The sequence below is a fragment of the Populus nigra genome, chromosome 1 (genome assembly GCF_951802175.1).
Source record: "Populus nigra chromosome 1, ddPopNigr1.1, whole genome shotgun sequence".
Lineage (NCBI taxonomy): Eukaryota > Viridiplantae > Streptophyta > Magnoliopsida > Malpighiales > Salicaceae > Populus > Populus nigra.
In genome coordinates, this window is record NC_084852.1 from 4,871,385 (window position 1) to 5,012,481 (window position 141,097).

Sequence of the window (141,097 nt, forward strand, 5' to 3'; positions counted from 1 at the left end):
GTCCTAAGATAATGTAACATTTGACAGAGGAAGTGAAAGAAAGAACTAAGTACTGAAAGAAGACAGAGGAAGAACCATTCTTCTCGTTTCCCCAAGACCCATGCTAACATTTCCTTCACACAATCCTGCGGAAGTTCCTTGTTCTTAGCAACTTTATCCCAAATCATATGAAGACAAGATTTAACAATCTAAAAGAGCCAAATAAATATTAAAGGTCAATTCGTATAAACAAGCCGGCAGAATTTTATGCACTACAGCAATATTTAAGCACCTGTTCGTTAGAAAGAAAAAAAAAACAAGAAGAAAACATAGAAAAAGAATGGAAAACTTAAAGAATTAAGACAAGGTAGCTTGATGATGGGCATTTGGGCACCAAAAGTGAGAGCAACACTCATCTGAAGCAAAACTCAAAAGCTACCTCTGATAGTATTGATATTGAATTCTTAAAGACTCTCATCACAATCCCTACCTAGTAATGAAAAAGCTCCTCCTACAGCAGCACTCGCAGTTCTCTCCTCAAGCTTTCTGGCCTCCTCGACGAGCACGATTAGTGAGAAACTAGTTTCGTGGCCCGCACGAGAACAAAGTCTTATCATTAGAAAAATATATTAAAAGGGTGTAAGTGTATTTCAAAAAAGTAAGAAAAATTCTGATTCAAGTAATACATCTAGCTGAGTCAAATAAAGCTTAACTTAAATAAGGTAACAAAAAAAAATAATAACATTATATGGATCGTTTATTAAAAGGAAAAAAAAAGGGAACTAAGAAAAAAAAGTGATCATCAAAAAAGAAAAACCACTTATTAAAAAAAAAAAACAATCAAGTGCAGTAGGAAGAAAATTAATAAAAAAAAAAAGAGGGGGGAAATGACCCAAGTTAGCTCGAATATACCTGCCAAATCCACAACATGTTTACGAGGTCATAATAAATTTTAAAGAAAATGAAAAAAAAGAGGATAAAATATAAAGTGTTAAAGGATAAAATTAAAAAATAAAATCAATGTAAACAAAAAAGAAAAAAAATTATTATCAATCAAGTTAGCCTTTAAACTTGTGATCTTAATCACGAGGTTGATGTAACCCAACAGGAAAAAATCACGACTCTCAATTTTTAATTTGGAAGATAAAATTAAAAACAAATTTAAATTGACAAAAGACCCAAAACAAATAAAAAAAATAACATCCTAAAAAATTAAGGACCAAATGCTAAATAAAAATAAAATTTTGGATAAAATAACATTGTTTAATTTAAGTATGCAAAAAATTACGAGTCCAATGAAAATTAAATTAATTCATTGTGCATTCAAAAACAAAAAGACAAATTAACCCCTAAAACTCAATTAGATTTATTTTGATTTGTAGTACATTCTAGTCATTAAATTGTACTAAAAATATAAAAAGATCACATTTATCTCGATCAATATAATAACCAATTAATCTTTACGAAATTACAGCATTACCACTAATATGTACTTTATTAGTTTTTTTTTTTGTGAAGAGCAAAATCATAAATACAGTCTCCCTGCATTATATCTAGATGTACAAAGAATTCACCACCCCCAATCAGTTTTTTTATTTTTTTTTATTCTGGGACAGGAGCAGAGTCCAGCTCAGCGAGGTGTGCGAGTCGTTTATATTTTTTTTTAATTTTATTACGGCGATTTTTTTGATCTGCAAGAGAAGAAAAGAAAGAAATTTGAAAAGAATTGTTTTGATTTTATGAGCTGCTGGTGTGGAATAAGAGTATGAGCTAATGAGGAAGCACATGAGGTGATGAGAGTATGAGACAAAGCTACAACTTGTAAAAATATAGCAAAGTTTGAGTTTGAGCACCACATCATCGAATAATACGAGACACAAACCTCAAAGAGCATAACATCCCATAAATAAATAAAAAAGTTAACCATAATTTAAGTAATTAAAGAGCCACGAGTGCGAAAAATCCATTAGGCAAATAGTGCAAACTTTGAGGCACCATTACATTACAAAACCATGATCATATCAGAATGCAGTGATGTCCCCTCCCCATATGGCGCCCAGAACACTGCTAACACTAGAACAAATGTCAAAATACCAAACTCCAAACACCAAGCACATCCATGCAACTAGTGAACTGCAACCTAGGATTGCTCTGTTACCGATTAACATCAGTCCTCACACATCGATACCGCAGTGTAAGCAGATCACTGCACATACCAGAACGTAAAGACATTATTACTAATAAAACAAAAGGATCAAATGACACCACTACTGAATAAAGATCAAAATCATTCAAGTCACCAGAATTAATACACCCAGCAATAGAAAATGCACTGAAGCATCTCTTGCATCGGATTATATTACCAGCAATCAGGAAACTAAAATGAAAACAGGATGCGATTTGAGTATTGTTATTCTAAAAGTTCAATTGCTTACTCTCTGCTAGTCAAGCCTTGGTTGAATAGAGCTCTTATTTATTCAGTGAACTAAAAATTTCTAAACTACGGTTACTCTACCTGCTGTTGCTGTTGGTAAGCTCCGGGTTGCTGTTGGTATGCTCCGGGTTGCTGTTGGTAAGCTCCCGGTTGCTGTTGGTAAGCTCCTGGTTGCTGGTAGTTTCCATATCCAGGATATCCTCCATAATACATGCTAGGGTCTTGGGGAGCGGCGGCGGCGGCGGCAGCAGCAGCAGCATATCCATATGCATCATATCCTTGTGGATATCCATAATATCCACCCCCGTTCCACTGGCTTTGGTCTGGCTGAGCCTGGTCGAAACCAATAGATGCACCTTTTAAATAAATATGGTACAATCGCAAGTGTGAAAATAGGGAAGATTTAAGGGGCATCAGCCAAACCTGTTTGTTAGAAGGACTACGGCCCCATGAGAGTCGAATATTTTGACCAGCTATCTGAGTTCCGTTCAGCATCGATAGTGCTTGCTCCGCACAAGTGCTAAATGCAACAAAACACAGACAACCAAATCAGGACAAGGCAATCATTACAATCCAAAATAACAGAAATCAGGGTATTCATATACCGATTAGCAAACTGAACGAATCCACAACGCTTGCCTGCAGGTATTTTCACATGCACTAGCTCACCATATTTACTAAACACTGCTCTCAAAGTGTCATCAGTCACACTTGGATCCAAAGCACCAACAAATATCTGCAGACAAGAGAAACAAGTCAAATCACTTCAGCAAGTAATAATCCATATCAACAATAAAGCAAACTACGCACTGTTGTGTTATTTGGATCACTCTCCCCCTGATTTCCTTGAGGACTCTGGTAAGCAGCTGCAAATGACAAATGCTTGTGAAATAACACATGAATAAACACAAACAAAAAGCAGCAGGCTCCAAACCCAGAGCTTCTCTGAAGGATAATTGGTGTTGTATGAAAATCCAAGGAAATGTAAGCATGGAGAATGCACGCAGGAAAACCCAAAGAATAAACCAAACAATATTATCACGCTGGAATGAGTTTAAACATTAAAAAAACACTTCTTCTGAGGAGCATTCAGGGAAAAAAAGATCAATTTATTTTTCTGTTCTTAAAATATCTAAGAGATGATTTTTCTTTAGGGTAAAAACCTACATGCAAGGTACAGTGATTTACAGAGGTTCGCATAGATAACAGAAAATCAATTACCCAATCAAATATAGCGAACAAAGAATAATTAACTTTTGCATTATATTAGTGGAGCTGACTCCATCAAAATCAGCTAACTGACCAGTGCCAGCTTAGCCAGCTTACTGCTAGTATTTTCAGGAAATTTGACAAGAAAGGAAATTCAGTTTATAACAATATCACTGCTTACATATGCCCACCATTTTGAGTGTGAAGTTAATAAATGTTGCCTAGAGTATGGGAGAAATAATGCAACTAATCTACTTGCCTTGCAACAGTTTTAAATCATTATACTGTTGTCAGTTGTCAAAACACTGAGCATCAGTGAAGTAATTTTCAGTTGTTTTTCAAGATGAACATTGCTAGCATAAAACCCCAGCACAGACAGCCAAAAAATCATGAGAAAGGTAATCAAGGTAGAAAGTATTTAAGGCCCAAATACTTCGCAATATCCAAACTTCAAAGCATGAACAATTGGAAAGTTCCAAACTAGATTCATATTTGCAGAGAGAATGGGAAACGTGATTCAGATTTTATGTTAGCACCTTTTGATGTTATTATCAACAATAAACCCATTGGTTTCTGGGGAAAAAATTGTTATTCTAGGTTCCATATTTCCTGATTTCCTTAGTGCAGAGACAAACAGGAGAACAGAAGCAAAAGTTCAGTTTACAGCCTATCTAAGTTTTAAGCAAGACAAGTCTAAGACAAATGATGGAAAAGAAGGAAGAATAAGAAAGTGACATACAAGACAGGATGAAGTCAAAAGATGATGATCACAGAAGAAAGAAGAGATCTCCTTTCAAAATCAAATAACCCGATGTCTTATTACACTAAATGCATATAGATCTCTACAAGAAGATACATGGACTTGATCCTCGAGTAGGTACTTAAGGAATGGAATGACAGAAGCATGTGATCAAGCACTTCCTCCAAAACATGGATGCTCTCAGTCGCACAAGAAATAAAAATAATAAGAGAGAAAGTATGTTATAAAAAAAAGAGCAGCTTGAAGGGCACTAAAACTCTGAGTTTGGCGGTCAGAATAATGACCCCCATGACAGAGAACATCTCTGAATCCATCATCATAGGTTGGTTTCATAAGGTTTCTAATGCTTGGAATCCACGTCAGAGTAAATAGTTTCGCTAAATACCAAACAAGAACTCAAAAACAGCTGCTGACCGTAAGTGAACAAAGCAAAGGGCTGAACCATGAAGAAATAAACCAACGATTCTTGTCTGATTAATATAAATAAAGGAACTCTTGAATGAAATTACACCATCTTTAGGAAAAAGAACATATTTAGCTTGACATAATAACTCCTTGAAAATAACAAACTGGAAAGTAATTCGTGAATGTAGCAAAACGCCACAAGAAATTAAGCTTATGACGTAAACAAAATAACTGACCTAAAATGAGGCCACGCATTTAAGTGGAATCATTTCAGCTGAAGTCAGTTCCAGGCTCCCCAAAATGAGAGCCTCTTGGTGTCCTGCTTTAAGACAACATGAGTTTTATATAAGTTTTTGCATGTTTTAACTAAATTAAATGTGCCCAAGTTTACAAAGGTAAGTGCTGGAAGGAAATGACTCTTTAAATTCCACCTATCTTCAAGTGCATAACTGGAAGCACAAAAAACTAAGAGCATGTTTAGGCAACATCACCTCAAAAAAGAAAAATACATACATGGTACACAAAACATTCAGCTTACCAATCTGATGTGCATTTTCAACATTAGAGATAAGAGTACAAATGTAAGCAGAACAAAATAAAATCAAACAGAAGTATCCATGCTACACAGCAACCAAAGTTGCAAAAAACATACCTTTCTGATATTGCTGGGTCAAAGGTTTCTTTGTGGCCGCTGGTCCAATCCGCATAGGCCTAGTAGAGCAGTATTGTCCGTTCATCTCAACCATGGCACGCATTTGTTCATTTTCATCAGCAAACCTAACAAATCCATATCCCTTTGAACGTCCAGTAACTCTATCAGTAACAACTTTTGCACCTTTCACAGATGAGTAAACATTTCTAAATGTTTCTTGTAGGAGGTAATCATTGACATCAGCAGCCAAATCTCCAATGAAAACTGTATAATCAGGCCCATCATCTTGGCGCCTCTCGCCGGCACCGAGGGTAGCCCAGTTCAGCCGGAAAGTCTGCTCACTGTTTGGCATTGGTGTCCCATTGTATGTTTGCAAAATCCTCTCTGCTGCAGCATGACTAACAAATTCAATAAAACCATAACCCTCTGGGTAACCTGTTTGCTTATTACGAATAACCTTAGCTTGGACAACCTGTTACAACAAAAGCATACCATTCATCAAAATTCTTTTTACTACGCAACATTAATATTTCCCATCAACAAAATATCCCGTTCATACAGATTAACACAGCCCATCAATTTTATTTTATTTTCATAAATTATTGTTTCCAAATAAAAAAATCATTAATCCACAAAACAAACCTAGTCTCTTCACCTTAGATCTGTTTTCAAATCACAATTAAATACACAATCAATAGAATAAATTGAACAAACAAAATTTATACTTCCTATTCTCCTAAAAGGTCCACCAAAAAATTTCCATCTCAGTCCACTTCTCAAGGAACAGGCACAATATTACGAATTACAGATTAAAACATAAGGCTTCTTATTTATACGAAAATAAAAACCAAAACAAAAAATTGGAATCAAAAGATTACCTCCCCAGTGGTAGAAAAGATGCTGAGAATATAATTCTCATCCATCCACTGCTGCAAATCCCCGATCCACAACGACTTGATCTCGTCTCCAACAGCAGCACTTCCGGCGGCTGAACCATACTGGGACGGAGGAGGAACAGGCGGCGGAGTCCATCCAGCAGGAGGAGGTACGGGTTGCGATTGTTGCTGTTGCTGCATCATCCATTGCTGTTGGTATTGTTGTTGTTGATCTGGTTGCGGGACACCCGCTCCGGCGATTCCTGGTTGTTGCATCATGTTTGGAGTTAGGGATTGTGTTATTCTGATGGAGGATAAGGTGGTAGTTGGGGAGAGATCTAAGGATTTATTTTTTCAAGAGAAGTAAACCCTAGATGGAGAGGATGGGATGATTTATTATGCTTCGCGTGTGTGGTGGGGGATGGGTTTGTGGGCTTTGGATTAGCCCGGCTCAAGTGATAATAGATATTTGAATTTTGAATGATTTTTTAAAACAAAAGTGGTTAAAATAAATTTGTTTTTTTATTATTTAAATTATGTTTAGATTGAAAATATATTAAAATAATAATTTTTTATTTTTAAAATGTATTTTTAACAATAATATTCAAAACAATTCAAAATAAAAAATAATAATTTTAAAATAAAAAAATAAAAAAAAAATATTGTCTTCCTTCACAATCAAAATTAGGGATTAATGTACTTGTTTTTTATAAACTACAATTTATTATGCTGTGTTTGTATTGATTAATGATAAAGTAAGGAAACCTGAGCGGGGTAGCTATAATTTTGAAACCCGGACCGACTCGGCGGGTCGACCCGGGACCCAGCCGACCCGAGCCTGGGACCAGTCCGGGTCTAAGTAAAAACTCGTCTACAAGTTGGCCCGGCAAAACCTAATCTACCCGGGTAAACCCGGCTAAGACCTAGTCTTTTTTTTAATATATATATATATATATATATATATATATATATATATATATATATATAAGTTTGCAGGTTATAAGTTTGCTGGTGTTTGCAGCTGCATTTAAGTTGTTTGGCTGGCGGGAACAAGTGTAGGTGAACGAAGAAGCTTACCATTCCACTGTCGATCAGTTATTCAGCTAGGCAAGGTATCAACGACACCACAAAGCAAGCCAACCTTGTACACAGAACGAACAAACGTAGGCTCAACGAGGGCCCTACTCTCTTCCAAAAAGAGAACAGCTCCATCCCGCCCTATACAGGATGTCGGACCGGAATCCGCCTCTTCCCTGTTGGTTAAGAGTACTCTTCTCTAGTAGGGGAACTGTTTGCAAAGGAAGAGTCAGCAAGAGCAGCCCATAGATGAAAGGGAGAGGCGTCCATGAAAAAGAAAAGCAGACGTTGTTGTGGTTGAGCACAAGAAACTAGTGGAGGGGGAGACAAAGACTGTGCAGTTTGAATTTTGTGGTCCATAAGCTTGTTTGTTTTCTTTCTTTTTCAGTGGTCCACTACTCCACTCCACCGTGACCAACTGGTTTGAATTTTGTGTGTGCATGTGGATAAAACGTCAAGTGTCTAACTTGGACTGGCTTTTACCTGATTTTTTTGTTAATCCGGGTCAACCCATCTAACACATGACCCGATCATTATACCGGGTCGACTACCAGTTTGGGTTTAAAAACTATAGGTGTAGCTCAACTGGTTAGACTCTAGGTTTGCTCTTTAGAGATTACTAGTTTGAGTTCCACAAATTTTAGGGTCACTAGAGGCTTACGTGGTCGTTAACTTCAGGGCTTGTAGGATTATTCGAAGTATACGTAAATTGGCCCGGACACCTATGTTAATAAATAAATAAAAAGATAAAGTAAATATATCATTTGAATTGGCAAAATGAGTGTTAGGAAAAATTGTAAAATCCAAATCATTATATTATTATATTATACTTATAAACTAAAAATTTGGGAAGAGAAACACTGCAATCCACTCTTTATCAATATCACTGTTTATTTTAAATGATTTCTTTTATTTTGATAGGTCAATTTTATTGCTTTGTAATTTTATCTTTCCAAGTTGTGCCAGCATGGTTCAATGTGTCCATTCTTCTTCTTCTTTTTTGCTTTGCATGATCTCAAATATACAAACTATAGAGAAATATTCAGGCAATCATAGACTGTAATTGAAAATTCTACAATAATAAAGACAAAATAGATTCCAAAGTTGAAAATGCACAAAAAAGTTCAATTTGAACCCCATAATTTCAGTTTATCCATTGTCTAGTCCCTATAGTTTCTGATTTTATATTTTAATCTCAAACTTTATTTTTTAATATTTTAATCCCTAGATGCTAGGAAATAAATGAGAACACAGTTAACAAATATTAAGGATAGAGAATGTGCCCACATGTATATAAAAAAAACATTTCCCCGTGTCAATGAGTTATTCTTGACAGCAACAACATTTTGATAAAGATGGTGTTGTATTTTAACCATTATAAAAAAAAATAGATGAGGTTTATGATTTATTTTTATTCATTTAATTTATTTTTAAAATGGTTAGATAATATTTTGAAATGGAATGTCATCCATTTAAAAAAAGTTCAGCATAATAATAAACTAGGTTTGTCGGGCAAGCTCCACGGCACCCAATTTTTTTTTATATATTTTCACTAATATTTTTTATTTAAATTGCAATTATTACCCTAACTGGTGTTTTAAAATTTATATAGTCTAACTTTTTAATAAAAAATAGTAATCAAACATTTTAATTAAAAAAAAAAGGTTTTAGAGGTCTACATGATAGTTTTTTTCCGCCCACCACACACACACGTGTGTGCACATCTTTTAACATGATCCTAGTTTTTTATATTTTATAATATAATTTATTTTAAATAAAATTATCCAGACAATATCTAAATAATTATGAGATTGTGGCATAACTTGCAGATAATAAAGCTACCCTTCTTTTAGCAACTACTTTTTTAATAAAAATATACAAACCTAATATGCTTATTTTTTTAAATCAACTTGTGAACATTTATTGCAAATAAATATCTATTTTTTTTTATTATAGATCATCTTATATGGTTTTCTTAGATTTTATATTTTTATATTGCCCTTTGAAATTATCGAAAAGAAATTCAAAATTTATAATAATTTTTATTTTAATAATAGTTCTTAAAAAATATGTTTTGTAAGGAAAATTAAAATATACTAAAAAAAAATGAAGTTTTGATTAGAAAGATATATTTTTTAATATTTTTATTTAAAATCAATAGAATGTTTTCTAATTTATATTTTAATTTTCTCTATTTTGTATTTAATAAACCATAATATTTGATGTGTATACACGTACATACATACATACATACGTGTGTGTTTTAAAAATTTATTAAGAATGAATTATTTTGATTAAAAAATATTTTTTTCTAAAATTTAAATCATATTTCTCATGAATATATTTTTTTATTTACACATGAAAAAATAAAAAATTAAAAAGTTACCATGTTATTGGGTCAAATATTTACATGCATATTTATACTTTGTTTCTTCGATATAAAAATTAACTTTTTACTTTAATATTTAGCTGACATTAACAAATTCTTTGCGAGTTGTCATTTCATGTAATTTACAATTCATTCTATAAAAAGCAAATATCATAATTTCAATTCTTAATTCAAATTTACTAAAATACATGTCTATAATACCAGACCATTACAGTAACCAAAAAAAAAAAACTAAAAGAGATGGTATTTTTATCATGCAACACCTTATAAATACTATTCATTATAATAATATTTTTCTTTATTTAATTATTAAATATTTGGTTTGTTAAAAATTAAGCTTTTTATAATTTGTTGTAGTTTATTTTTTCAGTCCCATAATTTATTTGACGGATTAATCTGATTAACTCAATTTTTTTTATTTTTTTGAAATTAACATTGTTTTTCCAACTTAACCATTCGATATTAGGTTAACTAGTAATCAGTTTTCATAATCTGTTTCGATTTACTTTCTATTAGATTATCTCAGTCTCATTACCTGAGATCACAAGTTTTGCGCTTTAATGTGGGTTGAACTCATGTCGTTTTATTGTGTCATTTTTTCATAATAATTTTTTTAAAAAATTTCATCTTTCGACAATATAAGTGGGATGATAATTGTTTTTCATTATTTATTTCAATTTACCTTATATAGGATTCCATGTCTCATAACTAAAATTGCAAGTTTAACAAATTAACTTAAGTTTTCTTGAGTAATTTTTTTTGTTTGCTTTATATGAGGTTATCATGATCTTAGAACTCAGGCTATGAGTTTGACAAGTTAGCTCGGGTTAATTATGATTGTTTTTTGTGTTATTTTTTATTTTTATTTTTTAAAATTTTTATCATTCCACGTTTGATTGATTAGAAATTATGTTTAATGATTTGTTTTTATTTACTTGTTATAGGGCTATTTTGGATTTTGGTATGATGACTCGTATCGTGAATTTAACACGTTAACTTTGATTAATTTAAGTTATTTTTAACTATTTTTTATTTAATATTGAATTGACTGAGAATTGAATTAGATAAGTTGTTTTAATTTGTTTTTTTATAAAATTATTATTAGCTGTGAATTTAATAATTAAATCTAAACTGACTCGAGTCATTCAATATTTTTTTATTTTAATATTTAATTTGAATCAATTTATATTATTTTTACTGATAATTCAAACAATCCTCAAATTTATAAAATTAAAATCTATATAATTTATTTATTTTTACTTAAAAAAACAAGAGCAAGAAGATATTTTCATATTAAAAAGATTTGATTTAACCCCAGTATAGTGCCGACCAATGATCTACTCGTAGGAAAGCGCAAGTACTCCAAGACAGTGAAGTGAACATGAAACTGATTCGACAGATGGCATGTCAAAACAATTATCATAGTTAAAAAAATCACAAGACCAGCTACCCCCTTCCTTCCTCCCACTCACTTCACACCGGATCCCAAAACTTTCTCAATTCCACTTAAATATAATATCCAATACACTCGGTAACAGCAACAAAATCAACACCACCGTTGATTCGATATGGCTCCGATTGCTGTCGGTGATGTCTTGCCTGATGGAAAGCTCGCTTATTTCGACGAACAAGATCAGCTCCAGGACGTGTCTGTACACTCTCTTGCTGCCGGTAAAAAGGTCATCCTCTTTGGTGTTCCCGGTGCCTTCACCCCCACTTGCAGGTTTATTATTTGTAATTCACTATTTAAGCATATATGATCTGGGGTTTTAGGTCTGGTTTTGATTTCGTTTTTTGGTGATGTGTAGCTTGAAGCATGTGCCAGGGTTTGTTGAGAAAGCAGAGGAGCTTAAATCCAAGGGGGTTGCTGAAATTTTGTGCATCAGCGGTATGTCTTCGTTTTCCTTGTTTATTTTTTAATCCATGTCTCCACCCCCACTCTCAACATTTAGTCTTATTGTTATTTATTATTATTATTTTTATTATTATTCATTTCCAGTGAACGACCCCTTTGTGATGAAAGCATGGGCAAAAACTTACCCTGAGAATAAGCATGTCAAGTTCCTAGCTGATGGATCTGCAACATACACCCATGCTCTTGGCCTTGAGCTTGACCTGCAAGAGAAGGGACTTGGCACCCGTTCTAGGAGGTTTGCTCTCTTGGTCGATGACCTCAAGGTGAAAGCTGCAAATATTGAAGGTGGTGGAGAATTCACTGTGTCCAGTGCTGATGATATCCTCAAGGATCTTTAAATTTCCACACCAGCACTATTCTAATGTTTTTGCATCACTGAGGTTTAGTTCCTCTTGCTTTCTGTGTTTCTACTGGTCATGCTTGATGTTTTCATGGAGAAAAGGAATGTAATGAATTTGGCATGGAGTTAAGGTTCTCGTCTGTAATGGTATCATGGCGTGAGATGGTTTTGCAAATAAAGTGATTATATGCTAATATAATGCTCCTGGTTAGAATGGTTAGTGTGAAGCTGCGTGGTGAGTACTGGATAGCCATTTGCAGGAGCTTTACCTGTATTCGAGGTTGAAGATAATGTGAAATCTTTAAATGGGAACTTGTTAGATTGCAAATCCAGACATGTTCTTTAAGATAACTAGTTTAGCACATTAAAGAACTAGAGCAACATAATTCTTTTTGCAGATCCTACAATTCTAGAGTTCATATATAAAATCACCAGGATCCTTGTGGTTTCATATATATATATATATATATATATATATCATTCACGTTTGGATTGGTATATTAAAAAAAATCTCACATTTTTTCTTCTTAGTTCAAAGCTGGGATAGTATAACTTGATTGAACTCACTTGTCATTCGAGTCAAATCTTCAAGGATAGATGAACTTGGATATACGGATTAAATTCCTTCGTGCAGGAGACACTTGTGCTATTAAAATCAAACCAAACTGAATTAAGAAAATAGAATGGTGTTCTATCATGCCCCCACATTGTTCATGCGTTCCCCGGATCATTGCACTGTTCAGGAGGAGTGTTTTTTATTTTACACTTTGCGCTGTGTAGTTTTTAATTTTTTTTTATGAGAATTTATTTTCTTTACATTTCAGTCCATTAAAATTAGGATATGAGAGAAAAAATTCATCGTCAATTATATTTTAAACATGAAAGTATTGATTTTAATGTTATCGAGTTTGTCTTAAAAATTAAATTACGTGGGGTTGAAAATTAGATCATGAAAGTTTATAAAATGTTTTTGAAGAAAACAAGTTGAGGATAGGGTTTGAAGAGTAAAGAAAAACTCAAACTTTAATTTCTTAATTATCTAAGGTGGCCAAAATATGCTGTAGAGATGTTGTGTCTTATGCCTAGATGATGTGTTATTAGGTTAATTTTTTTAGAAAAGCTAGATATATTTGACATGCTCTATAAAATCCAAATGTATTTGCGCTTGATTCTCTTACCTTTTTATTTATTTTTATTGAGTTATTTTATTTTTTAAATTTTAAAATAGTTTTTTTTTGTAAATAAAATAATTATAATGATACTTTAAAATGTTTTTGGTGACATTATGTTTTTCAAATAAAATTATAACTTTTTATGATAATACTAACAATTATTTTATAAATTTTTATATATGAATCTAATATGCAGTTGTTTTTTTTAATGCTCATGGTATTTTATTATATTAAAATATTTATTTTGTATTTTTTACTGTAAAGTTTTTATATATTGTTTTCAAATTAATTAATTCTTCATTTTCAGATACAACCACCAAGACATGTTTTTGTTTTTTTTGAAATTGGCTTTCCATGATAAGTTTCTATTAAAAATCATGCTATTAATAAAACATTATTAATTATGAATAAAAAAGGGAGTCTTAATTAAAAACATTTTTTTTCATTTGAATCTAAATCATTAAAATTCTTATAAGTATTTATTTTATTTTCTTTGAAATTAAATAAATACAGATTTTGAAAAAGAACACGCATGGCATGCCCAATAAGACTTTCAAATATTACTTTAATTAATTATTATAAATTGATTATATTTTTAAGACACAGGTGATAAATATAAGAGAGGAAAAAATACATTGGTTGAATAAATAAAGATAAAGATATAAAATAAATATTCTTTTAAAATAATCTAAATAAATTTATATAATCTCAAAATATGTATATAAAAAAACATATCTCCTTTATTTTCATTGAACATTTAAAAACATGGAGCATGGAATGGCCCAATTTAGTTGGGCTCCGTTGGATTCTGAATGCTTTATGGGCCGATCTAATTGGGTGGTCCGAGATAGGATGGCTTGTCCTTACTTTTTCTTTGTTTTGGGCTTCAAGCCCCTTTCTGTAACAAAGAAAGAAACCCTCTCCTTTCTTCCTTATCAGCAGCTCCACTGCTTAAACCCTAAAAGCAAAAACCCTAATCTTCCAAAACCTCAAAACAACCACGTACTCTTTCGCCTCACTCTCTTCAATGGACGACCCAAGCTCCGCCTCTGAAGACAACGGTATGCAGTAACTTAAACTTCACTCTTTTAGTCCAAACCTTTCTATTGATCGTTATGTTTCATGTATTTTTTTTAATATATTTTGTTACCATTTTCGCAGTTGTAATGGGAGATGAAAACGATAGCGAAGTCGAGGTAGAGGAAAGCGCAGTGCCAAAGTTTGAAATCAAAGCAAACTTCCAAGCGAAACTTAGTGAATTACTACACAGAATAAATTCAAATGAGATTAAGTTATGTAAAGACGGAACAAAAGAGTTCATCAAGTTACTAAAAAGTGAGTCTGGGGGAGAATTGCTTCGTGTTTATGTACAAATTTCATCGAGTTTTACGGAACTTTTAAGTGCTTGGAAGCTTAGGGCAGGGAAAAATGGAATTTCATATGTAATGTCATTGATTTCGGTGATTTTCAGTCATTCTGAGGGGAAATATAGCGCTAATGATAGAGAGAGGATATTTGTTAGTAGGGCTCTTGATAAGTTTGCTAGGTTGATTGTCCAAGAAAAAATGGATGGTCTTTATAAGGAGTTGAATAGTAAAGACGGGAAGCGTGAAAAGGCAGTGCTTTTGTTAATGGCGTCTATTGTTAGGAGAGGGTCGGGTTTGGCTTCGGAGGTCGCGAAGACTTTTGATTTTAAGCTTCAGGGGTTTTTGAAACTGGCGGAGTATAAGAAGAGGCAACAAAATGATAAGAGAAAGAAGAAGTCCACTAGAAAGGCATTTGTTGGGTTTGCGATGTCATTTTTGGAGGTGGGGAAGCCGGGGTTGTTGAGATGGGTGCTGCAGCAAAAGGAGATGTATTCAGGCGTTCTACGTGGACTTGGGAGTGATGACGATGAGACTTTAATTTATGTTTTGTCCACATTGAGGGATAGAGTGCTTATCGAGCAGTCATTGGTGCCTCCTGGTCTTAGGAGTGTTCTCTTTGGGAATGTTACTTTGGAACAGTTAGTCGGGATTTCTGGTAAGGAGAATGGTGGAGATGCTGCTGAGTTGGCACACAATGTGTTGGTTATGGTTTGTACTGATCCTAGCAATGGATTGATGCCGGATTTGAATAGACATCCAAGTCCATTAAAGGGTAATCCGAAGAGACTCTTGGGGCTCATGAAGAAGCTAAAGGCAGTTAATATTGACTATCACAGAGACTTGCTCTTAGCTATTGTTAAGGGAAGGCCGTCGTTTGGCTCAGCATACTTGGAGGAGTTCCCTTACAACCTTGAAGATTATGCATCGCCTTCTTGGTCAGATTTCTGCATAGTTTTGCACACACCATATCTTTATTCATTTGTTTTTTTATCATTTCTTTTCTTTTCCATTTGCTTCTACACATATACATTGCAACTGAAGCTGCAGCAGGTTTTCTACTGTTTCTCTGGCAGCAAACATAGTTTCGTCAGTGGGAGTCGGCCTTCATTTTGGTTTTCTTGATTCTCAATCCAATGATCCACCTTCCTTCGATAGCATGGATGTGAAGAGTATCATTAATTGCATATCTCCTCCTCCATTCAGCAGATCAGTGATCAATAAGGGGTTACTTCACTCAGATTTTCTAGTAAAGAATGGAACTTTAAGACTTCTTATGGAGGGACTAAAACTGTTGAATTCCTTCTTCAGATCTATAAACCTTTCCAGGAAACAAAAAAATTTGCATAGCTGGGCATCTCTCAAGCAGGAAATCCAGAATGAAATTCGAACTTTGCTTCCTGATCCCCAAGTTTTATTGACCTTGCTTTCTTCTTTTGGTAGCCATGCTAGAACTGATGAGAAATGTTTGAAAAGAAAAGCAGATGAAGAAAATTTTGCTGAACAAGGAGGCAAAAGAATAAAGAAACTGAAAACAGATGCTGTAGATGAGGAGATGGACATTATTGTAGCTGGAATAAGTTCAGTTCCCGATATCCCTTTGCCTGGGGAGGGTGAATCTGTTGCTGAGGCAGAGGCATCAGAGGAGCCAGACAGCGGAAAGGATTTTATAAATGTTATATTACAGCTGTGGGGTTCTGACCTGTGCTCTGAGCCTGTTATTACACTGAAGGATGCAGAGATATTCTTCCACTCTAAGCTGCTTGATGCTCTGAAAATTTATCTTGTAAGTTTCAATTCGTGCTGTAACTTGGACATTGTATGGAAACATGAATTTCTTTCTGTTTTCCGTGCATGTAATTTTCATATACAAAAAATGGATAGTTTTATTCTAGAATAATTTGTTTATAAGCTATTTGATTTGATATGCCTTTGTTGGTCTGGCCTTTCCAAGTTCAGGACACTTGTTCTTGGTGCATTTTTTTTTTACCATCCAGTGGCCAATCATTTTTTATGATGGTTCTTGGCCCGCCAAATGCTTGTTTGCTGTATGATGGGAAATTAGTGACTAAACTGTTCTTGATTTGTCCATTTGAGTAATTTATTTGGCAATCTCTCCTTTTCTGGATATCATGATTTTGTGCTTTCCATCTTTAATTTGCTAAAGAGTTGCAATGTGTTGTAATTTCGTTTCTCCAAGTATGGACTTGTATTATGTTTTCCTGTTACTTGGTCCATCTTTATATTTATGGCTTTTTGACTTTAAATCACTATTATACTCCATCATCTAGCTGATGACTCCTATCATGTCTGTCAATCTTATGGGGAAATGAATGTTGAATGATGGATTAACTTTATGATTTTGAAAGACTGTTCCAAGTGTTATTAGTTCTGAACATTTTATGTGCCAACAATTAATGCTGAGTGGAAGATGTAACTTTATAACCTTAAAGCCTGTTTCAAGTGATCATTCTTACCTTAGCTTTGAACTTCATCTTCTGCAGCTGACAATGCCCACTGCTTTGGAGGGATCATTTGAATTTTTTATGAATCTTCTCAGCAATCCTTTAGCATTACCCAATAATCTGCAGGGCTCTTTATTGTCTCTTCTAGTTGAGTACATTAAACGGTCTCCAACGAGTGGAATTGCTATTAGAACACCATCCTTGATGTACAAGCAACTGCAGACCTTTATTAACTTACTGATCTTTTCACCCATTGATGACATAAAGGTTCAAGCATATAACCTGGCACGGGCAGCTATGTCAAGTACTGGTGCATTTGACAGAAACTTACAGGAAATTGATGCATGGTTTTTCTTCTTACCTGGTTACACTGCAGTCAGATCATCTTTTGAGGTCCAAGGAATCGAAATGCTGCAGAGTTTATCATCAGCTGTCATTTCATTCTTATGTGATGCCATCTCTACCATTGGGAATAACTTATTCAAATACTGGGATGCTCTCAGGAATTATAATCACTCCTTGAAAGAGTTCAAAGGTAACTACTAATTCACACATTTCAATTGAATGGTATCTGCGAGTCTTGTTTTGTGGATTGAAATTATATAGTTATACCTGTGCATATGACAATTTGTTTTTATTGATATTTACATCAATAATATATAGAAAATATTGTTAAGCTTTTCTTCATAATTTGGTCATTTAGCTATTTTTGAAGCATTTGCTGTTTAAAGAAACTATTTGCAGGCCCTTTTAACTGCTTGTAGAATTTGTTAGTAGGAGGCGTATACATTGGTTATGCTGGATGTCTGCTAAAAGGAAAAAAAAGGTTACATTTATTTTAATGTTCTAGCTTTGTTAGGATTCGGTTAGCTGTTTGCATAATACACTTGCTATATAATGTGATAATGGACTTGTCATTTCATCCTTCGGTACTTCTGTCAGCTTAACATGCATTGACACTGATGTTAATCCAATTAAGACGTGGACCATATTTGGTTGGTAATCTCCCTTTTTTTGTTGTTTGATCTTTTAATTTTAACATGATCCTTTCTTGTATAGAATGGCTGGCCCCTTGCATCCATGTCTTATCATGGCCTATGGTCCTGCTTTCTTGCATTTAGTTTTGGTCAAACTGGACATGTCGATGCATGTGCATATCAACATGGATCTCTCGGCTGTGCAAGAATAGTATATTTGGGCCACAGGAAATTACTTCAATTGCAGGCTTTCCAAGGATTTTTGCTTGATTGTGCTGTTTGAGTGATCAGAATAACTTTTGTGTTCATTCTTTGAGAACAAAATTATATCATATTTTATTGGATTGATACACCCGAATGATTCTCTGACACTGTAGTGAAATTTCAAATAAAATTTGTTGAGGCCAGGATAATATTCTCCTCTTTTTAGCTCTGTCTCTCTCTCTCTGTGATAATTCAGGTAGCTAATTTCAATCACGAGCACCTCTCTAACACCTCCCCGCTAACTACATATTTTTGTTTGGTAGCTTTATTTCTTATACTTTTTTTTTGGTTGAATAGATACCTAACATCCCCTGAACCTTAGGAACATCACTTCAGCTTTGTATTGATAGTTTGACAGTCCTATAAATTGGCTTTTGTCTTTCTATTTAATAGATTGCATAAAAGGGATGTCTAATTCTTTCTGCTCACCCAAAAGACCGATGGCAGATGATGGCATGTATTTTGGTTACAGTTTTATTGTTTTTTTACTGCAGATGCATCCCTGGATTTTAGCCCTTTCATCATATGTATCTTGCAGAAGTGTGTAAGGTTACTTGGTTCTGAATCAGGAACCTTTTCATTGCCTGAGAAATCAATAATATCAGTATATGTGTGCAGCACGTTGAAGTATCTTTTGCAAACTCAGGTAAGCATTTTGTACTTTGGCTTACAATTAGAGGTGTTTGTGTTTCATGTAATCAGAAAGATGAAAATTTACAGGTAGATGCGGGCTTATTATCTGCTTTGATTAGGTCAGTTTTGTCCGAGGGGCTTACGGATCACTGTCCTTCAATTGATGATTCTGAGACTTTGTTCTGTGAGTGGAGACCATTGAGGAACTTGTTGCTCTTTGCGGAGAGTGTATTGAATAAACAAGCTTGCTGCCAATTTTTCAATGACCAAGAAGCTATGCCCACTGTTGGTTCTTTTACAAACACACTTGATGAAGTAAGGAATATTGTAGAGAGTGGGCATGGTGGTGAAATAGCTGGAATATCAAAAGCTCTTTCTTCTTCAATTATATGTACAACATCCAATGAGCTATTAAAGAACTTTCCGTCAGTTTTGATAACTTTTCAATGCCTTCGAGTTCCCGAATCATTTTTATCATCAATAATCTTTCTTGAGCACAGTTTTCTTGCTGGTGTTCTGAAGCTGTGGCCTGAAATGTTCTTTTCTGGTTTAGAAATGGTAATCTCTATGATTAATTCTCAAGGCACAATTGGTGATGCCTCTGCTAAAGAAACAGCACAGCATGTGGATTTTGATGTCAGTGAATCTGCAGCAGCTGTTTCATTCAGCCTCTTTCTTAGGCAGGTGCCTTTTCATCTGCTATTTCCCGCAATCATGAGCATCAATGCTCCTTCTTTAGTGGAATCCTTAAATATAAAAGACTTGCTTTTGGCAAGACTATCTGAGTCATCAACTGATTCTGTTATTTCTCCTTTGCGCCTTATTCTATTTTGGTTTCATCAAATATGGTCATCTTATAGAATTAAACCATTGACTGAGCTTGAACGACTTGCTGAAATTTGCTATGTTCTTGTTAAGCACATCCTTGCTCAACCACTGGCTTCAAAGCTCAATTCTCCCATGAATGCAGGGGTTCCTTTATCAGCAGATAATATTGGAGAAGTGGCTGAAACCATTTTCTGTCATCCTGCAGTGGTAGCATCTTTGGTTCATCCTTTGCATTGTCATGGTGATTTCACCGAGGGAAAGTTAGGGGAAAGTTTGGAGGAAATCCTTTGTTTCTCTGGACAGACGGTTCACAAAATAGATCATCATGTCTTGGATATGTTGACAGCAACTTTTGATGATTTGTTTCTTCTGTCTTGTGGGCAACATCGTTCTACACTTGAATTTGATGATTGTGCTAGTAAACTAATTGTGAAGGCTTTCAACACCCTGTTACAGAGGCTATATCTGGAAGTTAGGGACAAGTTTGATCAGTGCACTAGTACAGAAGATCCACTGCCCCTTCTCCCATTATTTTATGCTTTCCATGCTTTGAATCGGTTTATATCCCCATTTGAGCTTCTCAAATTGGTCCATTGGATGTTTGGTAGGGTTGATGCGAGTGGTTCAAATGTTCAGAAACATTTTGGGTTATCAGCTCTTTCTGTGGGTCTTTGCATCGCTGCTGATGCCTTTGACATTTTGTCTGCTTATTTGCAGCAGCCAATGACAAGGAATGTGCCATTTTATATGCTTTGGAAATCAGAAGAGAAATTTTTTGATGTTAACCTGATTGAGGAGATCTATGTTCAAGTATGCAAGTTTGCCACTGATTTTAACCAGGATTTTGCGCATGTTTGTTTGCTGAAAGCTGTGAATGCTGTCTACAGCCAAAAATACATGCAACATGGCATCCTTCATCCATTAAGCTTGGTATTGCCTAGGATTATAAGGAGCACTCCTCTAGAAATACTTTCTCAATGCATTTACCGAACAAACATGACAAAAGCTAAATTATTGTCTCTTCTTGTTGAGATGAGCCCCTTGCATTTGTCAGTCTTCGGACACTTATTTTTTGGGATTTTGGATGAAGATTTTAATCTGAAGATAAAGACAGTGGAAAAGACTCGTGATTCAGCTCTTTCAAATACAGATTTTGTGATGCTTCTACCCGCTGCTTTGTCATACTTGAATTCAATTCTCATGAAATTTGAAAAGCAGCAATACAAGCAGTTTACAAATATACCTTCGTTCTACTCAAAATTGCTATTAAAGGGTTTCCTTCATTGGAAGAGTTTTGTATCTGGATATGTATTTCAGGAAAGTTATAATGATTTCTTGCCATCATCCATTGAAGAACTTCTCAATCTCGTGGATAGTAGTCTTCTTGGAAAGGCAATCTGTATGTTACGACAGTACTTCTCCATAAGTGTAGATATGAAATTGAAGGAGCGATTGAAACTTTTTAATTCCATTCTATCCTGTTCCGATACACATGTTGAACTGCTAGATTGTGAAGTTGGTGAAATGGAATTTTGTTCTCATAACCAGTCATTAAACCTTGTTAATAGAGTTGTTGCAAAAATATCATTTTGTCGAATGTTGTTATTTCCAAAGGATAATCAGATTGTGTCTCTGCCAAAAGAAGCAGTTGAGAACTTGCAGGAGGTTTCTTTAGACAAGGTGTCTAACAAGGAGGGCCAATCAAGGATGAGGTTGTTAAAGATTTTGGTAGATACTTGGCAATTCATGGTTAAGAAATTCCCTTCAGTTTCAAATGGTTCAACGAAAGAAAAGATCTCCAATTGTTTGCAGTTATACAGATGCCTGGAGCTGTTCATTTTCAGAACCATTTTTGAATTAGCCATGGAGATGCGTGAGGATCTTATCCTTTTGGAGTCTGTTCCCTTCCTTGAACAGTTGACAAGGTCTTCTCTTCTCTATCGTTTTGAGGATCCAACAACAATGAAAATTCTTCGTGGTATTTTAGTTTTGCTGTCAGAAGGAAAATTTTCATGTGCTCTATATCTTCAACTGCTTGTTTCTCACTCTCAATTTTCTTCTACTATTCAATCTATCACTGAATCATTTGGATGTCAGACTGGCGCTTTTGTCAAGCCCATGTCTAGCATTCTGAGATCACCTGTTATCCTTCGTACAAAAAGCAGTGATGATTTGCAAACAACTGAGCTGCACATGAAGCAGCTGGAAATTGTTAAGTTACTCAGAACACTCCTTCAACTAAAGCCTCGCCAGAGCAGTTTTGATTCTGGAAACGATATTGGCATAAATCTTAAAGAATTGCATTTGTTGCTTCTATCTTCTTATGGTGCAACCCTAAGTGAAACTGACTTGGAGATATACAATTTGATGCTTGAGATTGAGTCAATTGATAATTCTGTCGTTGATGTTGTTGCTGATATGGATTATCTGTGGGGAACTGCTGTTTTAAAGATAAGCAAAGAACGGGTGCTAGATCAGGAAACATATGATGTCGTGACTAATACAGAAGCAGTTAAAGAACATCGAAGAAGTCAATTTAGGGAAAATCTTCCTGTTGATCCCAAGATGTGTGTGACAACGGCGCTACATTTTCCCTACGACAGAACTGTAACTGATGGATCTTTATCCTTGGATAGGCTTCAACTAGATAATCTAAAGGATATATATGAGGTATGATCAATGTTACTTTAGCAGATTAATCTGAATTTGTGCTTTTGAAGAATTTGCCTTTTTGTTCTGGCCATGACAACTAAGAATTATTTGATTCTATTGTATTGTGTGCAGAGACATGTTCCTGGTGTTGAAAACATACAGCTATATGATCCTGTTTTCATATTGCGCTTTTCAATTCATGCTCTGTCAATGGGTTACATTGAAGCCGTGGAGTTTGCTGGTTTGGGGTTGCTTGCTGTTGCATTTGTTAGCATGTCTTCACCTGATGTTGGGATGAGAAAACTGGGTTATGAATTAATTGGGAAATATAAGAATGTGCTAGAGGTAATACTCTCTTCCATGCTGTTACTGGCTCATGCTGAGCTTGCATATGATCATGCATGCAAGCGAGAGACAGTTAATGTCTATGGGTCCCCATGCATGTGCATGCATATTATCCCTGTGGTTTGATTCAATAATTGAATTTTCATTTGTTATTTTTCCTTAAAAGAAATTCCTATGGCATGCTACTCAGAATGGTGGATTGCTCATTTAATCTACAGTATTTTTCTGTGAGACATGCAATGCATTTTATTCTTTGTGGTTTACAACATAGTATTTAATGTATTACAGATGGGTGATGTATATTTTCAAACGATAACATTCATGTTTATGCAAAAAGTCACTTAAGTTTAGAAACTTTTTTGAGTGAGCAAAATAACAAATATGGTTAATAAGTACTGACATATTTGGAAAGGGAAAAGGACTAATATTAAAGGAAATGGTTAGACCTGTTTTCTCTTATAAACCCTTAAAGGGGTTGTTGTGATAATTCCAGGTTTTTGCACATGGGTAAAAAGAGGTTCATGTGGGCGTTAAATGCATCTTAGAAAGTCGACGTGTTTCATTGGTAAGATGCATCTTAAAAGGGTTGTGATAATTCCAGAAGTTTTTGAACATGGGTAAAGAGGTTCATGTGGGCGTTAAATGCATCTTAGAAAGTTGACGTGTCTCATTGGTAAACAGTAATTCAAGAAGTATCATGTCTCAACTTTAACCAATCAAATATACCTGTCTCACTTGTTTATCTAAATTATTCACGGGTCATTGGATAAAATATACCCTAGAGAGGTTTAAATAGAAAGAAGAAAAACAAATCAAATGGGAATACATTTGCAGTAGGAAAAGAAGCACTCCAAAATTTTTCTATGGTAATTTGTAACTATTCAAATGCTCTCTCTTATGCTATACTCTAATGACCAGATATTGTAATAATTCAATATAAGGCTATTTTGTAAATACAGCAATTAGGATATTTTTTTGTCTTCACAAAAATTTTAAAAACAGTGGAACTTTTATATATAGTAATTGTAAATTCATTGTGATGCAAGAACATAAAAAAGGTAGAGTTGGTAGAGTTGCTGGACCCTTTATGTAATGGAATATAGAATATGGGATAGAGTTATGTGACACATTCTTCTTGTTTACATGAGTGCATGATTTTTTTCTTCCCGCATCCAAGTTCCCTTCCATTTTTTATTTGAAGTTCAATTTTTTTTTTTTTGCACAGAACTGTCAAAAGACAAAAGATGTAATGCGACTCCGACTCCTGTTGACATACTTGCAAAATGGAATATCTGAACCATGGCAGAGAATTCCTTCTGTTCTAGCACTTTTTGCTGCAGAGTCATCTTTGATATTGTTGGATCCTTCACATGATCATTACACAACCTTAAGCAAGCATTTGATGCATTCCTCCAAGGTGAACATGAAGGTATTGTCTTATGAGCAAAGCAATCTGACTTACTATGAATGTATCTCTTCCATTGTTTTGCAGCAGCTTGTTTTATACTCATCTTTTTGTTCGTTGTATAATCTTTTGCTCTTACAATGACTAACTCCATCCTTCTCACTTTGTTTAATATTGCAGAGCATACCATTATTTCATGTCTTTTTCCTGAGTAATGCAGTCAATTTCAGAATGGAGAGGCTCTGGATGCTTCGCCTAGCATGTGGAGGGCTGAATTTAGATGACGATACTCAAATATTTATTAGGAATTCCACTATTGAGACCCTATTGAGTTTTTATTCTTCTCCTCTTTCAGATAATGAGTCAAAAGAAATAATTCTTGAGGTAAAGTTTGGATTTTTTGGTCTAGCATGCTTTGCAGTTGACGCATTTCTTTTAAGTTTTCTTCTTGCAGATGACAGTTTTTTTCTTATTTGTTTTGCAGATAGTGAAGAAGGCGGCTAAATTGCCCAGGATGGTTCGTTACCTAGTGGAACACTGTGGTCTGTTTCCGTGGTTATCATCTGTTCTCTCAGTCTACAAAGGGATGCTGCATGAAAATGAAAGAATTTTTTTCTCACAGCTGTTGGTTGTGGTCATAGAGGTAGTTGCTAGTTTTTATTTGCTGTCTTTTTGAAACATTTGTCCTGTGATATTTCTATTCTATAGTTCACTTGATAGTATTTTCTTCATTCATACCGGTAAAATAAATTTGTCATTATTGTTTCAGTCCTTAACTGGGATCTTGTCATTGCTCCAATTTTGTCATGACTGTTCTCTGAAATATTTGCAATGTTAAAAGTGCTTAATAGGAGACTATTATGGACACAACCTACTTCAATAATGCTGGCAAGAATAAAATTGGATATGCTTACGAGTGACCTGTACATATTTGAAGGTTATATAGGCTCAAGAATAAAATTGGATATGCTTACGAGTGACCTGTACATATTTGAAGGTTATATAGGCTCAAGAATAAAATTGGATATGCTTATGAGTGACCTGTACATATTTTAAAGTTATATAGGATTGTATGCACTCTAGGTTTTTTTTGGTCAAATTATGCTGGTTTTTGTTTGAATGTCTTTTCTTTTTATCTAGGTTCTTTTGACAAAATTATTGTGTTGATGCTTTGTTTTAGTGACATTTTTTTTTTTGGATTTAGGTCGTCAATGATGTTGTTTCATCCAGAAACATTGTTGAGTGGTTGCAAAACTATGCTCTTGAGCAGCTAATGGAACTTGCAACTTATCTTTACAAGCTCCTAGTTGCTGGCTCAAAGTTGATAAAGGAGAATGTCACATTGGTTAATTCGGTTCTGCATATAATGCTGACAACATTGAAAATATCCCAAAAAAGGAAAATATACCAGCCACATTTTACCCTAACATTCGAGGGCTTATTCCAAATTTATCAGGCTTTGGATGTATTCAATACTTCAAGACCTAGTGCAAGTTCAGAGCTTGGGCTTAAAACAATACTTATGGGTTTTCCTCGGGTTGACATATTGCACATGGTCTCTCTCTCTCTCTGTGTGTGTGTGTGTGTGTAGCTCTCTCCCCCCCCTCTCTTACCTTCTCTCTTGCATTAATGCATGCTCAACGTTCTAAGTTACAATAATGAAAACAGGGATACAAAAGGGGAACTAGAAAAGAAAGGAGGTTTTACTGTCAGACACGCTAACAGAAAAGGAAAATGGAGGGGGGGCAAAAAATGAAGTGATATGAAATGAAATTCGATAAATAATGAGTATATCTGGTTGCATGAATTGTTTAGTGAATAACTTATTTTTTCACACTTTTATTCAGTGTTGCCAATACTGCCACAACTGACATTGGTCTTTTAAATCTTTGTTTGATATCATTTACAGAATCAAGAGAAGCTTTCAAGTTTCCTTCTGTGGGCAGTCTCTACTGCCATGAAGTCTGATTCCAGCCAAATCATCAATGTTAAAGATACTCGTGCGAATCTCACAATCAACTCAGAGGAAACACCATCTGAGGAGTCTTTGGTATCAAAACTTTTGCGTTGGCTTGTTGCTTCTGTAATTCTGGGAAAGCTTTCAAGGAAACTTGATGTAAATGCTGAACTTTCTGAAAAATCAAGTTTTAAAACATTGCAAAACTTATTAGAAAATGTTGAAAAAGGGTGTGGAGAAAGCAACAGATTGGGATTTGATTGTGAAGAGGTATTAGCTTTGTCAATATTTTACCTCCAGCAGCTTCTTGGCATGAATTTCACAGTGCTTCCTTCAGTTGTGTCTTCACTATCTCTTCTACTTCTTTGCAAGAAATCGAAGTTTTCAGGTATGGTACTTCAGTTGTTTTTTGCTGGCATCTTGGTTTTATGCTTTTGCTTTCTTTCCCAAAGTAAATGTCTGCAAGAATTGTGTTTTTGTTTTGGGTTATCCTTGGGCAATGATAGTTTCATTAATTTTGATGATGTGTGTTGAACCTGGAGCAGATTTCGCACTTGGTTACAGGACTTCTACACTGTCACTATGGTCGAAAATTCGTTGTCCAGCTGAAGCTAATCCTGCTTGGAGATGGTAATATATTCCGTGTCAAAGTGTTTCTACTTTTATCTTATGATGTGTGACTGAAAGGAATTTGATCATTGCTGCAAAATAAATATTTTCCAGGCTATCAATTTAAACTAAATTGCTCTGCAACATTCTTTGTGCAGGTCATTCTACCAACCGTGGAAGGATCCTTCATGTGAACTGAGTGAATCACAGAGAATGTATGAACAGCACGCCTGCCAATCTCTTCTAGTGATCATCACAAATGTTCTTGGAAAGAAATCATTAGATGATACACGGGTTTTATCACTTGAAGATGTAGAAAATTCTGGTCTTTTCAAATGGGAAAGGACTATAGCAGAAATTGAATTATAACTTGTGCAAATGTACTTTCATTTTAAATGTAAATTCAGATCAGTTTTGTCTATAAATCTCGTGACCAACATTATATTTTTATGTTTGGATTGCTTATACACCTGAAGAAACATGAAAATTATCTTAAATAAATAGGATTGGAAGATATCCTAAACTCAGCCATCTTTGCACTCTGTTCCAAGTCTTCGGTTTTCGAGGCTTCCTTATATATAAATCCCGAGGATAGGGCATGCTTTTCTTGTACGCGAATCTTGAACTACATATCTTACATCAGTACGTATTGTTGAGAGTAGGTTGTATTTCTTACGTAGAGTCTATTAAAATATTCTAATTTTTATTTTTTAAAATTTATTTTGATATTTGCATAAATATCAAAATAATAATAATTTAAAACAAAAAAAATAAAAAATTTCAGAAACGCTGTACACATATCTTTTAAATCTCCACTTCTCGAATAATTTGAATATGAAGGGGATTTTTGGGAACATAATTTGGTGCAGGTTTGGGACTATGAGCGGTTTAGGAGTATAGTTGTAATTATTTTTTAAAATATTTTTTATATTAAAATATATCAAAATAATTTTTTTAAAATTATTTTTGAGATTTGCGCATCAAATTGATTCAAAACATATATAAAAAATTAATTTTTAATAAAAAAATAAAATGTTTAAAAATATAGGTACAACCGTATTTTCAAACGCTAACGTACCTTCCCTAAACTAAAAATAGAAGTCTACAATTAGGTAGACCGAATATTGTTTAATTCATTTTTAATAATTTCAATGAGCATGTCTAGAGGTTATGGGTATTCTAATGTTCTTTTATTTTATGAGTGTAAATCTTAAGACAAACTTTTAATGAAATTTTGTGTAAGTTTTTAAAATTATTTAAAAATATATTTAATTTCAATTTCAATTATAGTGTAAGATAGTTTTAAAATATTTATATAGTTTTGATAAAAAAATAATGATTCACGAAACAAGAAAGTTTTTAAAATATTTAGGAATAATACAGTGTAATTATTAAGACGGCAACCACTAAATATAATAGTTATTTTTATATGAAAATGTATTAAAATAATATATATTTTTAAAAAATTATTTTTGAAATTATTATATAGGTAAAAAAAATTTAAAAAAAAATTAAATTTTTTCAGAAATATTCTTAATGGGCAAAAACAAATAATTAATGAACAAACTAAGTTATTCGCACACTTCATTTATTATCATTGCTCAATGAGACAAACGTACGAAAATTATGGACAGGCATCCAAACGTTAAATCACTGTCGAGTTCACGTGTTTTGGTATGACAATAATTTCAGTTAGCCATCTGACCCTTAAGTGTGTCTGTTATTGCGGCTAACGCGTAGCTAGCTGTAATAAACAAACAAAGCTTTATATTAAAAATAAATTCCAAGGCTTTTTTTTCTTTTTTCTAGAGCAGATCTAACATCGATTATTGAGGGAGTCGGCATGGTGATTGTTGAAGGGATAGGGTTAGGGTTCAAATCTATTAATTTGAATAATAAATCTCTTAATTTTAGTATGGATTTGATGTTTGAGGTGACACTATTGAGATGGAGAAATGAAGAGCAAATCTGTCATTTAGATGGGACCTGGGAGACCCAAAAAGTCAGCTAGGAATGACGAAATACATGTTACTTTCTAAAAGATAAATCCATTCACATTAACCCAAAAAAAAACTAAAGATGAGAGTCTTGGTGTACCTTTCTCGTGAAACTTTTTTTTTAGTTTTTTTTTTATTAAATTTATTAAGTATTATAATTTATATTTTTAACTTAATTTTTATGAATATATCTCATGTAACCTCTACTATAAGTTTGAATTAACTTAATCCACCTGAGTTTTTTTTTAATTTGACCTTTAAAATTGAATTTATTTAGAATTATAGTTTGTGATTTATTTTAATTTGTTTTTTATAAAATTATTTTAATCTCATAATTTAGTTCATGACTTAATATGTTAACTTGAATTGAATTGAGCTATTTTTTTATATTTTTTAATGGATTTATCAATTTCAATTGCATTCTTCAATATTAGATTTATTAGGGATTAATTCTTATAATTTTCAATCCATTTTTTATGAAGATATCCCAGTATTATAACCTAGACTACACGTTTGATAAGTTAACTTGAGTTTTTCTCTCCTTTTTCTAATTAACTATATATTTCAGTTTCATCTTTTAAAATTGAGTTGATTGGAAATTAGACTTCATAACATCTCTCGATTTGCTTTCTATGAGGTTGGTTATCCTCTTTTCATTGCTCGGGTCACGGATTAATTTGACGAATTGACTCGAGTTGTTTTTTGTGTCATTTTTAATTGATTTTTTTCTTCTCAATTTCACCTTCCAATACTAGGTTGATTGAGAATTGTGTTTCATAATATATTTTAATTTGTTTTTTATTAGGTTTTTTTAGTCTCATTATTTGGGTTACGAGTTTGTCAAGTCAACTCGGGTTGACTTTGATAATCTTTTTTTATTTGTTTTAATTGATTTTTCTTTTATCAATTTCATCATTCAATATTGATTTTATTGAAAATTAGGCTTTATAATTTGTTTTGATTTGTTGAGGTTATCATAATCTCATGCTCACGAATTTATAGATTAATCCTGGTTGATCCAAATTGACCCAATATATTGTCGTCTGAATATTTATATAAAATACCTTATTAAATATTTATTTTGAGTAAAACTATATTTTTACTTATTGTTTGAGTTACTTTAAAATTTACCAAATTAATCAAGTTATATAAGATCAATTCTTATATGATTTAATTTTTTTTTTTAACTAGAAAAAAACATTAACAATGCCTCTATCTATTTATCTATATTAGCATAACGTGTGAAAATAATCTATTCTGCTTGAAAATTTAAACAATTTTGGAGGTCATTTCAAACTGTTTTGCATGCTTGTCACATACCAGCTGAGAATCTTGCTTGAAAAAACATATGATCGGCTTATTAAATTATTTATCAATACGTGATTGATTAGTTGAATTCAATGTGTTATTGTTTTAATTTTTTCTTTTAAATTTCTTGTATTAATTTGTTTAGGTTAAGATCTTGTTTAACAAATCAACTAACTCATAAATTAACTTACTAGGTCACATGAATTTAGCCAAATCAATATCAAAACCAGCTTAATTTAAAATCTAACTAGGATTATTAATTTGTGCATACTTTATTTACCAAACACCCATCCAATTTTAGTGCATAAATGAAGAGTAGTTGTGTGGATCCACTCTTTCTAATTTAGAATAATTAATTGATCCTAATGTAATTATTATCATCATTGATTAGTTTTGTGAATCCATATATAATATAATTAATATTATATTATAATAATTGCTAAATTAAATGAACCATGTTCAAGGAACCATGGTGGTTAACAATTTTCTATACAATATTGCTTTCTATTTATTTTAATAAATTCATAATTTAATACTTCATCGCCGAAGAAAAATATGATTTTTTTGTTCTTTCATAGCAAATTATCAAGAAAGCAAACATTTAAATAATCTAGATTAGTATTTAATTTTTAAATTTTTTATTATGGATAACTCGGTTTAAGGCTTGAATTATTAGATTAATTTTATTTTTTAAATTAAAATAATATTTTGTTAAAAAATAAATAGGTAATACATTACAACTAGTTTTTGATCGGCCATACTCATAAATTATTTTTTTCAAAACATAATTTATGAAAATTGTCTTTTCATGAAAAAAAATTAACGTGAAACCATGCGGAAGTGGAACATGATCATTATCTCCCACTCCCATGAAAAAGTAAAAACATACTTCCAAGAAAGTAAGCATGGGTCATTGACAAGAAAATATGCCTGACATTAACCCTTTTTCTGTCATGTACCTGCCCCTTGTATTAAGGGCAGACCTGTCATCAAAACAGGACAAACCTGGCTAGATAGTACCAGTTCAAGCAAAACAAACAATATAAATTGTCTGATCTCTCTTTCATACAATAATAGTAACTAACTGAAAATCAAACAATGGAGCCAAAACTGGTTTTATTTGTGTTTCTGCTAATCTCTGCAGCGGCTACCTGTGAATACATTAGGCCTCCACCTCGAAAGACCCTTCATTTTCCTTGGAATTCAAAGTTGTCTTCTCATCCCCAACAGGTTATCTTATCATCCCTCTTCCTGTTCTGTTGATCAGATTGTGTTTTGCATTGGTTTTAGTGTTAAAGATTGTTTCTTTTCCAATTATCTGATCCGGGTTTTTTTTTGTTTTCTTCATCCGGGTTCTTTTGATGAAAACATAGTTTATTGAATAGGATAAAGTCAAGAAAGAGTGTTACTTTTGAATGTGTTGAATTGTTGTTGTTTAGTTGCATTGGAACTCTTGATTTTATTGATGTTGATTTTTGTTTTATTGGAATTGATTTGGTGGGTGTCTGTTTGGTTTAATTACTTGCTGAAGTTACCCCAAAGAGTTGTTTCTGAGATGCTTTTCTTGTTTGTGACTCTGTGAAATGCTTTGGAACAATGGTTTTTCTGGGTTTCAAGGTAATTTATGATGCTGATTTGGTTTTGAAGTGCTTTGGCTCAATGAATCCCCTATTGTAGGTGCACATCTCTTTGGCTGGAGACAAGCACATGCGAGTCTCATGGGTCTCCAATGATAAATCTACCCTACCCATGGTTGAATATGGAACTTCTCCTGGAAGATACAGCAATAAGTCTCAAGGAGAGAGCACTTCATATAGTTATCTATTTTATAGCTCTGGAAAGATACACCACACAGTCATTGGGCCGCTGGAAGATAACACGGTTTATTACTATCGATGTGGTGGAGGAGGTCCTGAGTACAAGCTCAAGACTCCTCCAGCTCAGTTCCCTGTTATGTTTGCTGTGGCAGGAGATTTAGGCCAAACTGGATGGACTAAATCGACACTAGATCATATTGACCTATGCAAATATGATGTGCATCTGCTTCCTGGAGACCTTTCATATGCTGATTACATACAGCACCGCTGGGACACATTTGGCGAGCTGGTTGAGCCACTTGCCAGTGCAAGACCATGGATGGTAACACAGGGGAATCATGAAAAGGAAAGCATTATGTTCTTTAAGGATGGTTTTCAATCCTACAATTCTAGATGGAAGATGCCATATGAGGAGAGTGGATCAAGTTCAAATCTTTATTATTCTTTTGAAGTTGCAGGGGCTCACATTATTATGCTTGGCTCATATACAGATTACGATGAGCACTCGGATCAATATAACTGGCTCAAGGTTAGTTAAATCTTTATCCTCTTACAATGTGATCTTCTTTCCTTTTCTGTTTTAAGTGCAAATAGTAGTTTATTAACAAAAGGCTCAATGAACTGGTAAGAAAATGTGAATTTGTCAAGAGACTCGCTGGCAGGAAATTTGGAAATAATTATTTGATGTATACACGTGGTTCTTTCGCACATGTCAACAGCATGTTGTGATTCCATGCTCCTGGCTATGTGTGTCCTTTGTTTGTGTGTCATCTAAGGCATATGAAACAATGCAAGACTTACTATTGTCCTTCCCTGAATTATCTTAACATTTATTGGGACTAGTTGGAGAACTTGGAAAGCAGCACGTGAAACTGTATCAAATACTATCAATCTCATTTTGTCAACATAGCTCCGTACCGTATTGAAATTTAGATTATTAAGGTGCAGCATATTAGTGATCACACTGTGAACGAGGCCTTTCAAAAGTTAACGCAAGATGCTTCAGTGCGGGTGAAAGCCTCCCAAAAAACAGAAGGCTTAGCCATTTCAAAAGTTAATGCAAAATGCTTCAAGTTTCATCTTTTCATGAGCATACATGATAGGTGTCTTGTTTGTTCTCTTGTCCTTCTTTCTTCTTTGTTCAAAGCTCCATGAGGAATAGAGAATATTTTAGTTGCTTCTAATATTGGGGTTTCACTATCATAATTGATCTACAGGCTGATGTTGCAAAGGTGGATCGAAAGAAGACACCTTGGCTGATCGTACTATTCCATGTCCCATGGTATAATAGCAACGAGGCTCATCAAGATGAAGGGGACAGAATGCTGGCAGCTATGGAGCCATTACTTCACGCTGCTAGTGTGGATATTGTGCTAGCTGGCCATGTGCATGCTTATGAACGCACGGTATGGTATAGAATTTCCTTTGAGGCAGAGATCCAGGGATACTCCCTAAAGTATCTTTGTCTTGACTTAGTTTCATTCACTATAAAGTATAAAGTTTTCGATTTGCATTCCTTTATAGTTTTGTCGTTCAAATTCTCTTGACGAGAGTCTTACCCTAAATGATGAACAAGGAAATTGTTTAGGAGTCTATGTCTGCATTTGCATTTGCCTTTACCTTTCTGTCATCCTCGATTTCATGAAACATTGATTATATTATCTGGCATTCTCTTTGATAGGAACGTGTGAACAAAGGAAAATTGGATCCATGTGGTGCTGTCCATATTACGATCGGAGATGGAGGAAACAGAGAAGGTTTAGCGAGCACGTATGTCCTCACTCCAACAACTTTCTGTTGCGAGCAAACTTTTATAGGACCAAAGATTTTGAAAACAATGTTTTCGAAACGAGTAGTTCTTTGTCTTGCTTACAATCTAATTTTCTTCATATCATTAACAGATACAAAAACCCACAACCAGCTTGGTCAGTCTTCCGTGAAGCAAGTTTTGGCCATGGCGAGCTCAAATTAGCGAATTCAACTCATGCCTACTGGAGTTGGCACAGGAACGATGACGATGAGTCTGTTAGATCAGATCAGGTCTGGATAACTTCATTGGAGAATTCTGGATGCATCGCTGAAAAGAAACATGAACTGATGAAGATTCTCTCAGGACCTTAATGCTCAAACTTTTGGTTCCTGTCACCCTAAAATGGGATGAAACTTTACTCGAGCGAGGTCAAAGTAAATAGTCGTGATACACAGTCTACCATGCCTATCTCAGTCAAGTAGATAAAATGAAGCCATCACCTCTTGTCTGGGGTATAGAATATAGTAACTTCACTAGCTGCTGTTGTATTTCACTTGTTTCTTATGAAGGATAATTTCAAGCCGTTCACCTAAGGATGCTGTTCTTCCTGTGTTGGTTGGCTAGTAGATGGCCTTTTAGATATCTCTACTTGCTATAACCACTAGTGGACCAAGAGAGAAAACAATGATGGTTACAACACATAATTTCAAAGAGTTTGGTACCCAGAGGGATTGGTGGATTCAGGTGAAAGAGCTATGAAACAGTATTCTTGATCCTCAAATAATGATCAAATATCTGAACGAAGAACTATTGATCTGCCGGCAGGTGCTACTGTCTAAAAATGGGATTAACAGCAACATTTTTATTTTTCCATTAAAAAATCATTACTGATTAGATAATTTAATTCGAGGGGTTGAGCTTGCAAGTCAAAGTTAGAAATCTTGAGTTCATATTCCGCTGGGATCGGAATAAGAGGTAAGCTTGTGAAATTCCGTAAGCGAAAACGGCCACTTTATGGAACAGAAAGAACTCCTCGATGTAATCCAAGATTAGTATGCCTACCAATCCTACCAAAAAGAAACCAAAAAAGCGAGCTTATGGTTATACCCTTTCGGTGGATCCCTTCCTATCGTACAAAACAAGTAAGAGGGTAGCCAGACTATAGCGATAGAGTCAATTTCTTGTACGTCTTAACATGCACCTAATTTTATGTGCCATTGGAAATCCTCAAGCATCAACAACATAGTATCAAAACTTGAATAGGATAACAAGACTTTTAAGAACCTGAAACTTCAGAGTTCTGTCTCAACTTTCTTTACACCTAAGATGGCATGATGACCCACGATCACAATTCCGGATATAGAAACAACGAAGGATATTGCGGTTTGACCAAGAGTAAGTTTTAAATACAATCTCAAACAAGAAAATACATGAGTTCTTGCAATGTGATAAGATTGTACAAATCAGGCCTCAATTTTAGTCTAACAGACTGCCAATTTTAAGCAAATGGGCAACGCTAGAGTCCTTTATGCAAAGGAGGTAATGGATGGACCTTTCGGCATTCTAACTGTCACACCAAACAAGAGACGAAGGATGATATGTTGTTGGTTTGATCAGGTAAACCAAGCCAATCCATGTTGTCTCAGCCAGCTGAGTGTGTTTAGAGAACAAGCAAACTCCAATCAGCAATCCTGGCTTGCCAAAAACATGATTCCAAGTTTGCGCTTAGGCAGTTGATGATTCCAGCTCCTGATTTCTCTTGCCCCTCCAAAGAATAATCTGCTCGTCCTTGAATAAAATAGGAACACAAGGTACCAAATCCTACAGTTTGGGAATAAAAGGTCATGCGAGACATTCATGCATGATCTTATAAATAACAAAATGTAATGCTTGAGTCATACTCGTACCTTTAGTTTCACACCAATCTTTTTGCAGTCACTCATACCCACATGTTTGCAGTCCAGTCTCACAACCTCCTCAGTTTCAAAAGCATCCCTCACTCTGTCAACCACATTCACATACACACCATTCCTGGCTGAACACAGATTCACAGCATTCAAAGTTAACACACCACTCACACACCCTCCTCTTTCAATCACCTTGAAATTTATTTAAAGCAACAATCTATCCAACCCTAGATAATACATTTCACTTACTGAGTTTCATCAGGGGCAGAGAATTCAATCCTCTGTTTCTCCTTTCTTTCGTCTGTTCAAACGTCAAACCATCAGCTACATTCTTAACAAGCTTCGGATATATAGGCGCATAAGGCTTCCACAACATGAGGGGAATAACAGGCCGGTTCTCAGGATCATAATTTCGACCCCGATACAAAAGAAGGATATTAATGTTCCTATAGACAACCTTCCCACCAGATTTATCCTACAAAAAAACACTATCATCTACATCAGCTAACAAACACCAAAAACTATGTATGATTGGTTGATAAAATGAATTCCAACTTTAAGAAATAAAATTCTATGAGACTTTGTATTAAGCTCAACACCTCAAGATGGAAACAAACATTGTCCATATCAAGAGTTGGTACTCCCAAACACTTGATCCTCACAGCTTCAGCTCTCTTCCAATGGTTGTGAATATCATCCAACATATTGTGAGTAACCCCTCCCTTGCCTACCACCAAGATAAAGCAAACAAATTGATCAAAACAACAAGTCGTTCATTGGGCATATAATAGATGATATGTCATTTTAATGTAACTAAATTACCCAAATTGATTTGCCTGGAGCAATCACTATGGCGATACCGCTCCACTAGCTCCGCCACCTCCTCCTCCGTAAGTGGGTCCCCAAGAACCCGATTCCTCTCCTCCATTAACTTATCCATGTCCGTCTCCAACTGGGTCGGAGCAGCAGTGCCAGTCCATTTCCTATCAAGGCGACCGGGTCCAAATGGAGAAAAGCGTTTCGGTTCACGATACCCAATTGGCTCAATTGCAGGATTTGACTCAGAATATGAGTATCTGAAGTCAAAAGCAAGGTCCGATTTTACAGGGAGTTTCGGGTCGTTATTCGGGTCAGGCGTTTCTTTCGGCTCGGTGGTGTTTTTGGGTTTGGGTTTTTTGGTGAGAGAAAATGGCGGGTCATATTGGTCTTGAGAGAGAGTGTGGTTTAGGAAGTAAGAAACGTAGAGGGATTTTGATTTAGGGTTTTGGTTTAGGGTTTTGTGAAGGAAAGAAAGGAACTTTACTGCCATTTGGTGCAGCAGAAGGTTAAATTACACTGCTGTGTCAAAAAAAAACAAAAAGCTCTTGAGAGTTTATATTTGACTCAGAATATGAGTATCTGAAGTCAAAAGCAAGGTCCGATTTTACAGGGAGTTTCGGGTCGTTATTCGGGTCAGGCGTTTCTTTCGGCTCGGTGGTGTTTTTGGGTTTGGGTTTTTTGGTGAGAGAAAATGGCGGGTCATATTGGTCTTGAGAGAGAGTGTGGTTTAGGAAGTAAGAAACGTAGAGGGATTTTGATTTAGGGTTTTGGTTTAGGGTTTTGTGAAGGAAAGAAAGGAACTTTACTGCCATTTGGTGCAGCAGAAGGTTAAATTACACTGCTGTGTCAAAAAAAACAAAAAGCTCTTGAGAGTTTATATTTAAATTACCAAAGGAGGTACAATAAAAGAGGCTTCTAAGTGAATCACACCTCCTTGGATGTAGTGAATGCAGTCATTATGCCTTGTTCCATATAGTAAAGAAGCAGTCTTCATTGCTACTAGCATTAAAGATTTCTTCTTCTTCTTCGTTTTTTTTTTGCAAGCAGGAGTCCATTGACTAGAACAGACACGACAGATACTGAAATGGCAGAAGAAATTGCTTTTACTGCAATTAAGTGAAGAACGACACAATTTATTCATATTGGCAGGTTATTAAGCTAGCCTGCAAGAGCGTGCCAACTAATCCAAAAGTTGTCACAGACAGTAATCTCTGTTGTCCCTGTTCTACCTATAATCTTGATCATCCAGTAGTGAGGAGAGACTAAGCTTTACAGAATAAAAAGCATATTCATGTTAGTTTACGAAAAACCAAGCTAGGTATATGAAAACAGACCAGTTAACTAAAAAAGGGTTGGAAATTAGTTACCAATTAAATCATAAAAGCCTAAAAGGGAACATAGAATCTCTCAAATTTCTAAGAAAACATGACAGGTTATGTTTCAAATCTTACTCCTTGAAAAGAAGACTCTCCCGTCTCTAGAACCATCAATCAGCCAACTATAATTAATATTGAAGTCTATTTAAACTTACTAGTCCTCCCATAAAGAAAGAGAGAGAGACCCTGACCTAGTGATCTTTGTCTCTCTCTCACCAAATGAAAGATGGCAGTGACAGTATGTCATCTGTAAGGCTGAGACCTTAACTTCATTGCAATGTTGCACGGCACTGGTTCGCTCGTTCTTGATTTTCTTGCCCATATAGTGAAAGAAACCTGCCCTGATTGTATTTTCTTGATTTTTTATCACTTGAGTCAAAGAGAATACAAGGAACAAACCAGAGAAACTAAATCCTACTGACAAAATCAGTTTTGAAGCTTAATATAGCTTTCTGGTGGAGGTTTTGATAGCATGATATTGAGTGTTTGGTGAATTAATAAATACACCAAGAAGAGAACATAAGGAAATATCAGTGTAAAGCACAAGGGCTGAATGTTTATGGCAGGATCATGACAGCTACTAAATTTATAGCTACAGAGTAACTGTCTTACTAATTTTCTCGCATTTGTATGCCTTGACTAGCAACTTCTAGAGTTCTAGTAAAGTGTTGCAATCTTCTACGATCCTTTGACCAGTTCATTTATCCTGCATGATTGCCCTTCTAAATGTTTAATTTGAAAAAGGTTAGATTCTTGGATCGATCGATCCCATGTTGTAGCTAAGCTGCTAATCATAAAGTGCGTATCTTTTACCATGTCAAATCAATGCATGCTTTTTGAGGAGGATTACATGAACTTCATCTTACTTCAAAATCTTGATAAAGGAGAATGAGAATTCATTAACGAAGAGAATTGTAGAATGAAGTTCAAGTACCTTGCAACTAAGAGCACACAATAAAATTACTTGAAACAATATCTGCAACCGAAATTACAATGTTCTACAGATACAACTCAATTCTGCAGTGCAGGCAAACATATTCCTTCGCTTACACATCTTGCTATTCTGGCACCATCTCAAAGATGATTAAATGCAGCAGTTTATCTTGCCATCAGCCTTGATCGAGTGCAAATCTGCCCTTTGCATTTTCTTGTCAAGACAGTAAAGTAAAAGCATCAGTTACAGCAAACTGCCATTATTTTTGGCATTTTTCACTCCAATGCTAATGTTCTCTGCATCCGTAATGACTAGGGACAATTAATTTCAGCTACAGAATTCTTAAAAGCTGAGCTTAGTCGTATCGTGTATATCTTTTCTCAGAGTAATATCAGGACAATCAAAGGTCCATACACAAACTATTAAATTTCACTAAGCCACATCAACTTTCTACAGTCCACAACAGCAAATCAGGAAGACATGAATGCATGAGTCAACAACATAATTCAAGATAGATAATAGATAAGATGAACATCTCAAGTCCCAACTGGATGCAAGCACTGTGTTTTGAGGTTCGCAAGTCAATGAAGTCACCTCCATATTAAAATGGTATTGCATAAATAAGATAAAAATTACAATAGCAAGCAGAATGATTATGCAGAAGAGAGCTTGCTCAGCCTCTCATTTCTAAATCTTCTTTGATCACCAACCATCGACTCAAAAACACCCAATAGATTATCCAAGCCTTCAGGATAATCCCCTATTTCCTCCAACGCATAAACAATGCTCTCAATAGTAGACAAATAGCCAGCTTTTGGTTGTTGCCTAACCTCACTATACAAACTCAACCTATCCAAGTCCAACTTCAAATGCGGCAAGAACCTCAACCACGGATTCTCACAATACATTCTCCTTGCCTTTGACCATGTCCCATCTAAAACAATCAAATTCTTCGCTTCAAAATCCATTGCTTTAAGACCATCAACATCCAATGCGTTCTTGCTAGGAAATAAAAGCACTGACCCTGGAGGCACCGCAACTTCAAACTCTTCTACCTCTTCCAATTCTTCACTCCCATCAACCCTTCTCCTTTGCAACTTTTTAACAACAAACCCTTTTGCCAAATCATCAACAGCCACCTTTGAGGCCAAAATCTTATCAAAACTTAGCCTTCTTTTCCACTGAACATGAGGCATCCATACATTACCAATACTAATATTAGTAACAATTCCATATTTACCTACACTACAGGTAATCACTGGCTCTTTACTACCTTTAGTTACATGACTGGCATCGAATTCATCAGCTTTATCATCCATAACTTGATAAAAATCTGAACTTTTTTCTCCATCTTGACCCGAACCCGAATCATGACCCGGGTCAAACAAATGGATCATGAACTTGGCATCAAATTTAACATCAGAAACAGTGCTCAAAGTGACATTTTGAAGCCCTACTCTTGCGATTCTTGCAGAATTAAGAGCGTGTTTTCTCTCTAGACTGTGTTGGAGAATGGTGATGTTTACCTTGTTTTGAAGACCCGGGTTCTGGATTCGAATGCAGATACAGAGACTTGCGGGTTTGGAGCAAGATGGACAAGTGGGTCGCTTGGATTTCAATTGGGTTCCTGGCGCTGCCATTAGGGTTTTTGAAGCGTTTGGGGTTTCGGAGGGGAGAGATTTGAGGATTGAATATAACGAGTTGGTTCGGGTTGGGGTTTGAATCCGGCCACCAAAACAAACAAGCATTAGAGTACTCTGAAAAGTTGCGACGTTCTCTTACATGCAAACCTTAGAAATATAACTCCTTTTCAAAAAAATAAAAATATTTTTTTTAAATTAATATTATTTTAATATTTTTATATCGTGATGTATTAATAAAAAATACATTTTTATTATAATATATTTTTAAATAAAAAATATTTTAGAAAGTAATAGTTAATATACTACCAAACATCTTTATATATATATATATATATATATATATATATATATAATGTTAGCATCGACTTTTAAGCTTTCAAAAACTCTTAATTATAATTTTAAAATTTGATTTGGCATGAGGCTTGGTTCACGGGGCATGAGGATTAATATAATTTTTTTTAAATTAAAAAAATATTATTTTAATATATATTTTTAAAAATCATTAGATTTTGACCGGATTTTATCTCAGTTAATTAAATCATGAGACAATCTAGTTTTTTTACTAGATTAAATTGGTTCAATTCATTCATTTATTTCTTTTTTAACTTGGACGGGTATAGATACTAAATTTATCTATCAAATCAGTTTGGATTTACTTACCAGATCATTCTTGCTATGTTTTTAATTAATCAATCTCATCTATTTTTAAAATATTCTATCCATTTTTATTCAAGTTATGCTATTCTTTGATTTAAATTAAATTATTTTGTAGAAAATTTAACTTTCTTTACTCAGCATTCTAACAGAAATGTTTAAAACGTGCTTGCATTTTGTTTTTCTTTTTTCAGCTATTTATTTTCTGTTCACTACTGGAAGTTCATGGTTGCTACAAGCTTTGCTTTTGTTTTCTTGTCTGCCCCAAACCCATTAGACTTTGTTCATTTGGACCTGTTTGTGTCTCAATATTCTGCTACTTTGTTACATTTTTAGGCTCTTTGATTGGATGCACTCAATTTATTTCTCAAGAATTGTTTTTTACTGAATTTTTAATCATCCGGTAGACTTAACTAAATCCAATCTAGTCAGCACAAAAAATAAAAAAATAAAAAAAATATAATATAAATAATAGATTGGAATGATTCATGGGTTGATTTAATAATTTAGATTTTTTTTCAATTTTGTTTTTAAACTAGAGAAACTCAACAAGCAAAATGTTTTTATAGAATGTTCAATTTGTCATTACTATGAAAATACAAGGACCATAAAGCAACAAATAACCAAACTTGATCAGGTATAACTCACTCCTTCCCACCGTGCTTGCCACACTCCGATAAAGATAAATGGTCCCCCCACCACTGTCCATTTACAATTAGAACTAACAAAACGACTACGTTTTGTATAACTCCCTTGACAGTCCCCAGGGCAAATCAGGAAACAAAAATAATAAAATCATTTCATTTCTGGTCGACCACAAACAGTTGACCAACAGAAAAAATACTCATTCTTTGCTTGATCTGTGAAGAAAAAGTTTCGATCTTGGAAATCAAGAAATCCAAGAAAGATGCATGATTTCTGCTTCACAATCCCTTATGGTTTGGTTCTTGTGATTGGAGGGGTTATTGGGTATTTGAAGAAAGGGAGTATGGCATCATTGGGAGGTGGTGCTGGCACTGGATTGGTTCTTATCTTTGCTGGATACTTGAGTCTTAAAGCTTTTGAGAAGAGGAAGAATTCATTTCTTGGCTTGGCTATCGAAACTGGTAAGACCCTTTTGTTTCTTTTCTTTGTTTCTTCCATTTGGTTGTAGTTTTTTGGTTTGGTGCTGTTCACGTTCTTGATTGTGTCTGTAATTTAACTTGTTATGTGTTTGAAATGGTGTTGATCTTGATAATCAATGAGTAGGAATGAGTGAAAGATGGAAAATTGAATGGATACGGACAGTATGTGTGAGGATTTCCTTATTAAAAGAAAGGAGCATGGTGTTTAAGGCTTGAAGTATTTATGGAGTAAATAAGGTTCCTTTTTTGATTTAGATGAGATGGTATTTATTATTGTAATGGGTTCCTCTTGGTTTGTGATTATATATGCTATGTCTAGAAAATAACATTAGTTTGTGAATGGGATGAAGGGGTAGTGGAAGTAGTCATTTGGGCTTAAGTTGATTGAAGGGTTTTTGTTTTCAACTCGAATCATTCTGTGTATTTTTGGTGATTGGAACATTCTCTATTACGAAGAGAAGTTGGTTTGTCGATCGGGGTGAATGAAATGACCCTTATTTTCCATTAGAGGGACTAAGCTACTCTCAAGTTTAATCTGTGCGTTAAAATCGATTGTGCGGAAAAAACAGAAAAAAATGACCTTTAGTACAAGTGTATGTTTGTTGATGGTCATATGAATCCAAGAAGGGAAAATATCCATTTAACAGTTTATTTTGACTGAAATGTTAATTGGATTTTCTTCCCTATTCTGAATGTCAAGACTATGGTGTTTTTGTTGATCTTCGAAGAGGAGGATATAAATGCTTTATATTCATCTGCAAAGCTTCAGATCCTGATCTTTTTTTGTTGACTAGGACTGTTAAAAATGAAGAAAACATCGCATCCTTCTCTTTACTACTCAAACTGTATCCATATTACTTCATCGTTTTCCAATAGTCTGGAAATTTGTAATTATATTCATTCATTCATGTGCCTTTGAAACAGTTTGTGCAGCCATACTGACATTTGTGATGGGGCAACGCTATATGCAAACCTCTAAGATAATGCCTGCTGGTATTGTTGCTGGTATCAGGTAAGATAAATCATGCTCTTTCGTCTTCCTGCTACTTTCTTTTCTGATTATATGTGCAATACCCCTATCATAAAATTGATTAGTAGATGTAAAAATTCATGGATTTGCCTTATATTTTGTATACATCTTATCTCACCTTTCATCCTCTTATATTCAATGGTTATCTACTGTACTCTTTGCTGAATATTTTTCTAGTGTTTTCTGTGAAATATAAATCAAACGAGAGCTATTCAATCTGATTTTTGGTCTGGAAATCTATATTCCAACCTCGTTCTGGCATGGTATTGGCATAGAACTTTTCAGCTCTCTCTTGTTTAGTATCTTTTCTAGCATGTGCTAGTGCCTAAAATATATTGGTTCTGCTGTTGTATTGTGTGTAATTGCATCATGCCACTATGCCTTACCATTAACCTTGTGAAACCTTTGATCTAATATTCTAGAAGTCATGTTGCCAAAGTTTCTTTTTTGTTTACACTCAAAATTTCAGTTCTTCCATTCTTTTGTATTGTGCACGATTGCACCATGCCACTATGCGTCAACTTTTACTTTATGAAACCCTCCATCTAATAATCACCATATTAGGATTTCCTTTATTGATTGAATCATTTATTTTGATTTCATGAGCTATGCACTTACCGTTGTGTTTTCTTGCAGTGCTCTTATGACTCTATTTTACCTGTACAAAATCGCGGCTGGTGGCAACCACATTCCAGCTAAGGCTGAGTGAAGGCTTTTGAGGGTTTTTATATAACTGATTTCAATAGATGCACTGAGATTGTAGAAACTCATATATTTGTGTCGAGGAATTTTAAAATTTTTAACTGATTTGTACCAGTGTGTGCTGAAGCTATTAAATGTATGAGGCAAAATGTTGTTCAAGAGTAAAGTACAACCCCATTTCTGGCTCAGTTGGGGCGTTCTCTTCATCATGCTGAGTGCCTTTTCAATATTTTCCCTCTTTCCCCCTTTCCCCTTTCTCCTCGAACCGACTGGTAAATGAAAACCTGATGAGGAAAAAGTGATAAGAATTAGAGGTAAATTTTTAAACCTCTTATCCTCTTGCATGTGGGAGAGTTTTCACTTCCTTGGAAATCTCTTCAGTCTTCTCCTTCTTCATGTGAAGCATTGCAAAAAGCAATAGAGGAAGAAAAACGAAAGAGTGAAATTTTACCCAGTAGACTTCAGGCTTCGGATCTTCCCAGAAAGTTATTATTGTAGGTTTGGTTATTACATAGACAGTCTTCATTTGATGTAGGACAAGGAGGAAATTGAAGAGACTGGAAAAACCCTAGAAATTCACTAGGGTTAAACCAACACAAAAGAACTAGGAACAAATCCAACTAGACATATTTTCACAGTACTATATACCTGCTCTAACTTTCACAATTTACGAATCAAATTTGATGGCCGATCTTAAACCACATGATGACAAAGGCAGCAAAGCATCTGTCTTCGTGCATTGATTGGTGCTAAGCATTGGAATCAAATGCACAAAATAACAAATAATACAACACTGTTAATATAATATTCATAGCCGTGAGCAAGGTCAATATCATGCGTTTCTGATACAAGGTCAAACCAGCCAAAAACGTGTCCCACGTCAATTTTCTTATAATGCTGACAGCAAATTATGATCCAAATTTAGATTGCAACCTAACCTCGTACCTGTCCTAGGACAGTTGACACCTCTAAATTTCCACATCATCCGCAGAGATCAATCAATTTTTATGGTCCAAAAATGTGTCCCACCAATTTTTTATAGGTTAATCGCCAATTATGGCCAAATTACAACCCCAAAGACCAAAAGCAATTTAATTGTCCTCATAATTCTCATATATAAGTCACATGCCCACTTAACTTCAACTCCATATCTGCAGAAATGAATACATTTTCACCATTTTTACCTTCCCTGTACCCATCTTCCTTCTGCTTACCAGGTGCAGAAGGTCATCAAAGAAGGTTCCTTCAGGTTCACTGGGAATTCCCTTAACAGGCCATATAGCCTACAACTTCAGCGTGCCATGAGAGCCAATACTGCAGAAAAATGGTTTCAACGAAGAGGGCAAAAATACGGTCCAATATCAAAGCTAAGTCTGTTTGGCAAACCAACTGTTTTCATATATGGCCAGGCTGAAAATAAGTTCACATTCACCAGCGATAGCATCACACTCGCCAAAGCCAAACACAAACTTTGACGAGGATTTTGGGGGATAAATGTTTGGCAGAACTCAGTGGACAAGATCACAAGCGTGTCGGGGATGCTCTTGTATCATTTTTGAAGCCTGAATCACTGAAACATTATGTGGGGAAAATGGATGAGAAAGTCTGGATGCATATGGAGACGCGTTGGCAAGGAAAACAAGTCACGGTTTATTGATGAAGTTTACCATGAATGAATTGCCCTATGTTTAAGAAAGACGACCAAAACAAGTTTTTTATGTTCGCTTAAAGGTCTTGCCCTTAATCAAGGAGCTAAAATTCAATATCATTTGCTCTCTTCTATTCAGAATCGAACGAGGAGGGTCTCGGAGAGATAAACTTGTCAATTTGTCCCAGTATATATAGAGGGAGTATGGTCAGTCGCCATTAACATGTTTTTCACGGGATACAACTGCAGCCTCCAGGCAAGTGCAAAGGTTTGGAACATGTCGAAGGTGTTAAAATAATTAAGATCAAACATAAAAGAAGATTAGAATTTTCAATAATTTGTTTATTATAAGTGTTTAGTGTTAACCTAAATACAAAGAAATTAGAATTCTCAATAATTTGTTTATTATGAGTGTTTAGTGTTAACCTAAATACAAAGAAATTAGAATTTTCAATAATATGTTTATTATGAGTGCTTAGTGTTAACCTAAATACAAAAAAATTATATATAGGTTAAACTGAAAATACTATTCTACCCTTAATAAATAAGACTAAATAAATATTATTTAACATCTCCCCTCAAACTCACGATGCGGCAGCTACAAGCATCGAGAGTTTGCCAACTAGAAAACAAAAACGAGAAATGAAATACGTCTTGGTAAAGAAATCTGCAATCTGCAAGGAAGAAGAAACAAAAGGCAAAGTAATGGTGCCATGCTTGAGATGATGACGAGTAAGATGACAATTGATCTCAATGTGCTTAGTTTGCTCATGAAAAATCGAGTTGTGAGCAATCTGAATAGAACTCTGGTTGTCACAATACATAAGAGTAGGATGAGAAAATAAAACTCCTATATCAACAACTAACCAACATAACCAAACAATCTCTTTGATAGTAGATGCCATGACACGATATTTTGCTTCGATGGATGATTGAGAAACAATAAATTGTTTCTTGCTCTTCTAAGAAATAAGAGAATTACCTAAAAAGATACAAAACCTGGTAACAGACTTGCGATCTGTAGGATCATTACCATGATCAACATCAAAGTATGCACGCAGCTCCAAGAAAGAGGTGGATGAAAGTAAAAGACTCAGAAAAATTATACCCCAAAGATATCGCAAAATACGAAGAATAACTACCCAGTGAACAGTAGTAGGAGAAACAACAAACTGACTAACAACATGAACAACATATGCAATATCTGGACGAGTAATAGTAAGATATATCAAGCTCCCAATAATAGTACGATATAAAGTAGGATCTATCAAAGGTAAACCATTAGAAGAAGAGTACCTTGCGTTAACCTTAATAGGAGTATCTATAGTTTTGTTATCAGTAAGTCTAGTCCGCTTAAGAATATCTGCAACATATTTCGACTGAGAAAGAAGGTAACCTCTAGGTGAGTATGCTACCTTAATACCCATGAATTGTCGAAAATAACCTAATCCTTCATTTCAAATTGTCTAGCCAACTCTATCTTCAAAACTGAAATACCATCAATGTTATCACCAGTAATAATCATGTCATCAACATATAAAGAAAGAATGATATGACCTGCATCAGTGTATTTAATAAAAAGAGCAGAATCATGACTACTAGAAACAAAGCCAAGAGACGAGATCATAATAGAGAATTTCTCAAACCAAGCACGATGTGCTTGTTTGAGACCATATAATGCTTTCTTAAGCTTACAAATATATCCAGAGTCATGTGAAATACTAGGAGGGGGTGCCATATAAACTTCTTCTTGAAGATCTCCATTCAAGAAGGCATTTTTAACATCAAGCTGAGAGATATGCCACTGATGAATCGAAGTTACGGCAATAAGAGTACGAATAGTAGTCATTTTTGCAACAGGGAAAAATGTCTCCTCATAGTCCATACCATACTATTGAGAGTATCCTTTTGTAACCAGCTTAGCTTTGTATCGCTCAATAGACCTATCAGAATTTATCTTGATCTTATACACCCAACGACAACCAACAACACTCTTACAAGGAGGTAGAGGAATCAAATCCCAAGTATCTATCTTATACAAAGTAGAAAGTTCCTCATCCATAGCTTGCTGCCAAAACGAATCAAGAATTGCCTCTTCGTAGAAAGAGGGCTCAAAGAGACAATGAATAGAAGCTAAAAAGGAAGTAAATGATAAAGAATAAAGAATAAGAAAAATCTGGTAGTTTTATGGACTTATGAATATGGATGGACTAACGTAGAGGTGGATCCACAATCTTAGATGAAGCTTGAGAGGCTGTAGATGAGAATAGAGCTTTAGGTGTGCCAGGGAGTAAAGTATCAGTACCTGCAGATTTATGAGTATAAATTGGTAGAACATGGGGAGAGGTATGACTACCAAAATCCTTAGAAAAGGGATCTATACGAATAAAATCATGTTTAGTCAAGCTATGAGTAGTGGATGGAATAGAAAATAAAGGTATATGTTCAAGAAAGACAACATGACGAGACACATAAAGTTTCTGAGTTATTGGATCAAAACAACGATAACCCAGAAAGACACAAATAACGGATCGGGAGGATAACTTACTGCGTTCTACACGAGGACGAAGAACGAAACAAGTACAACAAAAAACTCTAAATGAGGAATAATCAGGGACATACCTATATAACTTTTCAAAAAGAGATAGACCCGAACTATGAGAAGATATAATTGTATTAATCAAACTTACAACAGTAAGGACAACTTCTCCCTAAAACTCACTAGGAACAAAAATAGACAACAAGAAAGAACGAGCAGTTTCGACAATGTGCCTATGTTTTGATCATAGTAGAATGTTGATTTTTGACAAGAGCTCGAAAAGCTGCATATATACCAAAGAATTTAGAACGATATTTCATTAAATAAACCCAATAATAACGAGTATGATCATCAATAAATGAGACATAATATTGAGACCCTCATTTTATGGCAACAGAAGAAGGTCCCCATACATCAAAATGAATCAAGTCAAATGGTGAAGAAGAAACAGAAATACTTCGATTAAAAGGTAAAGCGAAAATTTTTGCCAGTTTACATCCACTACAATCAGAAATGTCACAAGTTTTCAAATTTTCTAAAGCTCTTGTGGATGCCAAAAATCTCAAACGAAAAGAAGAAACATGTCCTAGATGAAAATGCCATAAATAAAAACTAGAAGATGAAGGGCTCAAACGAAAAGAAGACAAATCAACAGTAGTAGCAACAATAGAAACTGATACTTTTAACTCATCCAAAATGTATAGTCCATTCTCCCTATGGCCTGTCTCAATCAGCTTTTGAGACCGCAGATCCTGTACACAACAAAAAGAAGAGGAAAAAATGACTAAATAATCACCAGAATCACATAATTAACCAACAGAAGCAAGGTTCGGAATAAGATAAACATTAGAAAGAGACAAGTGAGGTGTGACAACAGAACCAACACCTGCTAAGGGCATAAGAGTACCATCAGCAGTCATAACAGGAATGGATGACGAAGGGGAAACATAAGTAAAAGATGAAGAATTTGGAGACATATGATGTAAAGCACCAGAATCCAAAACCCATTCAGAATCTGACATACCTGAGGAACTATGAGGCAATTGACCTATGAAAGAAGAAGCGAACATTGTTTATGGCTGCAAGGAGAGAAACTTCTGAAATTGCTCAGTCAAAGTACTAAGATCGGTAATAGAGCCTAAAAAAGCTATTGCTGCGGTATTGTGATGTGGTGGTTTGTAATTCTGAGGTGGTCTATAAGCATTAGATTGTGACTGGCTGCCAGGCTTGATTCTGCTGTCTCAACTTAGGACACTAAGCCTTCCAATGACCTTTCTGCTTATAGAAACTGCACTCATCGAAGCCAATCCCTGTGTAAGGCTTATGGTGGTGATTAGAGAATTTCTTAGAGGGTACTGCTAGTATAGAAGGATTCAAAGTAGAAAGAATATCCTTTTTAGAATAAGACTGAAGATGTATTTCTTCAGCCAATAACTCACTGATAACCGAGTCAACAGAAGGTAGTGGAGAGCGATGCAGTATTGAACCTCTAAGTCCTTCGAAATCACTACGAAGTGTTGTTAAAAACTGTACCAATCATTGCTGCTCTCTACGCTTAATATAAGAACCACATGTCTTTAATTCTGCTGATTCTGTAAGAGCCAATTGATCCCAAAGATCTGTCATGACAGAATAGAACTCATGAATACTCATATTCTTCTGATGAAGAGCTCGTATGTCATTCTCTAACTGATACTGCTTTGCAAAATTTGATTGCGTGAATAACCTTTGCAGATGATCACAAACCTCCTTTGCTGTCTCATACTTCGCCAACTGCGTACCTATGTAAAGCTCAACAGAATTGTTAATCCAAGTAATGATCTTTGCATTGTTTGCTCCCCATGTATCTATCAAAGTAGCATCCCCTTCTTCAGTATTCTTAGGTACCACATAGGTTCCACTGACATATCTCCACATCTTTTTACCTTTAAAAAAATTTCTCATTACATAACTCCAATACAAATAGTTCTTCCCATCCAACCTCACATTGACAGACTGAAGTGAATCATCTCTTTCAGTAGCCATAATCAACAATCACAGAGAACCAGAGTACAAAAGCAACGGAAAACAAAATACCAAATTGCAAAAAATGAAAAGAGATCGCAAAAACTAAACAAATATCTTCTTGAAGTTATACGATTATGCCAAAACACAAAACAAATTGCAGAAACTGAACGCAAATACCAAATTGCAGAAACTGAAGGGAAGATGAAATACCAGATTTGGTAGAAGTGGAAGACAAAATATCACTAAAAAAATATCACTCAATTAGTTGGATCCGCGAAAGCTGTGTTTGAGATTAAGCCTCGTTTCATAAAACCAGCTCTGATACCATGTTAAAATAATTAAGATCAAACACAAAAGGAGGCTAGCATTCTCAATAATCTGTTTATTATGAGTGTTTAGTGTTAATCTAAATATAAAAAAATTATATATATGTTAAATTAAAAATACTATTCTATCCTTAATAAATAAAACTAAATAAATATTATTTAACAGTAGGATCTCGTAGCCAGAAAGAAGGTTGAATTGCAGAGGGGCACTAATCCTCACCAAAATATCACCTCTTGCCTGCTTAGCAAAGCGTAATCAAAACAATGAAGTAGTGACTGAGGAGATCGTGGATAATGTTATTCTTATCTTATTTCGATTGCAGGACATGACACTTCATCTATTCTGATATGATGCGGCTTTTTGCTAATTAACCTTCAATTTATGCTGGTGTTCTGAAAGGTATAGATGACATTCTCTTTCTCAGTGTAATATCTATAATTCAGTTTCATTGATAAGACTTATCAATAAAGCACAAGCACTATTCTTTTATAGGGGATATGGAACTTTCCCTCTTAAAATGGTCCAAGATTAGTAAATTCATTGCAAACAGCAGTGCAATGCAATGCAATGCTTATATTGATGTTCGTTGCAGAACACGAATAGGTAGCTAAGAGAAAACCCATGGGAGAATTGTTAACCTGGGAGAACCTTTCAAATATGAATTACACATGGGAAGTAGCATTGAAAACCTTAAGAATGTTCCCTCTCCTCTTTGGTGGTTTCAGGAAAGCTGTTAAAGATACAGAGTGTGGCGGATACACTATTCCTGAAGGGTGGCAAGTGAATTCCTCAGTTTTCACTTTCTATCTCTTTCTCTTTGCAGTAACAATGAATTGATACTTTTCTTTCTATGGTTTTTTTTATATTCTGGGCTACAAACATGACACACATGAATGATAGCATTTTCCCAGAGCAGGGTCTAGGGTTTGTCCAGGAATGACTTTGCAAAAGTTGAAACCCTTGTTACCATCCATTATCTGGCCACTCAATTTACTTGGAAGTTGCTAGCAGATAATGGTATCAGCAGGGATCCAGCACTCTTTCCAAGTAAAGGATTACCAGTCCAAATCATGCCAAAGACATAAATGTAACTGATGCAGGAGCTGAAAAATCATTAATGGGAGTCACCAAAGTTAAGCAAATTAAAAGCCAAATGACTTAGGCACCTTAAAGAATTAAATGAGCCAACCTATGATATCTCCAGCCATTCTAATGTATCCATTCTTCTCCTTATTTTATCGAAGTAGTACTTTCGTAGTTGCAATTTGTCAGTTGAACTTCATGTGGCTTACATTTTGCTTTCTCTTTATTTGCATGATCTTGTATATAAAATGTAACCCGTGGTTTAAGTGAAGAGAGGATAGAGTTGGTGAGATTGATTAAGATAAAGTTAAGCTTGTTTAGCTTATGTCTAGCCGTGGATCTCTTTGGTGGATTTCATTCAGTGGTGAGCTATAACCTCTAATTTCTAAAGCGGTGATCTTTCTGTATCTGTTAGAATGTTGATAATTTTGCTATTGTGTATGTCTACCGTATTTTACTGTAGAAATATACTGATATTCTGCAGAATTATTGCTGAAGCAAATCTGCCGAAATGTCAGTAGAGGTCCCTAAAGTTAAGGGATATGTTACAAGCTTTGAATGTATCAGATGAAGACTTTCTAATACAATTTGTGCCTGTAGATATAATGTGATACCAGTTCTGAAGCAATGTGAAAGAAGACATCAGTTTAAAGAACAAAAACTTTCTTATCTCTTTAATTCTCTGCTGTAAAAGTTCGAGTTGATCACAAAACCAACAGTATCCTTGGGTATTTTTGTGAGTTTAATATTTGTTCATTCTCCCAAGAGTGGTGGCGATTTCCTAGTATCTATAAAGGGTTGAACATGATCTAATCTCTATTTTTCTTTCTTCCCGGCCATTTGTCCTTTCCATCCATCCACATATCCAGAATTTCCATTGAAATTACAGCCCCCTTGTGCTGTATCAGCAAAATCTTAGTCTTCTCATCAATAGAACTGGTGTCTAATTCAATTTGTGCATATTGTTTGGATTTTCCATCCTCATAATCTTGTTTTAATAAGAAAAATTTACCTATGGGACAAGAAAAAAATGCATTTGAAGTGACCACACCAGTCCCTGAGAATACTTCCACACCAGCTATGCCTGGCTTGGTCCATGAACTATAACATTTCACTTCTGCAAAATATGAAAGTGAAATTTAACTTGGTAAGGTGACTTGAGATCTGCCATAAAGATAATATTAAGGTTTGGTAGTTTTTCCTTTAAACTTCAAGGGAGAGGCTCAAACCCGAGATTTCTTGGTGAGAGGCAGACATCGGTGCCAGTTGAGAGTCTGCATCTTTCCATTATCCCACATAGCCTGCCGTATTAACGTTCCTGCCCAAAATGAGAAGGCAAGTGACAGAGAAATGAAGTGGCTGAATGACAGACCTGACCTGGATCTCAATTTACCTAATAAAACCAAGATCTATTTCAAATAGACATTTTCTTTTTAAAGCAACATCAACATGAATTAAGTGAGACATGCTTCTGATGAAACCAGAAATATAAGAGAAGTAGCATAGGTTGTCAGAACAATTTTCTTGTATGTTCTGTGTTACACATTTCTGCGCCTGATAATCTTTCCCCAACCACAGGACAACAGTTGAGAACTAGGAACAGCTACAGTGTTTGCTCTCACAGCATCATCTATCAGCTGTGAACTTTTTTTTCCTGCTGTAATATTCACAAATCACATTGGATGGAAACCATTTGCACAGGACATTAAAGCATCTTTCTTCATGCAATCATATGGTAAAACAGATTCACAGAATAAATGAATGATCCAACAATGTTGATTGGTGTAATAATTCTTTGTAAGTAAACAAAATCACAACAAATCTACAAATAATAATTATGCTACTGATCGGTATTGAAATTTACCAAATGAATTACTATTCAGAAGTAAAACTAGAATTTTATAGAATTAACCATCTAAATTAAACTAAAGTAATTGACAAAAGTTAATTAAAAAAACAAAGAATAAAACTTAATTAAGTTGTAGAGATAATAATAATAATAAAAATAAATCTAGAGAGCTTTTGATTTTATTTGGTTTTGATGTGACCCAACAATATTGATTGATGTGATAATCCTTTGATAAGTGAACAAAACCACAACAAATCTACAAATCTGTAATTAAGTAATAATTATATTATTAAGTAATGAAATTTATCAAACAAAATACTATTTAGAAATAAAACTAGATTTTATAGAATTAACCATCTAAATTAAACTAAAATAATTGATAAAAATAAATTAAAATAATAAAGAATAAAATTTAAGATTGTAGAAATAATATTAATAAAAATAAATCTAGAGCTTTTGGATTTACCTAGTTAATTCCATGTAATTTATTATTTCTAATTATATAATTCTAAATCTTTATATTAATGATTAAAAAATCTCTGTAACAATCTAGTTTTTTACTCTATTTTTTTTATAAAATTTCCAAGAAAATACAAAATTATCAAAAAAAATTGTTTTTGACGTGATTAGACCCATTTTTCAACCATTTGACTTATTGTTTTCGTATTAATAATTTTTTCTAAAAAAATAAATAAAAAAACTCAATCAAAGAAAAAAAATTTTAATGAAAAAATAATAAGTAACAGTTTAGAAATTTTTTCACTAAATTAGTCCTTATTTTTTTTCCGTTAAAAATCTTCTTTCACTTCGATTTCTTTCACCTCTTCCAATTATTTTAGAGTCAAGGAGCACTATCCACCAGTCATCAGAGTTCATATACCCAACGATAGCCACCTCTATCTTCTTCCATACGAGGCAACAACAATTGTTTCTTCTCTCTCTTTTATCTCAACCGACGAGATCTCCATTGCAGTACCTGTTCCTTCTGCACAACAACAACAAATTAATTCCTTATGACAGCAACAGCCTCTTGCAGTAGCTTGAGGTGTCTCGATCTCTCCTTAGTCGATTTATAAATTCAGATTATTTTTTTAGAAAACATTGCTAAAATATTGTGAAATTTAAGGCAAAATACTCATTGTTGTGTATAATTTTTAGACTATTTGGACATTGTTGATTTGGATTGACGTGTATTTGTGATTTGAGATGATTTGATAATTTTTGTTAGATTGTTAATTTATTTTCAGGATTGTGATTGCTATTTGAATATTAAATGTTGGTTCACAAATTATGCTTGAATTTATATTGATTTGAAAATTAAATATTGATCTATTGGTTATACTTGTGTCCATGTTGATTCATTTGATTTAATATGCAATTTCAATGAAGTTCATGAAACTAACAATATTTAAGTTGGTTTTTTTTTTTTTGTATTGTTGGATTATAAAACTGGTGAATGATGAATAAATAGTTTGTGCAAATTGTCTAAAAATTAAAGCATATTGTGATTGCCTCTTTAAAAGGTTACAAGACTTTTAAAGAGGTCAGAAAACCCTACACTCTCTTAAAAAACAACCAGGAATTTGAATTCATAAAGGAAATAAATAAAAAATCCGAATTAAAACATAAAATCTAAAAAAAATATAAGAAAAATACTAAAAACTATCATATCAAGAATATCTGTGCTCAAATCATGATTTTGAAAGATTCAACGACCCATTCAGTGACATGGTGGCTATCATAGGAAAAATTGCGTGCTAGTTTTGGCCATTCTAGATATTTTCTTGAATCTAGACCTATCCCATTGATATATAAAGGTATCTACTAGGTCATCCACATAGTCTGATTAAGCCAAATTTTCATATAGTAACGTCAGATCATCACTCGACAACTCATAACCACTTTGTCTACTAGCCCAACTACATCATTGGTCCATTGATTTCATTCTGGCTAGAAATTCCTATTACTTCATTACTATAAAGTTGACTCTAAGAAATTTTAGGATTTGTACAACCCTCAAGCTTAATGACATCTTGAGCTTTTTTCTTTGTGAATTTTAGTGGTTGATTCCAATCCATAAAAGAAATTGAATAATCAAGAATTTTAATTTTAACACCATTATCATCTTAATTAAGAAACTATCTCCTCTACTTATGCCTTTGAAATAGATCCTTAAAATTTATTATAAGTTCATGATCACTCTCTTTACAATCCTATAGTTTTTTCTTCTTCATCTCCATCTAATTGATTGGATATATAATTCTTTATTTTGTCCCTGCAACTTTATCATTGTCAATTGAGGAGTTAATTATGTAATTTGTTTCTTCATGCCTTTTATTACCGAAATCTCTTTCTTGAGGAATAACCTTTTCATCCCCTCTTAAAGGAACATGCCCTATTTCATTACTATCTTTTTTAACCATTTAATAGCATTCAACAATTAACCATCGGAAATCATTGAATATGAGAAATCTTTATGGATTGCTTTGTTCAAAACACAACTTCGTCTTAATGGGAAATTTCCTATCCACAATTCATTCTATCCCCAAAACCTTCATGTTTCTATCTAGCCAAACGATTCACTAATGGAAAAGAATATCATAAACCATAGACTTCTTTTTCATCTATCTGTACATTGAAAACTCTTACTATGAAAGGAAGTCTGGCGCAGATCTAGGACCAGCTGGTAGGCCACTGAGATATCCCATCCACCAGGATGGTCCTATTATTTGGTTAAATCAAATAAAATACCATCCAAATTGGAGTGGCTGTTGAAGTTTGGTACCTAAGCTAGAACATGATTACTTAGTAGTAATCTACTGCATGGTTATCTAATTGTTAGCTGAGATCATTATTTAGATTAGGATATGTTTTTGAATTCATTTGTTAAGTTTATCTAGGATTAAACTAGCTTGTATACATTTTCTTAGATAAAGGAGAAGATGGCTGGTACGTCTCTTGTTTCTGTTTTCCTTAAAATTCTGTAATGGTTGTTTCTCTTTCTATATAAATAAAAGACTTGGGATGGCAGTAACCAACAACTCAATTCTGCTCTTTGTTCTTTATACTAAAAGACTAAGTTCTGTGTTCTTTCTTTTTTGTTCTTTCCATCGTGGACTTAGTTCTTTGTTCTTTTTCTTCATCAGCAAAAACAAAAGTTTGTTCTTTATATTACTACATTTGGTATCAGAGCTTTAGGATCTTTGAAGGGGTTTTTGTGAGTGAGAAACATGAGAGTACAGTGAGGATAAATCAAAGCTTTCTGCTTTGAAGGTTGGTGAGTGAAAACATGAGAGAATAAGTGAGTTTTTTTTAAAAAAATGGATTCTGCAAACTTTTCACCAAAAACACCATTGTTTACAGGGCAGAATTTTGGTGTGTGGGCTGTAAAATGGAAACCTATCTCAAAGCTCTTGATTTATGGGAGATAATGGAAAGTGATAGGTAACCTACTCCTCTAGGTAACAATCCCACAATTGCACATATGAAGTTTTTCAATGAAGAAAAGGTAAAGAGATTCAAAGCTCTTTCTTATCTTCATAATGCTGTAAGTGAAGACATCTTCACAAGGATCATGGCGTGCAAATCTGCCAAAGAAACTTGGGATAAATTAAAAGCAGAGTTTCATGGTGATGAGAAGTCAATAAGGATGCAGATTTTGAATCTGAGAAGACAATTTGAAGGTCTAAAGATGAAAGAAACTGAAACCATTAAAGATTTCTCTTCTCAAATTTCAAAACTTATGAATCAAGTGAGACTTTTGGGAGAAGATTTTCCAGACTCAAGAATTGTAGAGAAAGTACTGGTGAGTCTGCCAGAAAAATTTGAACATAAAATTTGTTCTTTAGAAGATTCAATTTTTTTTTTCTGAAATGAGCCTATAAGAACTGGTAAATGCATTGCAAGCTGTGGAGCAAAGGCAAGCTTATAGACAAGAAGGATCAAGTGAAGGAGCTCTTATTGTAGTTTACAAGGAGAAGAGTCGGGCTAAGAATATTTTCAGAAATAATCAAGAAGGAAAAAGAGAAAGAGAGAGGCTGGAAATCTACTAATTGGCAACAGAATAGCAATAACAGCTTCACTAGAGGGAAAGAGAAGAAAAAGCATTTTCCTGCTTGCAAATACTGTCAAAAAACTAATCATCTTGAAGCCTGGTGTTGGCTCAAGAATGTTCAATGCCGAAACTACAAGCAATTTGGTCACATCCAAAGATTCTGCAAAAATAAAGTAGAAACTGAAAAACAAGCTCAAGTAGCCGATTGTTCAGAAGTCAAAGAAGATCTTTTATTCATGGTCACAATACAAGACATGTGTAACTCAGCCAAGGCAAAGGACTCATCATGGCTCACTGATAGCGGCTGCACTAACCATATGACAACAAACTTAAGCTTATTCATAGACTTGGATAAAAGCTATCTATCTAAAGTCAGAATTGGCAATGGAGACTTTGTGAAGGTTGAAGGAAAAGGAGCAATTGAAGTAGAAACACTGTCAGGTACAAAAACTCTTAAAAATGTTCTTTATGTGCCTAAGATCAACCAGAATCTAGTTAGTGTGGGACAATTGATTGAATCTGGCTATTCAATATTCTTTAATGATGGAGTGTGTGACATTAAAGATAAAAATAGAGTACTTTTGCTTTCTGCAAAAATGATGAACCGAAGTTTTAATGTTAATTGGAATGAAGTTTGTTTGAGTACTAATTCTTATGAGAACAATGAATCTGTTCTTTGGCACAAACGGTTGGGACACTTCAATTATGCAACTCTAAAGAGAATGGCTGACCAGCAGATGACTCACGGGTTACCAGATATTTAAGAACAGCAGATTATTTGTGAAGCTTGTCAGTTGGGAAAACAAACTAGAGTTGTTTTTCCTGACAATGCATATAGAGCATTGTCAAAACTCCAGCTTGTACACACAGATGTGTGTGGACCTATGCACAATGAATCATTAAATGGTTCAAAGTATTTTCTTCTATTTATTGATGATTTCAGTAGGTACTGTTGGGTTTACTTTCTAAAATCCAAATATGATGTGTTTGCTGAGTTTGTTAAGTTCAAGGCAGCAGTTGAACTAGAAACAGGAAACAAATTGAAGATATTGAGATTTGACAATGGAGGAGAGTATACCTCTCGACAATTTAAAGCATACCTGGCTAAAGAAGGGATTAAACACCAGCTGACTGTTCCCTACACACCTCAGCAGAATGGTGTAAGTGAAAGAAGAAATAGAACATTGATGGAGATGGCAAGATGTTTGCTATATGAGAAGAAGTTGCCATTGAATTTTTGGGCAGAGGTAGTAAACACAACATCATATCTTATAAATCGAATGGCTTCAAGAGTTTTAGCAGATAAAACTCCTTATGAACTCTGGTATGGTTTTAAACCCAGTATTGATCATTTAAAGATGTTTGGCAGTATTTGTTATGTTTTGAAACCTGAAGTTAGAAGAAGAAAACTTGATCAAAAGGCTGATATAGGGATTCTTATAGGCTATAGTTCAACATCTAAGGCTTATAAAATTTATGATCTGAATTTTAACAAAGTTGTGGTTGCTAAAGATGTCAAAATTGTAGAAAATGCTACTTGGGACTGGAAAAATTCATCAGGTGAAGGATCAAAACAGTTGCAACACGATGAGTTGGATGTTGCAAAAATGATTGATCAACAAACGAATGCTGCAGAAAATATTGAGCAACAAACTAAGTGGGATGCTGCAGAGAATATTGATGATCAACCAGTAAAGGGGACAAGATCTCTATCAGATATTTATAGCAGGTGCAATGTAGCTGAGGCAGAACCTATAGATGTTGAAGAAGCCATGAACTCTCAAGTTTGGATAGCAGCAATGAAGGAGGAGCTTGCAATGATAGACAAGAATCAAACATGGATGCTAGTTGATAGACCAACTCACAAGAAGGTAATTGGAGTGAAATGGATTTTCAAAACAAAAGTAAATGCAGATGGTAAGATCAACAAGCATAAAGCCAGACTTGTAGTGAAAGGATATTCATAAGAGGCAGGGATCAACTTCACAGAAACTTTTGCTCCAGTTTCCAGAAATGAAACAATGAAGCTCTTGCTTGCTCTAGCAGCACAAAATGGTTGGTATATATTTCAGTTGGATGTTAAATCTGCATTTTTGAATGGTGTGCTAAATGAGGAGATTTATGTTGAACAACCTGTTGGTTTTGAAAAATCAAATTCAACAAACAAAGTATATTTACTGAAGAAGGCATTGTATGGACTGAAACAAGCTCCTAGAGCTTGGTATAGCAGGTTGAATAATCATCTTTTAAGCTTAGGATTTAACAAGAGCATGAATGAGGTGACTTTATATGTGAAACATGCTGATGGACATAAACTCATTGTATCAGTTTATGTTGATGATTTGCTAATCACAGGGGACAAGGAGCAGCTTATAGAGGAATTTAAAACCAATATGAAAGACATGTTTGAGATGAATGAACTTGGTTTGTTGACATATTTTTTAGGAATGGAAGTAACTCAATCTAATCAAGGTTACTTTCTTTGTCAAAAACGTTTTTCCTTGAAAATACTGGACAATTTTGCAATGAGTAAATGCAAGCTAGTAAGCACACCTATGATACAGGGGTAGAAGCTAATGAAAGAGGATGGATCATCAAAAGTTGATGGGAAAGTTTACAGGAGTCTAATTGGGAGTTTGCTGTATTTAACAGCCACACGTCCTGACATTCAATTTGCTGTGAATTATCTTTCCAGGTTCATGCAAGATCCAAGTCAAAACCATTTTGTGGCAGCTAAGAGAATATTAAGATATTCGAGAGGGACTGCAGGTTTTGGCATACATTTTGTGAAATCTAGCTCAATCAATCTTGTTGGATTTTCGGACAGTGACTGGGGAGGAAGTGATGAAGGAATAATGAGTACTTCAGGCTACTGCTTTGCTGTGGGAAAGAGTGTGTTCTGTTGGAATTCAAAGAAATAGTCGGTGGTGGCACATTCTACAGCAGAGGCTGAATACATAGCTGCTTATGTGGCAGCAAAATAACTAATATGGCTAAGAAAGATGCTAAGTGATTTGGACTGCAATTAACAAAATCCCACAACATTGTTTTGTGACAACATGTCAGCTATAGCCATTTCTAAAAATTATGTCTTTCATGACAGAACCAAGCACATGAAGATCAAATTTCATGCAATCAGACAGTTTCAGCAAGAAGGGGAACTAGAACTATGCTACTGCACTTCTGAAGAACAGCTAGCAAACATTTTTACTAAACCGTTAGCTAAAAACAGGTTTGAAGATCTGAGGGCAAGAATTGGAATATGTAGCTTTGGAACTAAGGAGGAGTGTTGAAGTTTGATACCTAAGCTAGAACAGGATTACTTAGCAGTAATCTACTGCATGGTTATCTAATTGTTAGCTGAGATCATTATCTAGATTAAGATATGTTTTTGAATTCATTTGTTAAGTTTATCTAGGATTAAACTAGCTTGTATACATCTCCTTGGATAAAAGAGAAGATGGTCGGTACGTCTCTTGTTTCTGTTTTCCTTAAAATTCTGTAATGGTTGTTTCTCTTTCTATATAAATAAAAGACTTGGGATGACAGTAACTAACAACTCAATTCTGTTCTTTGTTCTTTATACTAAAAGACTAAGTTATGTGTTCTTTCTTTTTTGTTCTTTCCATCGTGGACTTATTTCTTTGTTCTTTTTCTTCATCAGCAAAAACAAAAGTTTGTTCTTTATATTACTACAGTGGCTTGGATGGGTACGTTCCCGGTAGGTTGGGTTGGGTGTGTGTTGCAAAGCCTAACAGCAAAGTGCAACTATAGAGCCACAAAGTGATCCGACAATGAAATGTCTCAAGTTCTTTCAGCTAGGACATTTTGCATATTTATTGTCTCCCTTACAAACAACGTGAAAAATTGTCTTTTTACTGATTCAAACCGTATGCATGATTGGTGAAGCTGTACTACTGACATTTGTTATGGGCCACGACTCTATCTCTTGAATGGATAACGCCGTCTCTCCTGCTGGTATTGTTGCTGGGATAAGATAAGATCAATCATGTTCTCTTACTGTTCCTGCAATTCGCTTGTTGGATTCTATATATGATGTTGTAAGAGAGGAAGAGAGACAGAAAGAGAGAGTTGGAGTAATTTTGTTGGATAAATGAAGGGACTAATATGAATAGTAAATAGGTATTTGATGGAAATCTAGATCATATTTTGTTTCTAACACATGCTGTAGAGGAATTGCAAGGAGATGACAGATTCATTTCAGCCTTGTGCTGCAACTAATGCTGCTTTCAGTATCTTTTCTCTTGTGAACTAGCTATTGCATCATTCTGCTGTGTGTTACCTCTTACATTGGCAATCCTTTAATAAAAAATTTCCTAAGCCCTACAGCTAGATTTTCCTTTTTGTTATGCAGTGCTCGCACAACTGAGGTTCTGTAGAAAATCGCAACCTTACAAGAAGAAAATATGAAGATTGGAATTTAATTAACTTGGTAACGTGGCTTCATGAGAGCTCTGCCAAAGAAGTAATATTAAGGCTTGGTTGTTTCTCCTTTTAAATACAAGGGATATGCTTAAACCCGCTATTTCCTTGGGAGAGGCAGACATCGGTGCCGGTTGAGAGTCTCTATACATTGCTTGTCTCACTGTAAAAAATGAGAAGACAAGTGATCTTTATTTTTACAGAGGAAATCTTTATGTTATAAATTCTGAATAATATAAATATTCTATTCTGAAATAATTTATAAGATTGTTTAAATAGGAAAAAAAAACAACAACAAAATATGGAAAGAACTTGATGGAAGATGCTCACACTCTTAGTCCTAACTAGACACATTAATTTCAAGTGCTCTCAGACAGTTCTCATCTCAACTTCATTGCAATCGATTTGATTGGTCTTATTAGTCTTACATAAACTTGATAGCGTATGATTTCAGGAGCATGATTCTACTGATGAAAATCATATCTGATCGATATGATCAAATTAGATGATGATTTTCAATATATCATAACTCCATCAGCATTTCAAAGCAATATCACAACACCATCCACATATATATCAAAGCAGATAAGATTATATCTGCCAATCACAGCAGCATAAGCATATCACAGTAGATATGATCATCATTAAAGCTTGATTATTATCTGATGATGTTTTAAAATTTAAGATACTTAGAATTATAGTTTTTTAGTGGTTGAATAATAGGTTTAATTGAGTGTTCTTGCTATTTATTCTAATCTCATAGCAAAGAAAGATAGTAGCTTAATGTATGAATTCTAATACATGCAAAACAATACCTTTTTGGTGGATTTAGGAACCTTCATATGTTTAAGTAGTATATTCGTAGAGATAATAAAATAAATATGTAAGAAAACATTAAATCCTACAAACAAGATTGTTTTCTTGTTTTGGTATGAAATAAATATTTTGTAAAAAAATTGTGTTATTTATACTTTCTAAACCTTATTTTTTTGCTTGAGTGAAGGGATTGGAAAATCATTGCACATTGACAATATTAATACGGAATAAATAATATTAATGATGAACAAATATATTTTACATTTTTATTAATAAAATAGAATGTTATAGATCATAAAAGAATCTTGTATATCTAGGATCAGGATGTGAATAAAGTAAGATTCAGGTTAAAAAGCTCATGTCAGTAAAAAATTCCAAAGACCAGGTGTTAGATCTAGGAAGGCTGGACTAAAAAAATTAAGCTCCAGTTGCGTGATAGGGCCCAAGAGGTGCCTGAAGCTTGGGCTCAAACATGTTTTTAGACTCCCTAGGGCTTGGATCATTGTTAAAAGGTAAACAAAAATTTATTTAAAAAATACTGATAAATCCTTGCTATATATTGTTTGATGATTTCCTACTATTATAGTTGTATAATATCTTAGCCTTATTAAGCTCCTATAATATAGAGTTTTTTTTTCCTTGTAACTTTATCTATTTACTTCTTCTTTTTTATGATATCATAGCTTACACCAAGTAGTAGTTAATAAAATTAATGAAATTTGTCTAAGTTTTAAAGTCAAATAATATAAATGTGTTAAAAAGTAGTATAAAAATTATTGCTGGGCCTCATTTATAGATTGATATGATTTTTTTGACAACAGTAACTAATCAGGGTCTGCAACAATATTATTTTTCAGACTGGAATCTTTCTTGATTGATAATGACATTGTTACAAATGAAGAAAACATCAGTTTGTTTTTCCTTTACTGTTGATAATATTTGTCCCCTTCCATCAATATATGTCTTCCAAAGAGTTTGCTAGCAGCACTGATAATTTCGATGGGGGCAATGCTGCATGCAAGCAAGCCTTTAATTAAAATAATGGATGCTGTATCATTGCAGGTAAGATAAACCCAATAATGGATGCTGTATTATTGCAGGTAAGGTAAACCCCGGCAACTTGCTTGTTGGATTTTACGTGTTGAAAGAGAGAGTTGGTGTGCTTTGCCCCCCAGACACGTGGTTTGCGAGTAACTAGTAGTGATCTATCTGGTTAAATGGTTCGTAATTAATGTATGCAAAATGTGACTCCATCTCTCTGCCAAAAAAAATTATCTAGTGTTTGGAGTGCACATGGAACATGAAGTAATTTTTTTTCCTCTCCCATGCCCGAGAATATTCTTATCCTCGTCTACAGGAAAAAACAGACAAGAGAATTAAGAACAGCTACAAATTTTGCTCTCACATCACCATCTATCTGCTGCAACTTTTTACCTTTTCCCGCTGCAACTGTGACAAATCATATTTGGTGATAGCTCATAGTGAAATCAATAATGCAGATGTGTTCATGCATCTTTTATTATCATTATAATCAAGATCAATAATTTGTTGCTGGTCGGTAAGATCAGCCAAAAAACTGTCCACGTCAATCTTTTGTAGGTCTAAAGAGCCCTATCTGGGTCAAAATCCCAAAGATTACAATCTGAATCCTCATACATAATTTGTCCCCTGAGCACTCCTATTTAGTTGACTTACTCAGTCTCTGAACCTACTACATCAGAGCTTGCAGAAGCCCTTTCCCAACACATATAACCACACAGCCCAAAGAAAAAAGAAGAAGAAATGAATCCATTCTTCACCATTTTCTTGTTCCTTGTCCCCGTCTTCCTTCTTCTTGTCAAGGGAAGAAAATCATCCAACAAATTACCTCCAGGTTCACTGGGGATTCCCATGTTAGGCCATAGCCTGCAGCTTCTCAAAGCAATGAGAACCAATACTGCAGAAAAATGGCTTCACGAAAGGATACAAAAATATGGCTCAATATCAAAGCTGACCCTCTTTGGCAAACCAACTGTTTTCATATATGGAAATGAAGCAAATAAGTTTGTATTCACCAGCGATAGTAGCACGATCTCCTACAGTCAAACAACGTCTCTGAAGATGATTTTGGGAGACCGATGTATAGCAGAACTCTGCGGACAAGATCACAAGCGCATCAGGGATGCACTCCTATCATTTCTAAAACCTGAATCATTGAAAAACTATGTGGGGAAAATGGATGAGGAAGTAAGGATGCATATGGAGACGCATTGGAAAGGAAAACAAGAGATCACTGTATGTTATGAAGTTTCCTATGAATAAATTTCCCTTTTTTAATTAAATAAAGATTACTAATTTATATAAGTCGTTTTGTGCTTGCTAATAGGTCTTACCCTTAATGAAGAAGCTATCGTTCGATGTCATTTGCTCCCTTCTATTTGGAATCGAGCAAGGACGAACTCGAAGAGATAAGCTTGTGACTTGGTTCCAACAAATGATAGGAGGACTATGGTCAGTCCCCATTAACTTGCCATTCACACGCTTCAATCGTGGCCTTCGTGCAAGTGCAAGGGTTCGAAACTTTTTGAAGGATCTCATAGCTGAAAAAGGGTGCTGATCCTCACCAGGACCTCATCTCTTGCTTGCTTAGCACCCGTGATGAAAACAATGGAGAAGGGATGACCGAGAAGGAGATTGTGGATAATGTTATTCTTGTTTTGACTGCAGGACATGACACTTCAGCTATTCTGATAACTTTCATGATCCGGCTTTTAGCTATTGAACCTTCAACCTACGCAGCTGTTCTTCAAGGTATGCATGAACCTTAACTCTTTGAAACCTTGCCGAAAAACACTTCTTGATTACACACAATATTGCCGCGGCAGAACAAGAAGGGATAGCTAAAAGCAAGCCCAGGGGAGAGTTGTTAACTTGGGAGGACCTTGCCAAGATGAAGTACACATGGAAAGTAGCATTGGAAACTTTGAGAATGTTCCCTCCAATCTTTGGTGGCTTCAGGAAAGCTGTTAAGGATATAGAATACAACGGATACATCATTCCTGAAGGGTGGCAAGTTAAATCCTCAGTTTTCAGTTTCTATCTTCTTAAGCTGCTTTAGTGCTTAACAGTAAACTGAACCCTTCTATCTCTGATACTTAGATATTCTGGACAATGAATATGACTCACATGGATGACAGCATATTCACCGAACCATCGAAGTTTGATCCGACCAGATTCGACAACCAAGCTTCAATCCCACCTTACAGCTTTATTGCATTCGGAGGAGGGCCTCGGATGTGTCCAGGATATGAATTTGCAAAAATCGAAGCCCTCGTTTCAATCCATTATCTGGCCACTCAATTTACATGGAAGTTAAGTGCAGATACTAGTTTCAGTAGGAATCCAAGGCTCATGCCATCGGAAGGGTTACCAATCAAAATCATACCAAAGAAATAAAATGAAAGCTCTATTTTCTCCCCCTCGCTGCACCCCTAATTCAGAAAAATAAATTGCAGTGTGAGCTTATCTCGTAGCCCTTCCCGCGTATGCGCGTATGATTTTTTTTCCCATAATTATCATGTAATTGTTTGGTAACGTAATGTTATGTTTATCTAATTGTTATTTTAGAAAACTTTGGAATACATATTTTTATATATCTTAGGCATGCTTATAATTTTTTTATCAATTATTATTACTCGATAAATAGATCCTTAATTATGCTTGAGTATTCCATATATACACTTTAATTTTCTTTTTAGTATTTTCTAAATTCATTGTCTTAGGAAAAAATAATGATTTTCTTTTTAGTATTTTTTGTGGTTAGTGTGCTTGTGGAAAAACAAAAAGTCATATACATTCTATGAATTTAACATATATTTTTGTCTAGAAATTCTTTATATAACAATCAATAAAAATGCACTTGGATTGTTTTATCATATCGTTGTTCTTTGATGAAGAAACGATGTTGAGAAAAGTTGTCTTTGCTGATTAGAGGTCAGATCAGCTAAGACGAAACATTTTTTAACTTTCTTTGACCGCCCATTGAACTCAGGCCTCAACCAAGGATCATAAGCCCCACACCTTTGTGTGAGTGTTTTTTTTTTGGCTAAGTGTCACTAGATCAACCGACCATTGGTCTCTGATCCTCTGGTAATCAATTGAAGACTGCCTGTAGTTGTCTTTGTTGGAGGTATTGTCCTTGATGAAGACGCTAACATTCAACATCATCTGCTCCTGTTTGGAATCGAACGAGGAGCTAGAAGAAATAAACTTGTTACTTGGTTTCAGCAGATGATGGGTGTGGTCAATCCCCTTCACAAGCTATAACCGTAGCCTTCAGGCAAGTGCAAGGATTCGAGATATGGGGAAGGATCTCATAGGTGAAAAGAGGGTTGGAACTTGCACAGAAGAGTTCTGATCCACGCCAAGATCTCATCAGTTGCATGCTTAGCACCCGTTATGAAAACACTAGAGAAGTAATAACTGAGAAGGGAATTGAGGACAATGGCTTGCTTGTTATGACTGCAGGACATGACACTTCATCTATTCTGGTAACTTTCCTAATTCGGCTTTTAGCTAATGATCCTTCAATTTATGCTGCTATTCTTAACGGTATACATGATGTATTCTTCTACTCTGCAACCGACAATCTGTACCGGAAATCTGAGCAGCATAAACAACACCAATATGCAAAAATGTTTTGAACATAAACACTTGAAATGCATTGCATGTCAATGATGACGATTATTATTGTATTTTGCAGAGCATGAACAGATCACGATGAACAAGCAGAAGGGACAGTTGTTAACTTGGGAGGACCTTGCTAAGATGATTACACGTGGAGAATAGCACAGGACTTGAGAATCTTCCCTCCTGTCTTCGGTTGCTTCAGGCAAGCCGTGAAAGATAAAGAATACAATGGATACCTTATTCCTTAAGGTTTTTTTTTCTCTTTATTGCTTTCGTGCACAACATTTATCGAAACTCTTCATTTATGACATTTAGATATTCTGGGCAATAAATATGACCCACACAGACGATAGCATACTTCCAGAACCGTCATAGTTTGACCCAACCAGATTCGAGAACCAAGCTTCAATTCCACCTTACTGCTTTATATTCATTCCACTAGGAGGTGGCCCTCGTATATGTACAGGACACGAGTTCGCAAAGATTGAAACCCTGGTTACAATCCATCACCTCGTCACTCGATTTACATGGAAGTTTTTGGCAGATAATTTTTTCAAAAGGGATCCAATGCCAGTTCCAACTAAAGGACAGACAATCCAAATCATGCCAAAGACAAACCTTACATTCTAGTTTTCTACATCTAAACAACAGAACTGGTCTAAACGAGTTTGTAGCAAAAAGATGTTCTGGTATTCCAGCTTCGAGTCTTGACTACTTAGCACTATCCCACTTATTATAGAATGGTTGCTGTTATGCAGAGCAGATTCACTTGATCAAGCTAGATGATTTCTTTCAAAACCAAGGATAATATGTCCGTATTAAACGAATGAAAAAGATGACAACTACCTAACTGAAACGTGCGACTTGTATGGCATAGCACTGGCACTTAACAAAAATATACAAGATTAGTATTCCCAAAAGGGAACATCTTGGCGAACGCAACAAGCAAAGCATCTTTCTCCACTATTGCATGAAATTGAATGTGACAAATGAGATTATGGAAGCATATCAGAAATTGGAACAAATTCTGTTAAAATAACTAGTAGAAGTGGCAACTATGGACCAATTCAGCTTAGACAACTGCGATGGAAAGGAATGACTGAAACAATCACATTCCATGCGTGTAAATAGTCTGCCATGTGGCTAATGTATACGTGTAAGAGAATTAACAGCTAATAGTTTCTGTAGTTTTAGACTATCATTGTCATATTTACATTCACTAACAAACCCTTTTGTTTAGCTGCTTCCATGCATCAAATCAAAGAATAATGCAGCCGCTGGCATCAACTATGATTTTACATCCACATCAAGAGATGGGAAGCCATTTAGCAATTCTGTGTTCTAAAGTACTTTGGGGGAAGCGATGGGCACCTTTCATTCATATGGGGGTAAGGATCCATGGTATTGTATTCTGGTAGTTCCATTCGATACTGCCCTTTAATCTGACAAAATGGGAGCTTCACATCGTCTCCATCATTACACCACTTTGGCAGGCGGCTTGAATTGTTTTCAAAAAACCTTAGTGTGTAAGCATCTTTGATCTGCATTTTCATCAAGAAAATGAATACATTCAGGGGGCGGTGATGGGGAAGAGCAGCAGAACAAATTTTAGTAAGTGTACTTGGAAGACTAACCGTAAATTCAGTCACTTGTACAGAGCTACTAATTGGATCAAACAGTCCTGCTTCCTTGTACATTTCCAGGACAAAAGCAATACATGAGGTCGACTTTCCATCAGTATACAACCAATCATCCTGTTCAGGAATTGTCAACAATTTTCCAAAAGATGACCCACGCTTTTCAACTTCTACCAAGATATCAGGAAGATCAAGGTCCTACATGGAGCACAAAAGTTAAAATCACTGTTGATAGAATCAGACACAGACCTTTCAGAAGAAAACCTACACCTAATTTTCTGACTTCAGAAGAGTAAATTCACGCAGCCACTTGAAAACTCAGCTACACTCATCTAATCATCTTGACTCCCTTGGATATGTGGCTTGGTGATCAAGAACTAACCATAACATCTGGATAAAGCTAACGAGATAAAGGATGGGAGTAACAGGCTAACAACTTTTAGATGTTTTAGATACAAATGACCAATTCCTAAAAATCAACCAGTGATTGATAGCATGTGCATGTATTTAATTGAACCGTCTAAACAACTTAAATCATTTGATAAGCTATTCAAATAGCATAAAAATGCTGGATTGATTTATTAAGATACCTGAGTTCCAAGTCGTTTGTTCAAGGCTTCATTCCACATGTTGGCAGCATATTCAGGTTGTATGTGATTCCAAACTGTCATAAAAGAAGCAACCTGCACGACCACAAAACTGGCAATCAAAACTATGTAGACCAAAAACCTCAAAGTAAAGCTGTACGTACAAAAGAATTTTTCTGTAAAAATTCTGACTGATGCTGCTGCTTAAAACTTCTGAAACCAATATTTTCATCAATTGGTTCTTTAGATATAATACTCTCCAGTACCCCTAGCAGATCAAATGCGCATCTTGAAATATTTAAGGATTGCAAACAAAAGAATTGTTCTGCAAAACTTGGAAAACATTCTTTGGCTGATACTGCTGGTTAAACTTCTGAAACCAATATTTTCACCACTTGGTTTTTAAGTTATAATACTATCCAGTACCCCTGGCAGATCAAATGCACATCTTAAAATATTTAAGTATAATATTCATAACAGCATCACAGTGAAATTCTTCAAGTTTTTTGAAGATGCCACATATGGCTCAAACTTGTCAATGGCAGTTAACCATCACAAATGTAGCATGCATATAAGCTAGGCTTCAAGCTTCATTTCATCAAGATTACAAGTTCTTATTATACTAGACGTTTTATCTTACAAATTTACAACTTATGTTATGAAGACATCAGCATACAACTTCACGATATAATGCCAACACAACTTTCCTAGACAAACTAGGCAGAAACAAGAAAATTAACTCATCACTGTAATCTTCTTCCTTATCTAGGGGTAACAACATGATGCACATCATACATGGTTAGCCTTGGGGAAGAGAGAGCTGGAAAATATCTTGTGATGACCCATCTACTTTAGAAATGAAAAAATCATGTTGTCTGGTGTCCATAATATGAAGGTAGAAAAATAAAGAAGAAATAAATTATAGCAGCAGCATTAACATGGATAGTTTCTAATACCAGATGAGCATCCAATGGTGGTGGATAGTTCCCATCCAGAGTGTCTATCCAGCTGAATATCAAGTTATGATATCCATAAGGTTTTCCTTTCATGCTCAAAGCATACTCCCACGCAGCAGTCTCATTGAACTTAGCTCGCACATCAAGATGCAGAGGAAGCAGTGCAATATGTGGATTTGAGTTGTCCTTATTCAGCTCAAATTCCCACCATTCATCCCAGGGTAACACAGCAATAACATCTTCTCCCTGCAAAATGGACGAAAATGTTCAAATTAGCCAGACAATTAATGTGGCTATCTCGGTTTCTCCTGAGATCGCCAGGTGTCCAGAAAGAACTAAACATGAATGTTTTGGGGAAATGCCATATCCTGGGCAGTATCACACCTTCACATAAATCATTGGACAAAGAATAGAAAAATATTTTTTTAAAAAAAACCAAGTGGTGATGTTAAATGTTGTTCTATCAAATATAGGTTGCCCCATTGAAGTACTATATAGTAACATATTTTAGCAAGCTCCACTTAGCTTACCTGTTCATTTTCATTTCCTGATTCACCAACCCATAGTTTTCCTTCAGAATCCCGTAAAAAAACAGCAGAATGACCAGCATAAGCTCCACTGACCCACTTCTCCAAAGTCTCAAAACCACCCCATCTTCCACGAATTTTTGATATAACAAGGAAGTCACCAGAGTGAATATCATCAACACTGATGTTGGTAGCCCAAGGCTGAGGACGCTGTTCAAAGGTAGCTCCCATGTGTTTCTCCAGGAACCCAATATTAGAATTCTCACCCCATCCAGTATTTGTAAATAAGGGAAAGACATCCCACAGTGCTTGAAGGGTTCCGAGCATCCCCGCATGCATAAGGAAAATAGAGACTCCCCGATTTTTCACCTGATTTCATTGAAAGTAAGATCACAACAGTAGCTCCAATCTTAAAACCAAAAATAAAACAAACTAGCTAATGTATTAAATACAGAAATGACAGGAAGTGGCAACTTACATATTCGTATTCAGCTTTGCTTTCCCACTCTTTAAACTCTAATGTATGTTCCCGAGATAATAAGTAATAATCCCATGTCACACGATATGGAGTGGCAAAGACATAAATATCCATGCATGTCCAGCTGTGAGCATTGCTAACCTAAACAGGATAAAGACACATTTCAAATCACTACAATTACAAAAAAAGGTGACCACTCATAGGTGCTTACACAGATAAACCACCAAAAGTAAAACTTACATGGACTAACAGAAGTCGAGTTCTTTCCCTCAACATAAAAACATCCATTTACCATATAACAAATCCTAAAAATTTCAACAAAATGAACCAGACTCCAAGCTAGAAAAGGTAAAATAAAACTCAAATGCGATGCTCCAGGCATTGCAAAGCCCGAAAAAGATCAAATTCAGTTCTAAAATTTAACAAAATTCAAATCCCTACACTAAATTCTCCAATTCAACAAAACAGCTAAAAGAAAACAAACCAGTCACCATAAAAATTCAAAAAAAAAAAGTCAATTAAAACCTGGATTCGTGCTACAGGAACTCAAATTCACCAGACATTCAACTCATGCAAACCACGTACCAAATTCTCCAAATTTTCAACAAAACCAACTAAAATGAAATCAAAACAATCACACCATATCCCCATATTTACTTCCTTTAAGACCAAGATACCAACCAAACGAGCTTCAACTCACACTAAAATAAAACACATCCAATATCATTGCCAAGATAGTAAAAATGATCAAAATTCCAACAAAACCAAACAAAACAACCACACCGAAACCCGAAATTGACTTCCTTCCACACCCTGAAAAGCTTCAATTCCACACTAAAACCTAATACATTCAATATCCAGATACCAAAACCTTCAAATTTCAACAAAAACATCAAACTTCTCAAGATTTATATTACCATAAAACAAGAATTTCCCACCACCATATTAAAAACCCAGAAAGCAAATCCCCCAAAATTCAATCAAAATCAACAACTTCAATAAAACCCAAAACACCAAAAATCCACATATTTATTACCTTAAATATGGATGTAGTACAATCAAATTCAAAACCCAGATAGAAAAATCCTCCAAAATTCAATAAAAGCCAAAAACTTCAACAAAACCCAGAACCAAAAGTTAACATATTTAATACCTTAAGATGAAGCGTACCACCACCAAATTCACTACCAGTCTTATTATGAAACTCCATCCAAGCCCGGTTCTCGTAAAAGCAAGCACCTTTCCAGTCACCGGTTTCATTTAAAGCAGAGGCAGCACCAACAAATGTGGGCAATAGGTCTACAGCACCATGTAGGCGATTGAGAATAGGCCATGAAACTTGTCTTGGTAACCAAGGAAGCAAATCCTGAGGATGGAAGGGTAATTTTACAGCTAGAGATGATTGTGGGGTGACAAAGAAAAGAAAGAGGGAGATTGTCAGTAATGTTTTCAAAGAGATAGATGGCTCCATGAGAGAGTAAACTGAAGAATTGAATTGAAAGTTGCTTGCTTTTGTATCTCTCTCTCTTTGTTTGCAGTTTCTATGGAGTGTAGATAGAGAGGACCAACAAGAAGGGAAGATAATTTTGTACTTCAAGGTCATTGAATTTTTATTTATTTTTTTCTCTAATGAAAGTACATGTCCTGTCATGACATGATTGGTGTATTTTGTCCTTATATTCAAGTTTTCTCATTTTGACTAATTATAGTTAGGGAAATGGACAAATTGGTCCCCATACTATTATACTTGTTTCAATTAAGTCTCCCATCTATCGAGATATCCATCTTCGTATCGTACCTGTATGATGTATCTATATTTGCAATATTTTTCAATTTAATTATTAGAAAAATCATTTTGACCTGTGTATTAAGGAACAAGAATTTCTCTTTGTATTTCTTTAAGTTGGAGCCAAAACTTACTTACTAGCATTGAAAGCCAATATAGTTTCGGTCCTGTTTGTTTATTTGTTTTTATGGTTGGAAAATATTTTTTTTTTGTAAAGATCTAATTTTTTTAAATTAGTTTTATTAGTGTTTTTGAATATATTTTTTTTGATATGATAGGTCAAAAATAATTTTTATTTAAATATCATTTTAATATATTTTAAAATAAAAAATATTTTAAAAACTAACAATTATCATAATATTACTTTGAAAACTAACCATTATCATAATATAAAACGAACTTTTAAAGATCATACAAAGAAAATAGTATACGAGATGTTTAAGAGTGTTGTAACAGTTACTTTTTAAAGTGTTTTTTATTTAAAAATATATCAAAATAATATATTTTTTTATTTTTTAAAAAAATTATTTTAAATATCAGAATATCAAAACGATGATCCAAAAACATTAATTTGAGCACTTGAGGTCGTGCCCTAGCGGTCCTAGCAGGGAATTCCTTGCCTCTGCACCAAAATTCAACTTTCTATGCGCACGCTTATTATCCTCGCGGTGTCTTACCTGTCTACTAGGCTTCCAGAGTGTTTAATGAGTCTGAGGATTAGTCGTGGTGCGCGTAAATTAGCCTGGACACCCCGAGTTATATAAAAAAAAACATTAATTTAAAATAAATAAATAAAAAATATTATGCATGCCCCGATAGCTTTTTTTTATATATATAACACTCTTTATGTAAGGTATTTTGCGTAAGAGAAGTGGAGCATCATCAACGATAGACTGGGTGTTTAGCAGGCTGTCGAGCTTGGCCCAGAGAAATAACAAATAATTAAATAAAGATGAGCACATGAAGGAAACTTTTTCGCATCGCCATGCTTTATGCAGACATTATCAGTAGCCATATCTTTAGAAATTGATAAGAGTTTTAAACATCCGAGCATCCTCGTGGAGAAAGCTTTCCTTGAGAGTCTTGTAGTTTTGTTCAATACCCTCCTTCATCTTAAGCTAGATCATCCTTCCATCAAATTCATATAGTAGTTTTTTTAATCTATTTTAAGATTATATTTGATAATGCGGTTTAAACATATTTTTTAAAATATTTTTTCTTGAAAAATTATTAAATTGATGTTTATTAAGTGTTTTTTTTTTAATTTTGATATATTAATATTGAAAAAAAAATTGAGTTTTTTTTATATATTTTCAACAAAATGGAGGCGTGTTACAAATCAGAAAGGGCAGTATTAAATTTAGAGAATAAAATGAGGGACCTAATTGTAAATAAAAAATAATACAGGAGAGCGATTAAATAAAAAACTAGCGAGTGGGGAGGTAGAAGCTACTCTTCTATCAGAGCCTGGTTTCGATCCAGGGACCTGTGGGTTATGGGCCCACCACGCTTCCGCTGCGCCACTCTGATTGTTGAAATCAATTAGCAGCAAATTAATATATCAGATAACTTCTTCTTGTCTTCATGGTTCTTTTCCTTGACCGTCTCTTCCTCTCTTCCACTTCTTTATTGCAGCAGCATCCATAAAAAATATACTAACCAAGAAAGCAATTCAGAAGTTCAAAGCTTTGATCAAAACCCACAAAATAAATCAATCAAAGAAACAATCTTTTATCAAGAAGAATGAGGAGGAGACCTGGTATTGGTGGGTTACAAACAGCAGCTGCTGCCAGGGTAACTATTGTTTGATTCATAGATTTCATTTTTGTTAGTTATACTGTTAAATATTTATTGTTGCTGAATTGTTGTTTTTATTTTTGGTTTCCATAATGCTATTGAAGGATCAATATCGGTTACTAGGAGAAAATGTAGCAAAGCTAAGAACTGATCTTATGAAAGAACAGCTTGCCACTTTTCGTTCTCAGCTTGAAGATTTTGCCCGTAAACACAAGGTAAGCTGATAGAACTCTGTATTATATCAATATATTTTACTATTTGAAGATGAAAGAGTTAGGATTTTTACTGCTGAAGTTGTGAATTCAAAGGTGTTTAATTCTGTTATGGTAAAGAATGATGAAATTTTGGGCTTCTTTGATAAATTCATTCCTAACCCAGTTGCTAATTTTGATGGATTTTGAGAAAAAATGAAGGGAAAATAGTATGATTGTCAAGGTTGTGACTTTTATGGAAACTGGTATTGAGATTTTGATGTGGGCTGGTGCAGAATGATATTCGAAAGAACCCAACTTTCAGGACGCAATTCCATGAGATGTGTGCTAAAGTTGGAGTGGATCCACTGGCATCGAATAAAGGTTTTTGGGCAGAGCTGTTAGGGATCGGTGACTTCTATTATGAACTTGGTTAGTACTGTTTCTTTCTTGATTATAATGGTGCTGTCTGTATGAACAGATACATCTTCTATTATGAACTTGTGTTTGAGGTTTCGAGTGTCTTTGATGCAAGAAAAGAAGGTGTATCGGTTGCTTACAAGAATGTTATACATGCATTCTAAGAACATTTATTTGCAGTTTGTATTGGAATCATTTGACATGTTTGCAAGAATACATCACCTAAAAGGCTATTTAACTAAAATTAATTACTTTGTTTTGTAATAAGACCGTTGGTGGGTCTCAAATTGAGCTCTGATTTAATTATTGAGGATCGAAACCTTATGGCTTTAAATTCAAAGATCTTTGGGGGATTACCAGTTAGAATGTTGTATTTCGAAAAAGTACAGTTTAATTTTTCTGATGGTGAATCATATAATCTTTGGTGCATTATGTGATTCTTTGTTCTTGAGGTATTAGGTTGTGACTTGGAAATCTTTTTGTTCCTCTAGTTCCTGCATTCCACTTTCAAGTCTAATCTTTTCAGCGTATAGCATGTTATTCAATAGTGCTCTAAAATTTCATTAATGATAAATATCTACTTGGCTCCAGGAGTGCAAATTGTAGAGATATGCTTGGCAACAAGACCTCACAATGGAGGTTTGATCAACCTGCAAGAACTCTGTGCTCTGCTTCGGCAGAAACGAAAAAGTGATCGTGAAGCTGTGTCAGAGGATGACTGTTTGCGTGCTATAAGTAAGCTGAAGGTTTGTATTAAGGAGCTTTTGTGGTATGTGTTCTATTGATACTAGCTCTGTTTGAGAAACAAGATGCAAATGCAAGGTGAAGTTTTTCTACTGTTTAGTGGGGGCAACAGAACATTTTTATGTGTATGGTGTTTGCAAATTAGTTTAGATGCATAATGCTTGCTGTAAGATAGATTAGTCTTTGCATTTGCTTTCACAGTGTTATATTTCAAGCATGCAATAGTGTTGTTCTCTATTTCATGATCAGCAATAGAGTTACATGTCTCAAGTTAGTTTCCTGGCAGCGTTTGTTAATTGACCGAGTGATACATTATTAACATCCAGAGCTTGAATCTTTTCAGATATTGGGCAGTGGTTTTGAGGTGATTTCTGTTGGGAAAAGAAAGCTTGTTCGGTCAGTTCCAACTGAGTTGAACAAAGACCATAATGAAATTCTGGAGCTGGCTCAGGTTTTTCTATTTTCCATATCTTAAAATATCATCTTCATCAAAGAACAAGTCTCTCATGTTGCATCATACTTCTTAATTCTATCAGGCTCAAGGTTTTGTGACTGTTGATGAGTTAGAGAGACGGCTTTCTTGGACATCTGGTCGTGCTACCGATGCCCTTGATACTTTATTAGATGTAAGTGTTTGTCACCAGTATTTTATTACACATAGTCCAATTTCTCATCTACCCCATTCTCACTTCTCAAACAATTGGATTCTTGGGGTTCTTAAATCCTTATTGGTGTATCAATGCAGGAAGGACTTGCTATGATCGACGATGGCCATAGAGATGGCAAACGCCGCTATTGGTTCCCCTGTGTATCTTCCATCTCCACTTCAGTGGTTTCTGATATTTAATACGTGGTTCTTTGTCTCTCCACGTCGTTTATAGCTGTACACTGACTTAAAAGTGCCATAGGCATTTGATTTTTCTCCTCCTTATTTGTTGTGTTGGAGGAGCTATGAAAGTTTCAAATACAATTTTGAGTTTTTGACAGAAATTAATGTATGCTGTTCCCCTTCCCTGCTTGCCTTCCTCCTCTCGGCCAAATGCATTTAACAAAATTCTTTTCTGCCAGATATGGATGAGATTGACTGCTTCTGGTAAATCTTTCAAAGCTCCTCTCTCTAATAATGGCAATGTACAGAGGGCATGGTTGCTTATGCTCATTTTTAATCAAGGAGTAAACAAAATTCTATTCATAAAAAAATTAAGAGATGAATGAGATTGATGGCCACGGGTCTGTGGTCCCAATTATAATTCTTAGAGAAATTAACTATAAATTGTATACTGAGATTATCGAAACATGCAAGGAATTACAGAAAACAATCTTATGACTGAGTGTGCCTCTTAAATTTTGCTAAAAATTTCAATGCATTTACAACACATCTTGAATTCGAACCAAAACATATGTGCTTGACAGAATTATTGGACTGCAACCTGAGAAGCGGTCTCAGTCTCTTCAGTCCAGTCAGTGGTAGGTTCACTCCAGGACCTTGGTCTTACCCCAAGCTTAAAATACAAGGCCATCTCTAATGCCTCAAAAACCTTATTCTTATCCAAGAATTCATTCCAAACTCCACTCACTATGCAATAATTGTTGTTATATGGTTGCCGATGATGAGCACCATGTTGTGACCTTGACACAAGCAATCCAACATCCTGCAATGCTACTACTATGGGGGGTAACTTGCTCTTTGTGCCATGAGCCCACGCGTGAAATTGCTGGCTAAACATGATACAACCGGAGCACACACCAACAAGGGCATTTACAGTGGGATCATTACAAACCAAGTCTACAGGAAGCACAAAGAATGCTACTGTTCGTGCAAGAGCATGCAAGTTATTAGCAAACTGACGCCTAGTTATTGTCCATGGCCACTTATGATGACCTTGAAATGCTTCAATTTGATTGCCAAAAATCGGTGTTGATCCATCACCATAGTTGTCAATACCCCAATGGTAAACCCCAGATCCAAGGTCAGCTAAAATGTACCCAATATAGCCTGCTAACATGGGCTCAAGCCAGATATGAGAATGACCTGCACCGGCAATGGCCTTAGCTAGAGAAACCAGCACCGTGGTGCACCCGGTTGCTACCCATGTTCGGTGAGACCAAGTTGACTGCAAGCTTGGGTCATTGAGCACGGGAGGGGTGCTAATAGAGGTGACTAGGTTTGGTGGGGTTACAAACTGTGGCTCAAAGGTTAACTGGTTAGGGCTTGGCTTAGGCTTGGTAGGGGTGGTAGTGGCTGAGCAGATGATACGCTTGCGGTGCCATGGATTATGGGCTGGGGACCTTGTGAGGTAGTGGTTGTGCTGGGGAAGGATAGACATCAAGGGTGGCTAAGAGAAACCAACACCAGCATGGCTTGAAAGGCGATATATACGAGCTCAAAACATGAAACTAGTGGCCCTAAATCATGCTGGTGGTCTTGTGGAGATATTTGAAAGACTTCAATGTTATGGTCTGCACATAGGATTCGTGGGGTTATGGAAGTCGCAAGTTCCTTGCTTTGAATTTTGCATCACATACGCTATTTGCTAGAGTCTTTGCCTCGACATTTTTAATATTTAGCTTGTTCTTAACACTTTATGTTGCCTTGGCAAAGAATTTGACACATAACAAGCGATGAAATACATGGTGGAAGACAAAGGGTTAGCTTATTGGAGTACAAAACCCCTTAGAGACCATACAATTTGGTCTCATATATAGTGGTCCACATGCCAAAGATTTTTGAGTTAATTGGATTGCTTTCAAAGCTTGTTTAGTATTATGGTAACAATTATTTTTTAAAATATTTTTTAATATTAACAAATCAAAACAATATAAAAATACATATAAAAAAATAGATTTAAAAAAAAACATAAAAATAAACGAATTTATGCCAAAGTGGACAAACAAATTGAGTGGACAGTTTTTTAAGATGGTTATCTTTCGATGCTCAAGGTTGTGACCAAATGGCTCTCTCCATCTTTTTGTCTGGTGATGGACTTGGTGAGGGAAACTTTTCTACAGATGGGGATAGAAAAGGAGTGGTGTTCTAATAATATAGCCATTGATAGTGAAAATTGCTGTGGAATATTCAAGTCCTGAAGCATCTACAAGATGCCCATTTGACATCGGCAAAATATTAAATATGTATGAGTGATATGAATATAATGGAGTTAATAGCATTTTCAAGTTTCTAATTTTTTTCAGTAATCTTAATTTGGATTTCTTTATTTTTATTGTTTGAGTACGTGAATTTCCAATTTTTTTAATTAAAAATATTTTTATTAAGTTCAGTCTATTTTATTTTGACATATTCATTAAATTAACACCTGAATGATTCTAATAAAATCTCAATAATTTATTTTAAAAAAAAAATTAATTTGTTAATAATTGATGTTTCCACTAGTTGACATCCTTTTACAAGATAAAAGTTATTTGGAGTATCAATCCAATTTTTTGGAATTGGTGGGTTACAAACAGCAAATAGAGAAGGAAAGAAACAAAATATAAACTATATATATATGTTGCTGCAAACAAGAAACAAGAATCAGAGTGGCGCAGCGGAAGCGTGGTGGGCCCATAACCCACAGGTCCCTGGATCGAAACCAGGCTCTGATAGAAGAGTAGCTTCTACCTTCCCACTCGCTAGTTTTTTATTTAATCGCTCTCCTGTATTATTTTTTATTAAAAAACTGTTAGGACTTTGAAGGAAGGCTTCTCCATGAGGATGGTTAAAACTTTTACTGATATTAATTTGTTACTAATGATGATGTTCCCAGAAAGGCACAAGGAAACCAGCGTTGAAGCCACCAAATTCTCTTGGCCCTGCGGACTGCATGGGATTTTGATGAAATTTTCCATGAAATCGAGGCATGCCAAAGCAAGGCGTCGGTGTTACTCGATGGTTGCAAGCTTGCCAAGAAGTCATTGCACCCACTTGAGATAGAAGCTGGCTGGGAAGATAAACGCGAATTAATGGCAGATGACAAGTCAAGCGTGGGTGGAGATGTTAACTTGTGCAGCGGTTTCATTGTGGATTGAAAGACCATGCTCAAACACTCATCTGAGGAGTGGAGCTAATCGAGTGTATAATTTTCCATAAACATTGCAAAAGTTATAATTTTCTGTATTTCAAATTGAAAAACTGATCAAAATTGTTCTACAGCCCTCGTACATCAGTGTATCAGCAAAACCAAAGGTTAATTTGAGAACTATAAATCAAAGGCACCTATGTCTTTCAATCCTCAAGAGCGCCCTTCGTGTATCTCAGCCACTACACTACTCGGCAGAAACAATATTTCAGTTCAATCTACAGTTACTAAGCAATCAATTCTTGTACTGGGAAAATGAATTCTATTCCCTGCCTATGCTGATATCCCTGTGGCTTCTTTTGGTATCAAAAATAGAAGAGCGGGCCTAACTGTGGCATGAACCTGCATAATATGGCGCGAAATGTGAGGAAACAAAAGTTACTCGTTTGGTTTGGAACATTCAAGGATTATGGACAGATGCGTGATGTGTGAAGAATTATATATGAGCACAAATTTGCGCGCGCGTGCATCCATAAATGCATGAACATCTTGAGGTACATGTAGATGATTTCTTTTTTTCTTTTTCTTATGGGACTTGCAGATGATTTCTGGATCTGGAATCCAAAATCAAGCCTCTTTTTTCTTCGTTCTGAGTGGAATACAAGCATTAACTTCAAAATATATCAATAGAAAAGCTAGGGAATTAGAAAAACATTATTGCACTTGAATTGATTAATAGCATCAGCAAGGGCAGATCCAGAGATGACCAAGATCTTGTCTGAAATTCTGCAGGCAAGATTCACTCGAGACACTAAAATTATATCTAGGAGGGTCAACAAAGACAACCCAATGTGAGCCCACCTGCATAAGAAGCATTGAGCAAATTAACTTGAAGAAGAACCATATTTGTTGAAAAATGTATTTTACGCTGCTAAGTACTAACAGGAGAATCTTCCGTAGTTTCATGGTCTTTAATTAGCGATTGTACGCAATGGTTCCTAGCATGAGGCCTAACCATCCAACAACAGTGCAGTCCCCAAAAAGGATGCATCCAAGTTCAAGACCTCTGTCTGGTAATAGAACATGACTGTTGAGAGGTTTGGAACTGTAACCTGTGCTAGGAAAAACCAAGTCATTGGTCTGGTCTTCCAAAGATCAAAGTAAGATCAAAAGCGAATAAGAATAAACTAATATCAAGTAGAGTATATAAAGGAAACAAATCCAGCATAGCAGCTGAATTGACACGAAGGACATTAAACAGCATTTACACCCATAAAAGTGGAAAAGAAAACAATCTGAACACAAAAATCAAGCACCCATTCTGCAGATTATTCTAAAGGAAGACATACTGATATATAAACATCAAATTCTATAAAATCATACACCTGATAATTATAATAGGTTTTGGTAGTTACCTCAAAATTACTGGCTGCCTAAAAGAACGTAACAAGCTATAAGTAGCTGTTTTCAGAGAGCGGAACCACCGTGATATTAAGGAAACACCCTTCTCAGGAATCTGGGATTTAGTACTCTTATCTAGCCCTCGTTTTTTCCCTTCTTTTGGCTCTTCTTTCTTCTTGAAGTAGTTGTATTGGACCTCTTAAACAAGATACTATCTTCGTCTGAAATACTACCATTCCCATTGACAGGATGGGAGTTGCTTGAATTGGCAGACTCGGGATAAAATTTACTATCTGCAGAATTCTCCCCAACCAAACCACATGATAATAACTGTATGGCTGGCAGTACAGAAAAACGAAGGAAAATCTTATCTATTGGTAAGTTGTTCAATGCATGTCCTCATAACAAACTGCCCCAGATTCCACCCAAAGCCATTGACAGCCAAGATATGGACTGCAGATCTCCAGCAAACGTAGCCCTGTTTAATGGCATCTGTAAGCTCTTATATAAACACGAAAACGTAGCCCTCAGCAATCATTGCATCAACCACAACATCTGCCATAGCAGAGCCCAGGTTCTGCACTGTCAAGACGATCGTGAGATGCCATTGGGAACTCCTCAAGGTTAAATTTAGGCCTAGAATAGGCCAGGGCAGAAGAGAGAGCAGGGATGCAATTACTAGGTATGGTATCCTTCTCCTTACCTTAATTGGGATGCAGTCAGACAAAATTCTGCAAGCAAGATGCAAATTTAAGTTTCCAAGAATAGACACAAAAATAATGTATTCCATCAATAAAGAAATTCCACATAAGCACTAAATTGTAATTTGTAATGCATATACAATCCCTGTTTTGGGTTTCACATACCATTTTGGATGTTTAAAACAGCAGTATAACGGAGTTGCCAAAACTGCTATTCCATTAGGAAATTACCACTCCTCTACAAAACAGCAGATACTTTCTCTATAAAATCAGTATTTCAATGCAAACAGTTTCTTATCTCCCTTTGTTCTTGAGGTTGCCCCACAGATCTATCAAGAAAATTGAACAGAGCAATTCCGCATGTAAGAACTTGCTTTTTCTTATTTTGTTCATTTCTTAAGAGCAAAAACCAGGAGAAATGTTGCTTTAAAAAAGCAATAAAGCTAACTTCAAAATGCCAACCAAGCTACAAGCCAACAACATTCTCAAAAAATCAGCAAAAGAGCAATAAATTCCTTAACAACATCACTGCCATCTAAATTTCTAAAACGACAAAATCACCCCTAGGAAACTCAAAAATAAACAAACCCACAAAAACAACAAAGTTACAGACTTTAACATCCCCTCTTTCTTCTCATCAAAGGATAAAACAACCCATTTCACAAAAAAAAGGCCAAAAGATCAACTTCCTATATAATTAATCAAATTTGATCCAATAAAGCTCATGCATTCATCACAGAGGCCAAAAAGAAACGATAAAGAAACCTGAGTGAAATAAATCTAACAGATAAGCCATAAAAATGAAGCCCCAAGTGCCTTCTGCTTTACCCATTCTAATCATCTTTGAAATCCAAATCCAAAAACCTCTCTAATTTTCACCGAATCTTCACTTTCTTCATTTGATACCCTTCTCTCCTGCTCTTTCTGTTTCAGGATTCAACCGTCTATTACAAGTTTCTCTTTTATTGACATTAATGCCCACGTTCTTTTCTCTTTCTGGAACATAATACGATGCTAAGACAGGTCTTTTCGTCATTCATTGACAAACATCTGCCAAACTATAATTACAATAATAATGTAGCTAATTCAAAAAGAATACAGCAATGAAACTCGCGATAGCAGCGAACAACAAAATATTTCTATCATAAAAACAAAAAATAAAAAACACATTTTTATCATTCCCCAGCAACAATCTAATTAACTTTATCTAAGTACACTCGTAAACAAAAACAATTTCATCCAATTACATTAATAAACAAGCTATTTGGACCTAAAACAAAAAAAAACAAAAGGATTCATCAACCATCACCACCAACCATGTACACTCATAAACAAATCAGTAATCATTCAATGATTAAAATGAAACAATTTTTAACACAAAGCATCATTATAAACACCAACCTACTAAGTAATCACTCACCCCTACGAAATCCATGAACGAATTAAACTTTTACATCTAAAAAAAAGCAAAAAAATAAAAGCCAATTTCAAAAATTAAACTAAAAAACACATTAATCTAAGATACAAAACAAAATAAGAGAGATTAAAGAGGAACCTTCTGAAACATGGTCTTTAGGTCCAATAAAAGAATCATCACAAACATCACAAACAACTCTTCCATGGATTTCACTTATCAAGCTTTGACACTAGAAGCAAAGATTGTTGACTATAGATTTAAAAAGGAAACTTACTTGTTATGTGAGAATTTATTTTCCTGTTCTTGAATCAATTACTTCAGTGTCACTTTAATTACTAGAATCAAAGTGATAATTTACAGTATGAATATCTTTGTAAATCTTATCAGGTTAATGCAAAGAGTCTAACATGGAAAAAGAGAAAAAAAGAACTATATTATTTCAACAATGAAAAAACTTTTTTTTTTCATATGAGTTATGTCCTTATATATATAAGTTGAGGAAGCGGTTACTTCCTTTAGTAACTCCTCTAATGACTTGGACCAGGTCCATCCCTCATAGGTGGACCATGCATAACCCAATAACTAGCATCTCTCACTCGCTCTTAAAGGACTAAATCTATCTAATACATTATATTTCAAACTTGGACAAGAATTTCATACTTGATGAACAGACTGTGCGACCTAACGCACACAGTGAAAGGAGCTCCAATATATAAACTTAATACAGGCCATATAGAAGACATCAATCTCATAATTGATTATTCCTTAAGATGTACTAATATACCCCAAATATTTTTAGTTACACATAACTAAATATAATTTAATCCCTCAAGAATTTCATACTCAATTCATCCTTACAATTACAAGTATTCTAAATCATATTAAATTTATTCAAGTAATATGATCTCAACCGGTGAATACAAGTAATAGGTGTAGAACTAAATTTTTTTTAAAAAAAAACTCATATCAATCAGATCTGAATTAACTTGTTTTTCTAAGAGTATTTTTTTTATGTCGAATCATTCCATGACCATAGAATATACTCCTAAAGTAGCGATCATTTATACATCATCTCATGATACAGTTAAAAGTTACAAGGATCTTATACATGATCTCCAAGACTCGTATAATAAAGAAGTAGGGATTCATTTTTTTATTCATGTAATAGTCGTCAGCACATGTAGTATGAAATATATGTTATAGTGGAGCTTATTCTTTTTTTTTAAAGATAAATAGTGTATGTTAATGCTCTCCTTGTTAGAGAACATACATCATACGAGTCTTAGTCTTGTCGCAAAAAATATAGACTTCAAATTAGAATTCTCATTTGCTCATTGTCATTATTGGGAGATGAATAATTTTATACTTGGCTTTAATCATAATAGACACATGAATGGTGGGAATTCATTTATGTCTTTTTTTTTATTTAAGAACCTCATCTTAATCCCAACCAAGGTGACATTTTAATAATTACTTTGAGTTAAAATTGCTCTCACTGCTCCTAAATTGCTTATTGGGCATGAAAACTCAATTAGTCTCATCTCTACTCACCTTATAAGTGCTAGAAGTCATTGCTCATGTGAGTGGGTCAATCTAAGTCTATCGATATACTTTAACAAATTGTATTATACAATACTCAATATATTCCATAAAATAAATAATGAATAAAATGATATTCTAATGGCATTTATTTATTACTTAATCACTGTAAACCTTCGTATGATCCTTAAAACTACTTATATTACTAAATACATTCTACATAGGTCAAGGGATCTCACATGTCTAACAAATGCATCATTTTCTATTGGTTTTGTGATTGATATGCAACCATAGAATTTGTAGAAACTAGTTATATTACTAATTACATTCTACATAGACCAAAGGATCTCACTTGTCTAACAAATGCATTCCTTGCTATTGGTTTTGTGAGTGGATTTGTAACCATAGAATTTGTAGAAATGTGTTTTAGGATCATGTCATGTTCAGTAATTGCTTTTCTAATGTAGTGATATCTCATTTTGATATGTTTGGTCTTTTCATGGTTTTTGAATTTTTTTCCATTGCTACTGCAAAGTGTTATCACAGTAAATTATCACTGGGTCTGATGCTGATTTGATAATTTTTAAATGATACATGAAACTTTTTAACCAAACAGCATCTTATGTTGCTGTGAAGCAAGCTACATACTCAGCCTCTATAGTAGATAAGGTTATGCAGGATTGTTTCTTGCTCCTCCATATTATTGCACTATCATTGAGCAAGAAAACATATCCCAAAGTTGATTTGAATTTGTCGACATCTCTTCCCCAATCAGCATCAGAGTAACTAATCAATCATAAATCTTTCTTTCCTTGGTAACATAAAATGTAATTTGAAGTTCCTTTCAGATATTGTAAAATCCTTTTGATTGTCATCTAGTGTTTCTAAATAGGGTTTGATTGATATCAGCTAACCAATCCAATAACATAACATATATCGAGACGTATGCACATCATTGCATGCATTAAACTACCGACAACACTAGCGTAAGGTACTTTGGATATTTTCTCTTTTTCTTCTAGAGTCTTAGGACACATATCACAACTTGGGCTCAAGCTTTTATCAACATGGGTGTCTATTGATTTGTTATATTGTATATGGTAGCACTCTAATATCTTTTTGATGTAAGTCTCTTGAATTAAACCCAAAAACCTTTTAGTACGATCTCTTATGATTTTCACACTAAGAACATAGTTGGCCTCACCCATGTTTTTTATTTCAAAGTTTGATGACAACCATCTTTTAGTAGTTTCAATCATCTCTTTGTTATTTTCAACTATTAAGATGTCGTCAACATATAAGGATAATATTATAAAACTATTGTTAGAATGTTTTACATACACGCAATGGTCTTCTTCTATTATTGTAAAATCATCCTTAAGGATAGCTTGATGAAACTTGACGTTCCATTATCTAGAAGCTTGCTTAAGACCATATATGAATCTTTTAAGCTTGCAAACTTTGCACTATTGTCTTTTAGTCTCGAATCCTAAAGATTGAACCATATAGATCTCTTCATTTAGTTCTCTATTGAGAAATGCAGTTCTAACATCTATTTGGTATAACTCTAGGTTCATATGTGCGACTATAGCTAAAATGAGGTGAACTAAAGTAATCCTCACAACTGGTGAAAATGTATCTTCATAATCAATTTCCTTTTTTTGAGTGTAACCTTCTGCTACTAATTGAGCCTTATAATGTTCTATACACCCATCCGAAATAAAAAAAATTTCAAAATTATTTTATATTGCAGGTACATAAATAGGATTTTCAATTACGTCATCTACTTCATCAAAGTCATCTCCTCTAAGTTTATTTTGCTCGAACCATGGAATGAATTTAGTAGCAACATCTAAATGACTTGTGCTTCTTCTAGTGCGTCGTATACCCTTTTCAGTATTTTGACATTCCTTCTCAAGCAGCATTTCATCAGCGAGATTGTTGAAATCTAAAGATTCTAGCCTATATTACAACGATAGTCGCACTAACATTCATTCCTCAGGCATAAAATTGAGAACGATTAACATTTGATGTTCCATGCAGAACTTGTAAACACCACTCATAGTTTGTATACTCATCCAATGATACATAATCAATGTGCTCTTAAATTTTATGAACAAAATTAATGATATAATTCAATAAATGATCAATTTGTAGTTGTATGTCCACTACAACAAAAATATTTCAAAAGCATATAAATATAATAATCAATATTTAATTAACGCATGTATCATTTTTTTTTGTTTTAAAAGAAATAAATCGCCACCACAATTAATCAATATTTAATTGCCACTCTACATTTTCATTTGTGTTTTTTTTTCAACTGTCAAATGGTAGTTACACATGGCAATTACTCTCAGGTTGTTTTTTTCAACTACCAAATGGTAGTTGCACATCTGTCATATTCCAGATGTGTATTTGCTTTATTTGGCAATTGTGCCATTTAAAGCAAATTTTTAATAGGCATAATTTTTTATTTTTTTTAATTAACAAATGGCAATTATACAAATGTTATTTATTTGACAGAAGGGTCTTTCTAATTGATGATAGAAAAGAGAAAATCCTAACCAAATTATAATTATTCATTCTTCAATGCTTCATCAAATTTGAATGATAATACATCAGATAAAGTTTTGTCAATCCAAGACTTAACGGAAGCATTCTTTCAACACAGAATGTACAACTAACATTTATGCAGTAACAGGTGTATTGCACACAAAAAAATATTAAAACCATGGCTCTGCTACCAATGTAGATTTAAAAAGAAAACTTACTTGTTACATGATAATTCGTTTTCTTGTCCCTGGATCAATTACTTCAGTGCCACTTCAATTACTAGAACCAAAATGATATTTCACAGTAAGAACGTCTTTATAAATCTTGTCAAGTTATGTAGAGAGTCCAAGATGAGAGAAAAGAAAAAGAGAACTATATTCTTTCAACAATGAAAAACTTCTTTTTTCATATTGGTTATGTCCCTATATATATAAATTGAGGAAATAGTTGCTCCCTTTAGTAACTCATCTAACAACTTGGACTAGGCTCATCCCTCATGAGCAGACTAGACTTACCCAACAACCAATAATCGGGGTTAATTTCTCATTGAAATTTTCTTCCCCTATACGATAGTATAGTCCCATTAGACTCATCCTTCCATTTGTCGATCTACTTGTGTTTACCTAGCAACTAGGTGTTTCTCCTTACAAAGAGGTTTCCCTACACTCTTCCTTGTTACGAGACAAGCAGAACACATAAATAAAAAGGGTGTAGCGTATATAAACACACAAGTTATTACAAGAACCAATCCCAACCTTTATTAATCTCAACAATAAAGGAAATACACAAATTTATATGTGTGTGCTATGCATAAAACTTGCATGCTATACATTTCTGCCTACATAGCCAAAGCTCTCTAGCTTATTTATAAACAAGCATATGAAAGGTTACAAAACATACAACTATCATCCCTCCATTTTAGGGAGTAGTGGGGCACTTTCTCCACCATGTTCCCGTGAACTTAATGGGTGGTTTTGACCAATGATCTCATGATCTTAGTGTCTTAAGAAGCAATCCTAACCATGATCTCACATTTAGTAACCATGTCTCCATGATCTGGACATCCATTTTCCTCCATGAAGCCATGATCATAATTATTATAACAACTCACTAATATTGTTGTGTAACTGTCAGTCTATGCTTTTGAATCTGCCGTGTTTATTGTCTGCCTTGGATTGTCCTTCGTCCAAGTAGTGTTTTCATCAAGTCTTGAACTATCCATCGTCTAAACTTATCGCTAGCCTCTGCTGCCAATTCTGTTGACGCTGCTGATTCTATCGACGCTGCCGATCTTATTAGTGCTACCAATTTTGACACTGCTGCCGAATTTAACATTGTCCATTATGTCATTCTAACTGTGTTTTTCATCAGCGTATTCATTCTGAATTTTGACTATATTACAAACCTCCTCCATTAAAAGAAACTGAAGCCCTCATTGAACAGACATATAATACCCCTACATAACATCTACCCACTATCACAAATTTGTACCTAGCACACAAAGCCTGTCTGCCCACATTCAATAAAATTTTGTCCACCAAATCTGCGATGCCTAGGACTTTGACATTCTCGTCGTCACTAGTTTTAGAACCAAGCTATGACTAAAGTCTTCTCTAGGGTCTTGCTTGTTTCCCATAAAGTCAAAACACACTTTAAGTCTCAACCCAAAACAATGAGACCAATCTTATTTAGCCAAAGACAAAGCCGCACCTCTTCACGATCACTAAATTTCCATGTCTACCAGAATTCGTATGTGACTTCCTTAAGCCACACATAAGCTGTCCTCATTTATTAGCAATCCCACATGCCAATTTGTAAACTTGCAAGCCTATTCTCATGATGCTTCCATCCCTTTTTCTCATAAATAATACCATACAAAACCACTTTGAAGAATCATGTGAATCCCTATAAAATCCATTCAACTCTCTAATTGTTTCATATAAAACTTGTAAGCAAAATGAGACAACCTTTTTTAATGATTAACGTAATTCTATGTTGAAGTTCCTTCGCAAGTCCTAACCCTGCCCAAGCATGCACATACGTAGCATTTCAGCATCAAGCCCTCATAACCTGCTATCCATATGCCTACTGTTGAACCCAAGACACTTCATAACACCATTTTTAGTTGATGTAGCAGCCTTACTGCTCACATATTTGCTGCATGTTTGTCCACCAAAAACTCACAACATGATAACCCAACAAAGGCCAATAGCAATATGTTTTTATCACCTTGAATCTCTTAACATCAAGATACACAGAATAGCCACCCATATTACCTCTCCATTAAGGCAGCATACCAAATCATCCTTGTCGATGATTTTGGCTCCTCAACCGAACCCACTAACCCAATCATTGAATCTGTCACTCAAACTGTTCATCATCAAAGTGCAGACTCCCAACATCCTCAATGTTATTGTATTACCTCCCTTCCAAGGCAACATACCAAACCAAATTCATCTAGTATGGTGCCTCAACCAAATCTCTACATGACTTGGCTGTCAAATTCTTCTCCTCAATCAGTCCTTGTCATTAAGGTTCCTTAAATTCCTAATCACTACAGTATAGCCTGTCTGTTGGCCATAATTCCAGCATAGCTATTTTGCTTCTGTCACCCTGATCTTTCATTGACAAAATGTAAAAAACAGACCCCAAGTCTGCCCCACCCAAGGTAGTCTTGCCCAGCCATACCCAACTTATCCAAGCTGGTCCCAACATGACTAAATTTCATCTTAGCCATTAAACACATGTATGGGATTTATGTGTGCAGTGTCCTTATCACCATCTTTCATAATGATAGTACCTCTTCGAGCAGTCTCTAGCAGTAGAAATTTGGTTTTGAACCCTTACCGATTACCTTCCCATCTGACTTTTCATTATCAGCAGCATGTTTAGGTTCTCCCCCACCAAATTTATATTATTTTAGTGTGGCCAAAATCTATGTTGATGGTCAAGTGGACATCGTGATGATGTACCAAACGGGTGATACAAAGTTATGGTGGCGAACAAAGACCAAAGAGGACATAAATGCTGGACAAGCCAAAAAGAAGACATGAGAGGGTCTAAAACAGAAGTTAAAGGAATAATTTCTACCCAACAACAGGTCCTGGATTACAAGGGAAGACTTAAAAAAGTTAAGGCATGATGGATCGGTGAGGGATTACGTGAAGAGATTCAATTCTTTGATCCTAGATATTGACAACATGTCCAAGGAGGATAAATTGTTCAACTTTCTATTTGGACTTCAGTCGTGGGCATAGTTAGAGTTAAAGAGGCAGAAGATTTCATACTTGTCTTTAACCATTGCCGTTGTCGATAGATTGGGAGACTTTAAAGTAAAAACTAGCGAAGGGACTACTGGAGCTTCTTAGTTTTTGTTAAACCTTAAGGGGAAGGATGGGATGAAAAAGAACCATATCCCATAAAAAGTTCTCCAAATCCTTTGAACTCCTTGTTCTAGCAAATGGTTTCGATTCTAAAACCTTTGGCTTGGAGGATCCAACACCCTCAGTCTTGTTTGCAACTGCCTCCTCAAGACAGACAACTTTTCATCGACAACCTACCACTTACGACCTGTTTCTGCCGCGAGTTCGACATACTGTCCATCAGCCTTTTCAGTGATATCCATTGCCAACTCTATCCTGTCATGAAATGAATAATCTTCATCTTCAGGAATCTGACCCATCAAACCCTCAAGATGCGTCAATCTTTCCTGAATTGCCTTCATAGTATTAGGCATATGAAGTTCAGCCACCAATTTCGCAAATATCCCAACGATGGCTCTCCCAAATCAGTCAGTCAATTTATCCACAAAACAATCTCGTCATCCTGCCAAGAATGTAACCGCATTCTAATACCAATTATCATGGGGTTAATTTCTCGTCAAAATTTTCAGCTCCTATACAGCAGTCTAGTCATACTAGACTCAGTCTTTCTTTTATCGATTCACTCGTATTTGCCTAGCAACTAAGTGTTTCTCCTCACCAAGAGGTCTCCTCACACTCTCCCTTGTTATAAGACAAGCGAAACACATAATAGAAAGGACGTAATGTATATTAAACACACAAGTTATTATAGGAATCAATCTGAACCTTTATTAATCTCAACAACAAAGGAAACACACAAATCCATATGTGTGTGCTATGCATAAAACTTACATGCTATACATTTCTGCCTACACAGCCAAGGCTCTCTAGCCTATTTATAAACAAACATATGAAAGGTTACAAAGCATATAACTACCATTCCTATATTTTAGGAAGTAGTGAGACACTTTCTCCCCATGTTCTTTTAAACTTAGTGGGAGGTTTTGACCCATGATTCTATGATCTTAGTATCTTGAGAAGCAATCTCAGTCATGCTTCCATGTTTAATAACCATGTTTCTATGATCTGAGCATTCATTTCTCCCATGAAGTCATGATCGTAACTATCGTAACAACCCATCAACAAGGCTCTCTAGCCTATTTATAAACAAACATATGAAAGGTTACAAAGCATATAACTACCATTCCTATATTTTAGGAAGTAGTGAGACACTTTCTCCCCATGTTCTTTTAAACTTAGTGGGAGGTTTTGACCCATGATTCTATGATCTTAGTATCTTGAGGAGCAATCTCAGTCATGCTTCCATGTTTAATAACCATGTTTCTATGATCTGAGCATTCATTTCTCCCATGAAGTCATGATCGTAACTATCGTAACAACCCATCAACAAGGCTCTCTAGCCTATTTATAAACAAACATATGAAAGGTTACAAAGCATATAACTACCATTCCTATATTTTAGGAAGTAGTGAGACACTTTTTCCCCATGTTCTTTTAAACTTAGTGAGAGGTTTTGACCTATGATTCTATGATCTTAGTATCTTGAAGAGCAATCTCAATCATGCTTCCATGTTTAATAACCATGTTTCTATGATCTGAGCATTCATTTCTTCCATGAAGTCATGATCGTAACTGTCGTAGCAACCCATCAACACTGTTGTGTAATTGCCGGTCTATATTGCTGAATTTGTTGTGTTTGTTATTTACCTTGAACTGTCCTTTATTCAAGTAGTGTTTTCGTCCAGTATTGACTATTCATTGTCCAAATTTATTTTTAGCCCCTACTATCAATTCTGCCGACACTGTCTATTACTATCAAGTATCAACACTGTCGATCTCATCAATGTTGCTGATTTTGACAGTGCTGTTGAATTTGAAATTGTGTCATTTCAGCAGTGTTTTTCGTTAGTGTGTGTGTGTATATAAAAGAACCCAGCACCAGATTTCTTGGTTTGCTTTGTCAATTTAAATATTTTCAATTTATTTTTTTATTTAAATTATAATATTGAAAAAAAAATATAAAGCTAAAGTTTAGGAGGTAAAACAGTAAGTAACAAATTGAAAGCGCTGCCATTTTTGTTCTTGTTTCTACAAATACAAAAGCTAATCAATCTTCTTCACTAACACTCTACTCGTGAGATTTTCCATTTGGTTTGTATCCCTATGAAGAGTGAACTGATTTTTCAATTAAAAGTAGCGGGCTGATCTCCATTGATGATCACTAACCAATTCTGAGGGATGTGCCACTTCTTCTGTTCGGTTTCTGTCATTTCTTTGTTCAATATGTTTGCAAAGTAGCTTTCTTGTTTAAAAAAAATGGGTTTTGCTTTAAGTCGGATTTTTTTACTGGGTCCATTCAAAATGGCTTAAGAAGTTCATGATTTGGACCCATTGGAAACGCCCGTTTTTATTTTGAGATTCTATCGTTTGCTTTGATGGGTCTTACAATGTGAATTGGATTGGTGAATCATTTTGTTGATTCCCAATGCGGAGAAATTAAGGAATATTTGCTTGTCCAAGATAAACTGTGGAAAATGAGTGGTTTTCTTGAATGAAAGTGTGTATGTGTTTATACATCCATTTGCTATTGGTTTCCTGGTGATATTGTTTTGTGTCCCTATGAAGAATAGAACTGAAAGCAAAAGTGATGAACTGATTCTGCTTGATGAACAATGTATCTGAGGGATACATTTTATCTTTCTTGTTTATTTGTACATTTTATATACAATATCTTAAGTTTGTAAAAAATCACACACTCTTGCTTGCTATAACATACCCTTTGGCTTGCAATTTACTGTTTCGTATCCATGTGAAATATTGTGCTATTATATGATATTCATTCCTGAATCATGTACTGTTAAATGAGTTTGTTGAATGGAGAAGTTTGGGTTGGGACGGAGGACTTTTGTTTGCCTAGGATGTAGCAGATTCTGAAATGCCTTCGTGGAATTATGCTATTATGACCAAAGAAAATTTTAGTGGATATGTTCTCATGTCAAAAAGATTCAGGAAAAAGATTTCAGAAAGTTGATTTATGTTTTCAAAGCTAGAACAAATGGTTGCTTATTCGTGCTTTCATTTTCTTCACTTGAGCCCATCAGAATTTATTGTTCAATGCTAGATTGAACATTGCATATCTCTGTGATGAGTGATTTGAAATTGAAAAGTAGTGGACTGATATCTATTGATGAAGAAAATAATTATGAGAGATGTGCATTTATTTTAAGATAACCTGATCTAATTATTTACTGGTACTGTAATTTAGTGTCAAAAAAAATTCGAGCTTTGTGTTTTATTCTTACGCATTGCTATTAGTAAATTGGAGTTTCCGTGAGGTCTCTGATCCCTCACACACTCCACTTCCTCTGCTGTGATTGTTTGTGTATGTTTGGAGAGTCCTCCATGACGTGTTGAAACCAAATGATGAACTTGGATGTAAATTTCTCACGATGGTCATCTGAGACTCTTCAAGTTTCAGTGTTGATTCAATTATCCAATGCTCCTGATGGTTTCATCTCTCTATTATAAGAACTTATTCAAGGAAGAAATGATACTGATAATGATAGCAAGTAAAACAACTGCATTCTAAATGTTCTTCAATTTGTTTCTCCTTCTCTGTTCACATTTAATTGGCGCTTATTACGTAGCAACATTAATTTGCCAAAGTTTCTGTAAGCATGTTTATTTTTAAATGCCTTTTTGGTTCTTACTGCTGTTAAATAATCAATATTTTGCAGTACTGTGTTGAGTTTACATGTTGATCTTTATTTCTTTCAAGGATCGTCGCATCTGTGTGTCGTTCTTCACTGACAATTTATTTATATGTCCGGGAAGCATCACTACTGTACACCATTCCTCTATGCACTAATTTCAGTCGGTGCTGCCAGTTTGGAAGTGGGAGGTTTTTAAAGGTGGAGGAGCTGTTAATGGACAAAAAAGAAAAAAAAGTTGCTACAGAGGAGGTTGAAATTGTTCATATGGACATCTCCAGTTCTCCTTTACAGTCATGCATTGCCCAGTTTTATGGCTGTACATTTCTGCATTTGCTGAACAAGTTTGAAGCAGGTCAGTATCTTAAAACCGTGTCCAGCTTCATATTTTAATTTCTTATCCAGAATATCGCTCATGCAAATGATGATTACTTGTTCAAATTGCCGCCGTGTTTCCGCTCCTCTATCAGGTTTCTAAGTAATTCCTGCTGCAGTGTTTCATAGTTAAGAAGCTAGTCTGGAATTTCTAGTTGGAACCCGTCACCTCAATGGAGTGTAAGGGCACCCGTGATAATTTGAAGGAAAGTTACCAGAGTCCCAAGACGTGGAATACTATTCATTGTAATAATTGTAATAGTATAGTTACTTGGCCATTAAAACTTTGAACTTGGCATTGATGGTAAAGTGTTTTTTAAACTATTATATAATTGTTTTTTTGAATTGTATGAAGTAGGATGGTAATTTTGTTTTTAAATGTACAATAAAATTATTTATTTAATTCTGAAATAAAATAATCTGATGCCTATTTCTTTAGGATATTTTTATACTTTTAAGTTTTTTTAATAGTGTAATTACTTTAAATTGATATCCTTAAAGTCTCATATAATGGCTTTTTCGTTATTTTATGTTGTTTTTTATTTTAAGTTTTAAGTGCATTCAGAGTATTGTTATAAATTATATTTATTTAAAAAAATGAAAAAAAACTTATTGGTGCATGGGTATATCCAGCTACCGAGCATTGCATTTTAAGGTAGTGTTTTCAAGTTTAATTCATGTTTTTTTAATTGGTATTTTTTTTTATTTTGTTAAGATTTTTAAAATTGGCTCAAAATAAAATTTTTTAATTGGACTCGGATTCGGGGTTTTACGGGTTACGAGTTTTTAAAATTTGATCTAATTTATAATGTTTTTCTAGGTTTGTTTTGTTTTTACATTTGTTTTTCAATTTCACCTCTATGATTTTTTTTATCTTTAAAATTTAATCATCATGTTTTTAATTTTTTTTTTATTTTATTTGGAATTATTTTTTAATTAAATTGCATTCTCTTTATTTTTTTCTATCAAATTTTATCATTATTCTTTTTTTAAAATGTTTTTGCTAGGTTTTTTATGAATATTTTTTTACTAATCTTATTCTTTAAAATTAAATTGGTTAGCCATCAGACTTTTTGATTTAATTAGGTTAGAGATTTTACGGGTTGCAGCTTTTATAAGTTAGACCATGTTTAAGAGATTTGAAATATTTGCTTGGCAAAAGACTAAATAAGACATCATTTAATTAATTTAATTATCATTATTTAATTGTTTTAAAGAACTATAAAAATAAATTATAGATAACTTTTATGTCCATGTTATTTAAAAAAATAAAAAATTTCCCAATTGCTATATGTATAATATATTTTAATATTTAATGAATATTTTATTTTATTTTTTTCCACAATCATAATGACTTATTATGTTTTGTTTTTTAATTTCATCCTTCAATATAGGTTTTTGTTTATTTTTTTTAATTTTATCATTTAATATTTATTTTATTTTGAATTGATTTTTATAATTTCTTTATTATATAACTAAATAAAAAAACTCATTTGATCTATTGATGACCTGAATTATAAGTTTGATAAGTTAACTCAAATTAATCTGAATTAATCTAATATGTTGTCATCTCAATATTTTTTTAAAAAAACTTATCTAATTTTTTTTACATTAAAATAACTTGGCACGACTTGTAGTATAGCACGACAATAGTTTTAGGCTAAAAAATAAAGAAATATCTCTTCGGGTACATGGAAAAATAGAAATAACTTACCTACCTCTCATTCCTTAACACCAAAAAATAATAATCATATATTATCGAATAAAAACAAATGTAATTTCACAAGTGGTTTATAATTGAAATCATAGCCTATATATCTTATTTATTTATTTATTTTCAAGACAAAATCATAGCGTTTTTGGCAAGCAAAGAAAAAAAAAAGAATGTTTTATCAATTTGGGCTGGCCCAATATTACTGGAGTAAATGATCAATACAAATTGGACCCAATGCATAAGCCACGTACACAGTTGAGGATATTTCACATTATAATTATTTTTAAAATATTTTATATCTAAAAATATATTAATATAATATATTTTTTATTTTTTAAAATTATTTTTGACATCAAAATAATTTTAAAAAATCAAAATACTATTAATTCTTTTAATAAAAAATTAAAAAATATATAATTTATATTGTGTTTTCCAAACAGTATCGTAGTATGACAATTCAATAAATATATATATTTTTTATTTGTTTGTTTGGGTATAGGTAGAGTATGGATAGTGCTTTGTCCGGTCCAAAACTCTGCCCGTACCCGATCTGGAATATAGACATGACCTTAAAGTTCAAGCAATTTACATTTATACCCACCTAAGAAAAACTAGGGCTTCTCACTTAACTCTCCAGCCGAATCCTCCCTTCTCTTTTTCTTTCCCTCTTGCTCTCCATTCCTCTCCAATCTCCAGCAGACCTGTCGGCGGCAGTAAGTCTGCACCTAAGGTTGGTTTATTGTGTCTCTGTGTTCGACTCTGCCTAATTATATGTATATGCTAAAATCTTTGGACGAACTGATCACCAGACATTCTGATTTTCTTATTACTGTAAGGGTGGGAAGTTGGACATTCGAAACACCGGCCACCTCTTGTTGACCTTTCCTCTGGAGAGTTGATATTAGCACCTTGCAGGTAATTTCTTTCATTTTTCCTTAGACTATGGCTGTGCCATGTGGCAGAAGCTGAGAATTTTGTTGGTTGCAGACTCATTTTGCATTTTATTTGATTATCGTTCGGGAATTCTCATATGTGAAAATCTCATCAGTTTAGCAAAGGCACTATTCTAGTTGACCAGAAGAGTATTGATAAAGCATTGAAGAACTGGAAAATGCAAAACTTGTATCTAGAATCTGTTCTGATGTCTTTTGCAGAAACCATAAGAAATGAAAAGGAGAAAATAAGCATTGTGAGTGAGAAATGGACTGTTTTACACCACCTACTCTCCTCCAGGAGGGGAAAATGCAAAACTTGTATAATGCAAATTCTGGCAGTAATTAATTAATAAGTGAGAAAGCGTAGAACAATGGAAGGATTATGGCTGGTTGTTTTGGTGATTTTTGCAATGGCTTTGTCTGTGCAAAGCCTTTTGAAAACAGAGATGGCAGAGTCTCGTTATCATCCCAAGCCTCAAATTTACCTTCACCTCTAGACGAAGAAGCAAAAACTTTCTGATAAAGGCCTTGACGATCATGATCTCATAACCCTTGTTGGTATAAATGCTTTTTTTCCCATTCTAAGTTAATTCGCAGTGCTAAGAGCTTGAGACCAGGTCATTCTCTTTGATCTGGTTAAAAACTTACCATATATTCATACCTTAATGTTTGTAGACATTTTCTTGAGAATAATGACATTAGTGTCGTCTAATGACATTAGTGTTGTCTATTGAGAGGATTTGAATTTTGGTGTGACACTACCCTCTCGACAGACCTCCCACTTTTTCCATCTTTTTACAACACTAAAACCCTAACCCCTCCGCTCCCTTCCCCTTTTGACTTGTGAGTAATCTAGATCTGGGTTTTCAATTTTATGTAATTTTTCATTTGGGCATGCAATTTTTTCTTAATGGATTTTTTCTATTCCGTTTTTTGTATGGACTAGATTTATGTTATCACTTAACTGGGCATGCAATTTTTTCTTAATGGATTTTTTCTATTCCTTTTTTTGTATGGACTAGATTTATGTTATCACTTAACTCGGGTCTTGCTCTTTTCTAAATTTGGTTCACTGTCTCTTTGTAATTTATCTGGTGTTCATTTTTATTAAATTTTAGTAATAGATTTAGCAACAGCTAGGGACATGGTTGGATCCCAAAACCCATAAATGCATCTGGGTTTTAATCAATCCTTGCATTCTAGCACATACTATTTTCGTTGTGGAAATTATCCTTTTGCTAAGAAAAAGTTGGGTTTTTGATGCTTAGTTGGGTTCTAATTAATCCTTTGTGTACCAATGCGTGATCTTGCTATTTTTCATCGTGGAAATCCCCCCTAGGTAAGATTTTGATAAACAGTTTATTTTTCTGAAATTTGTAAATTGTTAAAGGTTTCAATAGTAGAACTCTGTTTTAGAAATTCGATTTGCAGTTGACAATAATTGGGTTTCTTTCTTGAGTAATAGACTATGCTGGGTTTGATTCTTAAAGTTTTCTTCTACCCTTGTGCATCGTTGTAGGGTTAAGGTCATGCTTTAGCTGGTTTTAATAATGGAGATTTTCGACTGCATTTTGATAATTTTCTATTTGTTGTTTTATTTTGTTCTTTAAATTTCTACGTGGTATGATTTGAAATAATTACTGAATGATTAAAGTTTTTCTATTTGAAAAGTTTCTTATTGAATTATGTTTGTTGTGTTTTGTTGGTTTTTTAGGGGAGAAGCCTGTTGGTTAAGATGGAAGTACGCAAAGAGAATCGGAATATAAGAGATAACCACCGTCGCTTGCTCGCAGAGAAATTTGAATTGAAGCGAAACCTTTACAAGGCACTTGTTAGAGATCCCACACTTCCTCAGGAGATGCGTGAGCTACATGCATATAAGCTGGCCAAGTTGCCAAGGAACAGTTCCTTTACACGAGTGAGAAACCGATGTGTTTTCACTGGTCGTCCTCGTGGTGTTTATCAGCTGTTTAGGATGTCTCGTCTTGTTTTCCGTTCATTGGCAAGCCAAGGTCTGTTGGAGGGCATAAGGAAGGCGTCCTGGTAACCCAGATTAACAGGACATGGATTGGATTGACTCACAGCTAGTGTTGCTCGAGCAAAGGATGTAATGGGTTATATCCTTAACTTGGAGTATTGTCTTGTTAAATATATTATGCAGTTTCCAGTTTTGACTTGAGAAAATGTTTTGTTGGTGGTGCTTTTGATTTTAGAATAAAGATGGGTCCTGTTCTTATATTTTCTATCTGTAGCATTTGGAATTGATTTGTGCATAACCTTCAAATTTTTGTGTTTGACAAAATTCTAGACTATTCTTTCATTACATCATTCTGTATTTGCCCTGTCAAGGCACACATTTATGATCCATGCCTCTAGGAACTGAATCATTATGCGTGGAATGGTGTACAAGTTAAACCAAATATTATCCCATAGAAAACAATACAGGAGCCTGATCCCTTACATTCTTGGCCAAAAACTGCAGAGGGTTTGACAGAAGAAGCGTCATCTTAAAGATGTTGGCAGCTATATCTGCTCTTCTATGCACTTCAAAGTTTTGGAAGAAAAAATAAAATTCAACATTTGCAGGGATCAATACTCAAGTCCAACTGACGCCAGCGAAACTCATAAATTGCATGTGATAATCTTAAACAGAATAAGTCTAATGAATTTATGATGGTGACTAGAACATTTTTTACTGGAAAATTGAAAAAAGAAACTATCGATTGCATATGTTTGGTGTGTTTGGTATGCTTAATAGTATTGATTGAACTGGATTGGACAAGGATTGGTTATCTTGTTTTTGGTGTCTTTAGACTAAATTAAATTAGATAAATTGTCTTGGTTTGTGTTTAATAGACATTTTGATGGGGTTTGACAGACATGAGATTTGAACTGGTTCGGGTTTTAAAAAAATTAGAATAAAAATTGATCCGACTTGATCCAATCAAAAATCTAGGTTGACCCGATCGATTCGAGATAAGAAAAACGATTAAAGAATCCATTGACTTGTTGTTCATTATTTTTGTTAAAACGAGGTTACTTTGATTTTTTTTCTTTTTTTAATTTAGGTCAACTTAAGCTGACCATTTTACCCTATGACTTGGATCTTGCTTCGGGTTGACCTTCGAGTCAGATTTTAAAACTATGATAATAATTAATTTTATCTATACACTGATCTAGATCAACCCAAGTTGACCATTTCAACATGTGACCCATGACTTGTTCCGGGTTGACCTCCAAGTTTTTTAAAACTATAATAATATATATTTTTTATTTTTATGTTAACTTAGATCAACTCGGGTTGACCTAGATCAACCTGGGTTGACCTTCCCGACTTGTGACTCAATCCTTATCCCGGGTTGACCCTCGAGTCGAGTCTTAAAACTATAATATTAACAATTTTTTTTTTATATTGTCATAGGTCAACCTAGGTTAACTATCTTGACCTATGACTTTGGCCTTGTCCCTGATCGACCTTCTAGTTAGGTTTTAAAATCATGACAATAACTATTTTTAACCTTGCATTAACCCAAGTTATTGATCAACCCGACCCATGACCTGGGCTTTGCCCTGGATTGACCCTCAAATGGAGTTTTAAAACTATGATAATAATATTTTTTATCCTTATATTGATCCCAATCAATGATTAACCCAACCCGTGAGTTGGGTTTCAAAATTATAATAATAACTATTTTTATCCTTATATTGACATGGTCAATGGTCAACCCAACCCGTAACCAGATTCTAGTCTCAGGTCGGCACCCGAGTCAGGTTTTAAAATTATGATAACTATTTTTATTTTTATGTTAACCCAGGTCAATGGTCAAACCAACCCATGACTCGTGCCTTGCCCTAGTCGACCCCCAAGTCAAGTTTTAAAACTATGATAATAATCACTTTCATTCTTATGTTGACCTGAATCAAAAGTCAACCCAACTCGTAACTCAATCCTTGTCTAGGGTTGACCTCCGAGTCAAGTTTTAAAACTATGATAATAATAATTTTTATCCTTGTATTAACCTGAGTCAATGGTTAAACCAACCCATGACCCAAACTTTATCATGGGTTGATCCCTTACTAGGATTTTAAAACTATGATAATAATCACTTTTATTCTTATGCTCACTTAGGTCAATGGTCAACCCGACCCATGACCCAGGCTTTGCCCAAAAATAATCTCAAGTCGGATTTTAAAACTATAATAATAAGCATTTTTATCTTTATATTGATCTAGGTCAATGATCAAATCGATCTGTGACCTAAACCTTACTCCAGATCAACTCTTTAATCAAGTCTTAAAACTATAATAATAATAATTTTTTTAAAAAAATTAATTTGAGTTAACTCTTGGAATTGAATAAGTTTGTCCGGTTTTTTTTTAGCAATACAAAATTTCTCCATCAAAACAATATAAAAACTGATTTATGTACTGTTATAGATGCGTCAAATAACTTTACAAAAAAAAAAATTATCCTATTGAATCCTTTTTTATCCAGCATAACGAACACTAGCTTAATACGTGACTCGCAGCAAAGCGTCGGCAATTTTGCTAGTGGTAACCAAAAGTCCAGTTAGTAAATGACTTGTTTTTTGATGCGTAAGATATGACTTTCAGCAGTAGCAGTAGAAATAAATGTAGAAATAAATAAGCAAATCCCAACGTAATTGGGAAAAAGAAGATTTTTCAACCGGCATCGGGCTGGGAATGATTGGAGCCTCCTAGTGGTGCCAAGGGCAAGGGGGTATGCTAAGAGTCGTTTGCTTTTTTCCTTCAGTCTATGTTTTACTTGTAAGGCCATAAACTCTTTTTAGTTTGATCACCATTTTCATATGGATCGCCCAGCACGCAGAATCCATGGTACTTGCTACTATTTTCAGTGCTTCATCTGCATAAAAAAAAAATGGAATCCGATTCCTTGCCTCTCAGTTCCTGGATGTATTTCACTACCATCTTTTTCCTTCAACTTTTCCATCTTTTTCATAGTTCTCTTTCCCTTCTTGAATCATTATGGCAGAGGGACAAGAAGTGTGGTATTCTATTTAAGAAGCAAGAGATGAGAATATGGTTTCAAAAGATGGGATTCACACTGTGAGAATTGCTAGGTTTCTCAAGCCACTTGTTCAGAGTGTCAACCAAGGTTCCTCACATTCCATTGTAGTCTGGAATTTTCTCCGAGAACAGGCAGAAATGGCCATCAGATGTTCTGTTGAAAGGCTGGAGCATGCCCCAGAAACAATGGGAAGAATGCTTGGATTGTCTAGCCAAAGATCACGGTTCCATTTGGAACCAAAGTGGTATATGTGATGCAATGATCAGTTCTAGATATGAGCTTCGTTGTCACGAGGATGTAATATTTGGGCTCTTGGAATACTGGTGTCCTGAAACCAATACTCTTGTTTTCCCATGGGGAGAGGCAACCATTACTCTTGAAGATATCGTGAATCTTGTTGGGCTTCCTGTTCTTCGTGAGCCGTTGACAAAGCCTCTTGCGGGGGATTCGGTGAAAATTGAAGAAGAGATGAGGAACATCGAAAGGAAATGTGTCGGAGCAAGTTGAAGAAAGCCCACCATGGGTCTTGGCTCAAGCATTTTATGAACAATGTGAGTACGAGCATATAGGGTTTTTGCACTACGGTTGTCAAGTTTTGTCTTGCCTTCTCTTCCTGAACATACCATTCAAAAGCATGATTTTGCAGTTGCCATCCATTTGTCTGAAGTGACCAAGATTGCACTAGCTCCTGCTGTGCTCGCAAGTCTTTATAAAAACTTAAGATTGTTGAAAGAACAGGCTGCTGCTGCTGCTTCGGGTTCTATTACCGTTTCAGGTCCCCTGCAAATAGTTCAGCAATGGGCTTATGAGAGGTTCCCACTTCTGGGACCTCAGTGTCCTAATCTACTTGAACATGGTGAGCCGAGGGCTGCTAGATGGCACAAACTGAATTGTAATATCAGTCTGCCACTAACCAGATCAGTCCTGAAAGTGCCTGACAATTTTAAATGGCTTCCATATGCCGATAATTTGGACAAGCGGCACCATTCATCGTGTTACAAAGAAGATGATCTATGATTCACAAGAACCAATACTAAGGGTAAGAGCTACAAAACTGCCCACTTGGAGAACCTTTTTGAATGGTTTGACTCATAATTTAAAGAACGCTAACTTTGTTAATGACATGCATTGATAGGACTGGACAATTCATTTAGATCCTGTTTCCTAGAAATTTCTTTTAATTAGTTTTTATTTAGAAAATGAGTTATTAAAAGTGAATTATTTTTTTATATTTGATAATGTCATAAAAAATAAGTTGATAAATATTTTTTTATATTTGATTATGTAATGGAAAATGAGTTGGAAAATAACTTATTAATGTTTTATTTTTTTTAAGTTTATTAAAATAATAAAAAATAAATTTTAGAAATTGAAAAGTTGAATGAGAATGAAATTGAAAAAAAATCTAATTTCATAAATTATCTGAAATAAAGTAAATGACATTCAAAATAACGGAGATCAAATTTAACAGATAAAAAAATTAAAAGATGATGAAATTAAAATAATAATAATAATAATTTCATAAATTATTTCAAATAAAAACAAGTGAAAATAAAAAGAATGAGAACCAAATTTGATAGATAAAATATTTCAATTAAAAAAATAATAAGAAAAAAACAAATAACAGTCACAAAAATAAAGACCAAAGTTAATATAAAAATCAAATTAAATCAAATTCTAAAGGATAAAATTAAAAAAAATCAAAATAAAATATTTATAAATCAAAAGTTTAAGGACCAAATTTGATATAATCAGCAAATAATATGATATTTCTAAATTTTTCATAATTTTTGAAAAGTATTTTCCATCCAAAATAAAAGAAAAATACTTTTTTTGAAACCAAACTAAATTTTTTTTACTGAAAAGTGTTTTTTATTAATTAATTTTTCTAATGAAAAACAAACATAAAAAAATTTAAAAAATAATCTTTAAAAAACTATTTTACATGAAACAAACAGTTTTAGTGTTAAAAAATAAAAATAAATATTGCTGTAAGAAAACACATACTGCTGGGCTTACTTTTTGGGTCAATGCAGAAAGAAGTAAGCACGAGTGCACGACTTGGAATACAGTCCTGCCAGTGTCATGGCTACATTGGAAAGAAAATACACATGGCTGCTCTTCCTTTTTATTAAATTAAAATAAAAACTAAATGTACTGGTTAAAAATAAGACTTAATAAGTCTGTTTGAAAGTGTGGTTATAGTTATTTTTTAAAATATTTTTTATTTGAAAATATATTAAAATAATATTTTTTAAAAATTATTTTTGATATCAGCACATTAAAATGATCTAAAAATATTAATTCAAAGTAAAAAAAATAAAAACAATTAAATTTTTTAAAAAATATTTTTAAAATATAAAAATAAACAGAGAATATATGTGAATTCAAACCGTGATCGAGCTTGCTTGATTCTGCATCTTCTCTGGTCATTGTTTCTCCCTTCTCTTTTTCTTCGCGGTTGCTTGCATGCTCTGGCTTCTCTTCTTTTCCCGTTGTGCCTTTTTTCCCCTTTCTTTGTGATGTGTTTGGTATATTTTTATGGCCTTTTTAGCTGTCTGGTTGCTTTGGTTGTGCATTAAAAGCGCTGTCCAGAACATGTGTTCATGAACCATGATTGCCTTTTCAGGCTATGGGAGGCTGACTCTTAATTTTGGAATTCTCGCAATGTTTTTCTAGGAATGGCAGTTAGATTAGACAGTTTGCTAACAGTTCTTCTGTATTATGTATTACATTCATCTTCTCTTAGTTTATGTTTGTTTGTACGTATTAATGTTGGGCATTGACTAGTTAAATAATTTATAATAATTTAGTTTTTAATAAATTATTCAAAATTATGTAATAAATTTTTAAACAATTCTAAATCTATATAATGGGATTCTAAATGTTAAATTAATCTAGATTAATACAAAAGAAATACAAACATATAAGAGAAGGAGACTGAAATTCTCATTAATCTGTTTATTCTAAAGTTCTCAAATTAACCTAAATACAAAGAGATTATAAATAGGTTAAATTGAAAATATTATTTTACCCTTAATAAATAAAACAGAAGTTAATGTATTATTTAACATCTCTCCTCAAACTTACGATGCGACAACTACAAGCATAGAGAGTTTGCCAACTAGAAAAGAAAAATGAGAGATGGAATGCGACTTAGTAAAGAAATCTACAATCTGCAAGGAAGAAGGAACAAAAGGCAAAGTAATGGTGTCATGCTTGAGATGATGACGAGTAAGATGACAATCGATCTCAATGTACTTAGTTCACTCATGAAAAACCGAGTTGTGAGTAATCAAAATAGAACTTTGGTTGTCACAATATATAGGAGTAGGATGAGAAAGGATAACTCTCATATCAGCAAGTAACCAACGTAAACCAAACAATCTCCTTGGTAGTAAATGTCATAGCACGATATTTTGTTTCATTTGAGGATTGAGAAACAATAGATTGTTTCTTGCTCTTTCAAGATATTAGAATCACTTAGAAAGATACAGAAACTTGTAACAGACTTGCGATCTGTGAGATCACTACCATGATCAACATCAGAGTATGCACGCAGCTCCGAGGAAGAGGTGGATGAAAGTAAAAGACTTTGAAACATTGTACCCCGAAGATATCACAAAATATGAAGAACAACTGCTCAATAAACAGTAGTAGGAGAAGAAACAAACTGACTAACAACATGAACAACATATGTAATATCTGGACGAGTAATGGTGAGATATATCAAGCTCCCAATAATAGTATGGTATAAAGTAGGATCTGTCAAAGGTATACCATCAGAAGAAGAATACCTTGTGTTAACCTCAACAGAAGTAACTATAGTCTTGTTATCAGTAAGTCTAGCCCGCTCAAGAATATCTGCAATATATTTTGATTGAGAAATAAGATAACCTCTAGGTGAAGAAGCTGCCTCAATACCTAGAAAATATCAAAGATAACTCAAATCCTTCATTTCAAATTGTCTAGCCAACTTTGTCTTCAAAATTAAAATATTATCAATGTCATCACCAATAATAATCACGTCATCAATATACAAAGATAAAATGATACGACCTGCATCAGTGCACTTAATAAAAAGAGCATAATCATGACTACTACAAACAAATCCAGGAGCCGAGATCACAACAAAGAATTTCTCAAACCAAGCACAAGGTGCTTGTTTGAGATCATATAATACTTTCTTAAGCTTACAAACATTCCTAGAGTCATGTGAAACACTAGGAGAGGACACCATATAAACTTTTCTTGAAGATCTCCATTCAAGAAGGCATTTTTAATATCAAGTTGGGAGATATACCACTGACAAATCAAAGCTACTGTAATAAGAGTATGAATAGTAGTTATTTTTGCAACAAGGGCAAATGTCTCCTCATAATCCAAACCATACTATTGAGAGAATCCTTTTGCAACCAATTTAGCTTTGTATCGCTCAATAGACCCATCAGAATTAGTCTTGATCTTATACACCGAACGACAACCAACAATATTCTTACCAGGAGGTAGAGGAACCACATCCCAAGTATATGTCTTATGGAAAGCAGAAAGTTCCTCATCCATAATTTGCTGTCAAAAGGATCAAGAATTATCTTTTTATAGGAAAATGGCCCAGAAAGACAATGAATAGAAGCTATAAAGGAACTAAATGATAAAAAATAATAGGAATAAGCAAAGTCTGGTAGTTTTGTGGATTTATGAATGCGTATGGATTGGCGTAGAGGTGGATCCATAATCTCAGACGAAGCTTAGGGGGCTGTAGATGAGAATGGAACTTCAGGTGTGCCAGAGAGTAAAGTGTCGGTACCTGCAGGATGATGAGTACAAATTGATCGAACATGGGAATGAGTACCTGAGGTACTAGGAGCCTGATATGATAAACTACCAGAATTCTTAGAAGAAGGATTTATACGAATAATATCATATCTAATCAAGGTATGAGTAGTTGATGGAATAGAAAAGAAAGGTATATGCTCAAGAAAGACAACAAGATGAGACACATAAAGTTTCTGAGTTATTGAATTAAAACAATGATACCCTTTTTTATCTTCACCATAACCCAGAAAGACACAAATAGCAGATCGAGAGGACAATTTACTGCATTCTACATGAGGACAAAAAACAAAACAAGTACAATCAAAAACTCTAAAGGAGAAATAATAGGACATGCCCATATAACAAAATGAGACAACCCGAACTATAAGACGATGAAATTGTATTAATCAAACTTACAACAGTAAGGACAACTTCCCCCCTAAAACTTACTAGGAATAGAAGCAGACAATAAGAGAGAACGAGTAGTTTTGATAATGTGTCTATATTTTCTTTCAGCAACTCTATTTTTCTGAGTATCTATACATGAAGTTTGATGGATGGTTCCATCTAAGGCAAACAACTGACAAAAGTTATTAGAGGTGTATTCTCCACCCAAATCATACCTAAAGCATTTGATTACAACAGAATGTTGAGTTTTGACAAGAGCTTGAAAGGATGCATATATCTCAAAGAATTTAGAACGATGTTTCATTAAATAAACCCAACAATAACGAATATGATCATCAATAAAAGAAACATAATATCGAGACCCTCTTTTTATGAAAACAGGAGAAGGTTTTCATACGTCAGAATGAATCAAGTCAAATGGTGAAGAAGAAACAAAAATACTTCAATTAAAAGGAAAAGCGGAAAATTTTACCAGTTTACATCTACTACAATCAGAAATGTCACAGGTTTTCAAATTTCCTAAAGCTCCTATGGATGCCAAAAATCTCAAACAAGAAGACGAAACATGACCTAGATGAGAATGCCATAAATAAAAACAAGAAGATAAAAGACTCGAATGAAAAGAAGAAAAATCAACAGTAGTAGTAGTAGTAGTAATTTGCACTTTTAACTCATCCAAAATGTATAGTTCATTCTCCCTACGGCATGTCCCAATCAGCTTCTGAGACTGCAGATCATGTACACAACAAAAAGAACCAGAAAACATGACTAAATAATCACCAGAATCACATAATTGGCCAACAGAAGCAAGATTAAATTTGAGGTATGGAATAAGTTAAACATTAGAAGGAGACAGGTGAGGTGTGACAACAGAACCAACACCTCCTAATGGCATGGGAGTGCCATCAGCAGTCATAACAGGAATGGAAGGTGAAGGGGACATAAAGGTCAAAGATAAAGAATCTGGAGACATATGATGTGAAGCACCAGAATCTAAGACCCATTTAGAATGTGACATACCTGAGGAACTATGAGACAACTAACCTATGAAAGTTGAAACGGACATTACTTATGGTTGTAAGGAGAGAAACTTATGAAATTGCTCAGCCAGAGTACTAGGATTTGTGATAGAGCCTAATGAAGATATTGTTGCAGTATTGTGGTGAGGTGGTCTATAACCCTAAGGTGGTCTATGAGCATTAGATTATGACTGACTGTCATGCTTCCAAGCCTGATTTTGTTGTCTTAACTTGGGATATTGGGCCTTCCAATGACCTTTCGGCTTACAGAAACTGCATTCGTCAGAGCCAACTTTTGTGTAAGGCTTATTCGGATGATTAGAGAATGACTTAAAAGGTACTGTTAGTACAGAAAGATTCAAAGAAGAAAGAATTTTGTTTTCAGAATAAGACTGAAGACATATTTTTTCAGCTAATAACTCACTGACAACAGAGTCAACAGAAGGCAGTGAAGAACAATGCAGAATTGAACCCTTAAGTCCTTCAAAATCACTACGAAGTGCTGTTAAAAACTGTATCAATTGTTGTTGCTCTCTACGCTCAATATAGGCACCACATGCCTTTAATTCTGTCAATTCTGTAAGAGCCAATTGATCCCAAAGATCTGTCATAGCAGAATAAAACTCCTGAATACTCATATTCTTCTGATGAATAGCTCGTATGTTATCCTCTAACTGATACTGCTTTGCAAAATTTGATTGCGTGAATAACTTTTGCAGATGATCCCAAACCCCCTTTGTTGTCTCATACTTCGCTAACTACGTACCTATGAAATGCTCAACAGAATTGTTGATCCAAGTAATCATCTTTGCATTGTTTGTTTCCCATGTATATATCATAACAACATCCCCCTCCTTAGTATTTTTGGGTATCACATAAGTTCCACTAACATATCCCCTCATCTTCTTACCATTAAGGAAATTCTTCATTGCATAACTCCAGTACGAATAATTTTTTTCATCCAATCTCACACTCACAGACTGAAGTGAATCATCTCTTTCGGTAGCCATAATTAACAAACAAAAAGAACCAGAACGCAAAAACAGTGAAAGACAAAGTACCAGATTGCAGAAACTGAATAGATATCGCAGAAACTAAACAAATATCTTCTTGAAATTATACAATTCCTCCAAAACACAGCATAAGTTACAGAAACTGAACGCAAATATCAAATTAAAGAAGCTGAAGGAAAGATGAAATACCAGATTTTGCATAAACGGAAGATAAAATATCACTCCAAAAAATTTGGATCCGCGAAAGCTATGTTCGGGATTAAACCTTATTTCATAAAAGAAATACGAACATAAAAGAGAAGAAGATTGAAATTCTCATTAACTGTTTATTTTAAAGTGTTCAAGTTAATCTAAATTCAAAAATATTATATATAGATTAAACTAAAAATATTATTCTATCTTTAATAAATAAAATAAAAATAAAAATATTATTTAACACTAAATACACTCAATAGTGTTATGATATTTTTGAAACCAACAGTTGTGTTGACTCCAACAAGAAAAGGGGGATGGTACTATTTCCCTTTCCCTTTTAGTTTATACTGTTCCTATTTTATTTAGCCATGATCGAGTTGCTTAAGCTCCTATCCTTTCAATTTTTCATCGCTTTCCATGTTTTTTGGTTTGTTAAGGGGGGTGCTGAGCTTCTTTCTTGCTACTTTTCATATCAACTAGCATATGATATGTGTCAGAGAGGATTTATCTGACTTTTTTTCCCCCAGAAGTTTGTTTATTTTCATGGTTAGCTGCGTTTGCGAGTTCCCTGCTCTCCTATTTCTAATTTTTCTAGCCTTTCTTTCACTGGGTTTCATACTTTTTTGCAGGGTGGTGGTTCTTTTTGGTTTCAGCCATGATAGTTTGCCTCAGTCTCGTAAATAAATGTGTATCAGAGCATCTTCGTAACCAAATTAAGATCCATCTCTCTTATGTTTTTCTGCATATACTTTTCGCCCACCATGCCTGCCAGAAATTTAAGATAAGTAGGCATTAATTCTCTTCGCTTTGCCTTTTCAGCACCATGATCTGTTCAAAAGCAACATGATTATCATTCTTCCGATTATATATGGAAAACCTCGGCTTCTGTTGTATTCAAGAGAATCGACCCAAGGTTCACAGCAGAATCAACTTCCTGTTTTTATCAGAATAAAAGGCCAATCCCAGATATAGATTTTTGGTTGCATGATTTTGCCATGAACACAGAGAAATGATCCCATAGCAAGGCTAGACATTATCTCACTTTGTTTTGAAACTCAACCAGGACAAATTAAGGGTTTCTCTTTCGAAAACCATTGACTTGAGAGGTGGGTTTTTCAATCCCTTTCTGTCATACTTTGGAACTATACAGAAAGAAATTCAACAAAGATAAGAAGACACTGATAGCACATCTAGTGGCCATTAAACAGCAATATATCTGAAGGCCAAAAATCAATATACTTTGTGAGCACGTCTGCTGTCCATTAAACTTGGATTCTTTCCTACTTCGCTGGTTTGCTAATGCGGCTACGCCACTGCTTTTGCTTTGCAATCACACTCTTTGTTATCTGCCCGACGTCTCTTCTTGCTGTGACTATGCGCCGAAAATTGCTGTTTCATATTCTAACGCTACACAGTTTGCTACGCAGAAAAAAACCATATTCAAGTCATGATAATTCAAGTCAAGCCGGGTAGCTTGATTAACGTGACTTAAAATAACAATTTTTTAAAAAAAACAAACTAATTTTAAAAACAATCAGAAAAAAAATTTTAAATCATGATAAACTCATAAAAATAAATATGATAAAAGCCATGAAATTCAAAACTTAATAACTTAATGTTGAAGGACTATATAAAAAAAATTCAAATTAAAAAAAACCTGAATAATCCTAGGTTAACCGGACAAGTCCACAACCTAAAATATATAAACAGGACATAAAGAAAAGCGGGAAAAACCATGAAACTCAAGGCCTAATGAGTTAAATGATGAAATTAAAAAAATAATCAGTTTTTACAAAAAAGCATAAAAATAATAAATTGGGCTAATCCTTGAATCTAGTGACCTGATTTATGAGATCGAGATTAGCCTATAGAAGAAAAACATTAAAAAATCACTAAGCAAAATCCCTAATCATCCAGAATTAAAAATCAAAACAAATAGCAATTAAAATACTGAGAATTAAATTTGACATAAAAACTAAATGGATAAAACAACAAAGGACTAAAATAAAACAAATTTAAAAAACAACCATAAAAAAATAGGGATTAAAATTGAATACAAAAATTAAATAAAATAAAATAATGATGGACAAAATTGAAATAAAAAATCAAGAAAATGATAAAGATAAAAAATATAACAATAAAAAAAATGAGGACCTAATTATAATTAAATGAAATGAAATACTAATGGACGAAATTGAAAAACAATTAAAGCTCAAAATGCATTAAAAGCAAAAGCAAACAATAATAAAAACAATGAAGACTAAAATAGATAGAAACAAATCGGAAGACACAATTGATTTTTGAAAGAGATGACATGAATTTCTAGATAAAGAAAGAAAAAAAATAGAAGAAAAAAAAAATATTCACGGGGGCTCAATTGCACCTCCTTCTTGAACAAGCATTCCACCACCGCAAAGAAGATGACCCGTCATTTTAAACGTCGTCGTTGACAATGACATTTGATCACCGAAATGCGCCACACATACCACCCAAATAAAGTGGGTACCTCCAACTTTTTTTAAAATCTTTTTTCTATATATAGTCAAAGACTTAATTGCCTCTCGTCCAAATGCATAATTACAAAACAACTATATTGAAAAGACCTAAATGCCCTCAAACATAAATTCTATCATTTGTTTTTTAATTTTATGGGCAATATAGCAGTTTTACAATGCATTCAAAGTAGAAAGCGATCATTAAGCTCTTCTTCCCGGTTTTAAATTTTATTACTTCTTAAAGTGTTCAAGTCATTACACAATTTATTTACCCCATTAGAAACGTTAATGACTAATGGATTATATATAAAACATCTTCTAACCCCTAAAATCAAGCTAAAATAGGTTAAATGTAAGTGCGCGGTGAAAGGGCATGAGCTCTTTTAGTTTTTTTTTTTCTGCAGCTAGTTGAATTACGATTTGTTCTGCACATTTGGCTTTGCATTTGAGACTTGAACAATGCCTGCTACGTTTCTTTAACAGAAAGCTAGCATTGTTTAACCTCCATGCTTCAGGTATTTTTTTTCATTTTGTTTAATTATGTCTGCCTATCTTCTTCTTCTTCTTTGATTACCTCAGGTTATACTCAACCGAATGCTTATACCGTTTATATAACAACCGGTGGCATCGCCTGGCAATTCACATAGCATGTTCTATAACGCAAAACATTCAACTCGGAACAGAGAACGCAAATCCTTTATCAAATGAAAACTTCATCAAAGGAAGAAGGATATTAAGGGAAGACTAATGCCAATACATATCTAGATTTAGGACTGATGATTTCATTTTAATAAGAAAAGACTATCAGGAGTCACTTCAAAGGCAAACTGCTCGTTGTTTCCCATGATCATTAGTCAGCCAACCAGGCCTGCCTTCCCTTGTTCCTGCTTTTCCATTTCCTCGCTGGCAACACAACGAATAGGAAACACAATGATGGAGAGAAAAATAATTATCAACAGTGCATCTTGATTCTTTTATTTTGAGTTCGTTAACTTGTGTTTCCCTCGATAGCTAGCATTAGCAAGATTAATTATGAAATCCGATATCCCAAAAATTAAGAAAAGAAATGGCGAAGGGAATTTAACCAACCGGAGGAGCCCAGTAAGGTGATCAGCATGGGCAAAGTTGTTGTCTTCACGGGCTTTCAAGATGCTAAACATTAGGTCGATCCTGGTTTGGTTGTAATCACTCTGCTTGGCTATGTTCATCGTCTCCTCTTTGAGCCTGCGGCATTCAGATCCTATCTCTTCAAACTTTTGTCTTATTTCTCGTTGCCCTTCTCTTATGCGTTTTTGTCCCTCACCGATCTCTACCATATCTGTTTTCAATCGTTCCATCGTTTCCCTCCTCTCTCTGTTCTTCTTAATATATATATATATAAGAATAATAATTATTTTTAATTTCTGGGAATAAGGACATGATATATAGCAACAACCAGTCAAGAAACAACAAACAAGCATTAAGAATACTCTTTTTAAGAAAAACATAGAAATATAACTAGATTTGATTCGTACCCATTGTTTCCTGTGTTTGGACTTGGAAACACTGCGGCTCGGGGCTAAAGGCTTGATCGAATCCATAGTTGCAGACACCCGTATTGACTGACTTCCTCCTTTCTATTGAAATTGAAAGTTGTGTTTACAATGACATCGGCTCTTCACATTAGCAGTTTATTTATACAGAGGATTCCGATCTGTAATCAATATCACATTATCACCTCTTCCGCCCGCTCGAGCTTGGTACATTCTCGCGTGGAATCGCACGATAACGCAAATTTAATGTTTATTTAAATGGGAGGTCGCTTTAATATTTTTTTATTTTATTTTAAAGATGTGATTTATATTTAAAAGATATTGTACTATTAAAAAAAAATCATTACATCTCCAAATTAAATATACTTTTGGACCAGCCCATCCCTCGTTGGCCTATATATATATATATATAAACAATTATTTTTTTTAATAACTTTTATAAATATTTAAATTTATTTTTTATAGGTAAAACAGATCTAATTTAATAACCAATAATAAATTTAGTTGTAGTAAAAATCTTCAATTATTGTTGTTATTTTCATATTATCCATTCCAGAATTATATATTACTCTCTTTAGAATTGAAAAATATTACGGTGATTGTTTATCATAATAATCTTTATTATTTTTTGTTATTATAATGTTTTTATAAAATTATTATAGTTTCAATTAAATATTATAATATTTAGTTAATGTTTAATTTTATAAATTTTTATTTTTATTATTATATATTTTAAAAAATAAAATTGTTAAACTGTTGAAGATACCACTAACAAATTTTTTGATAGGTTTCTATAAATATTAAATTGATTTTAATATTTTAAAAAAATCTCTATTAAAAAAAATTATATCAAAATACAAACTTCAAATCAAGTCAAATCAAATCTTGTCAGAATCGGTGGGCAGAACAGATAACGCCTAGTAGACTCTGCGTTGGGTCCAGCACACCTCATTTGTCTGCACACTGTGATAACTTCACGCCATGCTGCAATGGTTACTATATTTATTTCTTTTATCCTTTTAACCTTCTCAAAATCCATTCTGAAAAGACACCAAACAAGTTAGAAGCGAATACATTAAGATGTGAAGACTGGCATCGAAGAGCTTCCGAGGAGTCATATTCAACTTCATTGGGGGGGGGGTGGGGTAGTGACGCCATGCCTGACAGTCCAAAGCTCTACTACCATGTTAGCCAACAGAAGAAGAGAAGCCAGAAATTCAATCTCCCGGGTGGTCATGAAAAGCTTAAAGCCCAAACAGTACTTTCATCTGCTTCATTTTTGAAAACCAAACTTGAGTTGCTAACATAACTACCAAAGCAAATAAAATCAAGCAAATCATTCTCACGAAGAAGGCTAGCTAGGTTAACAATTTAGTCTTAATCTTGCTGCTTTTATTCGTGTGATCATCTGCTCAAGCTCTTCAACAAAAGCTTCAAGCTCTATGCAATCTCAGGTCTGTTAATTAGAGCATTCACCAACACAACCCTGAAGATCTTCGTCGGTTCCGAATTGCATTGCAACCCTATGCGGTAAATACTGTTCTGAACAGCCACCTCCACCCAGCATTGAAACCCAGACGCATCGAGCAAATGCCATTAATTCGTCATTCAAATAAGAACCAACAGTCGCCCACATTTCTTTTTCTCCATAAAACTTGAGGAAATCCCAGTTTTCCAGAGCTAAAACTCTCTTTATCCGAGTCTAGAACCAACGAAACATTAATTCTCAACTTCATGTTTCAATTTATCCCACCCAGCCAACCTAGGGTACCCACTCTTCATCAGATTAGGCTCCGGCCGCTGCAGTTTTTTTAACCTCTTCCAAACCCGAACCTCAACTAATTGCATTGACGACCAAATCTTAACTGTTAAACCATCATATTTTCCCTGTGGAACCCCCAACAAGGTTGACTCTGCGATTTTCCCTTTTTCAACCAAGTCATATCTCTATAAATGCTGGAAAGAACAGCAGTCAGCAGGTGCAAGTGCAATTCTATTACCTCTAGCGACATGAATTACAATAGAGAAAACAAGTTAAATGCTTCATGCTAAATCTCGCTGCCACTATCCATGAATTTCCTCATTCACGACAGATTACTGGCCTTCTTAGCAGGTGTCCTTGTCATTTCTACGGTTGCAGTCTGGAAAACTGGAACTTCTCATTACAATACGATATTAATTTCTCCATCCAGAATTTTGATGCTTGTTCTTCTCGCTAATCTGATTGTTGTACTTCATCTTCATCTTCATCTTCCCTTGCATCTTCTTTTTTAATCTTAACCCTAGATTTCACCATGTTTTCCTTGAAAAAAGCTGGTTGTCGAAGAGCAGCGCCAGAAAAGTAGATGCTTTATAATTTTGAAAAGTTGTGTTTACAATGACAAGGGTTCTTCACAATATCAGTTAATTTATACAGAGGATTCAGATCTGTAATCAATCTACGATGGTATAAAAAGTTGTGTTTTCCGCCCGCTCGAGCTTGGTAGATTTCTCGCGTGTAATCGCACGATAACGCCAGAAATTTGGACCCGTCCATTCCTCGTGGGCCTGCCTATATATATATATATAAAAGTAAAGAAACAGTTACTAGATGTAGTAGCTACTTTACAATTTAATTTAAAAGAAGTTTTTAAGAAGTTTTTATTCTATATTTAAAAAATATTATATTATTTTTTAAAATTAAAAAAAAAATTATTCCATATTAAAAAAACATAATTTTTTTCTTATGAATATAAAATATATATACGAAAGGATTTCAAATCTCACATTGAAAAAATAATTCTTTTCTTGAAAACCTAGAGTATATATATATTAAAAAGTTTTAAATTCCACATTGAAAAAATATTATGTTATTTTTTTAAGTTAAAGTATTTAAACTAAAAAGTTTGTTATCCCACTTTAAAAAAACAAAATATTTTTCTTATGAACATAAAGTATATATATGAAAGGACTTCAAATCTCATATTGAAAAAAACAAATTTTTTTTTCGAAACATAAAATATATATGCTAAAGGGTTTCAAATCTCATATTAAAAAAATAACCTTTTACTTAGGAATATAAAGTATATATACTAAAAGATTTCAAATTCCACATTGAAAAAACATAATTTTTTTTCTAGTGAACATAAAGTATATATACGAAAGAGTTTGAAATCCCACAACGAAAAAATAACATTTTTTTTATGAACATAGAGCATATACTAATTAAAGGGATTCAAATCCCACATTGAAAAAAGAAAATATTTTTCTAGTATTTATATAGTGAACTTTAAAAAGTGTTAATAACCAACTAAAAAAATATGAAAAAAAAAGAAATATAGAAGAAAAACTACATTTGAAAAAAAAAAACACTAGGTCTCACCCGGATCATGGGTCACCCACGTTTTGCAAAGTCATTGCGCCGGCCAGTCTTTTAACAAATCCAAATCAGTCCAGCCACCGGGTTGACTGGGTTTAATAACTATCCCAAATTCATTCCTTTTCATATACAGACCGGTTATAACTCAATGATAAATATGTATAACGGATTCTACTTTTAATGAAAATCTTGAATTATTATTTTTGTTTGTGCTTGACCATCGTAATAATCTTATTTTCAAAAAAAAAATTTAAGTTAAGCTCATGATTTAAATTGTAGGTTTTACAATTTAAATAATAAAATTCAAATTAATTTAATATATCATTATTTTAATATTTTTTTTTTTAATATTTAATTAAATTTTGATTTAAACATCATAATTTATTTGAATTTATTATTTATAATATTATCACAATCTGAATCAAACATCTCAATTAAATATGCTGAATTCTACTGGTTTCTATTGCCTTTATTTTAATTATTATATAAACAAATAAAAGATATTTTTAAAACATAAAATTATTAAACAAAAATACAAATTATATATTTAGGAAGTTAAACTACAAATATCATTGTTCTTAATATTAAAGAAAAATATCTCTTCCTTAAAAAATTTATATATCAAAACACACACTTCAAATCAACCGGATAAAATCAAATAAACTCTCAAGTGCTTATCTTGTCATGATTGGATGGGCAGAACAGATGGCGCCTTGTAGACTGTGTGTTGGGTCCAGCAGCACACGGCATTTGTCTGCACGCCATAGTGCATGGTTACTATATGAATATATTTATTTCTATTATCCTTTTAAACTTGTTTTGCATCTGTTGTCAATGGTGGGAGTTATCCATATAGGAACCTGCTGCAATGCCTACTACCATGGTAGTAGCATAGCCAACAGAAGACGAGAAGCCATGAATTCAAATAAAATAAAATCAAGCAAATCATTCTCACGAAGCTTCAAGCTCTTCAACAAAAGCTTCAAGCTCTATGCAATCTCAGGTCTGTTAGAGGATTCACCAACACAAACCTGAAAGATCTTCGTCGGTTCCGAGTTGCATTGCAACCCTATGCGGTAAATACTGTTCTGAACAGCCAACTCCACCCAGCATTGAAACCCAGACGCTTCGAGCAAATGCCATTAATTCGTCATTCAAACTAGAACCAGCAGTCGCCCACATTTCTTTTTCTCCATAAAACTTGAGGAAATCCCAGTTTTCCAGAGCTAAAACTCTCTTTATCCGAGTCTAGAACCAAGGAAACATTAATTCTTAACTTCATGTTTCAATTTGTTCACGGAACCAACCTATAGGGTACCCACTCCTAATCAGATTAGGCTCCGGCCGCCGCAGTTCACCGAACCTCTTCCAAACCCCAACCTGAACTAATTGCATTGATGACCAAAGCTTAACTGTTAAACCATCATATTTTCCCTTTGGAATCCCCAACAAGGTTGACTCTGCGATTTTCCTTTCAACCAAGTCATATCTCTATAAATTCTGGCAAGACAAGTGCAATTCTATTACCTCTCGCGACATGAATTACAATAGAGAAAACAAGCTAAATGCTTCATGCTAAATCTCGCTGCCACTATCCATGAATTTCCTCAATTCACGACTGATTACTGGCCTTCCTAGCAGCCTAGCAGGTGTCTGTCATTTCTACTGTTGCAGTCTGGAAAACTGGAACTTCTCATTACAATACGATATTAATTTCTCCATCCAGAATTTTGATGCTTGTTCTTCTCGCTAATCTGATTGTTGTACTTCATCTTCATCTTTCCTTCCATCTTCTTTCTTAATCTTAACCCTAGATTTCACCATTTTTCCTTGAAAAACGTTGATTGTCGAAGAGCAGCGCCAGAAAAGTAGATATGCTTCATCATCGTAAATTGTGAAGCCATTTAACAATTGTTTTGTTTTTTTGAAAATCATGTTTTCCATAAAAACAACTTTAAAATATTAAATTTCTCAACTATTTATGTGATTCTTTTTGGAACTACCAGAACATACGGCACTCTTTTCTGCATAAGTGTTTTTGTCTCCACTAACACACCTTCATTGCTTCACAGACATAGCTGTTTATAGCAAGCATTAGCCGACCTACACATGTCCTGCACTGTACGCTACACAGTACGACTGGTAAAATTAAAAAATAAAAACAAAAACATTGAAAGAAAAAAACTTTAACTTAACTCAGATTAGCTGGACTACCATGCGACCCGTGATGGGAGTTTCAGATTAAAAAAATTAATTTTAAAAAAAAACAACGACCTCGAGATGACGGTTAAATAAAAAAAATATTAAAATAATTTAATTAATTCAGATTAATTTTGACTAACCTATTACCCAGAATAACTTAAAATAAAAAATATCACAAGTTGAATGTCTAATAAAATAACTTCAAATGATGAAATAAAAAATTAATTTAAAAAAAAACCAAAAAAAAAAATTAAGACTCAAGATTTGAGATCATGTTAAACTCACAGAAAAAAATACATAAAAAAACATAAATTTTAAGACTTAATAACTAATGTTGAAAGACTAAATTAGAAAAAATTAAATTGAAAAGAAACCTAAATAAACCTGGATTAACTCGAAAAAAACTAAATCTAAGATATAACACGTGAATAACACCACATAAAGAAAAGCAAAAAAAAAAAAAATATAGACCTAATAACCTAAAGTCAAATGATGAAATTAAAAAATAATTATTTTATTTTTTAAAAAAAATAAAAAGATCAAAGTTAAATCGGATTAATCCTTGAAAATAGTGACTTGGTTCTTAAGATCGAGATTACCTTATAAAAAAACAATAAAAAATCACTCAGCAAAATCATTAATCATCCAAAATTAAAAACCAAAATAAATAGCTATCAAAATAACAATGACTAAATCTAGCATAAAAGCTAAATGAAAAAAAAAAAACAATGAGAGACTAAATTAAAAATGAAAAAAATTAAGAAAATATAAAAAATAGCAATAAAAAATAAGGATTAAAATTGAATACAAAAATAAAATAAAATAAAATAATGAGAGGTAAAATTAAAAAAAAATCTAGAAAAGTATAAAAACAAAAAAATAAGGATGAAGTTTGATATAAAAATTAAATGAAATAAAATTCTTATAGATAAAATTGCAAAAGAATTGAAGATGAAAATGCATTAAAAGCAAAAACAAATGAAAATCAAGAGAATAAGAATCAAAATTAATAGAAACACAAACTGGAGGACACAATAGATTTTTAAAAGAGTTGGTGTCAATTTCTAGAATAGAAAAGAGAAAAAAAAATAGGAAAAAAAAATATTTATAAGAAGCTTAACCGCACTTCATTCATGAACCAACGCAAAGAGGATGACCCATCGTTTCAAGCATCATCGTTGACACAAACTTTTAACCATCGGTAGGGGAGGCACACACCACTCGAAGAGAATGAGCGCCTTCCACTTGCTAACATGTGTGTGACACATATCAACCATTTTTTAAAATTATTTTTTATATATATGGTTAAAGATTTAATTGCCTTTAATCCAAATACATATTTACAAATAACTATGTTAAAAAAACCTAAATGTCTCTAAATACAAGTTTTATTATATATTTTTTAAGGGAAATATAATTCTTTTACTATACATTTAATCAAAGTACAAAAAAAAACCACAAAACTGTTCTTTCTAGTTTTAAATTTTCTTACTTTTAAAAGTGTTTAAATCATTACACTGTTTATTTAAAACGCAAACAAACTAACTTGTCCCTATTAAAAATAATAATAACTAATAAATCCCATTGAAAACACCTTTCTACACCTGAGACAAAGTTAAACAAGTTTTTTTTCCCAAACGAAAATAACAATTTCACTGGAATTCAAAGTGAAATGAGAATGCAAGGTCAAAAAGTCAGGAGCTCTTTTTTCCTTTTTTTTTTTTTTCTTATAATCATGGATGTGGAGACTAATTTAGTTGTATTTTGATTATTTTTTTGAAATTTTAAAATTAATAATTAGATAAGTTTATAGTAATGGTAAGATTTATAACACTTAAACTAATAATATTTAAAAATAAATTCAAATTCAATACCTCACTAGTTAAGCTACCAAAAATTAATTATGATTCGTTATGCACACGTATTTGAGACTTTTGAGACTGTTTGTTATTGATGCCACGCTGTTGTTTTGTAAAAAAATAATAATTTTTTAAATGTTTTTTTAATTTTAAATTAATATATTAATACCAAAAATAAATTTTAAAAAATTAAAAAAACAATCGAATACTGCAAAGCTAAACAGGCTAGTTAAGACTTTACGTTTCTCTAAGATAAAGCATGTGTTTAACCTCAATACATCTGGTATTTTGTTTCATTTTGTTTAATTATGTCTGCCTATCTTCTTCTTCTTCGATTACCTCAGGTTATACCCAACCGAATGCTTCTACCGTTTCTATAACAACCGGCGCCATCGCCCGGCAATTCACCTAGTATGTACTGTAACTCAAAACATTCAACTCGGAACAGAGAACGCAAATCCTTTATCAAATGAAAACTCCATCCAAGGAAGAAGGATATGAAGGGAAGACTAATGCCAATACAAATCTAGATTTAGGACTGATGATTTAATTTTAATAAGAAAAGACGATCAGGAGTCACTGCAAAGGCAAACTGCTCGTTGTTCTCCATGATCATTAGTCAGCCAACCAGGCCTGCCTTCCCTTGTTCCTGCTTTTCCATTTCCTCGCTGGCAACACAACGAATAGGAAACACAATGATGGAGAGAAAAATAATTGTCAACAGTGCATTTTGATTCTTTCATTTTGAGTTCGTTAACTTATGTTTCCCTCCATGTAATAGCTAGCATTAGCAAGATTAATTATGAAATCCGATGTCCCAATAATTAAGAAAAGAAATGGCGAAGGGAATTTAACCAACCGGAGGAGCCCAGTAAGGTGATCAGCATGGGCAAGGTTGTTGTCCTCACGGGCTTTCAAGATGCTAAACATTAGGTTGATCCTGGTTTGGTTGTAATCACTCTGCTTGGCTATGTTCATCGTCTCCTCTTTGAGCCTGCGGCATTCAGATTCTATCTCTTCAAACTTTTGTCTTTTTCTCGTTGCCCTTCTCTTATGCGTTTTTGTCCCTCGCCGATCTCTACCATATCTGTTTTCAATCGTTCCATCGTTTCCCTCCTCTCTCTGTTCTTCTTAATATATATATATAAGAATAATAATTATTTTTAATTTCTGGGAATAAGGACATGATATATAGCAACAACCAGTCAAGAAACAACAAACAAGCATTAAGAATACTCTTTTTAAGAAAAACATAGAAATATAACTAGATTTGATTCGTACCCAATATTGTTTCCTGTGTTTGGACTTGGAAACACTGCGGCTCGGGGCTAAAGGCTTGATCGAATCCATAGTTGCAGACACCCGTATTGACTGACTTCCTCCTTTCTATTGAAATTGAAAGTTGTGTTTACAATGACTAGGGCTCTTCACATTAGCAGTTAATTTATACAGAGTCGGATCTGTAATCAATATCAAGTCTTCCGTCCGCGCGAGCTTGGTAGATTTTCGCGTGTAATCGCACGATAACGCCAGAAATTTAAACCAGCCCATCCCTCGCAGGCCTCTGTGTGTGTGTATACACTGTTATTGTTTCTAATAATTCCTCTAAATATTTAAATTTTTTTATAGGTAAAACAGACCTAATCCAATAACCACCAATATACCTAATAAATTTAGTTTTAGTAAAAATCTTCAATTAATGTTGTTGTTTTCATATTATCCATTCAAGAATTATATGTTACTCTCTTTAGAATTGACAAATATTACGGTAATTCCTCGTCATAATAACTTTAATTTTTTTTTTATCATTATAATTTTTTTTTATAAAGTTATCACAATTTCAATCAAGCATTATAATATTTAGTTGATATTTTATTTTATAAATTTTTATTTTTATTATCATATAATTAAAATAAAAAAATAAAATTATTAAATTATTACAGATACACATAACAAATTTGGTGAATTAACTGTTAAAGCTAAGTTTTCAAACAATGATCATGAACACCAACGAATAGCGAGAAATTTCCCAACATTCCGAACCCCAACCTGAACTAATTGCATTGATGACCAAAGCTTAACTGTTAAACCATAATATTTTCCCTTTGGAAACCCCAGCAAGGTTGACTCTGCGATTTTCCCTTTCAACGAAGTCATATCTCTATAAAGGCTGGCAAGAACAGCAGGTGCAAGTGCAATTCTATCACCTCTCGCAGCTTGAATTACAATAGAGAAAACAAGCTCAACAAGCTGAAAGCTTCATGCTAAATCTCGCAGCCACTATCCATGAATTTCTTCATTCACGGCAGATTACTGGCCTTCTTAGCAGGTGTCCTTGTCATTTCTACTGTTGCAGTCTGCAAAACCGGAACTTCTTATTACAATACGATATTAATTTCTCCATCCAGAACTTTCATGCTTGTTCTTCTCGCTAATCTGATTGCTGTGCTTCATCTTCATCCTCGTCCTCATCTTCCCTTCCATCTTCATTTTTAATCTTAACCCTAGATTTCACCATTTTTCTTTGAAAAACGTTGATTGTCGAAGAGCAGCGCCAGAAAAGTAGATATGCTTCATCATCGTAAATTGTGAAGCCATTTAACAATTTTGTTTTTGAAACATCATGTTTTCCATAAAAACAACTTTAAAATATTAAATTTCTCAACTATTTATGTGATTCTTTTTGAAACTACCAGGACATACGGCACTCTTTTCTGCATAAGTGTTTTTGTCTCCACTAACACACCTGCATAGCTTCACAGACATAGCTGTTTATAGCAAGCATTAGCCGACCTACACATGTCTACACATTTCTTATGATGCAACTTTTAGTTTTACGCTGCACAGTACGACTGGTAAAATTTTAAAAAAATAGTAAAAAACTTTGAAAAAAACCTTTAACTTAACTCAGATTAGATGGACAACCATGACCCATGATGGAGTTCCAGATTAAAAATAATAATTTTTGAAAAAAACAATAACCTCAACATCACGGCAAAATAAAATATTATTAAAAAAATTTAGTTATTTCAAGATAATTTAACTAACTCACCATTCACAAACTATTCATGATAACTTACAATAAAAAATAAAAAATATCTAATAACATAACTTCAAATAATAAAATAAAAAAATTAATTTTAAAAAATATAAAAAAGAAAATTTTGAAATGTTAAACTCATAAAAAAATATAAAAAAATAAAAATTTCAAGGGGTTAAATCGAAAATTTTAAATTAAAAAAATTAAAAAAACCCTAAATAAACAGGGGTTAACTTGAAAGAACCTCAACCTCAGATATAACACTGAAATAAAACCACATTAAAAAAAAAAAACAACTCTACGTCTAATAACCTAAAATCAAACCTTTAATTATATATTACTCTCTTTAGAATTGAAAAATATTATGGTGACACTTCATCGTAACAATTTCATTTTTTTTATTATAATTTATTATTTTATAAAGTTATTACAGTTGAATCAAATATTTAATTAATATTTAATTTTATGAATTTTTATTATTATTATTATCTAAATAAATAAAAAAATAAAATTATTAAACTGTTAGATATACAGATAATAAATTTGGTGAGTTAAACTAGAAATTTCAAATCGATCTTAATATTAAACAAAAATATTTCTGCTTGATATTTTTTTTTATATCAAAACACACACTTCAAATGAACAGGATAAAATCGAATAAACCTCAAGTGCTTGTCTTGTCAGAAATGGTAGGCAGCACAGATGACGCCTAGTAGACTGTGCGTTGGGTCCAGCACACCTCTTCATGCCATGCTGCTGCAATGGTTACTTTATTTATTTCTTTTATCCTTTTAACCTTCTTCTGCATCTGTTGAGAATGGTGGGATCCATGCTGCAATGCCTATTCTATCAGCATCCAAAAGATACTCAAGATCCATTCTGAAAAGACCCCAAACAAGTTAGAAGCATCCTCTCTTTGGCGATACTGACGCCATGCCTGACAGTCGAAAGCTCTACTACCATGTTAGTAGCATAGCCAACAGAAGAAGAGAAGCCAGGAATTCAATCTACCGGGTGGTCATGAAAAGCTTAAAGCCCAAACACTTTCATCTGCTTCATTTGTCAAAGCCAAACTTGAGTTGCTAACATAACTAGCAAAGCAAATAAAATCAACCAAATCATTCTCACGAAGAAGGCTAGGTTAACAATTTTAGTCCTAATCTTGCCGTTTTTATTCGTGTGATCATCTGCTCAAGAAAAGCTTTAAGCTCTATGCAATCTCAGGTCTGTTAATTAGAGCATTGACCAAAAACTGGGATTTCTCCATAAAACTTGAGGAAATCCCAGTTTTCCAGAGCTAAAACTCTCTTCTGCCGAGTCTAAAATCAACGAAACATTCTCAACTTTCTGTTTCAATTTGTACCACCGAGCCAACCTAGGGTACCCACTCTTCATCAGATTAGGCTTCGGCTGCAGTTCATTGAACCAAACCCAAACGTGAACTGATTGCGTTGATGACCGAATTAAGCTTAACTGTTACACCATCATATTTTCCCTATGGAATCCCCAACAAGGTTGACCCTGCGATTTTCCCTTTCAACAACGTCATATCTCTGTAAATGCAGGCAAGAACAGCAGGTGCAAGTGCAGTGCAGTGCAATTCTATTGCTTTTAGCGACATGAATTACAATAGAGAAAACAAGCCTCCTGATGGAATCACAAGTATATGGGAGAATATACCTTGAAACGCTTCATGCTAAATCTCGCTGCCACTATCCATGAATTTCTTCATTCACGACAGTTTACTGGCCTTCTTGGCAGTGATGTTTGTCATATCTACTGTTGCTGCCTGGAAAACTGGAAGTTCTTATTAAAATACGATATTTCTGATCCATCCAGACCTATGATGCTTGTTCTTCTCGCTAATCTGATTGTTGTACTTCATCTTCCCTTCCATCTTCTTTCTTAATCTTAACCCTAGATTTCACCATGTTTTCCTTGAAAAACGTTGATTGTCGAAGAGCAGCGCCAGAAACGTAGATATGCTTTATAATTGAACCATGGGACTTGGTTTTTAGAATACTGAGAAAACCATTTTGTAACTGAATTCATTAATTTTACATGCATTAATAGAATAGATTTTATTTGTCCACAGAGAATTGGGCGGATGCGAACATTAATTATGATAAAAATTAATTGTGTAAATGGTATTCTGTTGTATAGTATTTTTTTTAATTAAAAATACTTTAAAAAAATTATTTATTATTTATATCAACATATAAAATCATTCAAAAATATTTAAAAACAATAATTTAATATTATTTTATAAAAAACAATTTAAAAAGCAGATTATAATGCAAAAACATAAACTCAATAAATCCCTTTATCTAGGGTATATTTCTTACCAGCATGGTTTTATTTAAAGAATAGTAAAATAACACATTTTGAAAAAAAACTAATTGATAAAATAGCATATTTAATACATGTCGTGATTGAAAAAACATAAAAAAATATTTTTTAAAGAATAGTAAAATAACTTAGCTTGAAAAATAATTGATGAAATAGCATAGTTAATACATGTTGCGATTAAAAAACAAGATATTTACAGTTATCATTGATAAAAAACAAATTAACTTAAAAAACATTGTTAAATCTGTCGCAAGAATTACAACAAAAAGAGATAAAACAAAATATTTTGGAGATACATTGAATCTTTGATTATAACATCATTATTTTCATAAAACAAATTTTGATAAAATAAATTCATAGACACTAAAAAAAAATCATCAATACTAATCAAAATATGTCACATTTTCTGTCCCAAACAAACTATGTATGATCCACTCAAATTATTATTAATTATTTTTATTGTTATTGTTTAATTTATCTCGTTAAAGAAATTTTTATGATACTAATAATATTGTAATTAAAGGTTTATAATCATTTTTTTATTTTAATTTTGTTGGATTTATTTTGTAAGTTTTTTTTTTTTTAAGATACAGGTGATAACCGAATTAAAGTCTTTATTTTATTCTTTCATCATCGTAAATTGTGAAGCCATTTAAAAAGAAAATTAAAATATCATGTTTACCACCAAAAACAACTTTAAAATATTAATTTTCTCAACTATGTATCTGATTCTGATTATTTTTAAAACCACGAGAACATACGGCACTCTTTCCTGCATAGGTGTTTTTGTCTCCACCAGCACACCTCCATAGCTTCACAGGCATAGCCATTTATAGCCAGCATTAGCCGACCTACACATGTCCTACACATTTCATATGACACAACTTTGGATATCCGGGCCGTGCAACTCGATTGATTTTATGTAATTTAAAATTAAAATTAAAATTTATAATTATTAAAAAGTAAATTTAAGATTTGACTATTTAATTTACCCTTCACAATTATAATATAACTTTTAATTTTAAGCTACAAGACTGGTAAAATTAAAATAAAAACATTGAAATAAACTTTAACTTAACTCAGATTAGTTGAACTACCATAAGATTAATTTAAAAAAAAAAACAATGATCTCGGATAAAAGATCAAGGTGAAATAAAAAAATATTAAAAACATTTAGTTAACTTGACTAATCCACTATCTAGAATAATCTACAATAAAAAAATAAAAAATATCTCAAAGTTTAATGTTTAATAACATAACTTCAAATGATGAAATTAAAAAATTAATTTTAAAAAACATAAGAAATTTTTTTTTTAAGACTTGGGATTTGAGATCATGTTAAACTCATGAAAAAAAAAACGAAAAAAAAAAACATAAATTTCAAGACTTAAAAACTTAATGTTGAAGGACTAAATTAAAAAAAATCTAAATTAAAAAAAGATTGAAAAAAATCCTGAATAAACCTAAGTTAACCCGACAAAACTCTAACCTAAGATTTAATACCGAAATAACACAACATAAAGGAAAACTAAAAAAAAACACTATATACCTAATAACCTAAAGTCAAATAATGAAATTGAAAAATAATTACTTTGTTTTTTAAAAAAAGCATAAAAGACTAAAGTTAAATCAGGTTAATTCTCGAAAATAGTGACCCAGTTCAAAAGATTGAGATTGCCTCGTAAAAGGCAAACAATAAAAAATCACTAAGCAAAATTCATAATTATCCAAAATTAAAAACTAAAATAAATAGCAATCAAAACAACAATGACTAAATTTAGCATAAAAGCTAAATGAAAAAAAATGAGGGACTAAATTAAAAATTAAAAACAATTAAGAAAATGATAAAAAAATAGCAATAAAAAAATAAGGATTAAATTTGAATACAAAAATTAAATTAAATTAATAATGAGAGGTAAAATTGAAAAAAGAATCTAGAAAAGGATAAAAACAAAAAATAGCAATAAAAAAATAAGGATTAAGTTTGATAAAAAAAAACAAATGATATAAAATTTTTAATGATGAAATTGCAAAACAATTAAAGATCAAAATGTATTGAAAGCAAAAACAAATGAAAATAAAAAAAATAAGAATAAAAATTAATAGAAACAAAAATTGAAAGACATAATAGATTTTAAAAAAATTAGTGTCAATTTCTAAACTAAAAGAGAAAAAAGAGATAGAAAAATAAAAGTGTTCATAGTAGCTCAACTGCACCTTATTTGTGAACAAGCGTCCCACCACCATGAAGAAGATTACTCATCATTTCAAACATCATCGTCAACACAAACTTTTAATCATATGTAGAGGAGACACACACCATCACACATCACCTAAAAAGCATCATGGACTTCCATTTGCTAACATGTATGTGGCATATATCAACCATTTTTTAAAATCTTTTATATATATATATATATATATATATATATATTGTGTATGGTTAAAGATTTAATTGCCCTTTATTCAAATATATAATTACAAAATAACCATGCTGAAAAGATGTAAGTGCCATTTATTTTGAGGGGAATATGATATTTTTACTATGCATTTAATGAAATTACAAAAATACCATAAAACTGTTCTTTCTAGTTTTAATTTTTCTTACTTTTAAAAGTGTTTAAATCATTACACTTTATTTAAAACGCAAACAAACTAACTTGTCCCTATTAAAAATAATAATAATAATTAATAAATCCCATTGAAAACACCTTTCTACACATGAGACAAAGTTAAACAAGTTTTTTTTCCAAAAGAAAATAACAATTTCAATGGAATTCAAAGTGAAATGACAATGCACGGTCAAAAAGCCTGGAGTTTTTCTTTTCTTTTCTTTTAATATATATATAATTGTAGATATTCAGTTGTTTTATATATATTTTAACTAATCTTTTAAAATTTTAATTTTAAAATTAATGATTAGATTTTTTTTCAGTGATTATAAAATTCATAATACTCAAATTAATAATTTTAAAAAAATAAACTTAAAATTTAATCAGTTAAATTAAACCTTTTAGATTAATTATAATTTGTTATGCACATGTATTCGAGAATTTTTGAGATGTTTGTTATTGAAGCAACACTGATTTTTTTTTTTGTAAAAAAGTGATTTTTTAATTAATTTTTTATTTTTTAATTAATAAATTAATATCAAACTTAAATTTTAATAAACAGAATAAAAAAACAACCGAATAATGCAAAGCCAAACAGGCTAGTTAAGACTTTAAGTTTCTCTAACATGAAGCATGTGGTTGCATTGTTTAACCTCCATGCTTTAGGCATTCTTTTCATTTTCTTCAATTCTGTCTGCCTATCTTCTTCTTCGATTACCTCAGGTTATACCCAACCGAATGCTTCTACCGTTTATATAACAACCGGCGGCATCGCCCGGCAATTCACATAGTATGTACTATAACTCAAAACATTCAACTCGGAACAGAGAACGCAAATCCTTTATCAAACGGAAACTCCATCCAAGGAAGCAGGATATTAAGGGAAGACTAATGCCAATACATATCTAGATTTAGGACTGATGATTTCATTTTAATAAGAAAAGACGATCAGGAGTCACTGCAAAGGCAAACTGCTCGTTGTTTTCCATGATCATTAGTCAGCCAACCAGGCCTGCCTTTCCTTGTTCCTGCTTTTCCATTTCCTTGCTGGCAACACAACGAATAGAAAACACAATGATGGGGAGAATATTAATTATCAACAGTGCATTTTGATTATTTTATTTTGAGTTCGTTAACTTGTGTTTCCCTCGATAGCTAGCATTAGCAAGATTAATTATGAAATCCGATATCTCAAGAATTAAGAAAAGAAATGGCGAAGGGAATTTAACCAACCGGAGGAGCCCAGTAAGGTGATCAGCATGGGCAAAGTTGTTGTCCTCACGGGCTTTCAAGATGCTAAACATCAGGTTGATCCTGACTTGGTTGTAATCACTCTGCTTGGCAATGTTTATCGTCTCCTCTTTGAGCCTGCGGCATTCAGATCCTATCTCTTCAAACTTTTGTCTTATTTCACGTTGCCCTTCTCTGATGCGTTTTTGCCCCTCACCGATCTCGATCATATCTGTTTTCAATCGTTCCATTGTTTCCCTCCTCTCTCTGTTCTTCTTAACATGTATAAGAAAAATAATAATTTTTAATTTCTTGGGATAATGGCATGATATATAGCAACAAGAAGTCAAGAAACAAGCATTAAGAATAATCTTTATAAGAAAAACATAGAATTATAAATTAGATTTGGTTCGTACCCATTGTTTCCTGTGTTTGGACTTGGAAACACTGCGGCTTGGGGCTAAAGGCTTGATCGAATCCATAGTTGCAGACACCCGTATTGACTGACTTCCTTTCTCTTGAAATTGAAAGGTTGTGTTTACAATGACATCGGCTCTTCACAATACCCGTTCATTTATACAGAGGATTCAGATCTATAATCAATCTACGAAGTTCTCAAGTCTTCCGCTCGAGCTTTGTAGATCTCTCGCGATATCGCACGATAACGCCAGAAAATGTTGTTTTAATTTCTATGATTTGAAACGGTTTCTCATAAATAATAGACTGCCAGGCTTTTAACAACCAGAGCTCGAGTAACACGCATTTTGTGTCCTACTTTCAGTTAAGATTTTGAGTTATTATTAGCTGGCATGATTGTGTATTAGCTGGCGAGACATGTGTGGATTCCAAGATTGTAGTTGTTTCCTTGTACAGATAGTCTTACCTAGAATAGGAGTTTAGGCATACGAGGACGTTTTCGTACTTCCTTAATTTATATATATTTCCTGAAAAGATGAATACATTGTAGTGCACAGCAATATTTACAGAATGAAAAGCTTCGGTTGAATGTCGTAATCAACATGGTATTAGAGCAGGCTTGAAAAACTTTTTTTTTTTACTATTCTTCCCTGCATTATCCCTTGACATTTGTATTCCAGGGACTTCCTCCTACAAACAAAATCACAATGGCAGAACAAGAACGAAATCCAATTGTTCCAGTGACTCCACGCAATCCTTTGTCAAACCCAGTTATCATTCAATAGGAAACCTCTGGCTCTCCTGTCAGTATTATTCTCAACGAAACAAACTATATGTTATGGTCGTAGTTGATGGATGCGTATTGGCACCCGCAACAAGGTTGGGTATCTAACTGGAGCAGCGGTGAAACTTGCACCCAACAATCCAAACTATGATATATGGATTATCGAAAATCATAAAGTAAAGAGCTGGCTCATCAAATCAATGAGCCCCCACCTGATGCAGGGATTCATTCATCTTGTTATAGCAACGGAAATATAGGAAGCAGTGTCAAGGACCTTTTACAATGGATTGGATGAAACACAATTGTTCGAACTGAATCAAAAATCTTTTTCAACCACTCAGAATGGTAGGCCTTGATCCACATATTATAATGAACTTGTTGCAATCTTTCAGGAAATCAATCATCGCAGCATATCCCAAGAAGAATCTAGTGAAGGGATTGTACAACTTCATGCGGTGATGATGAGATTGCGAATATATTTTTTTTAAGCGGTCTTCATTCTGAATATGATCAAATCCATGGGGAAATTCTTTGAAAGGAACCAAAACTGGACCTGGAAGCAGCCTACGTATGTTTGAGAAGAGAGTCACAACAACGGAAAATTATTGGAGTTTTTCGATCGGTCTCCAAAAATACAGCCATGATAGCTAACCAAAACCAGCGAGGGATAGGTTCTAGTTCTGCCAAAGGGAAAAATAGTCAACGTTCAGGAAAGCCAAATAATTATGTTTGTACCCACTATGGCGAATCTAGCCATTCAAAGCTGCGTTACTATAAGCTTATTGGATATCCCAAATGGTGGGATTTTTCAAAAAAACCCATGGAAGAACATTACTAGGAAAGCTGCAGTGGCCAAATCAGGTGAAAGCCTTCTAATTCAGGAGGGGACTTCAATGCCTACTGCTAATTTAACTCAGCCAGGTAGTATCGGTAAGGCTAGTGTTCTTTCTGCTATTACTATGGATATTACTTGGATTATTGATATTGGTGCATCTGATCATATGATTAAAGACTCTAGTAAGTTACAAAATCTTCGCTCATCATCCCAACAAGTCATATCTACAATCAATGATGATATCTCCCCTATTACTATTACAGGAAAAGGCTCCATTACTCTAAATACTGCCATAACTCTTGATACAGTATTGGTTGTTCTTAGTCTTGAATGTAATTTGTGATCTGTAAGCCAAATCACTTTAGCACTAAATTGCACTATTACTTTTTGGCCTTTTTTTTTGTGTTTTTTAGGATATTTTGACCTGGAAGACTCTTGGTTGTGGTGTTAAATAGGGCAACCTCTACTACTTGAAATTGACAACAACTAGCAAATGACAGTACATTAAAGCATGTTTTGTGACGAAGGGTGATAGGAAGTTGTCTAGGGCATCTTTTCTTTAGTTACCTTAAGAAATTAAAACCTAATTTGTTTACAGAATTGCATATTTTGGATTTTCAGTGTGACATTTGTGAAATGGCAAAGAGCCATCGTAAACCTTATTTCCCCTCTTTCAATAAAAGCTCTGAACCTTTTATGGTTATTCACTTTGATTTTAAGGATTTGCAGCAATCTTGTCTATGGCTAAAACTCGTTATTTTATTATCTTTATTGATGAATGCACTCGTATGACGTGAGTATCTTTACTACATATGATAAGTGATGCTAGTACTACTTTTTAGGAATTTTACAACATGGTGAAAACTCAATTTCAGAAACAATTCCATGGAATTTCTTGAGAACTCGCTTGGTAATTATCTTCGACAACAAGGAATTAGACATCATACTTCTTGCACCTGCACACCTCAATAAAATGGCTTTGCGGAGAGGAAAAATAGGCAAATCATGGAGGTGGTACGTGCATCTCTTTTTGAAATGAATATGCCTCCTTTTTACTGTGGAGAGGATGTCAAGTCTGCTGTCTACATTATCAATATAGTGCCTTCCTTGGTGATTGATTTCTAAACCCCATACTAAAATATACAAACCTTCTTTACACACCCCATCAACCAAACTTGGAACCTAAAACCTTTGGTTGTACCATGTATGTTCACATACTCAAAGTCTTGCGTAGCAAACTTGATCCATGTGCCCAACATTGTGTATTTGTTAGTTACTCTGATTTTTAGAATGGGTACAGATGTTACTGCCCTCAAACTCACAAGCTACATATATCTCTTGATGTCTCTTTTCATGAAATGAATCCTTATTATTTAGCAAACGACTTAGGCTCTCCTCTTCAGGGGGAGAATGTGTATGAAAAGGGTGAGCTTTGCAATATTGTTTCTGATAAAAGTGAGGGTGATGGTGTTTTTATATAGCTAGTGGCATTTGAAAAAAGGATGAATAGCAACAAGCATAATGATACTTCGTTCACTGATACTTAAACTATTCCATACGAGAGGAATTTATCATTGGACAATGACCTTTATAGGGATTATGTTGGTGACACAGAAGCTGTAAACCATGATGGGGAAGAAGCTGAGATGATTGAATTGTGTACTGGTGACACAGAAGCTATGAACCTCAGTGAGGAAGAAACTGCGATGAGTGACTTACTTGCACCATCAACCAGAAAGTCTTCTGCCCAAAATATCCTGGATAATCCCACCACTAAGGATACATCCCAACCCACTCCCAGGTATTCACAAAGAGCTAATAAAGGTGTTATAAAGAAACAATATGAGCCGGATATTACATTAAAACCAATGTTAAATATCCTATCAATAACTATGTCTCTTTTCATGGACTTTTGGAATATTATACACTAATCGTTAATCAATTATCCAAAGTATCTATTCCTAATAATGTGCAGGATGTATTGGCAGATTCAAGGTGAAAAAATACCATGAATGAAGAGATGGAAGCCTTACAGAAGAACTCTACTTGGGAACTTGTTGTGTTATCAACAGAAAAAAAAAAGGTAATTGTGTGTAAATGGGTATACATTGTTAAACTTAAAGCGGATAGAAGCATTGATAGATATAAAGTGAGACTCGTGGTTAAAGGGTATACCCATAAATATGGTATCGACTACCAAGAGACCTTTACACTAGTAGCCAAGCTCACCACCATCTGTATTCTCATATTCATTGCTGCAAATCGAGATTAGCTCCTGCAATAATTTAACGTAAAAAATACTTTCTTGAACGGTGATTTAGAAGAAGAGGTGTACATAGAACTTCTGTCTGGAATAAAACAAAGTTCCAAACACGAAGGCAGAGTGTGCAACTAGATCTCTATATGGTTTAAAGCAATCTCCTCGCGCTTGGATTGAGAGGTTTACTTTGGCAATGAAAGCAACTAGTTATCAATAGAGCAATATAGATCATACGTTATTTGTAAAACATAAAGATGGAAGGGTAACGACATTGATTGTGTATGTAGATGACATGATTTTGATAGGTAATAATCCTAAAGAAATGAGGACACTACGAGAGTACTTGTCTGTAGAATTCAAAATGAAAGATTTGGGACAACTAAGATATTTTCTTGGCATTGAAGTAACAAGGTCCAAACAAGGAATTTCCCTTTCATAGCATAAATATGTATTGGATCTTCTAAGTGAGATTGAGATGCTAGCTTGCAAATCTATTAAAACACCAATACAAATGAATCATCGACTTGGGATCTTTCCAGATCAAGTCCTTACAGATATGGGCCAGTATCAAAGACTTGTGGGTAAGTTAATTTACCTAACCCATACTAGATTTGATATAACATAGATTATAGGTATTGTGAGCCACTTTATGCATGTACCAAGTGAGATGTAGTCTACATGATCTTGAGATATCTTGAAGGTGTGCCTAACAAAGGTTTATTGTACTCAAAAAATAGGGTCTCGAATATTAAAGGCTATATTGATGCAGATTGAGCACAAGCACCAAGGAGGTCTATGTCTAGTTATCTGACCTTTATGGAAGGGAATTTGATTACTTGGAGAAGTAATAAATAGAAATTTATAGCACGATCTAGTGTAGAAGCATAATTTCAAGGAATGACTTAGGAAATATGTGTGTTGTTATGGATTAAGAGTGTTTTGAAGGATTTAGAGATCAAGTATACATATCCTATCAATTTGTAATGTGATAATATGGCTGCAATTCATATTGCACACAATCATGTTCAACATGATCGAACTAAACATGTTGAAGTAGACCGTCATTTTAGCAAAAAGAAGTTAGATAAAAAAAAAATTATATGTTTTCTATTTGCTAAATATGCAAGTCATATAGCTGATATCCTCACTAAGACAGTACCAAACAAGGATTTTTATAGTATGATTGGCAAGTTAGGCATGATAGATATTTATGCATGAACTTGAGGGGGAGTGTTAGCTGACAAGATTGTGTATTAACTGGTGAGATATGTATGGATTCCAAGATTGTAGGGAAATCTATTTGTTTCCTTGTATTATCTTACCTAGAATAGGAGTTTAGGTTAAGTAGGTTTTCTTACTTTCGTGTATATATATTTCTTGAAAAGATGAATACATTGTAGTGCAGAGAAATATTTACAAAATGAAAAGCTTTGTTTGTATGTTTGTTATAATCAATAGATATGTTTGGGAGTTTGGTAGCTGTTGTTGTTTAAAGTGTTTTTTGCTCAGCAATATATTAAAATAATATTTTTATTTTTTAAAAATTATTTTTGATATCAGCACATCAAAATGATTTGAAAACATGAAAAACACATGTTTTTGAAAATTTGAAAATTTCTGGGAGTGCTTTTCAAAAGCGTTTCTGAAAAAATTTTGAATTTTTATTTTATTTTGAAGTAATATATTTTTGATGTTTTCAAATCATTTTGATGTGCTGATCTCAAAAATAATTTTTAAAAAATAAAAAAATATATTATTGACATACTTTTCTGAGTGAAAAACACTTTAAAAAGTAACCACAACCACACTCCCAAACACCCTGAATCAGATTAGGCTTTCGGCTGCAGTTCATTGAACCTCTTCCAAACCCAAACCTGAACTGATTGCGTTGATAACCAAAGCTTAACTGTTAAACCATCATATTTTCCCATTGGAATCCCCAACAAGGTTGACTCTGCGATTTTCCCTTTCAACAACGTCATATCTATCTTTGTAAATGCAGGCAAGAATAGTAAATGCAGGCAAGAACAGCAGGTGCAAGTGCAGTGCAATTCTATTGCCTCTAGCGACATGAATTACAGTAGAGAAAACAAGCTTCCTGATGGAATTACAAGTATATGGGAGAATATACCTTGAAACGCTTCATGCTAAATCTCGCTGCCAGCCTGCCACTATCCATGAATTTCTTCATTCACGACAATTTACTGGCCTTCTCAGCTGGGATCTTTGTCATTTCTACTGTTGCAGCCTGGAAAACTGGAACTTCTTATTAAAATACGATATTTCTCCATCCAGACCTATGATGCTTGTTCTTCTCGCTAATCTGATTGTTGTACTTCATTTTCCCTTCCATCTTCTTTTTCTATTCTTAACCCTAGATTTCACCATGTTTTCCTTGAAAAAAGTTAATTATCGAAGAGAAGCACCAGAAATGGGTAGATATTATGCTTCATAACTGAAACATGGGACTTGTTTTTATAATATTGAGAAAACCATTTTGTAACTGTATTCATTACTTTTACATACATTTTAAGAGATATATAATTTAATATAATAGATTTTATTACTCCACAAAGAGAATTGTGCGGGTGCCAACATTAATTATGATATAAATTAAGTGTTATTTTAGTATTGGGATGTAAAATGTATTTTAAAAGTGTTATTTAATTTAAAATATATTAAAATAATTTTTATAGATTTTTTTAATTTATTTTAAATATCAACATATCAAAATTATCTAAACACATTTAAAAACAAACTTTAATTTAATTTTTTTAAGAAAAAACAATTTAAAAATACTTTGAAAAACATGTTGTTATGCAAAACAAAAGCAAACACTCACTAAGTCCCTTTATCTAACTTAATTTTTTTTATTAGCACGGTTTTAAAAAAAAATAGTAAAATAAAATAGTTTGAATTTTTTATAGAAAATGTCACAGGTAATACATGTTGTAATTGAAAACACAACATATTTTTTTTAAAAAAAAATTAGTAAAATAACCCAACTGGAAAAACAAATAAGAAATAACATGGTTGATATATGTCTTGATTGGAAAAAAAGTGACATTTAAAGTTGCCTCTGATAAGAAATGCAGCATTTTTAAAAAGAAATTATTAGATGAATTGCACAACATGTGTTTTTACCGTTTCACCGTTGCGATTTGTTATTTGTTGAATTGTTGGTGAGTAATTGCTGTTTGAAGCTCTGCCCAGAATCTGTCATGGCTTCCAATCCGAAACTTCAAACCCTCAAAGCTAACACCACCCACTCAATCACTAAACAACCCACAAACCATCACCAAAACATCCAAAATACAGCCTCCTCAACGCAGGTTAGGTTTCTAAAATCCCATGAATCAACAAACAATCAAAAATCCCTTTCCAATAGCCACCTCCACCTTGACCCAAAACAACAACCACCCCCTAAACACATTCACAATATTCCTAGCCCGAAAACCCAGAATAACCACTTTTTTAACATTTCAGTGCCACAAATTTACTTTGAAGGTTTCCCAATATGGGCTGATTACCATCGTATAAAGGCTTCTTTTAACAAGTTTGGCTCTGTACTCAAACTCTATGTATCCAGGCGTGTCAACAGATCAGGGAGTCTTTTTGGTTTTGTAACAATAGCATCAAACTTTTCTGATAAAGTTTTGCTAGAGAGTGTGAATGACATTTGGTTTGAATATCACAGACTAAAGGCCAATTTTGCTAGACACTATAAAAAGATTCCAAGAGAGAACAAAGCTCCTGACAGATCAAAACCCAAAACAACTATAAGAGTGCCTATTAGTGAAAGAGATGAAAGAAGTTACAAAGAGGTACTCAGTGAAGGAAAAGTGGAACAAATACTTCTGCCTGTGGCTTCTGGACCAAAGGATTACTTTGAAAAACTCTCCATTGATATTGAAGAAGAGGATTATGCTTGGCTAAAGAGATGTCTTCTGGGAAAAATAAAAAAAGGATCCAATTACTCTTCTATACGTTTTGGACTGATCCAACATGATATAGATTTTGTTGGACTGCACTTTCTTGGGGCATCTCAGGTCCTTGTGATTTTTTATAATAGAGACATATTAATGGAAACATGGAGGAAGAATAATAAATGTTGGGATGTATTTTTTGAGGAAGTTCGCCCCTGGGTTGAGATTGACACAACTTTAAATCGGATGGCCTGGATAACAATAACAAATCTACCCATTATAGGGTGGAATTGCAGATGCCTCACAAAGATTTTAGAAAGATCTAGCCAGATGATAGGTTATGATAAAACTACTCTCAAGCATTTTGAACTATCACAGTTACGGATCCTTATTGGTACACAACTGGATAAGGTGAATAAGGTGATTGTTTTGCAACTCAATAATCAAACATATCAGGTTAAGATAGAGGAGATGGACCAGTTACATTGCCCAATTGCTGGCTCTATTTCATACACCATGGATGACTTTCAGACATCCCTAGAGCAAGGGGATGAGGATGATGAGGAAGACTCAGTTGATGTGGGTGATGGCGTAGATACAGATGAGGACAGAGCAGGTGTGGCTCCATCAATCACCAGGACTCTTGGGGGCGGCAGCAGCGGGTGGGAAAATTCAGATCTGGCACAGGATGGAGACAAGCTATCAACTTCTGACGATAGCTCTCTTATCATATTTAATGCTCTTCATCTGGATGTGGTGCAAGATCAACATGCTGCCTCATCTTTAGAGAGATTTCCAGAAATTATGGCATACAATCTTTCTTTTTCTGATAGCAGCTATATAAAAAGTAGTCCCATTCCTAATGCTCTTACCGTATATACAGGACATGGCACTCCTATTTTGAGAGAAGATGCTAGAAACCCTGCAGTTGCCTTGGACCTTGACTCCCTTGTATTAGCCCAGATTGAAAGCCCAGTTTATGGCAGTGGATCTCAAAGCCCATCTGACGTTCTCTCTATTTCATTTGGATCAAACAATGATTTAGCCCTTCAATCAACATACAATCCTCAAGTCATAGTAATTCTGGAACCGCAACACATGAATCACCTAGTTATTTTACACTCTGATGCAAACACAAAAGAGAGTGCAATTGCTCTATCTGCAAAAACAAGAAGGAAGTTGCGACGTACAAAGATGATTACAGCTGATGGAAGTTTGAATGAAACAGTCAATACGAGTGAGATGGATTCTGAGGACTCAACAATACAGAGGTGTAACAGGAGGAACTTGCTAGCTCATGACGAAAACAATAAACCTTCTGAGGGTGATGAGGTTTGTTTAATGTTGGAAATATGAGAGGTTTTGCAGATTGAAAAACCTCACAATTTAGATGACTTCACATCCTATATAAATCAGCAAAGGCGTAAAGAGAAGGCTGATTGGGAAGCATCCCAGTGAGCAGATGTTCCTCTTTGTTCTATAAGGATTTTAAATCTCTTTTCTTATGCAGATTCTTTCATGGAATTCTTGTGGTTTGGGGTTAGCTAGAAAGAAGAGGACAGTTTCAAAGTTAATCAGGGATTTTGATATAGAGGTTTGTTTTTTGTTTGAAACTAAGTTACAAAGTTACTCAGACATATTGGTTTTTCAATTATGGAGCTCCAGTAATGTTTCTTGGTTTGGTAAT

At 34.0% G+C, this 141,097-nt stretch overlaps 13 protein-coding genes, 2 long non-coding RNA genes, 5 other non-coding genes and 3 pseudogenes across 26 annotated transcripts; 14 read left to right on the forward strand and 9 right to left on the reverse strand.

Annotated features, from left to right (window-relative positions):
* Positions 1-1,781: 1,781 nt before the first annotated feature.
* On the reverse strand, positions 1,782-6,724 carry LOC133694608 (polyadenylate-binding protein RBP45C). The gene is made up of 7 exons (XM_062116192.1): positions 6,318-6,724; positions 5,440-5,911; positions 3,224-3,279; positions 3,019-3,149; positions 2,837-2,933; positions 2,495-2,746; positions 1,782-2,185 (listed from the first exon to the last, which is right to left on the reverse strand). The coding sequence occupies exons 1-7, from the start codon at positions 6,591-6,593 to the stop codon at positions 2,183-2,185; spliced, it is 1,287 nt and encodes a 428-aa protein (XP_061972176.1). The 5' UTR covers positions 6,594-6,724; the 3' UTR covers positions 1,782-2,182.
* Positions 6,725-11,181: 4,457 nt separating this feature from the next.
* On the forward strand, positions 11,182-12,234 carry LOC133689649 (peroxiredoxin-2-like). Its single transcript, XM_062109604.1, has 3 exons — positions 11,182-11,503; positions 11,589-11,668; positions 11,780-12,234. Exons 1-3 carry the CDS (start codon positions 11,349-11,351, stop codon positions 12,031-12,033), a joined length of 489 nt encoding a protein of 162 aa, XP_061965588.1. The 5' UTR covers positions 11,182-11,348; the 3' UTR covers positions 12,034-12,234.
* A 1,884-nt stretch (positions 12,235-14,118) lies between these two features.
* LOC133668418 (uncharacterized) lies at positions 14,119-27,156 on the forward strand. 2 transcript variants are annotated; one of them, XM_062088262.1, is made up of 14 exons: positions 14,119-14,268; positions 14,369-15,509; positions 15,625-16,357; positions 17,076-17,571; positions 18,772-18,923; positions 18,998-22,408; positions 22,523-22,735; positions 23,961-24,164; positions 24,321-24,524; positions 24,625-24,783; positions 25,345-25,695; positions 26,050-26,485; positions 26,643-26,727; positions 26,865-27,156. In XM_062088262.1, the coding sequence occupies exons 1-14, from the start codon at positions 14,235-14,237 to the stop codon at positions 27,073-27,075; spliced, it is 7,830 nt and encodes a 2,609-aa protein (XP_061944246.1). In that variant the 5' UTR covers positions 14,119-14,234; the 3' UTR covers positions 27,076-27,156. The 2 variants fall into 2 exon arrangements, with proteins under 2 accessions (XP_061944246.1, XP_061944251.1); XM_062088267.1 differs by lacking the exon at positions 14,119-14,268 and having other exon boundaries at positions 15,346-15,509; positions 15,648-16,357.
* Positions 27,157-31,012: 3,856 nt separating this feature from the next.
* On the forward strand, positions 31,013-34,171 carry LOC133682780 (purple acid phosphatase 18-like). Its single transcript, XM_062106301.1, has 5 exons — positions 31,013-31,241; positions 31,689-32,357; positions 33,046-33,234; positions 33,510-33,598; positions 33,730-34,171. Exons 1-5 carry the CDS (start codon positions 31,110-31,112, stop codon positions 33,947-33,949), a joined length of 1,299 nt encoding a protein of 432 aa, XP_061962285.1. The 5' UTR covers positions 31,013-31,109; the 3' UTR covers positions 33,950-34,171.
* Positions 34,172-34,812: 641 nt separating this feature from the next.
* On the reverse strand, positions 34,813-37,368 carry LOC133681175 (CRS2-associated factor 2, mitochondrial). The gene is made up of 6 exons (XM_062104336.1): positions 37,235-37,368; positions 36,308-37,142; positions 36,085-36,212; positions 35,735-35,960; positions 35,486-35,613; positions 34,813-35,399 (listed from the first exon to the last, which is right to left on the reverse strand). The coding sequence occupies exons 2-6, from the start codon at positions 36,792-36,794 to the stop codon at positions 35,304-35,306; spliced, it is 1,065 nt and encodes a 354-aa protein (XP_061960320.1). The 5' UTR covers positions 36,795-37,142; positions 37,235-37,368; the 3' UTR covers positions 34,813-35,303.
* Positions 37,369-38,555: 1,187 nt separating this feature from the next.
* Positions 38,556-40,384, reverse strand: LOC133681174 (uncharacterized). The gene has a single exon (XM_062104335.1). The coding sequence runs from the start codon at positions 40,360-40,362 to the stop codon at positions 39,268-39,270; it is 1,095 nt and encodes a 364-aa protein (XP_061960319.1). The 5' UTR covers positions 40,363-40,384; the 3' UTR covers positions 38,556-39,267.
* A 1,336-nt stretch (positions 40,385-41,720) lies between these two features.
* LOC133698699 (protein FATTY ACID EXPORT 5-like) lies at positions 41,721-43,955 on the forward strand. Its single transcript, XM_062121727.1, has 3 exons — positions 41,721-42,017; positions 42,960-43,047; positions 43,702-43,955. Exons 1-3 carry the CDS (start codon positions 41,819-41,821, stop codon positions 43,772-43,774), a joined length of 360 nt encoding a protein of 119 aa, XP_061977711.1. The 5' UTR covers positions 41,721-41,818; the 3' UTR covers positions 43,775-43,955.
* A 517-nt stretch (positions 43,956-44,472) lies between these two features.
* Positions 44,473-51,403, forward strand: LOC133677265 (taxadiene 5-alpha hydroxylase-like; annotated as a pseudogene).
* Positions 51,404-64,132: 12,729 nt separating this feature from the next.
* On the forward strand, positions 64,133-66,163 carry LOC133702758 (cytochrome P450 716B1-like; annotated as a pseudogene).
* Positions 66,164-66,315: 152 nt separating this feature from the next.
* On the forward strand, positions 66,316-67,963 carry LOC133677455 (uncharacterized). Its single transcript, XR_009835788.1, has 2 exons — positions 66,316-67,062; positions 67,275-67,963. It is a non-coding gene; the product is annotated as an uncharacterized LOC133677455 (long non-coding RNA).
* Positions 67,964-68,216: 253 nt separating this feature from the next.
* LOC133677450 (uncharacterized) lies at positions 68,217-72,979 on the reverse strand. The gene is made up of 7 exons (XM_062099527.1): positions 72,540-72,979; positions 71,387-71,527; positions 70,912-71,277; positions 70,382-70,627; positions 69,429-69,521; positions 68,836-69,036; positions 68,217-68,742 (listed from the first exon to the last, which is right to left on the reverse strand). The coding sequence occupies exons 1-7, from the start codon at positions 72,855-72,857 to the stop codon at positions 68,527-68,529; spliced, it is 1,581 nt and encodes a 526-aa protein (XP_061955511.1). The 5' UTR covers positions 72,858-72,979; the 3' UTR covers positions 68,217-68,526.
* A 1,651-nt stretch (positions 72,980-74,630) lies between these two features.
* On the reverse strand, positions 74,631-74,702 carry TRNAM-CAU (transfer RNA methionine (anticodon CAU)). The gene has a single exon. It is a non-coding gene; the product is annotated as a tRNA-Met (tRNA).
* A 63-nt stretch (positions 74,703-74,765) lies between these two features.
* On the forward strand, positions 74,766-77,342 carry LOC133684658 (vacuolar protein sorting-associated protein 22 homolog 1). The gene is made up of 7 exons (XM_062106854.1): positions 74,766-74,966; positions 75,074-75,184; positions 75,457-75,592; positions 76,172-76,326; positions 76,668-76,775; positions 76,861-76,950; positions 77,070-77,342. Exons 1-7 carry the CDS (start codon positions 74,916-74,918, stop codon positions 77,169-77,171), a joined length of 753 nt encoding a protein of 250 aa, XP_061962838.1. The 5' UTR covers positions 74,766-74,915; the 3' UTR covers positions 77,172-77,342.
* A 244-nt stretch (positions 77,343-77,586) lies between these two features.
* On the reverse strand, positions 77,587-78,869 carry LOC133684498 (fatty acid desaturase 4, chloroplastic). Its single transcript, XM_062106843.1, has one exon. The coding sequence runs from the start codon at positions 78,649-78,651 to the stop codon at positions 77,740-77,742; it is 912 nt and encodes a 303-aa protein (XP_061962827.1). The 5' UTR covers positions 78,652-78,869; the 3' UTR covers positions 77,587-77,739.
* A 986-nt stretch (positions 78,870-79,855) lies between these two features.
* TRNAM-CAU (transfer RNA methionine (anticodon CAU)) lies at positions 79,856-79,927 on the forward strand. Its single transcript has one exon. It is a non-coding gene; the product is annotated as a tRNA-Met (tRNA).
* Positions 79,928-80,493: 566 nt separating this feature from the next.
* On the reverse strand, positions 80,494-84,011 carry LOC133683758 (uncharacterized). Of its 2 annotated transcripts, XR_009837298.1 has the most exons (5): positions 83,271-84,011; positions 82,608-82,771; positions 81,756-82,472; positions 81,284-81,452; positions 80,494-81,201 (listed from the first exon to the last, which is right to left on the reverse strand). It is a non-coding gene; the product is annotated as an uncharacterized LOC133683758 (long non-coding RNA). The 2 variants fall into 2 exon arrangements; XR_009837292.1 differs by having other exon boundaries at positions 82,608-84,011.
* Positions 84,012-93,433: 9,422 nt separating this feature from the next.
* On the forward strand, positions 93,434-93,518 carry LOC133681255 (small nucleolar RNA R21). Its single transcript, XR_009836489.1, has one exon. It is a non-coding gene; the product is annotated as a small nucleolar RNA R21 (small nucleolar RNA).
* An 893-nt stretch (positions 93,519-94,411) lies between these two features.
* Positions 94,412-94,489, forward strand: LOC133681256 (small nucleolar RNA R21). Its single transcript, XR_009836490.1, has one exon. It is a non-coding gene; the product is annotated as a small nucleolar RNA R21 (small nucleolar RNA).
* Positions 94,490-94,690: 201 nt separating this feature from the next.
* Positions 94,691-94,788, forward strand: LOC133681251 (small nucleolar RNA Z161/Z228). The gene has a single exon (XR_009836485.1). It is a non-coding gene; the product is annotated as a small nucleolar RNA Z161/Z228 (small nucleolar RNA).
* Positions 94,789-97,657: 2,869 nt separating this feature from the next.
* On the forward strand, positions 97,658-100,249 carry LOC133692707 (small ribosomal subunit protein uS14m). Of its 2 annotated transcripts, none has more exons than XM_062113824.1 (3): positions 97,658-97,806; positions 97,913-97,991; positions 99,726-100,249. In XM_062113824.1, the coding sequence occupies exon 3, from the start codon at positions 99,747-99,749 to the stop codon at positions 100,056-100,058; it is 312 nt and encodes a 103-aa protein (XP_061969808.1). In that variant the 5' UTR covers positions 97,658-97,806; positions 97,913-97,991; positions 99,726-99,746; the 3' UTR covers positions 100,059-100,249. The 2 variants fall into 2 exon arrangements, with proteins under 2 accessions (XP_061969808.1, XP_061969817.1); XM_062113833.1 differs by having other exon boundaries at positions 97,687-97,806; positions 97,886-97,991.
* Positions 100,250-103,096: 2,847 nt separating this feature from the next.
* On the forward strand, positions 103,097-104,078 carry LOC133677383 (serine/threonine-protein phosphatase 7 long form homolog; annotated as a pseudogene).
* Positions 104,079-113,683: 9,605 nt separating this feature from the next.
* Positions 113,684-114,775, reverse strand: LOC133700994 (uncharacterized). 2 transcript variants are annotated; one of them, XM_062124753.1, is made up of 3 exons: positions 114,521-114,775; positions 114,096-114,364; positions 113,684-113,909 (listed from the first exon to the last, which is right to left on the reverse strand). In XM_062124753.1, the coding sequence occupies exons 1-3, from the start codon at positions 114,584-114,586 to the stop codon at positions 113,861-113,863; spliced, it is 384 nt and encodes a 127-aa protein (XP_061980737.1). In that variant the 5' UTR covers positions 114,587-114,775; the 3' UTR covers positions 113,684-113,860. The 2 variants fall into 2 exon arrangements, with proteins under 2 accessions (XP_061980737.1, XP_061980730.1); XM_062124746.1 differs by having other exon boundaries at positions 114,096-114,367.
* Positions 114,776-122,390: 7,615 nt separating this feature from the next.
* Positions 122,391-131,971, reverse strand: LOC133688331 (uncharacterized). Of its 3 annotated transcripts, none has more exons than XM_062107798.1 (3): positions 131,605-131,971; positions 122,817-123,087; positions 122,391-122,625 (listed from the first exon to the last, which is right to left on the reverse strand). In XM_062107798.1, the coding sequence occupies exons 1-3, from the start codon at positions 131,606-131,608 to the stop codon at positions 122,577-122,579; spliced, it is 324 nt and encodes a 107-aa protein (XP_061963782.1). In that variant the 5' UTR covers positions 131,609-131,971; the 3' UTR covers positions 122,391-122,576. The 3 variants fall into 3 exon arrangements, with proteins under 3 accessions (XP_061963782.1, XP_061963774.1, XP_061963765.1); XM_062107790.1 differs by lacking the exons at positions 122,391-122,625; positions 122,817-123,087 and adding exons at positions 130,539-131,005; positions 131,192-131,460 and having other exon boundaries at positions 131,605-131,945; XM_062107781.1 differs by lacking the exons at positions 122,391-122,625; positions 122,817-123,087 and adding exons at positions 130,539-131,005; positions 131,192-131,463 and having other exon boundaries at positions 131,605-131,944.
* Between the last annotated feature and the right edge of the window lie 9,126 nt (positions 131,972-141,097).

What these genes read in the sequence shown, in the direction of transcription:
- LOC133681174 (XM_062104335.1), bottom strand. Translation starts at nt 40,362, where the DNA reads ATGCTTGTTTGTTTTGGTGGCCGGATTCAAACCCCAACCCGAACCAAC.
- LOC133700994 (XM_062124746.1), bottom strand. Translation starts at nt 114,586, where the DNA reads ATGGATTCGATCAAGCCTTTAGCCCCGAGCCGCAGTGTTTCCAAGTCC. An exon ending in CCAAACACAGGAAACAATGG is followed by an intron (nt 114,368 to 114,520) that starts GTACGAATCAAA and finishes ATATATATTAAG; the next exon opens with AAGAACAGAGAGAGGAGGGA. An exon ending in CACCTTACTGGGCTCCTCCG is followed by an intron (nt 113,910 to 114,095) that starts GTTGGTTAAATT and finishes TTGTGTTGCCAG; the next exon opens with CGAGGAAATGGAAAAGCAGG.
- LOC133698699 (XM_062121727.1), top strand. Translation starts at nt 41,819, where the DNA reads ATGCATGATTTCTGCTTCACAATCCCTTATGGTTTGGTTCTTGTGATT. An exon ending in TGGCTTGGCTATCGAAACTG is followed by an intron (nt 42,018 to 42,959) that starts GTAAGACCCTTT and finishes CCTTTGAAACAG; the next exon opens with TTTGTGCAGCCATACTGACA. An exon ending in GGTATTGTTGCTGGTATCAG is followed by an intron (nt 43,048 to 43,701) that starts GTAAGATAAATC and finishes GTTTTCTTGCAG; the next exon opens with TGCTCTTATGACTCTATTTT.
- LOC133684658 (XM_062106854.1), top strand. Translation starts at nt 74,916, where the DNA reads ATGAGGAGGAGACCTGGTATTGGTGGGTTACAAACAGCAGCTGCTGCC. An exon ending in ATTTTGCCCGTAAACACAAG is followed by an intron (nt 75,185 to 75,456) that starts GTAAGCTGATAG and finishes GGGCTGGTGCAG; the next exon opens with AATGATATTCGAAAGAACCC. An exon ending in CCCTTGATACTTTATTAGAT is followed by an intron (nt 76,951 to 77,069) that starts GTAAGTGTTTGT and finishes GTATCAATGCAG; the next exon opens with GAAGGACTTGCTATGATCGA.
- LOC133682780 (XM_062106301.1), top strand. Translation starts at nt 31,110, where the DNA reads ATGGAGCCAAAACTGGTTTTATTTGTGTTTCTGCTAATCTCTGCAGCG. An exon ending in TGTCTTCTCATCCCCAACAG is followed by an intron (nt 31,242 to 31,688) that starts GTTATCTTATCA and finishes CCCCTATTGTAG; the next exon opens with GTGCACATCTCTTTGGCTGG. An exon ending in ATCAATATAACTGGCTCAAG is followed by an intron (nt 32,358 to 33,045) that starts GTTAGTTAAATC and finishes ATTGATCTACAG; the next exon opens with GCTGATGTTGCAAAGGTGGA.
- LOC133677450 (XM_062099527.1), bottom strand. Translation starts at nt 72,857, where the DNA reads ATGGAGCCATCTATCTCTTTGAAAACATTACTGACAATCTCCCTCTTT. An exon ending in CACCATTGGATGCTCATCTG is followed by an intron (nt 69,522 to 70,381) that starts GTATTAGAAACT and finishes GTGGTCGTGCAG; the next exon opens with GTTGCTTCTTTTATGACAGT. An exon ending in ACAAACGACTTGGAACTCAG is followed by an intron (nt 69,037 to 69,428) that starts GTATCTTAATAA and finishes TGCTCCATGTAG; the next exon opens with GACCTTGATCTTCCTGATAT.
- LOC133688331 (XM_062107781.1), bottom strand. Translation starts at nt 131,670, where the DNA reads ATGGATTCGATCAAGCCTTTAGCCCCAAGCCGCAGTGTTTCCAAGTCC. An exon ending in CCAAACACAGGAAACAATGG is followed by an intron (nt 131,464 to 131,604) that starts GTACGAACCAAA and finishes ATACATGTTAAG; the next exon opens with AAGAACAGAGAGAGGAGGGA. An exon ending in CACCTTACTGGGCTCCTCCG is followed by an intron (nt 131,006 to 131,191) that starts GTTGGTTAAATT and finishes TTGTGTTGCCAG; the next exon opens with CAAGGAAATGGAAAAGCAGG.
- LOC133684498 (XM_062106843.1), bottom strand. Translation starts at nt 78,651, where the DNA reads ATGTCTATCCTTCCCCAGCACAACCACTACCTCACAAGGTCCCCAGCC.
- LOC133694608 (XM_062116192.1), bottom strand. Translation starts at nt 6,593, where the DNA reads ATGATGCAACAACCAGGAATCGCCGGAGCGGGTGTCCCGCAACCAGAT. An exon ending in TCTTTTCTACCACTGGGGAG is followed by an intron (nt 5,912 to 6,317) that starts GTAATCTTTTGA and finishes TTGTTGTAACAG; the next exon opens with GTTGTCCAAGCTAAGGTTAT. An exon ending in GTAGTCCTTCTAACAAACAG is followed by an intron (nt 2,747 to 2,836) that starts GTTTGGCTGATG and finishes GGTTTCGACCAG; the next exon opens with GCTCAGCCAGACCAAAGCCA.
- LOC133689649 (XM_062109604.1), top strand. Translation starts at nt 11,349, where the DNA reads ATGGCTCCGATTGCTGTCGGTGATGTCTTGCCTGATGGAAAGCTCGCT. An exon ending in GCCTTCACCCCCACTTGCAG is followed by an intron (nt 11,504 to 11,588) that starts GTTTATTATTTG and finishes GGTGATGTGTAG; the next exon opens with CTTGAAGCATGTGCCAGGGT. An exon ending in TGAAATTTTGTGCATCAGCG is followed by an intron (nt 11,669 to 11,779) that starts GTATGTCTTCGT and finishes ATTCATTTCCAG; the next exon opens with TGAACGACCCCTTTGTGATG.
- LOC133668418 (XM_062088262.1), top strand. Translation starts at nt 14,235, where the DNA reads ATGGACGACCCAAGCTCCGCCTCTGAAGACAACG. An exon ending in ATCTAAAGGATATATATGAG is followed by an intron (nt 22,409 to 22,522) that starts GTATGATCAATG and finishes TATTGTGTGCAG; the next exon opens with AGACATGTTCCTGGTGTTGA. An exon ending in CAAGAAATCGAAGTTTTCAG is followed by an intron (nt 26,486 to 26,642) that starts GTATGGTACTTC and finishes AACCTGGAGCAG; the next exon opens with ATTTCGCACTTGGTTACAGG.
- LOC133692707 (XM_062113824.1), top strand. Translation starts at nt 99,747, where the DNA reads ATGGAAGTACGCAAAGAGAATCGGAATATAAGAGATAACCACCGTCGC.
- LOC133681175 (XM_062104336.1), bottom strand. Translation starts at nt 36,794, where the DNA reads ATGGCAGTAAAGTTCCTTTCTTTCCTTCACAAAACCCTAAACCAAAAC. An exon ending in CTCCAGGCAAATCAATTTGG is followed by an intron (nt 36,213 to 36,307) that starts GTAATTTAGTTA and finishes TCTTGGTGGTAG; the next exon opens with GCAAGGGAGGGGTTACTCAC. An exon ending in TCTGCCCCTGATGAAACTCA is followed by an intron (nt 35,614 to 35,734) that starts GTAAGTGAAATG and finishes ATCTGTGTTCAG; the next exon opens with CCAGGAATGGTGTGTATGTG.